Source organism: Saimiri boliviensis, chromosome 14 (assembly GCF_048565385.1).
Source record: "Saimiri boliviensis isolate mSaiBol1 chromosome 14, mSaiBol1.pri, whole genome shotgun sequence".
Lineage (NCBI taxonomy): Eukaryota > Metazoa > Chordata > Mammalia > Primates > Cebidae > Saimiri > Saimiri boliviensis.
Genome location: NC_133462.1, coordinates 35,330,413 through 35,474,150, shown reverse-complemented (window position 1 = coordinate 35,474,150; position 143,738 = coordinate 35,330,413). Strand labels below are relative to the sequence as shown.

The following is a 143,738-nucleotide window of genomic DNA, read 5'->3' as shown; positions in this document are numbered from 1 at the left end:
TTGATTGGATATTAAGGTAGGGGGATTCTCTATAAACTGCCTTAGGTGGATTTTTGCTGAAACTGACTTCTGCAAGCCAATGCTAAGGCCTAGTCAAAAAGAGGACTCTGAGGAGCTTCACTCAAGTTTGGTCAAGGAAGGAGTACTTGAGACCTCTTCAGTCTAGTTTTTCCCAGGGCTCTGTATTAGTCTGTTCTTATGCTGCTAATAAAGACATACTCAAGACTTGGTAATTTATAAATTGCTGAGGAAAGAAGTTTGATTGACTGACAGTTCAGCATGGCTGGGGAGGCCTCGGGAAACTTACAATTATGGTGGAAGGGGAAGCAAACATATCCTTCTTCACATGGTGGCAGAGTGAAGGTTGGGGAAGCTCATTATAAAACCAGATCTCACCAGTCATGGTGGCTCACACCTGTAATCCCAGCACTTTGGGAGGCTGAGGTGGGCAGATCACAAGGTCAGGAGTTCGAGACCAGCATGACCAACATAGTGAAACCCAATTTCTACTAAAAAAATACCTGAATTGAACCTTAGAAAGACTGAAATAAAATAAAATAAAAAATACAAAACAAATTAGCTGGGCATGGTGGAGCATGCCTGTAATTCCAGCTACTTGGGAGCCTGAGGCAGGAGAATTGCTTGAACCTGGGAAGAGGAGGTTGCAGTGAACCGAGATCGCGCCATTGCACTTTAGCCTGGGTGAGAGTGAGACTCTTTCTCAAAAATAAATAAATAAAACCAGATCTCATGAGAACTCACTATCATGAGAACAACATGGAGGTAACCACCCCAATAATTAAATTATCTCCTACTTGCTCCCTCCCATGACACGTGAGGATTATGGGAACTACAATTCAAGATGAGATTTGGGTGGGGACACAGCCAAACCATATTATTCTACCCCAGCCGCTCCCAAATATCATGTCCACACATTTCAAAACACATCATGCCTTCCCAACAGTCCCCCAGAGTCTTAGACAAGGCATGTTCCTTCTGTCTATGAGCCTGTAAAATCAAAAACAAGTTAGCTACTTCCTAGATATAGCGAGGGTGCAGACATTCGGTAAATACACTCATTACAAATGAGAGACATTGACCAAAACAAAGGGAGTAGAGGCCCCATGCAAGCCTGAAATCCAATAGGACAGTAATTAAATCTTACAGCTTTGAAATAATCTCTTGACTCCATGTCTCACATCCACATCACGCTGATGAAACAGGTAAGCTCCCTGAACCTTGGGCAACTCTGCCCCTTTGGCTTTGCAGGGGCTGCTTTCACGGCTATTGAGTATCTGTGGCTTTTCCAGGTGCATGGTGCAAGCTGACAGTGGATCGACCATTCTGGGGTCAGGGGCCAGATGGTGGCCTCACAGTTCTGCTAGGCAGTGCCACAGTGGGAACACAGTGTGGAGGCTCCAGCTCCATATTTCTCTTTGCACTGTCCTAGCAGAGGGTCTCCATGAGGGCTCTGTCCCTGCAGCACACTTATGCCTGCACATCATGCATTTCCATACATGCTCTGAAATCTAGGTGAGGTTCCCAAGCCTTAATTCTTGTCTTCTGTGCACCCACAGTACCAACACCACGTGGATGCTGCCAAGGTTTGAGGGTTGCACCCTCTGAAGCCATGATCCAAGCTGTACCTTGGCACCTTTTAGCCGTGGCTGGAGTGGCTGGGCACAGTGAACCAAGTCCCTAGGGTGCATACAGCAAGGGGCCCTGGACCAGGTCCAAGAAACCAACCATTTTTACCTCCTAGGATTATGGGCCTATGATGGGACAGGCTGCCACGAAGTTCTGTGGTGTATCCTGGAGACATTTTCTCCATTGTCTTGGCGATTGACATTTGACTGCTTATTACTTATGCAAGTTTCCGTAGCTGGCTTGAATTTCTCTCCAGAAAATGGGTTTTCCTTTTCTTTCTTTCTTTCTTTTTTTTTTTTTTTTTTTCGAGACGGAGTTTTGCTCTTGTTGCCCAGGCTGAAGTGCAATGGCGCGATCTCGGCTTATTGCAACCTCTGACTCCTGGGTTCAAGCAGTTCTCCTGCCTTAGCCTCTCGAGTAGCTGGGATTACAGGCATGTGCCAACATGCCTGGCTAATTTTGTATTTTTAGTAGAGACAGGGTTTCTTCATGTTGATCAGGCTGGTCTCAAATTCCTGACCTTGAGTGATCCACCTGCCTCATGCCTCAGCCTCCTAAAAGTGCTGGGATTACAGGCATGAGCCACTATGCCCAGCTGGGTTTTTCTTTTCTATTCCATTGTCAGGCTGCAAATTCTCAAACCTTTCATGTTCTGTCACCTTTTGAATGCTTTGCCACTTAGCAGTTTCTTCCACCAGATACCCTAAGACATCTCTTACAAGTTCAAAGTTCCACAGATCTCTAGCTTGCAGGGACACAATGTGCTAAAACATAACAAGAGTCACCTTTGCTTCCAGTTCCCAACAAATTCCTCATCTCCATCTAAAACCACCTTAGCCTAGACTTTATTGTCCATATCACTATCAGCATTTCGGTCAGAGCTATTCAAGAAGTCTCTAGGAAGTTCCAGACTTTCCCACATCTTCTGTCTTTTGAGCCCTCCAAGTCTCCAGGAAGTTTCAAACTTTCCCATATTTTCCTATTTTATTCTGAGCCCTCCAAAGTGTTGCAAACTCTGCCTGTTACCGAGTTCCAAAGTCGCCTCCACATTTTCAGGTATTTTTACAGCAGCACTCCACTGCCTAGTACCAATTTACTGTATTAGTCCATTCTCACACTGTGATTAAAGACATACCTGAGACTGGATAATTTATAAAGTAAAGAGGTTTAATTGACCTACAGTTTAGCATGGCATAACAATTTTAAAGACTTATGTTTTTGTCAGTGTATATTTTATATGAAATGAAAACTATTCATATGGTGAGTAACCATTTGAAATTACATTTTGTAAAATCTGTATCCCTAATGATTCGTGGTGTTGAACATCTTTGTATGTGCTTATTGGCCATTTGTATATATCCTGGAGAAATGTCCATTCAAGTTCTTTGCCCATTTATTATTTATCTTTATTTTTCCTTTTTTCTGGAGAGAGCTATGATACCCAGGCTGGATTCAAACTGCTGGGCTCGAGATCCTTCTTCCTCAGGCTCCTGAGTAGGGGGGATTACAGGTGTGTGCCAGCATGTCCAGCCAGTTTTGCCCATTTTCTAATCAATGTGTTTTTTGCTGGTTTGTTACAACAACTTATTATTTTTTGTTTTTTTCTTTTTGAGACAGGGTCTTGCTTCCTTGCTGAGGCTGGAGTGCTGTGGTGCCATCTTGGCTCACTGCAGTCTCCACCTCCTGATTTCAAGTCATGCTCTTGCCTCAGCCTCCTGAGTATCTGGGACTAGAGGACATGCCACTACAACCAGCTAATAAATTTGTATTTTTTGTAGAGATGGGCTTTTGCCATGTTACCCAGGCCAGTCCTGAGCTCCTGGGCGCAAGCTATCTGCCCACCTCAGCCTCTCAAAATGATGGGATTATGGGTATAAACCATCATGCGCAACAATTTCTTTTCTTTTTTTTTTTTTTTTTGAGACGGAGTTTCGCTCTTGTTACCCAGGCTGGAGTGCAATGGCGCGATCTCGGCTCACCGCAACCTCCGCCTCCTGGGTTTAGGCAATTCTCCTGTCTCAGCCTCCTGAGTAGCTGGAATTACAGGCACGCACCACCATGCCCAGCTAATATTTTGTATTTTTAGTAGAGACGGGGTTTCACCATGTTGACCGGGATGGTCTCTATCTGTTGACCTCGTGATCCACCCGCCTCGGCCTCCCAAATTGCTGGGATTACAGGCTTGAGCCACCGCGCCTGGCATTATTTATTTATTTTTTGAGATGGAGTCTTGCTCTGTTGCCCAGGCTGTAGTGCAGTGGCGCAGTCTCAGCTCACTGCACGCTCTGCCTCTCAGGTTCAAGCAATTCTCTTGTCTCAGCCTCCCGAGTAGCTGGGACTACAGGCACGTGCTACCACACCAAGCTAGCTTTTTGTATTTTTTTTTTTTTTTTTAAAGATGGGGTTTCACCATGTTGGTCAGGCTGGTCTTGAACTCCCCATCTCAGGTGATCTGCCTACCTTGGCCTCCAAAGTGCTTGGAGTACAGGCGTGAGCCACCGCACCCGGCCCAGGATGGTCTTGAGTAGAGATGGGGTTTTGCCATGTTAGCCAGGATGGCCTTGATCTCCTGACCTTGTGATCTGCCTGCCTCAGCCTCTCAAAGTGCTGGGATTACAGTAGTGAGTCACCATGCCCTGCCCTTTTCGTTTTTTTTTTTTTTTTTTTTTGAGACGGAGTTTCGCTCTTGTTACCCAGGCTGGAGTGCAATGGCACAATCTCGGCTCACCGCAACCTCCGCCTCCTGGGTTCAGGCAATTCTCCTGCCTCAGCCTCCTGAATAGCTTGGATTACAGGCATGTGCCACCATGCCCAGCTACTTTTTTGTATTTTTAGTAGAGACGGGGTTTCACCGTGTTGACCAGGATGGTCTCGATCTCTTGACCTTGTGATCCACTCGCCTCGGCCTCCCAAAGTGCTGGGATTACAGGCTTGAGCCACCGCGCCCGGCCTTCGTTTTTATTTCTGCTTTCTTTACCCCTTTTCTGCCTATAAAGCTCACTTCCTCTACTCAATTTGAGGAAAGCAAAGAATTTTCATTTAAGTAATGTGAGCTCTTTCAAGTTAGGCCCAGAGAGGCATTAAAATGAGACAGCAGTCATGTTCTACTGCCCTCTTTGAGCTATGTATTCATCTCTTGGAACTACTTGCTTTTGCTACCAGTAGCTATAAATTAACCTAATAATGTCACCCAGACATCATATCCTACACCTTATAGCAAAACAGTGTATATAGCCAGTCACTAATGAATATTATTCCTGTAAACCAGTGGGAATTCCCGACAACTTTGTATCAGGCCACTCCATTTCTCCCCTTTTTTGCTGTAAGAATATACTTGTGTTCTGTAAGTAGCTAACTACAAGACAAAAAAAAAAAAAAAAAAGAATCCACTTGTGGCAGGGTGCAGTGTGGCTCATGCCTGTAATCCCAACACTTTGGGAGGCCAAGGCAGGTGATTCACCCGAGGTCAGGAATTTGAGACCAGCCTAACCAACATGGAGAAACCCGGTCTCTACTAAAAATACAAAAGTTAGCTGAGTGTGGTAGCATATGCCTATAATCCCAGCTATTCAGGAGGCTGAGGCAGGAAAATTGCTTGAACCTGGGAGGCGGAGGTTGTATTGAGCAGACATCGCGCCATTGCACTCCAGCCTAGGCGACAAGAGTAAAACTCTGTCTCAAAAAAAAAAAAAAAAAAAAAAACACATGTGGCTGGGCATAGTGGCTCATGCCTATAATCCCAGCTCTATGAGAGGCAGAGGCAGGAGGATCACTTGAGACCAGCCCACAACATAGTGAGATCCTGTTTCTACAAAAAAATAAAACATAAACCAGGTTTGGTAGTGTGCACCTGCAGTCCCAGCTGCTATGGGAGGCTGAGGTGGGAGGATCATCTGAGCTGAGGGAGGTCAAGGTTGCAGTCAGTCATGATTATGCCACTGCACTCCAGCCTGGGTGACTGTCTAAATGACAACAACAACAAATCCCCTGTGTAACTGCTGTTTTAGAGTATATATACAGGGCAACTTGAATCTGTTCCTGGTTTGCAGTCCTCAGCTCTGGCCCCAATAAATTGTCCATTTATATTGATTTTGCTTAAGTTTCTTTTTTTGTTTTTTTTTATTTTTGAGACGGAGTCTTGCTTTTTCATCCAGACTGGAGTGCAGTGGCGTGATCTTGGCTCACTGCAACCTCCATCTCCCGGGTTCAAGTGATTATCCTGCCTCAGCCTCCCAAGCAGTTGGGGTTACAAGGCATACGCCACCATGCCCAGCTAATTTTTGTTTTTTTTTTTGGTAGAGACGGGGTTTCTCCATGTTGGTCAGACTGGTCTTGAACTCATGACCTCAGGTGATTTGCCCACGTCTGCCTCCCAAAGCACTGGGATTATAGACATGAGCCACTGTTCCTAGCCTAAGTTTCTTCCTTTTATATCAACAGACTTATGGAGCGCATTTTTGTTTCTTTCTTTTTCATTCTTTTTTTTTTTTTTTTTGAGATGGAGTCTTGTTCTGTCACCCAGGCTGGAGTGCAGTGGCGCGATCTTGGCTCACTGCAACCTCCACCTCCTGGGTTCAAGAAATTCTTCTGTCTCAGCCCCCCAAGTAGCTGGGATTACAGGTGCATGATACCAACCTGGGTAATTTTTAAAATTATTTTTATTTATTTATTTATTTATTATTATTTTTTTTGAATTATTTTTATTTTTAGTAGAGACAAGGTTTCACCATGTTGGTCAGGCTGGTCTTGAACTCCTGACCTTGTGATACACCCGCCTTGGCTTCCCAAAGTCCTGGGTTTACAGGCGTGAGCCACTGCAATTGGGTAACGCCTTTCTTTTTTTTTTTTTTTTTTTTTTTTTTTTGAGACGGAGTTTCGCTCTTGTTACCCAGGCTGGAGTGCAATGGCGCGATCTCGGCTCACCGCAACCTCCGCCTCCTGGGTTCAGGCAATTCTCCTGCCTCAGCCTCCTGAGTAGCTGGGATTATACGCACGCACCACCATGCCCAGCTAATTTTTTTTTTTTTTTTTTTTTTGTATTTTTAGTAGAGACGGGGTTTCACCCTGTTGACCAGGTTGGTCTCGATCTCTCGACCTCGTGATCCACCCGCCTCGGCCTCCCAAAGTGCTGGGATTACAGGCTTGAGCCACCGCGCCCGGCCGGGTAACGCCTTTCTGTGTTATAAATGAGATGCTTCTTGATTCATGACTCACTAATAACCAATTAGATCACTGAACTCTTTGTTGAAATTTTTTTTTTTTTTTTTTTTTGAGACGGAGTTTCGCTCTTGTGACCCAGGCTGGAGTGCAATGGCGGGATCTTGGTTCACCACAACCTCCGCCTCCTGGGTTCAGCCAGTTCTCCTGTCTCAGCCTCCCGAGTAGCTGGGACTAGAGGCACTTGCCACCATGCCCAGCTAATTTTTGTATTTTTAGTAGAGACGGGGTTTCACCATGTTGATCAGGATGGTCTCGATCTCTTGACCTTGTGACCCACCCACCTCGGCCTCCCAAAGTGCTGGGATTACAGGTGTGAGCCACCGCGCCTGGCCATGTTGAAATGTTTTCTTTCTTTTTTGAGACTGAGTCTCACTCTGTTGCCCAGGGTGAAGTGCAGTGGCACAATCTGAGCTCACTGGAACATCCACCTCCTGTGTTCAAGCGATTCTCCTCTTTCAACCTCTGGAGTAGCTGGGACTACAGACCACCACACATGACTAATTTTTGTATTTTTAGTAGAGACGGGTTTTGCCATGTTTATCAGGCTGGTCTTGAACTCCTGACCTCAAGTGGTCAATCTGCCTCAGCCTCCCAAAGTGCTGGGATTACAGGTGTGAGCCACTGTGCCCGGCCCCAAATTCTTGACATTCTTGCCAACACTTGTTCTTTGGAGTGGTTGATTTTTGTTGTGAGTTATAGGAGTTCTTTATATGTTCTTGATGCTGACACCTTGCCAGATATATGATTTGCTGATACTTTTTACAATTCCCTGGTTGCCTTTTCCCAGTGCTGATAGTGTCTTCTGACACACAGAATTGTTTATTTATTTATTTGGAGACAAGGTCTTGCTCTTTGCCCCAGGTGTGATTCCAGCTTACTGTAGTCTCAACCTCCTGGGCTCAAGGAATCCTCTTCCCTCAGCTGCCTGGCTCACACAAGTTTTAAATTTTGATGAAATAAAATTTGTCTTTCTTTTATGAACCATGTTCTGGTGTTTTATCCAAGAAATCAGTGCCAAACCCAGTGGAAACCTTGCCCTGTGTTTTTGTTTAAAAATGAAAATTACAACAGAGTTAAAGATCCAGTTGACTTTTATCTGCAATTCATGAATTGGGGTACCATCCCATTCTATAGAATAAGAGCTCCTACTGGACACGACAGAAGTGTGGTTTTTGTAAAGAACAAGGGAAATGGCAACAGCAGCAAAGCAGATTGGTTAACATCATGTTACTTTTATTGAAAGGGTAAAGCAGCCAGGCGCGGTGGCTCAAGCCTGTAATCCCAGCACTTTGGGAGGCCGAGGCAGGTGGATCACAAGGTCGAGAGATCGAGACCATCCTGGTCAACATGGTGAAACCCCGTCTCTACTAAAAATACAAAAAAATTAGCTGGGCATGGTGGCGCGTGCCTGTAATCCCAGCTACTCAGGAGGCTGAGGCAGGAGAATTGCCTGAGCCCAGGAGGTGGAGGTTGCAGTGAGCCGAGATCGCGCCATTGCACTCCAGCCTGGGTAACAAAAGCGAAACTCCGTCTCAAAAAAAAAAAAAAAAAAAGGGTAAAGCAGAGGAGACGTCTTTACTATGCCAGTTGAGATTAACTGGGCCCTTTCTGATTGGTTGCTGTGAGTCCCCTGTGTTGTAGAAAAACGGGGTATATTTGAAGAGCTACCTGCTTCTTTAAAATTTTAGTTTCATCATGTGCCACTTAGCATGAGTGACTCCATTTTTGTTTCGTCTCATTTCTTGGGGCCTAGTATAGGATTTTAATCCAAAAACAATGGCCTGCATAATTTTTACTATTTTCTTCTAAGAGCTGTTTAGTTTTAGCTGTTACCTTTAGGTCTTTGATCCATTGTGATCTCATTTTTATATGTAAGTTAAGGGTCCAACTGCCATTTTTTGTTTGTTTGTTTGTTTGTTTGTTTTTTGAGACAGAGTTTTACTCTGCCACCCAGGACCCAGGCTGGAGTACAGTGACATGGTGTCATCTCACTGCAGCCTCCACCGCCTGGGTTCAAGCGATTCTCCTGCCTTAGCCTCCCATGTAGCTGGGATTATAGGCACATGCCATAACACCTGGCTAATTTTTTGTATTTTTAGTAGAGATGGGTTTCGCCATATTGACCAGGCTGGTCTAGAACTCCTGATGTCAGGTTGTCTCTCAAAGTGCTGAGATTACAGGCGTGAGCCACCTCGACCGGCCCCAACTGTATTTTTTCACATGCATATATCCAGTTTTTCCAGAACCATTTTTTCTTTCAACTTTTATTTTAGGTTTGGGGTGTACATGTGCAAGTTTGTTACATGGGTAAATTGTGTGTTACTAGGGGTTAGTGTTCAACTGATTTAATCACCTGGGTAGTGAAAGCTTAGTACCTGATAGGTTTCTTTTTCACCCTCACCTTCCTCCAACCCTCCCACTTCAAGTAGGCCCCAGTGTTTTTTGTTCTCATCTTTGTATCCATGCCAACACCATTTTTTGAAAAGTATTTTTTTTTTCCCCAATAATGAATCTGGGCACACTTGCAAAAATCATTTTGCCATTTATGTGTGTGTATGTTTCTGGGCTCTGTTCTATTCCAAGGGTCTGTATCTGTGTCTTCATGACAATACCACACTGTTTTGATTACTTATCCAAGGATTTTTGCTTTGGTATTCATAAAGGACATTTGTTTGCCTTTTTTTTTTTTTTTTTTTTTTTTTTTGTGATCTTTGTCTATCTGGCCTCATAGAATGAATTGGGGTGTGTTCCTTCCTCTGCATTTTTTTTAGAATAGTTTGAAGAGGATTAGTGTTAATTTTTCCTTAAATGTTTGATAGATTTTAGCAGTGAAACTATTGGCAGGCTTTTATTTGTTGGAGTTTTTGATTACTGCATCAATCTGACTAGCTGTAGGTTTCCACAGATGTGAGCCTAGAAATTTCCCACTTCATATTACCCCATTTGTTGGTGTACCCATAGAGGCTTCTTTACTATGGTGTGATGCATTCTTTCCATTGTACTTCCTTGTTATTATCTAGGAGTCCTACTGATGTGGAATATGGTGTGGGGAGACAGGAAACATTCCATTGACATACGATTTGGCCTCATTTTAGGAAGCTTGGGTTGCTGGGTTATTTGCATAAGTACTTTTTTTTTTTTTTTTTTTTTTTTAATGTTTCCACATAAGTACTTCTTATCCTCATGCCTCTTTAGTGGAGGCAGGAAGGGTAGAGGGAAATAGAATTAGGTATTCCCCTTGTCCCAGAAGGTTTGGCTCTGGTAGCATCCTAGTTGGTAGGCTCTTTCCCTTTCCTTCCCTCCCTCCCTCCCTCCCTCCCTTCCTTCCTGCCTTCCTTCCTTTTTCTCTTTCTTTCTCTTTCCTTCTCTCTTTCTTTTTTTTTTTTTCTTCTCTCTTTCTTTTCTCCCTTCCCGTCTCCTTTTTTTTTTCATTTTTTTTTTTTTTTTTAATTTGAGACGGAGTTTCGCTCTTGTTACCCAGGCTGGAGTGCAATGGCGCGATCTCGGCTCACCGCAACCTCCGCCTCCTGGGTTCAGGCAATTCTCCTGCCTCGGCCTCCTGAGTAGCTGGGATTACAGGCATGCGCCACCATGCCCAGCTAATTTTTTGTAGTTTATAGTCGAGACGGGGTTTCACCATGTTGACCAGGATGGTCTCGATCTCTCGACCTCGTGATCCACCCGCCTCGGCCTCCCAAAGTGCTGGGATTACAAGCCTGAGCCACTGCGCCCGGCCCTTTTTTTTTTTTTTTTTTTTTATAGACACATGGGATCTCACTTGGTTTCCCAGGCTAGTCTTGAATCTTGGCCTCAAGCCATCCTCTGGCCTTTGGCCTTCCAAAGTGCTGGAATTATAGGCATGAGCTACTGCGCCTGGCCTGAAGATGGTATCTGTTCAGAACAATTCCCTGAGTGTATTTCAGAATGACTACTCACCCTCTTCCTGTCAGAAGCAGGAAGCAATTTTCCTATGATCTTCACTGTGAGAACTGATAAAGGTTTCTGGAGGTAGAGCTCACATACTCCTGGAGGGGCCCCGTATGACTGGACTCCCTGGATTTTTACCTTTTTTTTTTTGTTTTTTAATGGCTAATTTAAAAAAAATTAGTGGAGAAGAGGTCTTGCTATGTTGTCCAGACCAGTCTTAAACTCCTGAGCTCAAGTGATCCCCCTGCCTCCATCTTCCAAAGTGTTGGGATTACAGGTGTGAGCCACCACATCCAGCCAGATTTTTACTTTTTAAATTTATTCGCACTAAGCCTTCAGTAATTCATCAGTTGCAATTTAGGTTTTCCCATTCCTGTACTGCTTCCCACCGAGATTTTGCTATGGGAGTCTGTTCTAGCAAGTTATGACTCTTTTATCAGTTAGGTTGGTGGGATCCTGTCCAAAAGCCAGTATCCAGATACTGTCAAAGGTCAGACTTTGTGAACAAGCATTTCTAAAGATAGGCAATCTTAGGGTGACTGATGTTAAACTTTTTCCTGCACGCTAGTTACTACATCTTTGTTATGGCAGGTGCTACAGACCCACCGTACAGAGAGGCATTAGGGGTGGCCTGGCAGCACATAATTCCCCCATCAGAGAGTCATTCCTATTATATTGTTGCTAGTTCAGTTCTAGCAGCAGAATTGCTTTGTGGAAGGAAGTGTGTTTAGATAGAAGTTAAGTTTGATGACTGGGAAATCTTGGAATAAATGTGTGGAGAGCACAGAGTCATGAGAATTTCTTGGGAATACAGTCTAGGATCCCAGTGCTGTCAGTCTCACCCATCCTCCTCCATACATGTGGGATGTTTCAGGACTCAGTGGCCTTTGAGGATGTAGCTGTGAACTTCACCCTAGAAGAGTGGGCTTTGCTGGATCCTTCCCAGAAGAATCTCTACAGGGATGTGATGCGGGAAACCTTCAGGAACCTGGCTTCTATAGGTAAGGGTGACAATATTCCTTGCCTTATAAACTAGAGAACAAGTGTTTCTAGCTCCTTTACACTTTGGGTAATAAACCAGGCATGGCTGCAGTGAATTGTGAACATAAAATCTAGTACTTTTTTTCATAATTTTGTACTAATTCATAATGACTTTTTTGGTCTAAATTTTAGGAAAACAATGGGAAGACCAGAACATTGAAGACCCATTCAAACTTCCTGGGAGAAGTACAAGGTAATTTGCACTCACAAAAGAAAGCTCTGTTCCTTGAGAGCATTTCATATTGTTAGGATTTTTTTAAAACAAGCAAACAAAACATCTAAGCCCAGCTTCAAGTTGGTTTTTAGAAAATCTTCTCCTGCCGGGCGCGGTGGATCACGAGGTCAAGAGATCGAGACCATCCTGGTCAACATGGTGAAACCCCGTCTCTACTAAAAATACAAAAAATTAGCTGGGCGTGGTGGTGAGTGCCTGTAATCCCAGCTACTCAGGAGGCTGAGGCAGGAGAATTGCCTGAACCCGGGAGGCAGAGGTTGCGGTGAGCCGAGATTGCGCCATTGCACTCCAGCCTGGGTAACAAGAGCGAAACTCCATCTCAAAAAAAAAAAAAAAAAGAAAAGAAAATCTTCTCCTAAAACATAGTTAAGTGTAATATAGATGTTCAGTGTTTGCAAAATAGTTCACTGGTAGACAGTGTTAAGAAACCTCATATGAATATCTTTTTTCTTTTTTTTTTTTTTGAGATGGAGTTTTGCTCTTGTTACCCAGGCTAGAGTGCAATAGCGTGATCTCAGCTCACCGCAACCTCCTTCTCCTGGGTTCAGGTAATTCTCCTGCCTCAGCCTCCTGAGTAGCTCAGATTACAGGCATGTGCCACCACACCCAGCTACTTTTTTGTATTTTTAGTAGAGATGGGGTTTCACCATGTTGACCAGGATGGTCTTGATCTCTTGACCTCGTGATCCACCTGCCTCGGTCTCCCAAAGTGCTGGGATTACAGGCTTGAGCCACCGCGCCCAGCCTCTTTTTTCTTTTTTTAGAAGGAATTTCACTCTTGTTGCCCAGGCTGGAGTGCACGGGCACCATCTCAGCTCACTGCAACATCTGCCTCCTGGGTTCAAGTGATTCTTTTTTTTTTTTTGAGACTGAGTTTCGCTCTCGTTACCCAGGCTGGAGTGCAATGGCGCGATCTCGGCTCACCGCAACCTCCGCCTCCTGGGTTCAGGCAATTCTCCTGCCTCAGCCTCCTGAGTAGCTGGGATTACAGGCACGCGCCACCATGCCCAGCTAATTTTTTGTATTTTTAGTAGAGACGGGGTTTCACCATGTTGACCAGGATGGTCTCGATCTCTTGACCTTGTGATCCACCCGTCTCGGCCTCCCAAAGTCCTGGGATTACAGGCTTGAGCCACCGTGCCTGGCTCTTTTTTTTTTTTTTTTTTTTTTTTTTTTTTTTTTTTTTTTTTTTTTTTTTTTGAGATGGAGTTTTGCTCTTGTTACCCAGGCTGGAGTGCAATGGCGCGATCTCGGCTCACCACAACCTCTGCCTCCTGGGTTCAGGCAATTCTCCTGCCTCAACCTCCTGAGTAGCTGGGATTATAAGCATGCACCACCATGCCCAGCTAATTTTTTGTATTTTTGGTAGAGACGGGGTTTGACCATGTTGATCAGGATGGTCTCGATCTCTTGACCTCATGATCCACTCGCCTCGGCCTCCCAAAGTGCTGGGATTACAGGCGTGAGCCACCGTGCCCGGCCGGTTCAAGTGATTCTTATGCCTGCGCCTCCTGAATAGCTGGGATTACAGGTGCCCACCACCACGCCTGGCTGATTTTTTGTATTTTTAGTAGAGATGGGGTTTCACCGTGTTGGCCAGGCTGGTGTTGAACTCCTGTCCTCAGGTGATCCACCTGCCTCAGCCTCCTAAAGTGCTGGGATTACAGATGTGAACCACCAGGCCTGGCCATGAATATCATTTTTTGATAATAGGTATGATTGTGACCTAAAGCAGAGCATTTAGTCTGTCCATATTGACACAATTGAGATAGGGCATAAAACTTACACTTTCCCTGATAAAGTTAAAAATATGAATCCAAGGCTGAGTGTGGTGGCTCACGCAAGCAGCCACCAGCCTGGCCAACATGGCAAAACCCTGTCTCTACTAAAGATATAAAAATTAAAGAAAATAAACAAACAAAAAAGATATAAAAAATTAGCCTAGTGTGATAGCCACGCCTGTAATCCCAGGGACTCAGGAGACTGAGGCAGAATAATTGCTTGAACAAAGGAGGTGGAAGTTGCAGTGAGCTGAGATCATGCCATTGTACTCCAGCCTGCCAGCCTGGGAACAGAGTGAGACTGTCTCCAAAAAAAAAAAAGAAGTGAGTACAGGCCTGGTACAGTGGTTCACGCCTATAATCTGAGTAGTTTGGGAGGCAGAGATGGGAGGATCCCTTGAACCTTGGAGTTCGAGACCAGCCTGGCAACATAGTGAGATCCTGTCTCTGTATTTTAACAAAGTATATATAAGGGCTGGGTGTGGTGGCTCACGCCTGTAATCCCAGCACTTTGGGAGGCCAGAGCGGGTGGATCACCTGTGGTCAGGAGTTTGAGACCAGCCTGGCCAACATGGTTGGACCTTGTCTTAAAAAAAAAAAAAAAAAAAAAGAAAAAGGTATAAGTCTAATATGTGTTAGTAAATATAAAATTTTTTTTTTATAAACAAACTGTTAATAATATACTTCTCATTTTTCCCACAAGTCATATTCCAGAGAGAATCTGTGAACATAAAGAAGGTAGTCAAGGTGAAGAAACCTTCAGCCAGATTCCAGATGGTATTCTGAACAAGAAAACTCCTGGAGTAAAACTGTGTGAAAGCAGTGTGTGTGGAGAAGTTGGCACGGGTGCTTCATCACTTAATAGGCACATCAGAGATCACACTGGACATGAACCAAATGAATATCAGGAATATGGAAAGAAGTCATATACACGAAACCAGTGTGGGCGAGCCTTGAGTTATCATCGCGCTTTTCCAGTACGTGAAAGGACTCATCCTGGAGGAAAACCCTATGATTGTAAGGAATGTGGAGAAACCTTCATTTCTCTTGTAAGCATTCGAAGACACATGTTAATGCATAGGGGAGGTGTGCCTTACAAATGTAAGGTTTGTGGGAAAGCCTTTGATTATCCCAGTTTATTTCGAATACATGAAAGAAGTCACACTGGAGAGAAACCCTATGAATGCAAGCAATGTGGGAAAGCCTTCAGTTGTTCGAGTTACATTCGAATACATGAAAGGACTCACACTGGAGATAAACCCTATGAATGTAAGCAATGTGGCAAAGCTTTCAGTTGTTCCAAGTACATTCGAATACATGAAAGAACTCACACAGGAGAGAAACCATATGAATGTAAACAGTGTGGTAAAGCCTTTAGGTGTGCCAGTTCTGTTCGAAGTCATGAAAGGACTCACACTGGAGAGAAACTTTTTGAGTGTAAGGAATGTGGGAAGGCCTTAACCTGTCTTGCAAGTGTTCGAAGACACATGATAAAGCACACTGGCAATGGCCCTTATAAATGTAAGGTGTGTGGGAAAGCCTTTGATTTCCCCAGTTCATTTCGAATACATGAAAGGACCCACACTGGAGAGAAACCCTATGATTGTAAGCAATGTGGGAAAGCCTTCAGTTGTTCCAGTTCTTTTCGAAAACATGAAAGAATTCACACTGGAGAGAAACCCTATAAATGTACAAAATGTGGGAAAGCCTTCAGTCGTTCCAGTTACTTCCGAATACATGAAAGAACTCATACCGGAGAGAAACCCTATGAATGTAAGCAATGTGGGAAAGCCTTCAGTCGATCCACTTACTTTCGAATACATGAAAGAATTCACACTGGAGAGAAACCCTATGAGAACCCTACCCCTAACCCTTCCGTTGTCCCAGTTCTTTCATAATCATGAATGGAGCCACACAAAGAAACCCCATGAAAGTAAGAAATTTGGGAAAGCCTTCAGTCCTTTCTATTTCTTTCTACTGCATGAAAAGATTCACAGTGGAGAAGGACCTTGTAAGATAATTGGCTTTAAATTATGAAAGACTTGCAGTAGGACAGTAAACTCTAGAATTGGATCTCTGGATTATGTTATGTCAGTGTTGGTAGTTTAGGAACTAGATTTCCAAGAATTCATTCCATTTGTGATTCCATGATACAGTTCATCAGTAACCTATCAAACATGAGATTTGGAAGTAAGCAAAGAAGGCATTAGTCATTGTTTGGAAGCACCATACAGGGAGACAGCCATGTGAATACAGGCTGTATGGACACCTGCTTCCATTCCATTTTCCCACTTTGGGTTGCCAATCAAGAGTATCCTCGGAACTACTTGACTTCGGTTTTCTTGGAGGTGTAGGTTTCACACAGGTCTCCAGAAGCCCACGTTGAATATCTACTTTAGTTTTCCTTCAGACATTATTATGTGTGTACTAGGCAACTAATTCAGACTGTCCTGGTTGGGAATATTCTCTGATGTTCTGACTCCCCTAGTCTGTAGATGCCTGAGAGCACCTTTGTTCATACTAGTAGTGACGGTATTCTTGATTCAGCCTGACTGCTACCATGCTACTGTCAAAACCAACTAGAGGGGAGCTTGTTCTGCTGCACTAAGACTGGCCTTGCCCAGGACTTTCATGTGAGAATAAGTACTTTCCTCTTATCAGGAAATTTCAAGTGTTTTCCTGTTACTTACAGCTCAGCCTAATGCCTCAGTTCATTTCCAGTTGTTTGATTATGTATGACTAATATGTATTTTTTATTCAAACAAGACTTTTGTACATGTTTCTTAGAAACTATTAACTGTCTTCAGTCTTGGATCACGTCAAGTTTATAATTTTGGCAAATTATTTATTAAGACACTGTGAAGTCAGCATTAACCAGGTGCATACAACTTTAGGAATTTTCTCCTCCTCATGTAAATTTTACTTTTCTTGCTTATATAGTTTCAACTTTTATCTTGATGGTAATATCTCATTTACTCATAATACCAAAAGTTAAGCCATGCTGTTTTGTGTGCCCTCTAGCTAAAGACCACAAAGACCATACCTGTTATCAAAGAGGGTGTAATAAATTGTAATAATAATTATGACCACAAACCATAAATGACTGTGTGATATATCAGTAAGAGGGTGCTCTGAAGAATTTCTTAACAGGTTTTGTGCTTGTTTTAGGTTGATTGGTTTCTATTCAAGGAAGCAAGATGATTCTCTGTATTTGATGCACTGATAAGGTAAACTTAATTCTAAACTTGGTAATCATAATTGTTCTTATTCAGAAGGGAAAAGGAATGGTGGGAGGTAAACCAAACTCATGAGAAATACCACTGAGTCATGTTAGTGAGAAGAGAGGAATTTTGGTCATGTTTATGATTTGGAACATTTTATCTTTCACCCATCTTTATTTATTTATTTATTTATTTATTTATTATTTTTTGAGACAGAGTCTCACTCTGTTGCCCAGGCTGGAGTGCAGTGGTGCAATCTTGGCTTACTGCAACCTCTACCTCCCAGGTTAAAGCGATTCTCCTGCCTCAGCCTTCCAAGTATTCTCCTGCCTCAGCCTTCCAAGTAGCTAGGATTAGAGGCATCTGCCACCACGCCCAGCTAATTTTTGTGTTTTTAGTAGAGATGGGTTTTCACTATATTGGCCAGGCTGGTCTGGAACTCCTGACCTTGTGATCTGCCCGCTTCGGCTTCCCAAAGTGCTGGGATTACAGGTGTGAGCCACCACACCCGGCTCACTAGTTTTAAAGATGTGATTGAAGAATGCCCTTTTTTTGTCTTGATTCATCATAGCCACTTAGGAGCACTGTCTCCCATTGCAGGTGTCTGGCTTGTTTCTAACAGCATGAGACTCAGCCTTGCAGTGAAGGGAGGCTGACTCCTGGACTTGTGGACCTATTTTTGCCTTACTTATTCTCTGAACACAAGTATTTCTTGTGATGTACTGGACATTGTTTTCCATTATGTACCTCAGTTACAATATGTAAATTTACTTCTTAGCAAGCTATATAATACTTTTAAAAAGCTCCTTTATGATTCTAATGAGACTAATATATTTATGCAGATTTCTGAATGCAAGCTTAGAAAGGAACAAAGTCAGCATCAATATTCCAACCAAGCCTTTCTTGCTCAGATAATATGCTTCTTTTTGTTTTTGTTTTTTGAGATGAAGTTTCACTCTTGTCACCCAGGCTGGAGTGGAATGGTGCAGTCTGGACTCTGCAACCTCCATCTCCTGGGTTCAAGTGATTCTTCTGCCTCAGCCTCCTGAGTAGCTGGGATTACAGGCACCCACCACCACACCCAGCTAATTTTTTTCATATTTTTAGTAGAGATGGGGTTTCACCATGTTGGCCAGGCTGATTTCAAACTTACAGATGTGAGCCACTGTTCCTGGCGTATATGCTTTTGATTCTAATTTATCAACAGCCCTCTCCTATAGAGTAAAAAGCAACATGCAAAACTAAGCTTTTTGTCTGTATACTTCCATGGAACCATCCAATCACTTCATTGAAGTGTCCAGCAAGCTCCTGTTGAGAAAATCTTTGTTGAAACTTCTCACTCAGAAGCCCAGGTATCAAAGGATAGAGTAGCAATCAGTGACCAAACTGTGACTTTATGTGGAGATGACATATTCAGCCCCAGATAATATATTCACATGAGTGAAGGGTGGAGTCATTGCCTGTCGGATTCTGTAGTCATTTGGATTAGAGAGGATAATACAGAGTTAGCTGCTACTGACTCCAACCACTGACTTCTCCCTTCAAGACAACATCCACAGTCATAGTATGGGCCACAGAGTAGAAACACCACTGCCAACATGACTTCAAATGTGATTTTGCACAGGATGCAGGTGCTGTGTTGGGATGGTGAAAGAAGGAAAGGGACATTGGAAGCACAGGGTGAGGGAGACGAACAAGGGACATTGGAAGCACAGAGTGAGGGAGATGAACAGGACACAGCTGAGCCTGATTATTGGCCTTGACTGTGGGAGTATCTTGATGCTTCACAAACACCCCAGAGAGGACATTATAGCACAGGCTCAGAGTGTTCATAAACCAGGAAGGCCACCACTTTCAGAAGGCAGTGATGCTGCTTTCTGTTTGAGTCCTGATGCTCTGTTGACAGCATACATGGTTCTTCATCTGATTAGAAAAGTAATGCTGCAGTTTGTGAGTTTCAGCAATGTAGAATTAAGTTATTTTGGGGCCGGGCACAGTGGCTCACTCCTGTAATCCCAGCAGTTCGGGAGGCTGAGGCAAGAGGACCAGCCTGATTGACATGGAGAAACCCCGTCTCTACTAAAAATACAAAAATTACCTGGGCATGGTGGCACATGCCTATAATATTAGCTACTCGGGAGGCTGAGGCAGAAGAATCACTTGAACCCGAGAGGTGGAGATTGTGGTGAGCAGAGATCACACCACTACACTCCAGCCTGGGCAACAAGAGTGAAACTCTGCCAAAAAAAAAAAAAAGGTTATTTTGTTAATCTAGGATTCACTTTTCCTTCTGGCTGCAGACAGAGCTATGGATAGGGAATATCACACATTTTTAAGGTTATGCTGTCTTTCATGTTTAATGGATAAATGGAGTTATTTCCACATTGCGTTTCCGTATGCAATGAAGGCCAAGGGAGCAGAATCCCTTGAGGCCAAGACTTCAAGACCATCCTGGGCAATACAGTCAGACTATGTCTGTACGAAATACTTTTTACATTGTTGATATAATTTATGAGCGTCCAGTGTCATGCTATCAGTTAATATTAGAGAATTATTAGATGTGACCATGATATTCTGGTTATAAGAAATGCTTCAGCTGGGCACAGTGGCACGTGCCTGTGAGTCTCAGCTACTCAGGAGGCTGAGGTGGAAGGATGGTTTGAGCCCAGGAGTTTTGGGCTGTAGTGTACTATGCCGATTGAGTGTATGCACTAAGTTCAGCATCAATATGGTGACCTCCCAGTAGCAGGGGACCACCAGCTTGTTCAAGGAGGGGTGAACCAGTCCAGGTTGGAAACGGAGCAGGTCAAAACTCTCATGCTGATCAGTAGTGGGATTGCGCCTGTAAATAGCCTCTGCACTCCAGCCTGGACAACATAGTGAGATCCCATTTCTTAAAAAAAAAAGAGAAATGCTTCAATTTTTGTTGTTGTTGTTGTTTTGAGATAGAGCCTTGCTGTCACCCAGGCTGGAGTGCAATGGTGTCATCTCAGCTCACTACAACCTCCACCTACTGGGTTCAAGCAATTCTGATGCTTCAGCCTTTGGATTAGCTGGTATTACAGGTGTGTGCCACCACGCCTGGCTAATTTTTAAATTTTTAGTAAAGATGAGATTTCACCATGTTGGCCAGGCTGGTCTCAAATTCGTGACCTCAAGTGATCTGCCTGCTTTGGTCTCCCAAAGTGCTGGGATTACAGGTATGAGCCAGTGCTCCCAGCCTGAGAAATGATTCCATTCTTGAGATGTGAAAATTGTCTTTTTAGATACATATTTTTTAAAAAATAGAGATGGAGTCTTGTTGTGTTGACCAGGCTAATCTTGAACTCCTGGCATCAAGTGATCCTCCCATCTTGGCCTCACACAGTGCTAGGATTACAGGCACGAGCCACTACACCTGGTGTTTAGATATACGTTTTTTTTGTTTTTTGTTTTTTGTTTTTTTTGAGACGGAGTTTCGCTCTTGTTACCCAGGCTGGAGCGCAATGGTGCGATCTCGGCTCACCACAACCTCCGCCTCCTGGGCTCAGGCAATTCTCCTGCCTCAGCCTCCTAAGTAGCTGGGATTACAGGCACGTGCCACCACGCCCAGCTAGTTTTTTGTATTTTTAGTAGAGACGGGGTTTCACCATGTTGACCAGGATGGTCTCGATCTCTCGACCTCGTGATCCACCCGCCTTGGCCTCCCAAAGTGCTGGGATTACAGGCTTGAGCCACCGCGCCCAGCCGATATACATGTTTTATATTTGCAGTTTTTAATAAGATAAGGTCAAAAAGGAAAAAATTTTTGGATAAATGACCTTAGGTTGAAAGCATTTTACTTTCAAGAAAAAATTTAGAATTTATTCCTGTATCAAAAAATTATATCCAGTTCATTTGCTATAGCATGAAATTTTATCAAAAAGAACTTAATAATTTCAAATGTGAACTGAAGTTATTTTATTATTTCTTTTTTTTTTTTTTTTTTTTTTTTTTTTTTTTTTGAGACGGAGTTTCGCTCTTGTTACCCAGGCTGGAGTGCAATGGCGCGATCTCGGCTCACCGCAACCTCCGCCTCCTGGGTTCAGGCAATTCTCCTGCCTCAGCCTCCTGAGTAGCTGGGATTACAGGCACGTGCCACCATGCCCAGCTAATTTCTTGTATTTTTAGTAGAGACGGGGTTTCACCATCTTGACCAGGATGGTCTCGATCTCTTGACCTCGTGATCCACATGCCTCGGCCTCCCAAAGTGCTGGGATTACAGGCTTGAGCCACCGCGCCCGGCCCGTTATTTTATTATTTCTTAATGTCTGTCTCTCTGAGTTTCTATAAGCCTTTTGGATGTTTTACCCACCATATAGATAAAATCATGGTCAAAAGTGATACAAGGCTGGGCATAGTGGCTCACGCCTGTAATCTCAGCACTTTTGGAAGCTAAGGTGGGTGGATCACGAGGTCAGGAGATCAAGACCATCCTGGCTATGGTGAATTCCTTCTCTGCTAAGATACAAAAAATTAGCCAAGTGTGGTGGTGCATGCCTGTAGTCCCAGCTACTTGGGAGGCTGATGCAGGAGAATTGCTTAAACCTGGGAGGCAGAAGTTGTAGTGAGCTGAGATTGCACCACTGCACTCCAGCCTGGCAACAGAGCAAGACTCCATCTCAAAAAAAAAAAAAAAAAAAAAAAAAAAAAAAAAAAAAGTGATACAGAAGGAGGCGCAGAGCAAGATGGCCAAATAGAGCCCGCCAGTGATTATTCCCCCAACAAGAACACCAAATTGAACAGATACCCACACAAAAAAGGAACTTAATAAGAACCAAAAATCAGCTGCGCAATCACAGTACTTGGCCTTCTATTAAGTAAAGAGGCATGGAAGAGGGTGGGAAAGCCAGTCCTGAATTGCCTGTGCCACCCCTTTCCCATCCTCTTGCAGAGGTCACATGGCACAGAGAGAAAATATGTGAATTGGGAGAGGGAGAGCACAGTGATTGTGGGACTTTGCATTGGAACTCAGTGCTGCCCTCAGTTCTGCAATATGGGGCAGAACTCGGCCAGTGCCCATGGAGGGAGCATTTAGATTGCCTTAGCCAGAGTCTAATTCTCCATCCCAATTGCCGGAACCTGAGTTCTGGCAAGCCCTGCCACCATGGGCTAAAATATTCTGGTATCCTAAATAAAGTTGAAAGGTAGTCAGGGTCAGTCCCAAGAAGTGCAATTCCTGTGTAAGTCTTGGTGTTGGGTGGGCTTGGAGCCAGTGGACTTGGGGTGCATAAGACCTGTTGAAACACTAGTTTGGTTGGAGACGGGAGTACTTGTGCCACTACTCTCCTGATCCCAGGCAGTACAGCTAGAAGCTTAGGGAGAGACTAATTCCTTCTACTTGAGAGGAAAGGTGAGAGTAAAGACGACTTTATCTTGCAACTTGGATACAAGCTCAGCAACAGTATAATAGGGCACCAGGCAGAGTCCTGAGGCCTCTATTCCAATCCCTGGCTCCTGGACATTTCTAGATACACCCTGGGCCAGAAGGGAGCCTACTGCCTTGGAGAGAAGGACCCAGTCCTGGCAGAATTCATCACCTGCTGAACCCCTGGGCCCTGAGTAAGCAGCAGGGGTAGCCACACAGTGCTTGTAATGGCCTCGGGTGAGACTTAGAGCTGTACTGGCTTTAGGTGTGACCAAGCACATTTCTTTTTTTTTTTTTTTTGAGACGGAGTTTCGCTTGTTACCCAGGCTGGAGTGCAATGGCGCGATCTCGGCTCACCGCAACCTCCGCCTCCTGGGTTCAGGCAATTCTCCTGCTTCAGCCTCCTGAGTAGCTGGGATTACAGCCATGCGCCACCATGCCCAGCTAATTTTTTTGGATTTTTTAGTAGAGACGGGGTTTCACCATGTTGACCAGGATGGTCTCGATCTCTTGACCTCGTGATCCACCCGCCTCGGCCTCCCAAAGTGCTGGGATTACAGGCTTGAGCCACCGCGCCCGGCCGACCAAGCACATTTCTACCTGTGGTGGCTATGGTGAGAGACTCCTGCTGCTCAAGGATAGGAGAGGGAAGAGTAGGCCAGGTACAGTAGCTCATACATGCAATCCCAGCACTTTGGGAGACTGAGCCCAGGAGTTAAAGGCTAGCCTGGGCAACATGGCAAAATCCCATCTATACAAAAAATTAGCCAGGCATGATGGTATGCACCTGTAGTCCCAGCTACTTGGGAGGCTGAGGTGGGAAAATCCCTTGCTCCCAGGAGGTCAAGGATGCAGTGAGTCAAGATTGAGCCAGTGCACTCCAACCTGAGAGAGCAAACCCCTGTCTCAGAAAAAAATAAACACCAAGCAAACAAAAACAAAACAAAATTTCTGTACAGCAAGAGAAATAGTCACAGTCAACAAAGTGAAGAGACAATCCACAAAATGGGAGAAAATATTTGCAAACAATCCATCTGACAAGGGATAGATAATATATAGGAAGCTCAAATACCTCAATAGGAAAAACATTAATAATTCAATTTAAAAATGGGTAAAGTATCTGAATAGACATTTCTCAGAAAAAAGACAAATGAAAATCAGACATATTAAATGGCTTTTATCTCAAAGAAAGGTAATAACAAATGATGGTGAAGATGTGAAACTGCCTTGTACACTGCCAGTGGAAATGTAAAATAGTAAGCCACTGTGGAGAACAGTTTGGAGGCGCTCAAAAATATAAAATTAGAACTACCCTATGGATCCAGCAATCACACTGCTAGGTATACACCAAAAAGAAAGGAAATCGGTGTATCAAAGAGATATCTGCACTTGCATGTTTATTGCGGCACTATTCACAATAGTGAAGATTTCAAAGCAGCCTGAGTGTTCATCAAAAGACGAATCGATAAAGAAAATGTGGTACATTTATTCAGCCATAAAAAAGAATGAGATCCTGTCATGTGCAATATCATGGATGGAACTGGAGGTCATTATTTTAAGTGAAATAAGCCAGGCACGGAAAGGCAAACTTCACATGCTCTCACTTATTTGTGGGAGCTAAAAATTAAAATGATTGAACTCATAGAGATAAAGAGTAGAAGAATGGTTACCAGAGGCTAGGAAGGGTAGTGGAGGAGGCAGGAAAGTGGGGGTGGTTAATGGGCAGAAAATTATACTTAGAATGAATAAGATCTAGTATTTGATAGCACACAGGGTGACTACAGTCAACAACATTATACATTTAAAAATAAAAAGTATAATTGGATTGTTTGTAACACAAGGAAACAAATGCTTGAGGTGATGGATACCTGATTTATCCTGATGTGATTTGATATGGTTTGGCTGTGTCCCCACTCAAATCTCAACCTGAATTGTATCTTTCAGAATTCCCACCTTATGGGAGGGAACCAGGGAGAGGTCACTAAATCATGTGGACTGGTCTTTCCCATGCTATTCTCATGATAGTGACTAAGTTTCACAAGATCTGACGGGCTTATCAGGGGTTTCCACTTTTGTTTCCTCCTCATTTTCTCTTGCTGCCACCAGGTAAGAAGTGCCTTTCACCTCCTGCCATGATTCTGAGGCCTCCCCAGCCATGTGGAACCATAAGGCCAATTAGACTTCTTTTTTTTTTTTCTTAAGATGGGATTTCACCATGATGGCCAGGCCGGTCTTGAACTCCTGACCTCAGGTGATCCACCCACCTCAGCCTCCCAAAGTGCTAGGATTACAGGCGTGAGCCACTGCGCCCAGCTAGACTTCTTTATCATCCTAGTCTCAGGTTTATCTTTATCAGCAGTGTTAAAATGGACTAATATAGTAAATTGGTACTAATAGAGTGTGGTGTTGCTGAAAAGCTACCCAAAAATGTGGAAGCAACTTTGGAACTGGGTAACAAGCAGAGGTTGGAACAGTTTGGAAAGCTCAGAAGACAGGAAATGTGGGAAAGTTTGGAACCTCCTAGAGATTTGTTGAATAGCTTTGACAAAAATGCTGATAGTGATATGAACAATAAGATCCAGGCTGAGGTGGTCTTAGATGGAGATGAGGAACTTGTTGGGAACTGGAGCAAAGGTGACTCTTGTTATGTTTTAGCAAAGAGACTGGTGGCATTTTTTCCCCGCCCTGGAGATTTGTGGAACTTTGACAGATGATTTAGGGCAGGTGTCCCCAAACTACGGCCCATGGGCTACATGTGGCCCCCTGAGGCCATTTATCCGGCCCCCTGCCGCACTTCAGGAAAGGGCACCTCTTTCATTGGTGGTCAGTGAGAGGAGCACAGTATGTGGCGGCCCTCCAGCGGTCTGAGGGACAGTGAACTGGCCCCCTGTGTAAAAAGTTTGGGGATGCCTGATTTAGGGTATTTGAAGGAAGAAATTTCTAAGCAGGAAAGCATTCAAGAGGTGACTGGTTGACTTGGGTAGTGTTAAAAGCATTCATTTTAAAAGGGAAACAGCATAAAACTTTAGAAAATTTGCAGCCTGATACAGAAAAGAAAACCCCATTTTTTGAGGAGAAAGTCAAGCTGGCTGCAGAAATTTGCATGAGTAGTAAGGAGCCAAATGTTAATCCCCAAGACCATGGGGAAAATGTCTGCAGGCCATGTCAGATACCTTCACACAACCCCTCCCATTACAGGCCCGGAGGCCCAGGAGGAAAAAGTGGTTTCATGGGCCGGGCCCAGGGTCCCGTGCTGTGTGCAATGTAGGGACTTGGTGCCTTGTGTCCCAGCCACTCCAGCTGGGGCTGTAAGAGTCAATGTACAGCTTGGGCTGTGGCTTCGGAGGGTTGAAGCCTTAAGCCTTGGCAGCTTCCAGGAGTGTTGAGCCTGTGGGCGCACAGAAGTCAAGAATTGAGATCTGGGAACCTCCACCTAGATTTAAGAAGATGTATGGAAACACCTGGATGCCCAGGCAAGTTTGCACAGGGGTGGGATGCTCATAGAGAACCTCTGCTAGGGCAGTGTGGAAGGGAAATGTGGGGGTCAGAGCCCCCACAGGGTCTCTACTGGGGCCCTATGTAGTGAAGCTGTGAGAAGAGGGCCACCATCCTCCAGACCCCAGAATGGCAGATCCACTGACAGCACCGTGCACCTGGAAAAGCCACAGACACAATGCTAGCCTGTGAAAGTGGTGGGAGGGAGGCTGTACCCTACAAAGCCACAGGGGCAGAGCTGCCCAAGACCACGGGAACCCACCTCTTGCATCAGTGTGACCTGGATATGAGACCTGGAGTCAAAGGATATCATTTTGGAGCTTTAAAATTTGACTGCCCCGCTGGATTTCAGACTTGCATGAGCCCTGTAACCCCTTTGTTTTGGCCAATTTCTCCCCTTTGAAATGGCATATTTACCCAACATCTTTAGCCCCATTGTATCTAGGAAGTAACTAGCTTGCTTTTGATTTTACAGGATCATAGGTGGAAGGGACTTGCCTTGTCTCAAATGAGACTTTGGACTGTGGACTTCTGGGTCAATGCTGAAATGAGTTAAGACCTTGGGGAACTGTTGGGAAGACATGTTTGGTTTTCAGATGTGAGAACATGAGATTTGGAGAGGCCAGGGGTGAAATGATATAGTTTGGCTGTGTCAGCACCCAAATCTCAACTTGAATTGTATCTCTCAGAAATTCCATATGTTGTGGGCGGAACCCAGGGGGAGGAATTGAATCATGGGGGATGGTCTTTCTCATGCTATTCTCACAGTAGTGACTAAGTCTCTTGAGATCTGCTGGGTTTATCAGGGGTTTCCGCTTTTGCTTCCTCCTCATTTTCTCTTCCTGCCACCATGTAAGAAGTGCCTTTTGCCTCCTGCCGTGATTCTGAGGCTTCCCCAGCCATGTGGAACTGTAAGTCCAAGTAAACCTCTTTTTCTTCCCAGACTCAGGTATGTCTACATCAACAGCATGAAACAGACTATGGCCGGGCGCAGCGGCTCAGCCTGTAATCCCAGCACTTTGGGAGGCCGAGGCGGGTGGATCACGAGGGAGAGATCGAGACCATCCTGGTCAACATAGTGAAACCCCGTCTCTACTAAAAATACAAAAAACTAGCTGGGCGTGGTAGCGCGTGCCTGTAATCCCAGCTACTTAGGAGGCTGAGGCAGGAGAATTGCCTGAGCCCAGGAGGCGGAGGTTGTGGTGAGCCGAGATCGCGCCATTGCACTCCAGCCTGGGTAACGAGAGCGAAACTCCGTCTCAAAAAAAAAAAAAAAAAAAAGAAAGAAACAGACTAATACATGATTATTACACATTGAATGTCTGTATTAAAATATCTCTTGTACCCAATAAATATATGCATTTACTATGTACCCATACACAAACGATAGTGTTGTGTTTTTTAATGGGTTTTGCCTTAGAGTCTAGTTAGTATGATAATGGTATATCCAATCCTGTTCTCTTTTGGTTACCATTTGCATGGAATACCTTTTCCCTTCTGTATTAGGCTTTTCTTGCATTAATATAAAAAAGTACCTGAGCCAGATGGCGTGGCTCATGCCTGTAATCCCAGCACTTTGGGAGGCCAAGGTGGGCAGATCACTTGAGGTCAGGAGTTTGAGACCAGCCTGGCAACATGATGAAACCTCGTCTCTACTAAAAATACAAAAAATTAGCTGGGTGTGGTAGCGCATGCCTGTGATCCCAGCTACTAGGTAGGCTGAGGCAGGAAAATTGCTTGAACCTGGGAGGCAGAGGTTGCAGTGAGCCGAGATCTCGCCAGTGCACTCCAGCTTGGGCAACAAAAGCGAAACACCATCTCAGAAAATAAAAGCGTGGAGGGTTTAATCTTTTTTTTTTTTTTGAGACAGAGTTTCGCTCTTGTTACCCAGGCTGGAGTGCAATGGCGTGATCTCGGCTCACCACAACCTCTGCCTCCTGAGTTCAGGCAATTCTCCTGCCTCAGCCTCCTGAGTAGCTGGGATTACAGGCACGTGCCACCATGCCCAGCTAATTTTTTGTATTTTCAGTAGAGACGGGATTTCACCATGTTGATCAGGATGGTCTCGATCTCTTGACCTCATGATCCACTCGCATCGGCCTTCCAAAGTGCTGGGATTACAGGCTTGAGCCACCGCGCCCGGATTTTTTTTTTTCTTTTTTTTTTTTTTTTGAGATGGAGTTTTTGCTCTTGTTACCCAGGCTGGAGTGCAATGGCGCGATCTCGGCTCACCGCAACCTCCGCCTCCTGGGTTCAGGCAATTCTCCTGCCTCAGCCTCCTGAGTAGCTCGGATTACAGGCATGTGCCACCATGCCCAGCTGCTTTTTTGTATTTTTAGTAGAGACGGGGTTTCACCATATTGACCAGGATGGTCTCGATCTCTTGACCTCGTGATCCACCCGCCTCGGCCTCCCAAAGTGCTCGGATTACAGGCTTGAGCCACCGCGCCCGGCCTTTTTTTTTTTTTTTTTTTTTTTTTTTTGAGACAAAGTCTCGCTCTGTCGCTCAGGTTGGAGTGTAATTTCCCAGTCTCAGCTCACTTCAACCTCCGCCACCTGAGTTCAAGCGATTCTCCTGCCTCGACCTGAGTAGCTGGGATTACAGGCACCCTACACCATGACTGGTTAATTTTTATTTTTAGTTGAGACAGAGTTTCACCAGTTGGCCAGGCTGGTCTCGGACTCCTGAACTCGTGATCTGCCTGCCTCGGCCTCCCAAAGTGCTGGGATTCCAGGCGTGAGCCACCGTGCCTGACTTATGGCCCTTTTAAAAAGGTTTTATTTTATTTTATTTATTTATTTATTTATTTATTTATTTATTTTTTGGGCCAGGCGCGGTGGCTCAGCCTGTAATCCCAGCACTTTGGGAGGCTGAGGTGGGTGGATCACGAGGTCGAGAGATTGAGACCATCCTGGTCAACATGGTGAAACCCCGTCTCTAGCAAAAATACAAAAAATTAGCTGGGCATGGTGGCGCGTGCCTGTAGTCCCAGCTACTCAGGAGGCTGAGGCAGGAGAATTGCCTGAACTCAGGAGGCAGAGGTTGCGGTGAGCCGAGATCGTGCCATTGCACTCCAGCCTGGGTAACAAGAGCGAAACTCCGTCTCAAAAAAAAAGAAAATATCTTAAGTCCAAAAAGCAAGTGGTTCCTCTTAGTAGCTGTGAATAACTTAACATTAGTATTTTCTATATTGTGTTTACGCCATCACATACACATTTTGGTATTTTGTTGAGTGAGTTTCCAAACCAAAATGTGTCTCAGGCCTCACCCATAGCCATTTACTGTAGATTTCAGAGCTGCTTCTAGGATTTCTTTATAGTTTCTCAGCAGAATCACCATTACTCACGTTTTTTTCCCCCCAATGATAGTATGGATATAAATTATTTTTGTCTGAAAGTTTTTTCTTTTTCTTTTCTTTGTTTGACACAGTCTCACTCTGTCTCCCAGGCTGGAGTGCAGTGGTGCAATCACAGCTCACTGCTGCCTTGATTTCCCCCCTCAAGGGGGAAATCAGTTACCAAGTAACTTATACTACAGGTGCTAAGGTGGGACTACAGGTTTGACCCCTGCTTTCCATTATAGCTTGAACTAGATTTCTAGATTTTCAGGTTTACTTTGGGCTACCCTTAGCTAAGTAGGAAATCCCTCTGTATGGGGGAGAGGGCTGGGCTTTAATTTTATTTTTGGTTTACACGTAGAATAGCTGGAGTCTGACTGTGATTTGATATATGAAGAAATCTGTTATTTGTGTATTTATTTATTTGTTTGTTTATTTAGAGATGGAATCTTGCTCTGTTGCCAGCCTCAGAGACCCATTGGATTGCCTTATGGAATGAGAACAGGTTTATGAATTTGACAATTTATGTAGGTCAGTACCTTAAACTGACTCCAGGTGAATCTTCTGCTGGCGAAAATGAAGGTCTAGGGCTGGGCTGGTGGCACCGTTTTTACAAAAATACAAAAATTAGCTGGGCATGATTGCAGGTACCTGAAGTCCCAGCTACTTGGGAGGCTGAGGCAGGAGAATTGCTTGAACCTGGGAGGCAGAGGTTTCAGTGAGCCGAGATAGCACTGTTGCACTCCTGCCTGGGTGACAGAGTGAGACTCTGTCTCAAAAAAATAAATAAATAAAATGAATCTCTGGAAGGAGAGAGGGTTGCCACACAATGCAGAGGGGACAGGAAGGCACGTTGACAGCTTAGAGTTAAATCCTTCAGCGATCCTGTCTCATCACCAGGTTGTGATCAACTTAGGGGTTCGGTTTCAGCAGAGTCTGGCTGCCAGGTTGAGAATCTGTTCAACCTCCTGAATGGGGCATTTCCTGCTGAACTGTGGCTGAAAAACTGCTTCTCTGAGCTAGTTCATGTTTTCCTTTTCTTCTCTTTTGATTCCTTTATAGACTATTGCTGTCATATAATCCCAGTTTTTCCACACATTTAACAATTTTATTCTGTTGTTGCTGTGTTTTAATTTTCTTGGTGAAAATGAGTATCCTGAGAGAGAAGGTGGTGAAGCAGAAAAACAAATTTCCTTTCTTTTCTGTAGTATAAGCAAAACTCCCCTGAATTCTCCCCCTCACCTTTGTGAAACTGTATTCTGCTTTGCAAGTTGTAAGTTTTTAAATTCATGTATTCTTGTTCTCTGTAGCTAATAACAAAAAGTTGCTATCTTTCATCTAAGCAGCACAGCAAAGGTCATAAAACAGGTCTAGTCTGGCTAAATTGCAGCTATCCGAACAGCATAGTAAAGGGAGATAAGCTGTGCTTGCAACCCAAATAGTACCATTTAAACTGTTAGGCCCGTTGCTGGCATAAAGCGACCACCAGGCAGGCTTTGCGTGTGCAAGGAGATCGTTTTAATTTCCGGCTTGAGTGCAAGCGGGCCAAGTCTGAGAAAGGAGTTATGCAAAGGCGGTAGGAAAGCGGACTGGTTATATAGGCTGGAGGAAATGGTTTGTTAACGGTGGTAATCTATTTTAGGGAAGGGGAGGGCGTCATGGGATGCATAGTCACAAGGGTAGGGGTTATCCATTACAAATAGGCATGATCGTAGAGTGAGGGTTATGGGGTTGCAATTAGAGGGGAGAGTGCGGCAAATTACATAGTTACAGGGGAGGGGGTCTTGAGAAACGCAGTGTCCAGGGGGAAATTTCGGAAGGCTGAGCAGGAACAATGGTTGCAGGTTGCAGGGGGAGAGCAATTAGTTGAGGCAGGAACAAGTTGTTTCACTTCTCTTTGTGGCCGTCTGGTTACTTCGGACTTTGTGGCTGCTAGGAACCATCCAGAGGCATACGTGCCGGTCACCAAGGCTGTAATGGTCAGGCATGAACTTGGAAGCCTGACGTATGCCACGTAAGTCATATGTAAACTTAATTTGTAAACCTGTCATTTAAAATAAACTCCCTTTTTTCTGCTTCTGCGTTTCATGTATAAAAGTCAAGATTTGTCTTTGTTCAATACTCTTTAAAAAGTAAATCTACTCCAGCCTGGGTAACAAGAGCGAAACTCCGTCTCAAAAAAAAAAAAAAAAAAAAAAAAGGTAAATCTACTAAGCCGGTGTACATCTTAACAAAATCCTCCTGTTCCACCCATGGGTTTCTCCAGTCTGCTAATTCCCGAAACAACGGGAGAAAGGCTTGGCCTTGCAGCCAGCAGCCTCATTCCCCATTCCTGATACCTGGAGGACACCAGAGCCCCACCTCCTGCTGCAGTGTGGTCTTTTTGGCATTCACTCCCCTCCTGCTCTGAAGCCAGGGGAAGGCTCCACTGGACAGTAAGTCTGGGATTCCCTGCACACAGTTGTGACCCCCCAGTCTTGGAGGAAGAAGCAGGAAGGGGCCGCAGACTACTGGCAGGGAATTCTCCTTAAAGGCAGATACTCCCTGGGAGGGGTCAGGTCCCTGCCGAGGGCGGAACCACCGCCAACCTTCCACCTTCTCCCCAGGTCTGGAACCTGTTTATCCGGTTCCTCTCAGCGCTGGAAGATCACCTCTTCTATCCCTAAGTGCCCAGGGGGCGGGACCTGGGGCACTATCCAATCACGGTCTCCGTTGGGGTGGTGAGCACCGAGAGATCACTCCTGCTGTCACTCAGGGCCCAGGGGGCGGGATCTTGGTCAGTATCCAATCAGAGCTACCGGGCGGGGTCGTAAGAAGTGTCCATCAGGCGTCTTGGCTGGAAGAGGTTGCGAGGTTTAAAAAGCCCGCCGATTCTCATCACACCCTTTTCTCCGCTCTGTGCTCGGTTGCTCCGGGGCCAGAACTGGTAGCAGGAGGTGGAGGGAGGAACCAGGATACCGCACAAGCTGGGAAATGGTGAGTGTTCAAGGCCAGGGATCCTGAGACGGTACGCCTGGTTGGAACCGGCTGTGGTGGGAACCAGATCTCCGCGCTGTGGTCTCTGTGGTCTGGGACTCGCGTCCCCTGACTCAGCTCGTCCCTCGGTTCCCTCGGCCGCGAGGTGGGGCTGGGCCAGCAGCCTGGACCCCGGGCGTCCTGTCCCCTCCTTTCTCGGCGACTGCGGCCCCTGCCCTGGAGACCTTTCTGGGCAGCTCCTTGCCCGCAGCCCCGCATCTCCCCAGATTGTTTGGGTCCATGAGAGGGTCATTGGAGGAGTCTGCCTCAAGTTCGTGTGGGAGGAGCAGCGGTCTGTGGGGTCTTCAGTTGCTTCTTTGTCTCCAGGAACCTCGGGTTTTTCCTGAGATTTCGAGATACATGCGAAGCAGGGACGCAAATCCGCGACTGTAATCCGCGGCCTAGCTCCTAGGACTGCCGGCAAATCTCTGGATTTCCGGATTTACACAGTGGACCTCCTGTCTTCAGTTGACCACAACAATGTCAACTCTTCATCCCCCAGGCTTTGTTTCAAACACAAGAATTCGCGCCTTTGCACTCCAGCCTGGGCGACTGAAGGAGGAAAAAAAAAAAAAAAAAGCAATTAGGAGGAAAATTCCTTTCCATTTTCATTGATCTAAAATGTAATTTGTTTGGATTTCATATAACTATTGTTAAAACGCGCGCTCTGAATGAAGAGACCCCAAACAGGCTTTGTGTGAACAACATAGCTGTTTATTCACCTGGGTGCATAGGTTTGGGGTGGGCAGTGGAAAGTTATAGAAGTTACAGTTGGCTGTTTTTTGCAGGCTGGGACGGGTCGTAGGATGTGGTATAAGGAGGTTGGTCAAAGTCTGTTACAAAGTCCTGTGGCCTTGTCAGTGGAGGGCGGAATGAGAAACAATAGAGACTATCTTTTTTTTTTTTTTTTTTTTTTTTTTGAGACGGAGTTTCGCTCTTGTTACCCAGGCTGGAGTGCAATGGCGCGATCTCGGCTTACCGCAACCTCCGCCTCCTGGGTTCAGGCAATTCTCCTGCCTCAGCCTCCTGAGTAGCTGGGATTACAGGCACACGCCACCATGCCCAGCTAGTTTTTTGTATTTTTAGTAGAGACGGCGTTTCACCATGTTGACCAGGATGGTCTCGATCTCCTGACCTTGTGATCCACCCGCCTCGGCCTCCCAAAGTGCTAGGATTACAGGCTTGAGCCACCGCGCCCGGCGAGACTATCTTAAAGTTAGGTAGCCTGGGTGAGGGTTGATAATTTCTTCCTTTTTTTTTTTTTTTTTTTTTTGAGACGGAGTTTCGCTCTTGTTACCCAGGCTGGAGTGCAATGGCGCGATCTCGGCTCACCGCAACCTCCGCCTCCTGGGTTCAGGCAATTCTCCTGCCTCAGCCTCCTGAGTAGCTGGGATTACAGGCATGCGCCACCATGCCCAGCTAATTTTTTGCATGTTTAGTAGAGACGGGGTTTCACCATGTTGACCGGGATGGTCTCGATCTCTTGACCTCGTGATCCACCCGCCTCGGCCTCCCAAAGTGCTGGGATTACAGGCTTGAGCCACCGCGCCCGGCCAATTTCTTCCTCTTTCTACAATCTTACAGCCATTTCAGGTTTTCTAATTCCGGAAGGCCCTCTAGAGTTTATTATGTGCGGTTCATAGGGGTGCCCTGCCGTCCACGGTGGTCAGACCTTGCATTCCTGTCTTTTTATATTAGTAATGTAAAGAAAAAAGAAATGAAAAGTGGAGGGCAGTGTAATATTAGGAAGGCCGGCACAGAAGGTTGATGGGGCAGTGTTTCTCAGGGTTTCTTCAAGCGGGATTGCGGGTGGCCTGGAAAACTAAAAATGGGAAAGAATTTCGACTGCTGGGAGATCTCGGGGCAAGGGGTGATATTGCGGGGTTGTTAGAAGGACTATTTGTCGTATTGACTGATTAGCTATTGCTTATATACGATTTTTTTTTAGGAATTAAGAGATTAATCGGAAAACATTACAGAGGCTATGGAAGCTGACAATTGAGGTGGTCAGGCCTGCTTTACCTGGTGCCGAGTGCAGTAGTAATTCCTAACTCTACTACTAAGGGGATTAATGGAATGATCCGCTTGTGTCTTGTTGGGATCACAAGGGGAACAGGACGGCTTTTGTCCCCATTGGCGAACTGAATTTTGGGAGTAAGGAAAACTAGGGTACAAGTGCCTGTGCAGTTGGTAGGAAGGCAGATGTAAGAAGAACCACAGAGGAAAAAAGTCCTTGGCTTCGACATAACTGGAAGTGTAAAGTGAAAAGATGAGAAAGTGTTCTGAGGGTATTGAGGTTTGGACCCAAATGCCGGGGGGAGCCCCCAAGGGCTGCGGCTGTTAAGGGTTATAGCGGGGTTTGGTAGGGTAACCGTGGCGGGGGTAGAGCTTTTGTTTTCACGGTGTATGAGGAAGCATGTGGTATCTGTAAGTAACTACTTTCATTAAGAAGTTTGGGTATGTGAGTGAGATTAAGAGTGAAAGATCAGCTGTAATTGCCTGGGGGAAAAGTGTAATTGGGCAACTGAACAAAAGCAGGGCATGTAAAAGTAAATTAGTACAGTGAATTTGAGCACAGTTAAACAGAAAATAATAGAAACGGAGACATTCTGAGGTGTGTATTAAGTAGCAGGGGTGATTGCATAAAGCTGGAGAAGGCCAGTGGCTGAAAGTAACTGCAAGAGGTGTGAAAGGAAACTACGCTTTGGAGGTTGTGAGAGATATAGAGGGTAAGTGGGGCACATAGCCAGTGATTTTTTTTTTTTTTTTAAGGGAGGTGAAGGGGAAGGGGGCTAGCCTCTGATTTTTAAGGGATTCTAAGAGTATCAGGTCGGCAGCTGCTGCCGAGAACAGGGATGAGAACCACCAGCCCAGGACTGAGGGTAAGTTGCCTGATTAAAATCGTCACAGGCGGTGGGCCTGGCTCCTGTGTAAGAATTCTAATGGCTCGGTCTTTTATTTCTGCTGTGTAGGAAGAGAAGGGTTGAGAGGATTTGGGGAGCACTAAAGTAGGAGGAGTCTCTAAGGTCTTTTTTAGAGAACAGAAGGAAGAATGGGGGAAGGATTTTTGGTCTATGGGGTCAGATAGGTTGCCTTTTATAGGTTTATAAAGTGGTTTGTTTAGGAGGGCAAAACATCGTATCCACAGGCGAAAGTATTGTACACTTAGGAAGGAGAAAAGCTGTTGTCTAGTGGACAGGTTTGGGGTTTGGAAAAATTAACTGGATACGGTTGGCAGGGAGAATGCGTGTATGCTGGCGAAGGATTATAACAGATGGGAAACAAATTTGGGATTTAGAAAAAAAAGTGTTTTTGTGTTCCTAGGAGGTCTGGAAAAAAATTTAGAGAAAAAGAAAAAAGTGTTTTTAAGGTTAAGAATAGTGAGTTATGGAAGGGGGTATGGAAGATAGGAAAGTGAATTAAAAGGTCATGTTATTATATAGCCCCATAGCCCCGGGGTCAAAGCTGGTTCCCGGCCCAGTCCTGTCCTGGAGCAGCCTGCCCCCTCTTTCAACATGACAGATGCCACTGTGTCTTTCCCCAAGGAATTCCTGGCAAGTGGAGTGGCCGCAGCCATCTCCAGGACGGTGGTAGCACCTATCGAGCTAGTCAAGCTGCTGCTGCAGGTGCAGCATGCCAGCAAGCTGATCAGCGCAGATAAGCAATACAAGGGCATTATAGACTGCATGGCCCCTATTCCCAAGGAGCAGGGAGTCCTGTCCTTCTGGCGCAGTAACCTGCCAATGTCATCACATACTTCCCCACCCAGGCTCTTAACTTGGACTTCAAAGATAAATACAAGATAACAAGCAAACTTTAGGCCTTTTTTTTTCTTTTTCTTTTTCTTTTTTGTTTTTTGAGATGGAGTCTCACTTTTTCACCCAGGCTGGATTGCAGTGCCGGCATTTCAGGTCACTGCAACCTCTGCTTCCTGGGTACAAGCAATTCTCCTGCCTCAGCCTCCTGAGTAGCTGGGACTATGGGCACATACCACCGCGCCTGGCTAATTTTTATATTTTTGATAGAGACAGGGTTTTAACATGTTGGCCAGGCTAGTCTTGAATTCCTGACCTCAGGTGATCCACCTGCTTCGGCCTCCCGAAGTGCTGGGATTAGAGGCCTGACCCACCGTGCCCAGTGGGTTTTTTAGGCCTTTTAAAGGGTGTTGAGTGTTGGGGTACTGGCACTGGGCAGGATAATGGTGGTTAGGTTTTTTTTTTTTTTTTTTTTTTTTTTTTGAGACGGAGTTTCGCTCTTGTTACCCAGGCTGGAGTGCAATGGCGCGATCTTTGCTCACCGCAACCTCCGCCTTCTGGGTTCAGGCAATTCTCCTGCCTCAGCCTCCCGAGTAGCTGGGATTACAGGCATGTGCCACCATGCCCAGCTAATTTTTTGTATTTTTAGTAGAGATGGGGTTTCACCATGTTGACCAGGATGGTCTCGATCTCTCGACCTCGTGATCCACCCGCCTCGGCCTCCCAAAGTGCTGGGATTACTAGCGTCAGCCACCGCACCTGGCCATTGGTGGTTAGGTTTTAAGGCGATGATGAGGGGTGAGTGACTAGTAGCTATGGATGAAGAGGTGGTGTCCCGCACCCTAGGGTTAAGATTGGGTATATAAGGGGAGCTATTGAGGGAGGTGCAGGTTCGCAGAGGAGAACGGCAATGAGCTGTGGCTGTAGCCCAGGAATAGTGAAGGAGGCAAACAATTTTGCGAGGATATCTCGGTTTAAACAGGGGAACTGGACTAGTGGGGATGATTAGGAAATAATGTATAAAAAAGGAGTGCTGGCCTAGTTGACACCAGGCTTGGGGAGTTCTGAGAGGCCCAGAGGCCTTACCATTAATTCCCACAACAGTTATGGAGGCCAAGGAGACAGGTCCTTGAAAAGAAGGCAGTGTGGAGTGGGTGCCTCATGTTGATTAAGAAGGGGATGGACTTAGCCTTCACCGTTAGGAGTTACCTGAAGCTCAGAGTCCATGATTTTCCAGGGGCCCCTGAGATGTTTGGGCAGTGTCAGTCTTCAGCCGCCAAGCCGAGGAGATGAGGGAAAGAGTCAGCTTGAGGGCTATGGGGTTGGGTTCGTGGAGCCTTAGAGATGGTGGTTTCAGTTGGACAGTGCAACTTCCAGTGGAATCCCTCACAGATGGGACCACAGCTTCTAAGGAATCCCGGGCTGTGGGCATTCTTTGGCCCAGTGGCCTGGTTTTTGGCATCTGAAGCAAGGCTTTAGGGGAGGAGGCCCTGAAGAGAAGCCTGGATGCTGTGGATTTGCTGGTGTGATACTTCTGTGAGCTGAAGGAGTGGCTGGGGTCTTTCTTACAGTGGAAGCAAGCATTTGTAATTCTGAGATATACTACCGCTTGGCAGCCTCATCTCAGTTATTAAACACCTTAAAGTTGGCCGGGTGCGGTGGCTCAAGCCTGTAATCCCAGCACTTTGGGAGGCCGAGGCGGGTGGATCACAAGGTCAAGAGATCGAGACCAAGCCGGTCAACATGGTGAAACCCTGTCTCTACTAAAAATACAAAAAAATAGCTGGGCATGGTGGCACGTGCCTATAATCCCAGCTACTCAGGAGGCTGAGGCAGGAGAATTGCCTGAACCCAGGAGGCGGAGGTTGCGGTGAGTCGAGATCGCACCATTGCACTCCAGCCTGGGTAACAAGAGCGAAACTCCATCTCAAAAAAAAAAAAAAAAAACACCTTAAAGTTGAGGTTGGTTAGTTCCTGTTGTGGGGTGTGAGGGCCAGATGCTAGTGGTTGAAGTTTTTTTCCTAATATCCGGGCACATAGGGTAATCAAGTGCATATTAAGCATTCTTCATTCTTCACTGGTGTGAGTAGAAGTAAGGATGACATTTAAATCACTCCAGGTGAGATTGTAGGGCTGCATTAAGTATTGGAGGATCTGATGAAAAGGAGCTTAGGCGTTGGCAGATTTGGAAAAGGTTGGATAAAGAAAAAGGAACATGCACCCTTACTGTGCCTTTGGCTTCAGCCACCTCTCAAGGGGGGAATTGTTGGGCAGGGATAGAGGAGTTAGGCTCAGGACTAAACTGTAAGCCGGATCGCGATGACTTGTGGAGGTGACAGGAGGAGCATGAGGGGTTGTAGGCAGAGGAAGAGGAGGGAGGCTCTGGGGGCGGGGTTGGGCCTGAATTGGGGCCTGGGTCAGACAGGCAGGGAGGAGAACGGTCAGAAGGGTCAATAGACAAGGAAGATTCTTGGTTCCTGTTGGAGGCAGGAGGGCTGGACACAAGGGAGAGAAGGAGCAGTGATCAGGGGATTAGAATATAAAAAAAAAATATCTGGACGTCTGGTACCTTAGACCATTTTCCCATTTGTGGACAAAAATTGTCTAGGTCTCACAGAAGACAGGAATAGAAAGTGCCGTTTTTTGGTCATTTGGATTGAGGCCAGGCTGTGTTACAGAGACCTTTAGGTTTCAGATCAGGCAACAGTTGAAGAGGTTTTAGGTTTTATAGAAAGCCAGCTAGAGTTTAGGATTGAGGAATAGAGGGGGCTGAGTGTTGCCCATAGTGAAGGAGGTAAGTTTTAAGGAAAGTAGTAGAGTAGAGATGAAGAGAAGGAGTGAGCAGCCACCAGCGTTTTGAGTAGGCATTCCTGACTGGTTCCTGGGCTGTAACATGGGTGAGTGAGCAAGGCAGGAGTCCCCACGATTGACCAGACCCCAAGGGAAGAGACTTGTCTTCTCTGGCTCTACACAGATAGAGAGTGTCTCTTTATCTCTACCACAAGGAGAAATATTTCAAGAAAAAGAGAAAGAGGGAGAGACTTGTCTCCTTGGGATTTTAAGGAAAAGAGAGAGAAAGAGGGGAGACGGCTTATCCCATCTGAAGGTGGCAAGAGAGCTGTGGAGGCCTCAGGTGGGTCTCTTCCCAGAGGGGGAACAGGGACAGGGGACTGGTCTCCCCAAGGGAGTACCCCTGTCCCAGGTTTTGGCCCCAGATGTTAAAACGAGCATTCTGAATGAAGAGACCCCCAAACAGGCTTTGCGTGAGAAACATGGCTGTTTATTCGCCTGGGTGCAGGTGGGCTGAGGCCAAAAGTGGTGTCAGCTGAGGGCCGTGAAATAAGAGTTGGTTTTCTGCCGGGCGCGGTGGCTCAAGCCTGTAATCCCAGCACTTTGGGAGGCCGAAGCGGGTGGATCACGAGGTCAAGAGATCAAGACCATCCTGGTCAACATGGTGAAACCCCGTCTCTACTAAAAAAAAAAAAAATACAAAAAATTAGCTGGGCATGGTGGCGCGTGCCTGTAATCCCAGCTACTCAGGAGGCTGAGGCAGGAGAATTGCCTGAACCCAGGAGGCGGAGGTTGCGGTGAGCCGAGATCGCACCATTGTACTCCAGCCTGGGTAACAAGAGCGAGACTCTGTCCCAAAAAAAAAAAAAGAGCTGGTTTTCCAGGTTTGGGGTGGGCAGCAGAAACTTATAGAAGTTACAGTTGGTGTTTTCTTGCAAGCTGGGAGTGGGGGGCGCTGGTGTGTCGAGTCAGGAGGTTGGCCAACGTCCCTTAGAAAGTCCAATGGCCTTGTAAATTGAGGCTGGTTTAAGAAGCAATAGAGAATGTCTCAGAGTTAAGTAGGTGCCACAGAGGTTGAACATTTCTTCCTCCTGTTAGGATTTTACAACCATTTCAGGTTTTCTAATTCCAGAAAGCACTACAGGGGTGTACATGCAGTTCATGGGAGTTGCCATGCTGTCCACAGCGTGGTCAGACATTACAACACTTGCATATTTCTTTTGATTAGTGTTAGAATGACTTACCTTTTGCATACCTTTTTATGTAATCTGTCCATATCTTTCTGTTTGAAATGATTTTCTTTTACACATTACTGACCCTTGTTTCTTTACTGTGTCAATCTCTCTTTTTTGTGTATATGAATAATAGAGATTTAAAGTGGTAATTGATATAGTTGTATTAATATGTATATATGTAATTGTTCTCTGTTGTACTTTCCATCTATTTTTCAAACTTTCTCTTTTTCTACCTTGTGTAGTTTTTGTTTATTCCTTTGTTCTTTGAGACAGAGTCTCGCTCTGTTGCCCAGCCTGGAGTATAGTAGTGTGGTCTCATCTCAATGCAACCTTTACCTCCTCCTGGAGTCAAAGGATTCTTATCCTTCAGTATCGCAAGTAGCTGGAATTATAGGCATATGCCAGCATGTACGGCTAATTTTTCTATTTTTAGTAGAGACGGGAGTTTCACCATGTTGGCCAGGCTGGTCTTGAACTCCTGACCTCAAGTGATCCACCCGCCTTGGCCTCCCAAAGTGCTGGGATTACTGGCGTAAGCCACCTTGCCTGGCCCCAGAGTTTTTTTCATGGCCGTTTCAGTATGTTTCATGTTAGTTAGAAAAGAATACCTGAAAGTGGGTAATACATAAGACATTATATTTGTTTTGTACATTTCTGGAGTTTGGGAAGTCTAAGGGTATGGGTGCACATCTGGGGAAAGCCTTGCTGGTAGGGACTCTTCTCCATCTGAAGCAATGGAGGGAGGGTTTTCCTTGGGGGGCGCTGATTGTGCTAGCTGGCATCTTGGCCTCTTCTTTGAAGACAACCAGTCTTACTCCAGGATGTCCCATTAACTCATTAAACCTTTAGTCCATCAGTGAATTAATCCATTCATAAGGCAGAGCCCTCATGACACAATCACCTCTTCAAGGCCTGACTTTTCAATACTGATACATTGGTGATGAAATTTCACTATGAGTTTTGGGGGTACAAACATTCAAACCTAGAAGTGGCTGATCACGTATGTTCCTCTTCTGTTTATGCAACAAAATTTAAAACTCTCAGAAGATAAGATGGAAATTAAGCAAGTACTATTTTATTTATTTATTTATTTTTGAGATTGAGACTCACTCTGTTGCCAGGCTGCAGTACAGTGGTACAATCTCAGCTCACTGCGCCTCTGCTTCCCAGGTTCAACCCATCCTCCTGTCTCAGCCTTATGAGTAGCTGGAACTACAGGTGCATGCCACCACGTCCAGCTAATGTTTGTATTTTTAGTAGAGATGGGATGTCACTATGTTGGCCAGGATGGTCTCAATCTCTTGACCTCGTGATCCACCCATCTTAGCCTCCCAAAGAGCTGGGATTACAGGCGTGAGCCACCATGACCTGCCCTTTATTTATTTTTCAATTTAATTTGAGACAGGATGTCACTCTGTCACCCAGCCTGGAGTTCAGTGACATACGCATGGCTCACTGCAGCCTCCACCTTCTAGGCTCAAAGAATCCTCTCAGCTCAGCCTCCCTAGTAGCTGGGACTACAGGCATGTGCCATTATGCCTGCCTAATTTTTCTATATTTTGTCGAGATGGGGTTTCAACATGTTGCCCAGACTTACCTTGAACTTTTGAGCTTGAGCAATTCTCTCATCTCAGCCTCCCAAAGTGCTAGCATTACAGGCGTTAGGCACTATGCCCAGTGGCAAATATTATACTGTTTGAATAAATAGTTTAGGCATACACAGCTTCTTTTCTTTGTTATGTTGGTGCAGCTCTCCTTCAATCTGGCTGTGAGATATCATCATAGTCCAACTTTCTTTTTTTTTTTTTTGAGATGGAGTTTTGCTCTTGTTACCCAGGCTGGAGTGCAATGGCGCGATCTCGGCTCACCACAACCTCCGCCTCCTGGGTTCAGGCAATTCTCCTGCCTCAGCCTCCCGAGTAGCTCAGACTACAGGCATGCGCCACCATGCCCAGCTAATTTTTTGTGTTTTTAGTAGAGAAGGGGTTTCACCATGTTGATCAGGATCCACCCATCTCGGCCTCCCAAAGTGCTGGTATTATAGACGTGAGCCACCGCGCCCAGCCCATAGTCCAACTTTCTAAATAAGCAAGTATAGGGATGTGTCTCACAACTGCTAATATTATGTCTTTTTTTTTTTTTTTTTTTTTTTTTGAGACAAGTCTCTGTTTTTAGGCTTAAGTGCAGTGGTGTAATCTCAGCTCATTGCAAGCTTCGTTTCTCGGGTTCAAGCAATTTTCCTGCTTCAGCCTCCCCAGTAGCTGGGACTACAGTCACGTGCCACCATGCCCAGCTAATTTTTGTATTTTTAGTAGAGACAGCATTTCCCCATATTGGCCAGGATGGTCTTTATCTCTTGATCTCGTGATGTACTTCGCAGCCTCCCAAAATGCTGGTACTACAGGCCTGAGCCACCACCCCTGGCTAATATTGTGTCTCATATACGAGTTAGACACAGACAGTACGAATACAGAGAGACACTAGAGGTGATCCGGGCAGCATATCTCACTTCTGAAATAGTGAATGAGAGGCTTGTTCATCTTGGCTGTCACTTTACTGAATATGTTGAGTTCTAGCATCAGAATTGCTATGTTGGAGAAAGTAAGTATAGACAGAGGACAAGAGTATCATGACCAAGTCATTGAATAAATTTGTGGAGTCTATAGCATTGTGTGAACTTCTTCTTAAGTGTAGATTCCTAGCACTGTGGGTCTTAACCTTCCTCCTCTGCCCTGGGGGATGTTTCAGGACTCAGTGACCTTTGAGGATGTGGCTGTGAGGTTTACCCAGGATGAGTGGCCTCTGCTGGATCCTTCCCAAAAGAATCTCTACAGAGATGTGATGCAGGAAACCATCAGGAACCTGAAGTCTCTAGGTAAGGATGACATCATTTCTTCTTGAGTCAAATAGAGAACAAGTGTTTCTTGGTCATCTACACTGTTCAGTGATTTGGAACATGGTAGGGAATACAGTAGACTGGCCAGGTGCAGTGGCTCACACCTGCAATCTTAGCACTTTGGGAGGCCAAGGTGGGTGGAACACTTGAGGTCAGGAGATGGAGACCGATATGGCCAACATGATGAAACCCCTTCTCTACTACAAATACAAAAATTATCCAGGTGTTGGCCGGGCGCGGTGGCTCAAGCCTGTAATCCCAGCACTTTGGGAGGCCGAGGCGGGTGGATCACGAGGTCAAGAGATCGAGACCATCCTGGTCAACATGGTGAAACCCCATCTCTACTAAAAATACAAAAAATTAGCTGGGCATGGTGGCACATGCCTGTAATCCCAGCTACTCAGGAGGCTGAGGCAGGAGAATTGCCTGAACCCAGGAGGCGGAGGTTGCGGTGAGCCAAGATCGCGCCATTGCACTCCAGCCTGGGTAACAAGAGTGAAACTCCGTCTCAAAGGAAAAAAAAAAAAAAAAGAAGGCTTAGACAGGAGAATCACTAACCTGGGAGGTGAAGTTTGCATTGAGCCGAGATCAAACCACTGCATTTCAGTCTGGACAACAAGAGCAAAAATCTGTCTCAATAACACAAGTAGTCAGTTAATACATAATTTATATATTGGTGTATATGTGTAAACATACATGAGGATAGTGTCTCATGTTACTAAGGCTGGAATGTAGGGGCATGATCATAGCTCACTGCAACGTCGTACTCCTAGGCTCAAGCAGTCCTCCTGCCTTAAACTCTTTTTTTTTTTTTTTTTTTTTTTTGAGACGGAGTTTCGCTCTTGTTACCCAGCCTGGAATGCAATGGCACGATCTCGGCTCACCGCAACCTCCGCCTCCTGGGTTCAGGCAATTCTCCTGTCTCAGCCTCCTGAGTAGCTGGGATTACAGGCATGCACCACCATGCCCAGCTAATTTTTTGTATTTTTAGTAGAGACGGGGTTTCACCTTGTTGACCAAGGTTGGTCTCTATCTCTTGACCTTGTGATCCACCCGCCTCGGCCTCCCAAAGTGCTGGGATTACAGGCTTGAGCCACCACGCCCGGCTGCCTTAAACTCTTGAGTAGCCATGACTGCAGACAAATTTCACTATGCTGGGCTGATTTTTAAATTATATTTTTTGGAGATGTGTGTCTTGCTATGTTGCCCAGGCTGGTCTCAAACTCCTGGCCTAAAGCAGTCCTCCCACCTTATCCCTAAGTGCTGGGATGATAGATATAAACCACAGTGCCTCCCTGTTTGGTTTATTATATTTGGTATTCTTACAATAAAGTAAGCTATAGAAAAGAAATGTTAAAGTAAATCATAAAGAAGTAAAAACATATTGACTATTGATTAAGTGGATCATCCTAAAGGAATCCTTTTTGCTGGGCACAGTGGCTGACGCCTGCAATCCCAGCACTTTGGAGAGCCAAGGTGGGTGGATCACGAGGTGAGGAGTTTGAGACCAGCCTGACCAATATGGTGAAGCCCCATCTCTAGTATAAATACAAAATTAGCTGGGCGTGATGGGTCATGCCTGTAATCCTAGCTACTCAGGAGGTTGAGGCAGGAGAATTGCTTGAACCCGGGAGGTAGAGGTTGCAGTGAGCTGAGAACGTGCCACCGCACTCCAGCCTGCACTACAGAGTGAGACTAAACAAAACAAACAGAACAAAACTGAGTACCCTGAAGAAGAGGAAGAGTTGGTCTTGTTCCCACACAGGTAGTGAAGGTTGAGAAAAGTCTGCATATGACTGAACCTGTGCCATTCAAGCCCTCCGCCTTTTTTTTTTTTTTTCTTTAAACAGAGTTTCCCTTTTGTTGCTAAGGGTGGTGTATAATGGTGCAATCTCAGCTCACTGGAACCTCCACCTCCTGCATTCAAGCAATTCTCTTGCCTCAGCCTCTCAAGTAGCTGGGATTACAGGCACTCGCTACCATGCTCAGCTAATTTTTTGTATTTTTAGTAGAGACAGGTTTCTCCGTGTTGGTCAGGGTGGTTTTGAACCCCCACCCTGAGGTGACCCATCCTCCTCGTCCTCCCAAACTGCTGAGATTGCAGGCATAACCCACCGCACCCAAACTCAAACCAATTTTGTTTAAGGGTCAATAATACGTTGTTGAATAACTCATGCATGGCAATAGTGTTCCATGAGCATAGAATAAAAAAAGTTTGTATAATTTTGTTATAATTTATGATAATTTTTTTGGGACCACATTTTAGGAATAAAATGGAAAGACCAGAACATTGAAGATCATTGCAAAGATTCCAGGAGAAATCTAAGGTAATTTGCATTTACAACGTAAAGCTGTGTCTCTTGAGATAATGTCAGAATGATAGAAAATTATATTTGTTTACTTATCTATCTTTTTTTTTTTTTTTCTTTTTTAAGACGGGGTTTCACCATGTTGGTCAGGCTGGTCTTGAACTCCTGACCGCAGGTGATCTGCCCACCTTGGCCTCCAAAGTGCTTGGATGCTTGGATTACAGGTGTGAGCCACCACGCCTGGCCTCTTTTTTTTTTTTTTTTTTTTTTTTTTTTGAGACCGAGTTTCGCCCTTGTTACCCAGGCTGGAGTGCAATGGCGCATCTCGGCTCACCGCAACCTCCACCTCCTGGGCTCAGGCAATTCTCCTGCCTCAGCCTCCTGAGTAGCTGGGATTACAGGCACGTGCCACCATGCCCAGCTAATTTTTTTGCACTTTTTAGTAGAGACGGGGTTTCACCATGTTGACCAGGATGGTCTCGATCTCTCGACCTCGTGATCCACCCGCCTCGGCCTCCCAAAGTGCTGGGATTACAGGCTTGAGCCACCGTGCCCGGCGGGAATATATTTCTTTATTTGAGACATGGCTTACTCTGTCACACAGGCTAGAGTGCAGTGGCATGATAGCTCACTGCAGCCTTGAACCCCTGGACTCAAGCCATCCTCCTTTCTTGGCCTCCCAAAATGCTAGGGTTACAAGCATGAGCCAGTGTGCTCCGTGGAAATTCAAAGAACAAGCACACAAAGTGAAGCGGCCCAGCTTCAAATTTGTTAAGTTTTAGAATGTCTTCTCCCAAATTATGTAGTTCAGTGTGACATAGACATTCATTGTTTGCAAAACAATTGCCTTGGAAACAGCATTAAGAATCACCATAGTTGCCAGATGTGGTCGCTCACTCTTGCAATGCCAGTACTTTGGAAGTCTGAATGGGAGGATTGCTTGAGCCCGGGAGTTTGAGTCCAGACTGGGCAATGCAGTGAGAACTCATCTCCAGAAGAAATTTGAAAAATTAGACAGGTGTGGTGACACATGTCTGTGGGCCCAGCTACCTGCAAGGCTGAGGTAGGAGGTTTGCCTGAGACTGGAAGATGGAGGCTGCAGTGAAGTATGATCACACCACTGTCTTGCAGCCTGGGCAACAGAGTGAGAGACTGTTTCAGGAAAAAGAAAGGGAGGGAGGGAGAGAAGGAAAGAAAGAAGGAAACTACCTACCACCATCACTCCTTTGATAATAGCTGTAATGGAGCCCCTTTGCAGAGAATTCAATCCACTCACTTTCAAACAATTCAGACATGGCATAAAGCCTACATTTCTCATGATAAAGTAAAATATGTAAATCAAATGCTAATGTAAAATTATTTATCAACACAATTTTTGTAATGTGCTTCTTATTTCTTATAGAAATCATATGGCAGAGAGGCTCTGTGAATGTAAAGATGGTCAATGTGGAGAAACTTTCAGCCTGATTCCAGATGCTATAATGAACAAGAAGACTTTTCCTGGGGCAAAACCACGTGAAAGCCGTGTATGTGCAGAAGGCAACATGGATCATTCATCTCTGAATTGCTGCATCGGAGCTGACACTGGACACAAACCATGTAAGTGTCGGGAACATGGAGAGAAGACACATAAACGTAAGCAGTGTGTAAAAGCCTTCAGCTGTCTCCGCTCCTTTCAAACACATGAAAAGCCTCACACTGGAGAGAAAGCCTATGATTGTAAGGAATTGAAAAAAACCTTCATTTCTCTCAAAACTGTTCAAAGACACAGGGTAATGCACAGTGGAGATGGACCTTACACATGTATTTGTGGGAAAGCCTTTGTTACTCTCAGTCTAAACCTCACACATGAAAGATCTCATACTGGACAGAAGCCATATAAATGTAATGAATGTGGGAAAGCCTTTGATTGTCTCAGCCATTTTCATAGACATGAAAGAACACACACTGGGGAGAAGCTGTATCAATGTAAGCAGTGTGGGAAAGCCTTTAATCGTTCCAGTAATATCCGAGCACATGCAAAAATTCACACTGGAGAGAAACCGTATGAATGTAAGCAATGTGGGAAAGCCTTTCATAGTTGGAGTTCTGTTCGAAAACATGCAAAAATTCACACCGGAGAGAAACCATATGAATGTAAGCAATGTGGGAAAGCCTTTACTCGTCCCAGTTCAATTCAACGACATGCAAGAATTCACACCGGAGAGAAACCATATGAATGTAAGCAATGTGGGAAAGCCTTTACTCGTTCCAGTTACATTCGAACACATGCAAGAATTCACAGTGGAGAGAAACCCTATGAATGTAAGCAATGTGGGAAAGCCTTTATTCAGTCCAGTGCCTTTCAAACACATATAAGAATTCACACTGGAGAGAAACCTTATCAGTGTAAGCAATGTGGGAAAGGCTTTAGTTTACCCAGTAACGTTAGAATACATGCAAGAATTCACACTGGAGAGAAACCCTATGAATGTAAGCAGTGTGGGAAAGCCTTTTCTTCTCTCAGTTCCTTTCGGTATCATGAAAGGACTCAACACTGGAGAGAAACCCTGTGAATGTAAGCAATGTGGAAAAGGCTTTCTTCAATCCGGTTCCATTCAAAAGCATGCAATAATTCACACTGGAGAGCAATCCTATGAATATAAGTAATCTGGGAAAGCCTTTAGTTGTTTCAGTTCCATCTGAACACAGTCAAGAATTCACATTGGAGAGAAACCCTGTGAATGTAAGCAATGTGGGGAAACCTTTAGTTGTTCCTGTTCCATTGGAACACATGCAAGAATTGACATTGGAGAGTAACTATATGTATGTAAGCAATGTGGGAAAGCCTTTAGTCTCAGTTCCATTCAAACACATTAAGAATTCACAGTGGAGAGAAACCCTACGAATGACAGCAATGTGGGAAAGCCTTCACATATTTCGGTTCACTTCAAGTGCATAAAAGAATTCACACTGGAGAGAAGCCATATGAATATAAAACCTCTGGGAAAGCCTTCAGTCATATCACTTCCTTTCACAGACATAAAATTGTCCACACTGCAGAGGAACCTTATGAATATAAATGTGCAAAAGCCTTCAGTTATCACAATGCTTTTCACAGACATAAAATTACCCATACTGCAGAGAAACTTTGAATGTAAGGAATGTGGGAAAGCCTTCTGTTATCACAGTTCCCTTCAAAGATATGAAAGGCCTGACAGTGGAGAAAAGTTTTATAAAAAGTGTAGGCCAGCACTGTATCACTTCTGTAATCCCAACATTTTGGGAGGCCAAGGTAGGTGGATCCCGACCAGCCTGGACAAGATGGTGAAACACCATCTCTACTAAAAATACAAAAATTAGCTGGCCATGGTGGCAAGTGCCTGTAATCTCAGCTACTCAAGAGGCTGAGGCAGAGAATTGCTTGAAACCAGGTGGCAGAGGTTGCACTGAGCTGAGATCACGCCACGGTACTCCAGCCTGGTGACAGAGTGAGACTCCATCTCAAAAACAAAGAAAAAAAGTAAAGCCTTTTACTTTTCCATTATGTTATGAAACCATGAAGGTACTCACACTTGAAATAAACAATGATGTTAGGAACATGGGAAGCCTTTCCTTTCTCTCTCAATTCTTTGAAGGCACACGATGTAACACACTGGCAATAGACCTCATAACTGTCAGGAACATGGAATATGGTTTGTCCTTGTTTATTTTAGATACATGAAAGAATTTACGCTGGAGAGAAACTGAATGTAAATAAAGAATGTGGTAAAGCCTTGTGTAGTTTCTGTTTCTCTAAAATACTGTTATTTCCTGGTATTCTCAAGGTGTTGGTTGCAGCACTTCATCAGAATATCTAAATCTGAAGATGCTCACGTGCTTTATATAAAATGGTGTATTTTCCTAGCATGTAAGCATACCTTCCTGTATAGTTTAAGTAATCTATAGGTTATTTGTAATGTCTAATGCATTGTAAATGATGTAAAAGTGGTTGTTTCGTTGTTATTTTGAAGGAATGTATTAACTTCTCTTCCTGGGTCTATAAGGGGTATGGTTTCAAAGGCAAGAACTTCCCAGCTACATGCCTGACCTGCCTTCATTTATGTCTCCCGTTTGGGAGCCTAGAGTTCTTTGTCTAATTTTTGTCCTGGAGGGAAGGTAACCTGCCCAGGTGAGCTTCTTTGGTTTAGAAAGCCTGTGAAAAGCTGTGGGAGGACTGTGGGCCAATCAGTCAATTAGATGTCAAAGATGAGTTATTTCAGCGGAAGTTTGAAAGAACTCTCACTGGACAACAACTAGAATGGGGCAGGAGTAACTCCCAGGTTAAAAGTCCCCTTCTCCCTAACCTGTGTGGACTTCATCTCTGGATCTCCACCCATGACAGCGTGGGAGCTTGCTTGCTCTATTTCTCTTTCTCTCTCTCTCTCTGCCTAATGAATCACTTTCTGCAAACTTTTTTGGGTTCAATATTGAACAGTGTCACCACACCAGGGCCTCCTACCCATCCTTTGGTGGATAAGAGCCCAAGGACCTGGAAAAAAAAAAGTGGGATTGGGGAACAGTGAGTACCACATCTGGTCACAGTTCTGACAAGAAAAAACATCTGTAGATGTTTAATACATATAACCATCACAGGCCCACCTCTATAGTACATAATGGTATATGTCCACTACAGTGAAACATTCTTTTTCCTGAGGATTCTGGCACTGTTGCCCAGGCTAGAGTACAACAGGCTGATCTTGGCTCACCGCAACCTCTGCCTCAAGATCATGTGATTCTCCTGCCTCAGCCTCCCAAATAGCTGGGATTACAGGCGCCCATCACCACACCAGGCTAATTTGTATTTTTAGTACAGATGGGGTTTCACTATGTTGTCCAGACTGTTCTCAAACTCATGACTGTGATCCACCCACCTCAGCCTTCCAAAGCGCTGGGATTACAGGCATGAGTCACCACACCTTGCCAACATTTTTTTTGTTCTTAAAGAAATACAGGCTGGGTGCGGTGGCTCAAGCCTGTAATCCCAGCACTTTGGGAGGCTGAGGCGGGTGGATCACGAGGTCAAGAGATCGAGACCATCCTGGTCAACATGGTGAAACCCTGTCTCTACTAAAAATACAAAGAATTAGCTGGGCGTGGTGGCGTGTGCCTGTAATCCCAGCTACTCAGGAGGCGGAGGTTGCAATGAGCCGAGATCGCGCCATTGCACTCCAGCCTGGGTAACGAGCGAAACTCCGTCTCCAAAAAAAAAAAAAAAAAAAAAAAATTCTCGGCCGGGCGCAGTGGCTCAAGCCTGTAATCCCAGCACTTTGGGAGGCCGAGGTGGGTGGATCACAAGGTCAAGAGATCGAGACCATCCTGGTCAACATGGTGAAACCCCGTCTCTACTAAAAATACAAAAAATTAGCTGGGCATGGTGGTGCGTGCCTGTAATCCCAGCTACTCAGGAGGCTGAAGCAGGAGAATTGCCTGAGCCCAGGAGGCGGAGGTTGCGGTGAGCCGAGATCGCGCCATTGCACTCCAGCCTGGGTAACAAGAGCGAAACTCCGTCTCAAAAAAAAAAAAAAAAAAAATCTCATTTTTGTTCCCATAGCCTGTGTAGTAAGTTTCTCAGCTCTTTTATTGAGTGATTTCAAATGGAATTCTGGGTCTTAGCATGAAAATACTACCAGGGAAAAGAAATAGGGAAAAAACTCTTTCATTTTGGTTACAGAAAAAATGAGTTTTTTTCTACAAGCAAGTGTGGTGGAGTATACTGGTGGATTACAAATATGTAGCATAATCTCAGTTCTCCTTTGTAGCTTGGAGAATTTGTGACAGTGGATAAGTTTGTTTCCTGTTATGTGAACTTGGCTGATGAATGCTAAATCCTGTGGTACAGCGTTTCACACCTAGAAGTACTCAATGATTTTTTGTGTACTATATGATTATTAGGGAAATAGTAAATCTGTGAAAAGAACACACTCAAAGGGCTTTTTCATGGCCGGGCGTGGTGGCTCACGCCTGTAATCCAAGCACTTTGGAGGCCAAGGCGGGCAGGTCACCTGAGGTCAGGAGTTCAAGACCAGCGTGACCAACATGGTGAAATCCCGTCTTTTTTTTTTTTTTTTTTTTAAATAAAGGGCTTTTTCTGTTCTGTCAGTAACAACAATTAACACAGAAGACTTTTTGACCAAAAGTGTGGGTTTTCTTCCTTCCAAAAGGCAAGCAGGTTATTCTGCTGTGGACAGCAACTAGGTGTCTTCCAATTCAGTTTTGACATTACCTACGTGGAGATAGCTGCAGAGCCCACAGATTGATGGCTTGGTCCCCACATCCCTCCCTCCTTGCCCTCCACTTCCTACCATTCAGGTATCAGTGGTAAGTCTGGGCCTCTGGAAATTATAACCCACAGGTTTCAAGTGTGAGTTCCTGTGCTCTCTTTGGGTTTAACTAACTTATTGTGGCTCACAGAACTCATGGAAACACATCTTCAGTAGCTTCTTTCATTTCTTTACTTTTTTTAATTTTCAGATGGTGTCTTGCTTTGTCACCATGCTGGAGTCCAGTGGCGCAATCTCGGCTCACTGCAACCTTCCACTCCCTGGTTGAAGCTACTCTTGGGCCTCTGCCTCTTGAGTAGCTGGGATTACTGGGGTGCATCATCATACCTGGCTAATTTTTGTAATTTTAATACAGACAGCGTTTCACAATGTTGGCCAGGCTACTCTCAAACTCCTGTCTTCAAGAGATCTGCCCATTTCAGCCTCCCAAAATGCTGGAATTATAGGCATCAACCAGCGTGTCAGGCTACCTCTTTTCTTTATAAATCACCAGCTTTAGATATTTCTTTGCAGCAGTGCAAAACAGATTAACACATACATTAAATAGAAATGGTGAAGGTGGGCATTCTTTTGTTCCTGGTATTAGAGGAAAAGGTGTCAGTCTTTCACCACTGAACATATTACCTGTAGGATTTTCATACATGGCATTATTCTATTAAGAAAGTTTCGGCCGGGCGCGGTGGCTCAAGCCTGTAATCCCAGCACTTTGGGAGGCCGAGGCGGGTGGATCACGAGGTCGAGAGATCGAGACCATCCTGGTCAACAAGGTGAAACCCCGTCTCTACTAAAAATACAAAAAGTTAGCTGGGCATGGTGGTGCGTGCCTGTAATCCCAGCTACTTAGGAGGCTGAGGCAGGAGAATTGCCTGAGCCCAGGAGGCGGAGGTTTCGGTGAGCCGAGATCGCGCCATTGCACTCCAGCCTGGGTAACAAGAGCGAAACTCCGTCTCAAAAAAAAAAAAAGAAAGTTTCATTACATTTCTAGTTTTTTGTTCATTTGTTTTTCATTTTTTGGGTTTTTTTGGAGACAGACTTTTGCTCTTGTTGCCCAGGCTAGAGTGCAATAGCATGATCTCTGCTCACTGCAACCTCTGCCTCCTGGGTTCAAGGGATTCTCCTGTGTTTCACAGTGCTGAGATTATAGGTGACAGTCACTGCACATGTCCTGTTTCTAGTTTACTGAGTGTATTTTATAAAGTTAAGAAAGGATATTGAATTTTGTTAAATTATTTTTCTGTATCAATTGAAATGATAACTGAGTTTTTTTCCTTCTTGCCATTAAGGTTGTCTATTACATTGGTTCGTTTTTGTTAAACCGTCTTTGCATTCTGATTATAAATCCCATGTTTATCATCTTTTTAATACCTTGCTGAATTTCTTTTGATAGTCTTTGGTTAAGGATTTATGCTTTAATATGCATAAATGATATTGGTCTCTAGTTTTTAATTGTCTTGTAGTGTCTTCATCTGGCTTTCATACCAAAGTGAAGCTAGCCTTACAAAATGAATTAAAAAGTGTATCCTGGGCCGGGCGCGGTGGCTCAAGCCTGTAATCCCAGCACTTTGGGAGGCCGAGGCAGGTGGATCACGAGGTCGAGAGATCGAGACCATCCTGGTCAACATGGTGAAACCCCGTCTCTACTAAAGGTGCAAAAAATTAGCTGGGCATGGTGGCGTGTGCCTGTAATCCCAGCTACTTAAGAGGCTGAGGCAGGAGAATTGCCTGAGCCCAGGAGGCGGAGGCTGCGGTGAGCCGAGATCGCGCCATTGCACTCCAGCCTGGGTAACAAGAGCGAAACTCCGTCTCAAAAAAAAAAAAAAAAAAAAAAAAAAAAAAAAAAAAAAAGTGTATCCTGTCCTTTAATTTTGTTTACTTTCTTTTCATTCTTTTTTTTCTTTCTTTTTTTTTTGAAACAGCATCTTGCTCTGTCACCCAGGCTAGAGTACAGTGGCACAATCTTGGCTCACTGCAACCTCCACCTCCTGGGTTCGGGCGATTCTCCTGCCTCAGCCTCCCAAGTAGCTGGGATTATAGGCGCCCACCACAACACCCAGCTAATTTTTGTATTTTTAGTAGAGATGGGATTTCACCATGTTGGCTAGGCTGGTCTACTCATGACCTCAGTTGATCCTTCTACTTTGGCCTCCCAAAGTGCTGGAATTACAGGTGTGAGCCACTGTGCCTGGCCTGAAACTATTTTAATATTTGCCTGACAATCATGTGGAATTAATGGGGTTCTTTATCGTCAGATTGGATAGTAGATTCGCCAGATTTAAGGGCACAGTGTGGGCTGGGCACGGTGGCTCATGCCTGTAATCCTAGCACTTTGGGAGGCCAAGGTGGGTGGATCACCAGAGGTCAGGAGTTCAAGACCAGCCTGGCCATCATGGTGAAACCCCATCTTAAAAAAAAAATTAATAAATTTAAAAAAAGGGAACAGTGTCAGATATGTAGATTTACAGGACAGAATTGAGAGTCCAGAAATAATCCCCTTTGCCATGGTTTGAATGCTTGTGTCCCTTCCAGAATTTACAGGTTGGAACTTAAACCCCATTGCAGCACTGTTGAGAGATGGGACCTTTTGGTGTTTAGGTAATGGTGATGACTCTGCTGTCTTGAGTAGATTTTTTTTTTTTGGAGATGGAGTCTCCCCTAGCCATCCAGGCTCCAGTGCAGTGGCAAGATCTCCATTCACTGCAACCACCGTCTCCCAGGTTGAAGCGATTCTTCTGTCTCAGCCTCTCAAGTAGCTGGGATTACAGACACCCACAATCATGACCAGCTAATTTTTGTATTTTAGTAGAGACAGTTTCACCATGTTGGCCAGGCTTGTCTTGAACTCCTGACCTCAGGTGACCCACCTGCCTCAGCCTCCCAAAGTGCCAGGATTACAGGCATGAGCCACCATGCTTGGCCTATCTTAAGTAGATTAATACTTATAAAGGGCTTGATGAATGGGGACAAGGTCCCCTCCTGCCCTTCTTTCTTCTGCGCTGTGAGGACACAGCATTACTGTCCTCAGGAAGATGCAGCAGGAGGGCTGTCACAGACTGCCAGAACCTTCTTTTTGGATTTCCCCGCCCCATGAACTGTGGGAAAAAACACTTTGGTTGTTTATAATATTGCTCAATCTGTGGTATTTCATTATAGCAGCAGAAATGGACTGAGACATCCTTCATTTATTGTTAATTAATTTTTGTTATTTATTTATTTAGTCTTGCTCTGTTGCCAGGCTGGAGTGCTATCTTAGCTCAAGTTATTCTTCTGCCTCAGCCTCCCAAATAGCTGAGGCAGGTGTGGACCACAAGTGTGCACCACGATGCCCAGCTAAGTTTTGTATTCCTAGTAGATACAGGGTTTCACCCTGTTGGCCAGGATGGTCTTGATCACCTGTCCTCGTGATCCATCTGTCTTGGTCTCCCAAAGTGCTGGGATTACAGGCATGAGCCACTGTGCCCAGCCAATAAATTGATTTTTATTAAATAGGCCAGGATAATGTAGGGGAGAATGGTTTTTCAGCAAGGCACCACGCCCAGCTAGTTTTTTGTATTTTTAGTAGAGACAGGGTTTCACCATATTGACCAGGATGGTCTCAATCTCTCGACCTCGTGATCCACCTGCCTCGGCCTCCCAAAGTGCTGGGATTACAGGCTTGAGCCACTGCGCCCGGCCTTCTCTTGATTTTTTAATAGAATATTGCTGCCATATAATTCCAAGTTTTCGACACATTTAAGAATTTCAGCCGGGCACGGTGGCTCAAGCCTGTAATCCCAGCACTTTGGGAGGCGGAGGTGGGTGGACTACCAGGTCAAGAGATCGAGACCATCGTGGTCAATATGGTGAAACCCCGTCTCTACTAAAAATACAAAAAAGTACCTGGGCATGGTGGCACATGCCTGTAATCCAAGCTACTCAGGAGGCTGAGGCAAGAGAATTGCCTGAACCCAGGAGGTGGAGGTTGCGGTGAGCTGAGATCGCGCCATTGCACTCCAGCCTGGGTAACAAGAGCGAAACTCCGTCTCAAAAAAATAAAGAATTTCATTCCATTGTTGCTGTATTTTTATTTTATTGGTGAATATAAGTAGACAGGGAGATAAGGTGATGAAGCAGAAAATGAAGGCAGAAAAACAAATTTTCCTTTCTTTTCTGTAGTATAAGCAAAACTTCCCTGAATCCTCTCCTTCCCATTTGTGAAATTGTATCCTGCTTTGCAAGTTTTATAAGTTTATAAATTCATGTATTCTTGTATCTGTAGCTAATAACTAAAAGTTTTTGTTTTTCGTCTAAACAGCACAGCAAAGGTCGTAAGACAGGTGTAAGCAGGGTAAATTGCAGCCATCCAAATGCCATAGTAAAGGATGTGAGATAAGCTGTGCTTGCAACCCAGATAGGGGCCATCTAAACTGTTAGGTGTATTGCTCGTGTAAAGAGACCACCAGGCAGTCTTTGTGTGGGCAACGAGGCCGTTTTACTTCTGGCTTGGGTGCAAGTGGGCCAAGTCTGAGAAAGGAGTTATGCAAAGGGGGTAGGAAAGGGGATTGGTTATATAGGTTGGAGGAAATGGTTAGTTAAAGGTGGTAATCTATTTTAGGGAAGGGGAGGGCGTCATGGGATGCATGGTCACAAGGGTAGGGGTTATGTATTACAAATAGGCATGATCATAAAGTGGGGGTTATGGGGTTGCAATTAGAGGGGAGAGTGCGGCAAATTACATAGTTACAGGGGAGGGGTCTTGAGAAACCCAGTGTCCAGGGGGAAATTTCACAAGGCTGAGCAGGCACAATGGTTGTGTTGTACTGGCCCGAGCATAGAAAGTCAACACCAAGACAAAAGTATGCCAAATTGCAGGGTCTTATTGCTGGTTGCCACAGAGGACTTGCATCTCTCCAACCTGTGGCCCTGAAAGGAGGGTGTTAAGAACTTTTATACCCGTAAAACCACCTCAGGAGTGAGGGTGAGGGGCAGGGGTGGGGGTGAGGGGCTTCAGACGTTCTGAGGGCTAGTGGATTCTGTAAATCACCTCCTGGGCAGAGATGAGGGTGAGGGGCTCCGGACATTCCAGTGGATTCCTGGGCGAAGATGAGGGTGAGGGGCTCCGGACACTCCAAGGGCCAGGGGACTTTTGACATTCTGTTACTTAAGTGGTTCACAAAAGTCAAGATTAGCATTTGTTTACACATTGCCTGGGTAGGGTGGAAATCACAGTCCTTAATTACTTATTCACATTTGGGTTATAGAGAGCAATTTCAACAGAAAGCAGAGGTATGGTTGAGGTATACAGTTTTATGGGGCGTTTACCATGTCACAGTTGCAGGTTTCGGGGAAAGAGCAATTAGTTGAGGCAGGAACAAGCTGTTTCACTTCTGTTGCAGCCATCTGGTTACTTCAGACTTTGTGACTCCTGAGGACCATCCAGAGGCATATGTGTGCATCACCAAGCCTGTAATGGCCAGGCGTGGACTTGGAGGCCTGACATAAACTGCCTTAGTCATATGTAAGCTTAACTTGTAAACCTATAATTTTTTTCTCTTTTGTGATGGAGTCTCACTCTGTTGCCCAGGCTGGAGTGCAATGGCACCATCTCAGTTCACTGTAACCTTCGCATCCCGGGTTCAAGTGATTCACCTGCCTCAACCTCCTGAGTAGCTAGGATTACAGGCTCACGCCACCATGCCCAGCTAAATTGTTTTTTTTTTTTTTTTTTTGTATTTTTAGTAGAGACGGGGTTTCACCATATTGGCCAGGCTGGTCTCAAACTCCTGACCTCGTGATCTGCCAACCTCGGCCTCGTAAAATGCTGAGATTGCTTCTGCGTTTCATACAAAAAAGTCAAGCTTCATCTTTGTTCCATACTGAGTCTTTTAAATGTAAATCCACTTAGCCCGGTGGGCACCTTAATAAAATACTCCTGTGCCACCCATTGGTCTCTCCAGTCTCCTAATTCCCGTAACAGTGGGAGAAAGGCTTGGCCATGCAGCCAGCAGCCTCATCCCCCATTCCTCATCCCTGGAGGACATCAGAACCCGCCTCTTGCTGCAGTGTGGTCTTTTTGGCCTTCACTCTCCACCTGCTCAGAGGCCAGGGGACGGCTCCACTGGACAGTGAGTCTGGGATTCCCTGCACACAGCTGTGACCCCCAATCCAGTAGGAAGAAGCTGGAAGGGCCCCCAGACTACTGGCAGAAAAATTTTTTAAAATGCAAATATTACCTGGGAGGGGTCAGGTCACTGCCCAGGAAGGAATCACTCCCCGACTACGCCCTGCCAAAGGCTGTGTCTGGAGTCCGTTCATCCGGTTCCTCCCAGCACTGGGAGATCACTTGTGTCACTCAGTGCAGAGGGAGTAGGACTTGGGAACTATCCAATCAGAGCCGCCGGGCGGAGTCGTGAGAACTGTCAATCAGATTAGGCGCGCTGCCGAGGGCAGTTTGCGTAGTTGAAGAACCTCGCAGTCTTTTCACCTGGTTTCCCTCGCCTCCCTGCTCGCTTGCGCTGGGACCTGTGCTGGCAGCAGGAGGTGGAGGGAGGACCCGGGGCACCATAGAAGCCGGGAAATGGTGAGTGTGCGAGGCTGAGAGTGCCAAGACAGGGCATGGCTGGTTGGAACCGGCTCTTGTGGGACCCGTTTCTCCCCACCGTTTTCTTTGGGGTCTGGGACCTGGAGTCCCCTGGCGCAGCTCGGCCCTCGGTCCCCTCGGCCGCAAGGTGGGTCTGGTCCGGCTGCCTGTGCCCCGGGCGTCCTGTCCCGTCCTTGCGCGACAACTGCGTCCCCGGCCTTGGAACCCTCTCAGGGCAACTCCACGCCCGCAGCCCAGCGTCTCCCCAGATTGTGCCGGGCTGCGGGAGTGTCATGGGGGAATTCGCCTCAGGTGTGGGGCTCGTGTGGGAGGAGCGGTCTGTGGGGTCCCCAGTTCCTCCTTTGTCTCCGGGGGCTCGGGTTTTTCCTGAGATTTCCAGATATATTCGAAGCAGGGTCTCAAACCCGTGACTGTGGTCCCGGCCTAGCTTCTCTTAGGGCTGCCGGCAAATCCCTGGGTTTCCGGATTTACAGAGGTGACCTCCTCTCTTCAGCTGACCACAGCAATGTCACGTCTTCATCCCCCAGGCTTTGTTTCAAACACACGCCGCTCGCGCCATTGCACTCCAGCCTGGATGACAGAGCGAGAATCCATCTCAAAACCAACCAACCAGCAAACAACAACATCAACAACAAAAAGCAATTATGAGGCAAATTCCTTGCCATTTTCCTTGATTTAAAATGTGATTTGTCCGAACTTTATATAACTGTTGCACGTTTCTTTTGCTTCGTGTTAGAATGGGTTATCTTTTTGCATACCTTTTTATTTCATCTGTCCATATCTTTCTGTTCGAAATGATTTTCTTGTACACATTACTGACCCTTGTTTCTTTAATCTGCTTTGTCAATCTGTCTCTTTCTTTTGTGTATAATAATGATTTAAAGTGGTAATTGATATATTAATATATATGTGTAATTGTTCACTGCTCTTTTTGAAACTTTCTCTTTTTCTACCTTCTGTAGTTTTTGCTTGTTCGTTTGTTTTTTGAGACACAGTCTCCCTCTGTTGCCCAGCTTGGAGTGTAGTGCCGTGATCTCATCTCACTGCAACCTTCACCTCCTTCTGGGTTCAAACGATTCTTGTGCTTCAGTCTCCCAAGTAGCTGGTACACAGGCGCATGCCAGCATGCCCCGCTAATTTTGTATTTTTAGTAGAGACGGGGTTTCACCATGTTGGCCAGGCTGGTCTTGAACTCCTGACCTCAAGTGATCCACCCACCTTGGCCTCCCAAAGTGCTGGGATTACAGGTGTGAGCCATGGCACCCAGCCACCTTCTGTAGTTGTAATTGACTATTCCATGTGATTCTGTTTTCTCTCTATTAGCATATCAACCTACTCATTTCCTCAGTTTTATCAGGGAATTCCCTAGAGTTTGTAGTATGCGTTTACAACTAATAGACCTTTAGTTTCAAGTAACACTGTGCTGGTTTTGAGGGTACTCCTGGTATGTTACACAGTATTCTACATGTCTGTCCCATTCCATGGAACACTATTGTCATTCCTTTGACCTGTTAGAATCTATAACCACCTAGTGCACTGTTGAGATTATTATTTTGAAGACACATTTATATATTAGATCAGACAGGAATAACAGAATGAAGAATTTGTTGTCCCTTCCTTTGATTGTTTAAGAATACTATTTTAAAAACTCAGTTCTGTTGACTGACAAGCCTAGGGTAAAAAATAAATTATTATTATTATTTTTTTTTGAGACAGAGTTTCGCTCTTGTTACCCAGGCTGGAGTGCAATGGCGCGATCTCGGCTCACCGCAACCTCCGTCTCCTGGCCTCAGGCAATTCTCCTGCCTCAGCCTCCTGAGTAGCTGGGATTACAGGCACACACCACCACGCCCAGCTAGTTTTTTGTATTTTTAGTAGAGACGGGGTTTCACCATGTTGACCAGGATGGTCTCGATCTCTTAACCTCGTGATCCACCTGCCTCGACCTCCCAAAGTGCTGGGATTACAGGCTTGAGCCACCGTGCCCGGCTAAAAAATAAATATTTTTAAAACTCACTTCTGGCCAGGAGTGGTGGCTCATGCCTGTAAATCCCGGCAGGTTGGGAGGCTGAAGTGGGCGGATCACGAGTTCAGGAGTTTGAGACTAGCCTGGCCAACATGGTGAAACCCCATTTCTAGTAAAAATACAAAAATTAGCCAGGCATGGTGGTGCACGCCTGTAGTCCCAGCTACTCAGGAGGCTGAGGCAGGAGAATCACTTCAACCCAAGAGGCAGAGGTTACAGTGAGGCAACATTGCACCACTGGGCCACTGCACTGCAGCCTGGTGACAGAGCAAGTCTCCATCTCGAATAAACAAATTATGGAAGACATAAATAAAGATAGCCCATGCTCATGGATTTCAAGAGTTACTATTGTTAATGTGAGAATATTACTCACTGCAGCCTCTGCCCCCTGGATTCAAGCAGTTCTTTGTCTCAGCCTCCCAAGTAGTTGGGATTACAGGTATGCCCCACGATGTCTGGCAAATTTTTTTTTTTTTTTTTTTGAGACGAAGTTTCGCTCTTGTTACCCAGGCTGGAGTGCAATGGCGCGATCTTGGCTCACCGCAACTTCCGCCTCCTGGGTTCAGGCAATTCTCCTGCCTCAGCCTCCTGAGTAGCTGGGATTATAGGCACGCGCCACCATGCCCAGCTAATTTTTTGTATTTTTAGTAGAGACGGGGTTTCACCATGTTGACCAGGTTGGTCTCGATCTCTCGACCTTGTGATCCACCCGCCTCGGCCTCCCAAAGTGCTGGGAATACAGGCTTGAGCCACCGAAATTTTTGTATTTTTAGTAAAGACAGGGTTTTACCATCTTGGCCAGGCTGGTCTAGAACTCCTGACCTTGTGATCCACCCGCCTCAGCCTCCCAAAGTGCTGGGATTACAGGCATGAATCACCATGCCCCTCCATTGACAACATTTTTTTTCATGTAGTCCATGACAATTTTTATTTTATTTTTATTTTTATTTTTTTAAAAAATAAGACAGGGTTTCACCATGTTGATCAGGCTGGTCTTGAACTCCTGACCTCAGGTGATCTGCCCGCCTTGGCCTCCAAAGTACTTGGATTACAGGCATGAGCCACTGTGCACGGCCTAATGACAATTTTTGACCCCAGTTAGATTTCGGTATAGTTGAAACAGAAGAGAGCCTTATTTTAGACTTTTTGTAGTTCCAGGAGAAATTGGAGTATACAAAGATAATATTTGCAAATAAAATAAATACAATATTTGCAAATAAAATGCTGTAACAGGCCACTACGACTGTCCTATTCTACCATTTTTCACTTCTCTTTTTGTTCATCTCTGTCAACAGTGTGGTGTGTTGAATATTATACTTTCATATATATTAGGTAAACTGCCACTTTCTGGTTTAGAAGATTTTTAGCAATTTTATATATTTGTTACCTCCATTTGTTTTGTTTAAGTAGCTTTTATTGACTACTAAGAGGTCTGTTTTAATGATTCAGGGAATTTTATAAATATTCATGAGAAATGACACCTTGGTGACATGCAGTTCCTTTTGTTTTGTTTTTGTTTTTATTTTTGTTTTTGAGATGGAGTTTCGCTCTTGTTACCCAGGCTGGAGTGCAATGGCGCGATCTCGGCTCACCGCAACCTCCGCCTCCTGGGTTCAGGCAACTCTCCTGCCTCAGCCTCCTGAGTAGCTGGGATTACAGGCACGCACCATCATGCCCAGCTAATTTTTTGTATTTTTAGTAGAGACTGGGTTTCACCATGTTGACCAGGATGGTCTCGATCTCTTGACCTCGTGATCCACCCGCCTCGGCCTCCCAAAGTGCTGGGATTGCAGGCTTGAGCCACTTTGCCCTGCCTTCCTTTTGTTTTTTGTTTGAAGACTCAGTGTTGCTTTGTCGCCAAGGCTGGAGTGTAGTCGTGTGATCTCGGCTCACTGCCGTCTCTGCCTCCTGGGTTCAAGCAGTTCTCCTGCCTCAGCTTCCCAAGCAGCTGGGACAGCAGGCACACGCCACCATGCCTAATTTTTGTACTTTTAGTAGAGACGGGTGTCACAGTATTGGTCAGAGTGGTCTCGACTTCCTGACCTCAGATGATCCACCCACGTCAGCCTCCTAAAGTGCTGGAATTGTAGGTGTGAGCCACCATGCCCGGCCTACATGCAGCTCTTTAGAAGAATGTGTATAATCTTTCCCTATCTTTCATTCTCCTTTGTTACCTAATAAAATATTTAAAATTTTTTCTTTAAGATGATGAAATACATTTCATTAGCCTTTTGTTATACTTTATTAAATTTAATCTACAAAACCCAGTTATCAGCTTCCAGCTGTTCTCTTATTGTAATCACATAGGATGGGCTGAATCACCCGGGTAACAAGTGCTGACAGAACATGTGAAATGTTACATACCAAGGTCACTCATTAGATACATAGTGCTTAGAGATTTGTGTGTGTGTGTGTGTGTGTGTGTGTGTGACAGAGTCTCGCTCTGTCACCAGGTTGTAGTGCGCTGGCATGATCTCAGCTCACTGCAGCCTGCGCCTTCCAGGTTCAAGTGATTCTTCTGCCTCAGGCTCCTGAGTAGCTGGGACTACAGATGTGCACCACTATGCCCAGCTGATTTTTTTTTTTTGAAACGGAGTTTCGCTTTTGTTACCCAGGCTGGAGTGCAATAGCATGATCTCGGCTCACTGCAACCTCCGCCTCCTGGGTTCAGGCAATTCTCCTGCCTCAGCTTCCTGAGTAGCTGGGATTACAGGCACACACCACCATGCCCAGCTAATTTTTTGTATTTTTAGTAGAGACAGGGTTTCACCATGTTGACCAGGATGGTCTCGATCTCTTGACCTCGTGATCCACCTGCCTTGGCCTCCCAAAGTGCTGGGATTACAGGCATGAACCACCATGCCCGGCGATTTTTTTTTTTTTTTTTTTTTTTTTTTGAGACGGAGTTTCACTCTTGTTACCCAGGCTGGAGTGCAATGGCGCGATCTCGGCTCACCGCAACCTCCGCCTCCTGGGTTCAGGCAGTTCTCCTGCCTCAGCCTCCTGAGTAGCTGGGATTACAGGCACGCGCCACCATGCCCAGATAATTTTTTGTATTTTTAGTAGAGACGGGGTTTCACCATGTTGACCAGGATGGTCTCGATCTCTTGACCTTGTGATCCACCCGCCTTGGCCTCCCAAACTGCTGGGATTACAGGCTTGAGCCACCGCGCCCGGCCAATTTTTTTTTTTTTTTTTAAAGTAGGGATGGGGTTTCACCATGTTGCCCAGGCTTGTCTTGAACTCCTGAGTTCAAGCAGTCCTCTCGTCTCAGCTTCCCGAAGTGCTTGCATTATAGGCGTGAGCCACTAGGCCCAGTGGCAAATGTTATACTGTTTGAATAAGTAGTTGAGGCATACACAGGTTCTTTTCTTTGCTATATTGATGCAGCTCTCCTTCAATCTGGCTGTGAGATATCATCATAGCCCAAATTTCTAAGTAAGCATGTGTAGGGATATGTTGTCTCAGAACTGCTAATATTGTCTCTCTCTTTTTTTTTTTTTGACGTGGAGTCTTGCTCTGTTTCCAGCCTGGAGTGTAGGGGCACAATCTTGGCTCACTGCAACCTCCAGCTTCCGGGTTCAAATGATTCTTACGCCTCAGTCTCCCAAGTAGCTGGGAGTACAGGCACACGCCACCACACCCAGCTAATTTTTGTATTTAGTAGAGACAGGGTTTCACCATGTTGCCCAGGATGGTCTCCATCTCTTGAGCTTGTGATGTGTCCACCCCAGCCTCCAAAAGTACTAGGATTAAAGGCATGAACCACCGCACCTTGCCAATGTTGTCTCTTATAGACAACACGTAGTAGGACGTTATCATGAGAGTCAGTATAGACCCAGAGATAGTACAGATGCAGAGAGACACTAGAGGTGATCCAGGCAGCATATCTCACGTCCTGAAATCGCGAATGAGAGGCTTGTTCATCTTGGCTGTCACTTTACTGAATATGTTGAGTTCTAGCATCAGAACTGCTGTGTTGGAGAAAATATAGATAGAGGATGAGACATTTAATAAATTTGTAGAGTCTATACCATTTTGTGAACTTCTTCTACCGTGAGTGTAGACTCCTAGAGCTGTCAGTCTTAGCCTTCCTTTTCTGCTATGTGGGATGTTTCAGGACTCAGTGACCTTTGAGGATGTGGCTGTGAACTTTACCCAGGAGGAGTGGGCTCTGCTGGATTCTTCCCAGAAGCATCTCTACAGAGATGTGATACAGGAAACCATCAATAACCTGATGTCTGTAGGTAAGGATGACGTCATTTTTTAACTGAGTCAATTAGATAACAAGTGTTTCTTGGTCGTCTACACTGTTCAGTGATTTGGAGCATGGTAGGGAATACATGGTAGGCTGGGCAGGTGCAGTGGCTGACACCTGCAATCCTAGTCGTTTGGGAGGCCAAGGTGGGTGGATCACTTGAGGTCAGAAGTTCAAGACCAACCTGGCCAATGTAATGAGACCCCATCTCTACTACAAATACAAAAATTAACCAGCCTTGGTAGTGCATGCCTGGTAATGGAAGCCTTTTGAGTAACATAACCAGTCAAGTAATACACATTTTGTATGTTGGTGTGTTTGTATAAGTATATATTAGGATAGTTTCTCACTTTGCTACTGAGGCTGGAGTGTAGGGCATGATCATAGCTCACTACAACGTCAAACTCCTGGGCTCAAGCAGTCCTTCTGCCGCAGACTCTGGAGTGGCTGTGACTGCAGACAAGTTCCACCACGCTGGGCTGATTTTTAAATTATTTTTTTTGGAGATGGGGGGTCTTGGCATGTTGCCCAGGCTGGTCTCAAACTCCTGGCCTCAAGCAGTCCTCCTGCCTTATCCCTAAATGCTGGGATTATATATATAAGCCAAAATGCCTGGCCTGTTTGGTGTATTATATTTGGTATTCTTACAATAAAGTAAGCTAGAGAAATGAAATGTTCAAGAAAATCATAAGGAAGTAAAAACATATTGGCTATTAAGTGGATCATCCTAAAGGAATCCTTTTTGCTGGGCACGGTTGCTCACGCCTGCAATACCTGAACTTTGGGAGGCTGAGGTGGGTGGATTATGAGATCAGGAGTTTGAGACCAGCCTGACCAATACAGTGAAGCCCACCTCTAGTAAAAATACAAAATTAGCTGGACGTGATGCCACATGCCTGTAATCCTAGCTACTCAGGAGACTGGGGCAGGAGAATCGCTTGAACCCGGGAGGCGGAGGTTGCAGTGAGCTGAGAATGTGCCACTGCACTCCAGCCTGGGCTACAGAGCGAGACTGTCTGGAAAAAAAAAAAAAAAAAAAAAAAACAAATAAAGACATTGAGTAGCCTGAAAAAGAGGAAGGGTTGGTCTTGTTCCCGCTGAGGTAGCTGAGGTTGATAAAGTCTACATATGATTAAACCTATGCCAGGCCGGGCGCGGTGGCTCAAGCCTGTAATCCCAGCACTTTGGGAGGCCGAGGCGGGTGGATCACAAGGTCAAGAGATTGAGACCATCCTGGTCAACATGGTGAAACCCCGTCTCTACTAAAAATACAAAAAATTAGCTGGGCATGGTGGCAGGTGCCTGTAATCCCAGCTACTCGGGAGGCTGAGGCAGGAGAATTGCCTGAACCCAGGAGGCGGAGGTTGTGGTGAGCCGAGATCGCGCCATTGCACTCCAGCCTGGGTAACAAGAGCGAAACTCCGTCTCAAAAAAAAAAAAAAAAAAAAAAAAAACCTAAGCCATTCAAGGTCCCTCCTCCACTTTTTTTTTTCAGACAGAGTTTCGCTCTTGTTGCTCAAGCTGGAGTGTAATGGTTCGATTTAACCTCACTACAACCTCTGCCTCCCGGGTTCAAGCAATTCTCCTGCCTCAGTCTCTCGAGCAGCTGGGATTACAGGTGCTCACCACCACACTCAGCTAATTTTTTGTATTTTCAGTAGAGACAGGTTTTCTCCATGTTGGTCAAGGTGGTCTCAACATCCAGCCTGAGGTGATCTGCCCACCTCAGCCTCTCAAAGTGCTGGGATTACAGGCATGAGCCACTGCACCTGGCCTCAAGCCCATTTTGTTCAAGGGTCAATAATACCTTGTTGAATAAGTCAGGCATGGCCACAGTGTCCCATGAACATAGAATCTAAAAATGTTTTTATAATTTTGTAATAATTTATGATGACTCTTATGGGTCTACATTTTAGGAATAATATGGCAAGGCCAGAACACTGAATATCATTGCAAAGATTCCAGAAGAAATCCCAAGGTAATTTCCATTTACAACATAAAGCCGTGTCTCTTGAGATAGTGTTAGAATGATAGGAAATTGTATTTGTTTACTTATGTATTTCTTTATTTGAGAAGGGCTTACTCTGTCACATAGGCTAGAGGGCAGGGGCATACTCATAGCTCACTGCAGCCTTGAACCCCTGGAATCAAGTCATCTTCCTTTCCTGGCCACCCAAAATGCTAGGATTACAGGCATGAGCCACTGTGCCCGATGGAATTTTAAAGAACAAGGAAGCAATGTGAAGCAGCCCAGCTTAAATTTGTTAATTTTTAGATTGTTTTCTGTGGGGAACATTCCCGTGTGAGACCCCCAAAAGGCGTGAGTCTCACTATACGGTGAGTTTGATCCCAAACACAGTTTCCTACTGGAGGCAGTCGAGCTATCTGGAAATACAGGAACTTAAAGATGAATGATCAGTTTCTAATAGCAACCACAATATCGTTTGGGCCTAAAACTATGCGTTGCTGCTAGACCGAGTGACCCCCTGCCGGCAACGGGTTCCTGCTTTTAACCTTTTTATGACTCTTTAAGAATAAGCCTTAAACCTTACCTGACTGCCTTGTACCCTAGATAACGGTGGTCTCAACATCCAGCCACCATAAGGGATGGCTTTGATTCCTGACTCAGAGATTCCTGAATGGGGAAGTTGAGTTAAGCTGAGTCAGGAGTAGACAAAGGAGAACCCGATTAAAAGATATTCTGATGAGCAAAACCAAAAAAAAACCTTTTCACATCTCAGTTCTAAAACAAGGTCAAACCAGAGATACCTGCAGCCAGGAGGAATGATGTTTGGATGTAAACAAGCTTTGTGAATAATGTTTGGATGCAAACAAACTTTGTGATTGTAGGAAATTCTGTTACTTTTTACAACCACTGATTGCATATCTGACTTCTCTATTGTATAGGCCATGTGAGGCATACATTTGCATTTCCTCTTGCTATGACATAAACCAGAGCCAAGAAAGTGTATTTATTCCTGGCCTTTGAAAAATAAAATTTGCTGTTTAGGCACAGCCTATCAGCCCTCCAGACGCCTCGCTTTCTCTCTCTCTGTCTTTATTAATTTTCCAGGCGTACTCCCTCTTCCAGGTATTGGGACCCTCTTGCAGGTCGAGAGACCCCGGGCAGACGTGTCTACCCGTCCCGGATGGTCCACGACAGTTTTCTCCCAAAATATATAGTTCAATGTGATATAGACATTCAGTGTTTGCAAAATAGTTGCCTTGGAAGCATCATTAAGAAACCCCATAGTGCCGGGCGCGGTGGCTCAAGCCTGTAATCCCAGCACTTTGGGAGGCTGAGGCGGGTGGATCACGAGGTCAAGAGATCGAGACCATCCTGGTCAACATGGTGAAACCCCATCTCTACTAAAAATACAAAACATTAGCTGGGCATGGTGGCGCGTGCCTGTAATCCCAGCTACTCAGGAGGCTGAGACAGGAGAATTGCCTGAACCCAGGAGGCGGAGGTTGTGGTGAGCTGAGATTGCGCCATTGCACTCCAGCCTGGGTAACAAGCAAAACTCCATTGCAAAAAAAAAAGAAACCCCATAGTGGCCAGATGTGGTGGATCATGCTTGTAATCTCAGTACTTTTGGAGTCCAAATAGGAGAACTGCTTGAGCCCAGGAGTTTGAGACCAGCCTAGGCAATGCAATGAGAACTCATCATTACAAGAAATAAAAAAATTAGCTAGTTGTGGTGGTGCATGCCTGTGGGCCCAGCTACTTGGGAGGCTGAGGTAGGAGGATTGCCTGAGTCTGGAATGTGGAGGCTCCAGTGAAGTGTCATCACACCACTGCATTACAGCCTGGGCAAAAGAGTGAGATCATCTTTCAGAAAAAAAAAAAAAAAGAAAGAAAAAAGAAACCACCTACTACCTATAGTAAAAAAAAAAAAAGGAAAAAAGAAACCACCTCTCAGCTATAATGGAGCCCCTTTGCTGAGAATTCAGTCCACTTACTTTCAAGCAATTCAGATGGCGTAAAGCCTACATTTCTCACAATAATGTAAAATATGTAAAACAAATGCCTGCTAATAAATATAAAATTATTTATTAACAAACCCTTTGTAATGTGCTTCTTATTTCTTATAGAAATCATATGGCAGAGAGACTCTGTGAATGTAAAGACGGTCAATGTGATGAAACTTTCAGCATTATTCCAGATGCTATAATGAACAAGAAGACTTTTCCTGAGGTAAAACCATGTGAAAGCCATGTGTGCGCAGAAGGCAACATGGATCATTCATCTCTGAATTGCTGCATCAGCACTGACACTGGACACAAGCCATATGAATGTCAGGAACATGGAGAGAAGCCACATAAATGTAAGCAGTGTGTGGAAACCTTCAGCTGTCTCCACTCCTTTCAAACACGTGAAAAGCCTCACACTGGAGAGAAAGTCTATGATTGTAAGAAATGGGAAAAAACTTTCATTTCTTTCCAAACTGTTCAAAGTCACAGGGTAATGCACAGTGGAGATGGACCTTATACATGTATTTGTGGGAAAGCCTTTGATAATCTCAGTTTATATCTCACGCATGTAAGATCTCATACTGGACAGAAGCCATATAAATGTAATGAATGTGGGAAAGCCTTTGAGTTTCTCAGTGACTTTCACAGACATGATGAAAGAACGCACACCAGGGAGAAGCAGTATGAATGTAAGCAATGTGGGAAAGCCTTTCGTCATTCCAGGTCCATTCGAACACATATATAAGAAATCACACTGGAGAGAAACCGTATGAATGTCAGCAATGTGGGAAAGCCTTTAGTAATTCCAGTTACATTAGAAAACATGCAAGAATTCACACTGGAGAGAAACCGTATGAATGTAAGCAATGTGGGAAAGCTTTTAATAGTTCCAGTTCCATTCGAACACATGCAAGAATTCACACTGGAGAGAAGCCCTATGAATGTAAGCAGTGTGGGAGAGCCTTTGCTTTTCTAAGTTCCTTTCAATATCATGAAAGGATTCACAGTGGTGAGAAACCCTATGCATGTCAGCAATGTGGGAAAGCCTTTCGTTGTCCCTGTTCCGTTCGAAGACATGAAATAATTCACACTGGAGAGAAACCGTATGAATGTCAGTAATGGGGGAAAGCCTTCAGATACTACAGTTCACTTCAAGGACATAAAAATTCACACTGGAGAGAAGCCATATGAATGTGGGGACTGGGGGAAAGCCTTCACTCATCATTATTTGTTTGCATAAACATAAAATTGCCCATACTGCAGAGAAGCCTTATGAATGTTAGGAATGTGGGAAAGCCTTCAGTTATCTCATTCCTTTTTGTAGACATAAAATTACCCATACTGCAGAGAAACTTTGAGTGTAAGGAATGTGGGAAAGCCTTCTGTTAATCACAGTTCCCTTCAACGACATGAAAAAACTCACAGCAGAGAAAAGGTGTATGGATATTTTAAAAGGCCATGCATGGTGCCTCAAGGCTGTAATCCCAGCACTTTGGAAAGCCAAGGCAGGTGGATCATGAGGTCAGGAGTTCAAGACCAGCCTGGCCAAGATGGTGAAACCCTGTCTCTACTAAAAATACAAAAATTAGCTAGGCGTTGTGGCAAATGCTGCTGCTCAGGAGGCTGGGGCACAAGAATTACTTGAAGCCAGGATATGAGGTTGCGGTGACCTGAGAACGCCACTGCACTCCAGCCTGGTGACACAGTGAGACTCCATCTCAAAAAAAAAAAAAAAAAAGTAAATAATTTTGCTCTTCTACTACCTTCTGAGACCATGAAGGAACTCACACTTGAGATAATGATGTTAGGAACATGGGAGCCTTTCCTTTCTCTCTCAGATGTTTGAAGGCGCTTGATGTGACACGATCATGATTTACCTCGTAACTGTAAGAAACATGGAAAAAGATTTGTTAGTCCTTGTGTATTTTAGATACATGAAATAATTTACTCTGGATAGAAACTGTGAATGTAAAGAATGGGGTTGCCGGGCGCGGTGGCTCACGCCTGTAATCCCAGCACTTTGGGAGGCCGAGGTGGGTGGATCACGAGGTCAAGAGATCGAGACCATCCTGGTCAACATGGTGAAATCCTGTCTCTACTAACAATACAAAAAAAAAATCAGCTGGGCATGGTGGTGTATGCCTGTAATCCCAGCTACTCAGGAGGCTGAGGCAGGAGAATTGCCTGAACCCAGGAGGCAGAGGTTGCAGTGAGCCAAGATCGCGCCATTGCACTCCAGCCAGGGTAACATGAGCGAAACTCCATCTCAAAAAAAAAGAATGGGGTAAAGCCTTGTCTAGTTTCTGTTTCTCTGAAATACTGCCATTTTTCTCAGAGGATTGGTTGCAGCACTTCTTCAGAATATCTAAATTTGAATATGCTCATGTTCTTTATATAAAATGGTATATTTTCCTAGAATCTGAGCACATCCTCCTGTACACTTTAAATCATCTCTAGGTTATCTATAATGTCTAATGCATTGTAAATAATATGAAAATGGTTGTTTCGTTGTGTTATTTCAGGAATTCTGACAAGAAAAAACATCTGTAGATGTTTAATACAGACAACCATCACAGGTCCATCTCTATAGCACATAATAGTATATGCTCGCTACAATGAAATATTTCCTTCTTTTTTTTTCCCCCTGATATGGAGCCTCACACTTTTGCCTGGGTTGGAGTGCAATGGTGTGATCTTGGCTCACTGCAGTCTCCTCCTCCTGGGCTCACATGGTTCTCCTGCCTCAGCTCTCCAAGTAGCTGTGATATGTTGCCCAGACTGGTCTTGAACTCCTGACCTCACGATCCGCCCACCTCAGCCTCCCAAAGGGCTGGGATTGCAGACGTGACTCACAGTACCCAGCCAACAATTTTTTTTTTTTTAAAAAAGGCCCTCAGCCCAAAAGCTGTTGGCCTCTGAGGCTCTCAGCTTGGAAGGCTGTTGGCCCTTTGGGAAAAACAAAAAAACAGTTGTGGATTGGTTTCATTTAATGGCCTGAAAGTGTGTTTTTGTTTTTGTTTTTTTTCTAAAGATGGGGTTTCACCATGATGGCCAGGCTGGTCTTGAACTCCTGACCTCAGGTGATCCACCCACCTCGGCCTCCCAAAGTGCTAAGATTATAGGCGTGAGCCACCGCGCCCGGTGAAAGTGTGTTTTAACACTCTCCTAATCCCTGGCTCTTTCTTGATAACCCTCATATGGTGATTGCTCTGTGGTTCCTAAAGCTGCAATATTTTGAGGTGCTGAGATATGTGGCAGTGTAGATAAATCATGGGACATCAGTTTAACTTGAAGTTTGTAACAGGACATCAGGAGGATCATCTGCTAGAAGAATCAACATCCGATGCAGAAGTTGCCTCTTTGGTGGAAGGTCAGTAACACAGATGTTGGATTTGTGGTGTTTGAGGGCTGAAAATTTCAGCAATGATGTTTTACTCTTTTTTTTTTTTTTTTTTTTTTTTTTTGAGATGGAGTCTCACTCTGTTGCCCAGGCTGGGGTGCGTTGGTGAGATCTCAGCTCTCTGCAACCTCCACCTCTCAGGTTCAAGCAATTCTGCCTCAGCCTCCCTAGTAGCTGGGATTACAGTCACACCCCACCATGCCCTGCTAATTTGTTTATCTGTAGCAGAGACAGGGTTTCACCATGGTGGCCACGCTGGTCTTGAAATTCTGACCTCAGGTGATCCACCCGCCCTTGCCTCCCAAAGTGCTGACATTGGCGTGAGCCACTGTGCCTGGCCGAAGTTTCAGTCTTCATAATTGTAGATGCTTTAGTTAGAAACATTGTTAAAGGAAGCCGGGCGCGGTGGCTCAAGCCTGTAATCCCAGCACTTTGGGAGGCCGAGGCGGGCGGATCACAAGGTCAAGAGGTCGAGACCATCCTGGTGAACATGGTGAAACCCCGTCTCTACTAAAAATACGAAAAATTAGCTGGGCATGGTGGCGCATGCCTGTAGTCCCAGCTACTCAGGAGGCTGAGGCAGGAGAATTGCCTGAACCCAGGCGGCGGAGGTTGCGGTGAGCCGAGATCGCGCCATTGCACTCCAGCCTGGGTAACAAGAGCGAAACTCCGTCTCAAAAAAAAAAAGAAAAAAGAAAAAAAAAAGAAACATTGTTAAAGGAAAAGCTGTATTTTCTATTTATTTGAATCATCAAACACATCTTGCAGTGGTTTTGGCCATTTTGTTATCTCTCTGGTGACCTGGAGGCTGTGTTTTCTCAAAGGAACTTTTCAAATACTTGTGCCTATTGAAAAGATGCTGCAGATCTTTCAAGTGTCCAGGTTGATCACGGTGCCTCTTCTCAGTCTTCTGGATCATTATCATCATCACCAGTGTGGAGGATTTCAGCAAGTCTTTGAGTTCTTTGTTGGAAGTGGTTTTTCTTTGCTGTTCTGTGTGTTCCTCAACACTGTACTCAGTTATCTCAGAGAAACTGAACTGTAAACTATGTTCCATCATCTAAGATACTCCTGGCCAGGTGCAGTGGCTCACACCTACAATTTCAGCACTTTGGGAGGCTGAGATGGGAGAGTTATTTGTGGCCAGGAGTTTGAGATGAGCCTGGGCAATAGTGAGACCTCATCTCTACAGAAAAATACAAATATCGGCCGGGCATGGTGGTGCATAACTGTAATCCCTCCCAACTCTGAGAGGTAGAGTCAGGAGGATCACTTGAACTTAGAAATTTGAGGCTGCAATGAGTTATGATCACTTCACTGTACTCCAGCCTTGGTAACAGAGCAAGACCCCATTAAAAAGAAAAAGGAGGGGCTGGGTACGGTGGCTCACAACTGTAATCCCTGCACTTTGGGAGGCCGAGGTGAGTGGATCATTTGAGGTTAGGAGTTCTAGATCAGCCTGGCCAACATTGTGAAACCCCATCTCTACTAAAAATACAAAAATTAGCCGGGCGCGGTGGCTCAAGCCTGTAATCCCAGCACTTTGGGAGGCTGAGGCGGGTGGATCACGAGGTCGAGAGATCGAGACCATCCTGGTCAACAAGGTGAAACCCCGTCTCTACTAAAAATACAAAAAATTAGCTGGGCATGGTGGTGTGTGCCTGTAATCCCAGCTACTCAGGAGGCTGAGGCAGGAGAATTGCTTGAACCCAGGAGGCGGAGGTTGCGGTGAGCCGAGATCGCGCCATTGCACTCCAGCCTGGGTAACAAGAGGGAAACTCCGTCTCCAAAAAAAAAAAAAAAAAAAAAAACCACAAAAATTAGCCAGGCGTGGTGGTATACCTGCTCAGGCATTAGAATTGCTTGAACTCGGGAGGCAAAGGTTGCAATGAGCTGAGATCACACCACTGCACTCCAGCCTGGACAACAGAGCGAGACTCTCAAAAAAAGAAAAGGAGAAAGTCTCAGGTTGAATTGAAGATAATGTTATTGTTCATTGGAGTGGAGATGATCCTGTAATATGACAGAAAATGTGCTCCTGTGCTAGTGTTGTGTGGAATACAGAATTAACAGGTAAGGAAAGTAGATACTGAATTTGTAATATTTCTAGGAAGTGTTGAAGAAGCAGCAGCGTTCTTGACTGTGTAGTAAAACATTAGAGCAGTGATGGAGATTGAATTTTTAATGTTAAGAAGGAAGTAGAACTTACAGATTTGGAAAATTCTCAATGTATCTGTATTACAAAGATGAAAACACATATTGGGAAGAGAACATGAAGAGTGTGTCCGGGGCACCTTTGATTGGATTATTAGGACAGGTGTGAACCATAGGCCTATTCAGCCACTTGAGCCATAAAACAGCCATTTTGAACTGAAACAAGGTGGTAGGAAGAAATGAAGGAAGGTTATTGGCTATTTCCCATTTTTCAGGGAGGTTTCATAGAGCTACTCAGCTATGAATATCTCATATTCTTTTTATTTTTTATTTATTTTCTGAGACAGAGTCTCACTCTGTTACTCAGGCTGGAGTACAGTGGCATGATCTTGGCTCACTATAGCCTCCACTTCCCAGGTTCAAGCAATTCTCCTGCCTCAGCCTCCAGAATAGCTGGGATTACAGGAGCATTCCATCATGCCTGGCTAATTTTTGTATTTTTCTTTTCTCTTTTTTTTTTTTTTTGAGACGGAGTTTCGCTCTTGTTACCCAGGCTGGCGTGCAATGGCGCGATCTTGGCTCACTGCAACCTCCGCCTCCTGGGCTCAGGCAATTCTCCTGCCTCAGCCTCCTAAGTAGCTGGGATTGCAGGCACGCGCCACCACACCCAGCTAGTTTTTTGTATTTTTTAGTAGAGACAGGGTTTCAGCATATTGACCGGGATGGTCTCGATCTCTCAACTTCGTGATCCACCCGCCTCGGCCCCCCAAAGTGCTGGGATTACAGGCTTGAGCCACTGCGCCCAGCCTAATTTTTGTATTTTTAGTAGAGATGCGGGTTCACTATGTTGGTCAGGCTGGTCTCGAACTCCTGATCTCAGATGATCTCCCTGCTTGGGCCTCCCAAAGTGCTAGGATTACAGCTGTGAGCCACCGTGCTTGGCTCTTTTTTAGACAGGGTCTCATTCTGTCACCCAGGCTGGAGTGCAGTAGCATGATCTCGGCTCATGGCAACCTTCACCACCTGGGTTCCAGCAATTCTCATGCCTTAGCCTCCTGAGTAGCTGGGACTACAGGTGCGTGCCACCATGCCCAGCTCATTTTTTTTTTTTTTTTTTTTTTTTTTTTTTTAGACAGTTTTCACTCTTGTTACCAAGGCTGGAGTGCAATGGTGTGATCTCGGCTCACCGCAACCTCTGCCTCCTGGGTTCAAGCAATTCTCCTGCCACCATGCCCAGCTAATTTTTGTATTTTTAGTAGAGACAGGGGTTTCACCATGTTGACCAGAATGGTCTCGATCTCTTGACCTCGTGATCCACATGTCTCGGCCTCCCAAAGTGCTGGGATTACAGGCTTGAGCCACCACGCCCGGCCTTTTTTTTTTTTTTTAATTGTTAAGAGAAACAGGGTTTCACCATGTTGTACAGGATGGTCTCAAACTCCTGACCTCAAAAGATCAGCCTGTCTCGGTCTCCCAAAGTGCTGAGATTGCAGGAGTGAGCCATCACGAACAGCTGAATGTCTGATATTAAGTCACAGCAAGGAGGACCTTCATTGCCCTTCAGAGATCATTAGTGTTGACTTCTGAGTAACAACAGTAGAAAGCGTTGTTTGGGCTTCAACAGGGAAAAAACTGAACCCACAAATCTAGAGGTAGTACCACCCAAAACTGTGGGGTCCTGACTGATGTCTAACAGAGCCGCAGGTACACAGCTGTGGTGCCAGTGTGTTGCAGGCAGAGTACTGAGCCGAACCTGATTACCTGCCAGCCTTAAAATCTCATGAAATTTACAATCTGGGTTTTGGTCTTACTTGGGAAGTGTGATATTTTTCTCATATTGTTCCGCTTTGGAATAGGTGTGCCTATCCTATGCTTGTCTCACCATTACGTTTTATAAACACATAACTGGCTTGTTTTCTAAGGCTCCTAACTGGAAAGGAACATTGCCTCTGGATGAATGTTCCTTAAGTCTCACCCATGTCTGAGTCAGATGATTAGATGAGACTTTGAAAGTGCTGTTGGGATGGCATGAATGTATTTCCATGCGAGGTCGTAAATGTGGGGGGCAGGTAGAAATTACTGCTTTCTTTGTCCCCTGAAGTTTGTTTATTTTATTTTATTTTATTTTATTTATTTATTTTTTTTTGAGACGGAGTTTCGCTCTTGTTACCCAGGCTGGAGTGCAATGGCGCGATCTCGGCTCACCGCAACCTCCGCCTCCTGGGTTCAGGCAATTCTCCTGCCTCAGCCTCCTGAGTAGCTGGGATTACAGGCACGCGCCACCATGCCCAGCTAATTTTTTTGTATTTTTAGTAGAGATGGGGTTTCACCATGTTGACCAGGTTGGTCTCGATCTCTCGACCTTGTGATCCACCCACCTCGGCCTCCCAAAGTGCTGGGATTACAGGCTTGAGCCACCGTGCCCGGCAAGTTTGTTTATTTTTTTGAGACAGAGCTTTTGCTTTTGTCTCCCAGGCTGGAGTACAATGGTGTGATCTCAGCTCACTGTAACCTCCACCTCCAAGGTCATGCAATTCTCTTCCCTCAGCCTCCCAAGTAGCTGGTATTACAGGTGTGTGCCACTATGCCTGACTAATTTTTGTAATTTTAGTAGAGATGGGGTTTCACCATGTTAATCAGGCCAGCGTGGAACTCCTGACTTCCAGTGATTCGCTGCTGGCCCTCCCAAAGTGCTGGGATTATGGGCATGAGCCAACTGTACCTAGCCTTTTTTTTTTTTTTTTTCCTTTTTTGAGACAGAGTTTTGCTCTTGTTTCCCAGGCTGGAATGCAGTGGTGCAATCTTGGTTCACTGTAGCCTTTGCTTCCTGGGTTCAAGCGATCCTCCTGCCTCAACCTCCCAAGTAGCTGAGATTGCAGGCATGCGCCACCATGCTTGGCTAAGTTTTTGTATTTAGTAAAGGTGGGGTTTCACCATTTTGGTCAGGCTGGTCTTGAACTCCTGACTTCAGGTGATCCACCTACCTCAGGCTCCCAAAGTGCTGGGATTACAGGCGTGTACCACCACGCCCAGCCCTGAAATTCATACTTTGAAACCTTACTCCCTAAGGTAGGGATTGAGATAGGATACCTGGGAGGAAATTAGGATTAGTTGGGATCATGAGAATAGAGTACTCAGGAATGGGGCTATAAGGTTCCCTAGCCTAGAGAGCTTGCTCTTGCTCTCTATTATGTGAGGACGCAACAAGATGAAAACCTTTGAACAACGAAGCTAGCCCTTACAGGCACTGAATCTGCTATCACGTTGATCTTGGGAGTTCACATTCTCTTTACACTGAGGAGCAAATGTTAGGTGTTTAATGTGACCAGCTTAGGTCAGTTTTATGAGCCCCTGGTGGATAAAGCAAAACCCGATTGAGAAATGGATCAAGGACTTGAATAGACATTTCTCTGATGAAGTTATACAAACAGACAATACTTACATAAAGAAGATGTTAAGCATCACTCATGGTTTAGGGACATGCAAATCAATACCAAAATGGCATCTATATCCCCTCACCCCCATTAGTTTGCTTCCGTCTAAGAACAACAAAGTAACATGCTGGCAACAATGTGGAATAATGAGGACCCCTGCACACTATTGGTGGAAATGCAGAATGTGACAAGTACTGTTGAAAACTGTATGGCAGGTAATCAATACATTGAAAAATGGAAATCACATTGTCCACCGTTTTCCCCTTCTGGGAATATAATTAAAAGAATAGAAAGAGGGGCCGGAAATGGGTATTTGTAAACATGGTTATAACAGCATGACTTACCAATGGGGAAAATGTGGAAGCAACTCTCCTGTATATTCACAGATGGATAAATAAGCAAGACACAGTATATGCATAGCATAGAATATTACCCAGTCTTTTTTTTTTTTTTTTTTTTTTTTTTGAGACAGAGTTTCGCTCTTGTTACCCAGGCTGGAGTGCAATGGCGCGATCTCAGCTCACCGCAACCTCCGCCTCCTGGGTTCAAGCAATTCTCCTGCCTCGGCCCCCCGAGTATCTGAGACTACAGGCACTCACCATCATGCCCAGCTAATTTTTGTATTTTTAGTAGAGACGGGGTTTCACCATGTTGACCAGGATGGTCTCGATCTCTTGACCTTGTGATCCACCTGCCTTGGCCTCCCAAAGTGCTGGGATTACAGGCGTGAGCCACCGCGCCCGGCCTTACTCAGTCTTAAAAAGTAAGGGCAGAGCCAGGCACTGTGGCTTATGCCCGTATTCCAGCAGTTCGAGAGGCCAAGGTAGGTGGATCACTTGAGATGAGGAGTTCAAGACCAGCTTGACCAACATGGTAAAACGCTGTCTACGAAAAATACAAAAAAATAAGCCAGGAGTAGCAGCGCGTGCCAGTAGTCCCAGCTACTCAGGAGGCTGAGGCAGAAGAATCTCTTGAACTTGGGAGGTGGAGGTTGCAGTGAGCCAAGATCATGCCACTGCACTCCAGCCTGGTGACAGAGTGAGACTGTCTTAAAAGAAAATAAATAGTTCATTCATATAAAGACATTCTTTAGAAGGTCTGGTCACCTGATTTCTCACACCAGATATAGGCTTGTTAAACTTTAGACCCAAAATGTTTTTGCTTCTTTGAGGTACTCGGAGTTGTCAAATTCATAAAGAAAGTAGAATGGTGATTGTGTGGAATCAGGGGAAGTGGGTAATGGGGACTTAGGATTTAATCGGCATAAAGTTTTAATTTTGCAAGATGAAAGTGTTTTTGGAGATGTATGGTGGTAATGGCTGCACACCAATATGAATGTACTGAAAGCCAGTCATTCTACACTTAAAAATTGTTCAGATGTGTCGGGCATGGTGGCTCACACTTCTAATCCCAGCCCTTTGGGAGGCCAAGGTGGGTGGATCACCTAATGTCAGGAGTTCAAGACCATCCTGGCCAAAATGGTAAAACCCTGTCTCTACTGAAAATATAAAAAGGATTTTGGCATGGACGTGCAGGCCTGTAATTCCAGCTACTCAGGAGGCCGTGGCCAGAGAATCACTTGAACTAGGCAGGTGAAGGTTGCAGTAAGCCGAGATTATGCCACTGCACTCCAGCCTGGGTGACAGAGCAACACTCCATCTCAAAAAACAAAAAATTGCTCCACGTCTTTGCTATTGTAAATCCTGTGCTGCAATGAACATTTGTGTGCATGTGTCCTATGCAACAATCTTGCATGTTCTTCACATGTACCCCCAAACCTAAAATGCAATAAAAAAAAAACAAATAAATAAAATGTTTCTCACATTTCCCACTTAAACAAAATTGCAAAGATAATAACTTATATTTTACCTGCAGTTTAGCAGCATTAAAAGAGTGGGGACGCACAGTAGCACAAAGACCCCACTGGACCACCAGCATACCAAGCGGTCCTTGGTTCAGTCCCTCTTTGTCTTCAAGACTGTTTGTCCTTTTTCCTTGTCCATGAAGGACCTGTTTGCACACACTTGCTTTGCCTCTGATGTCACCTTTAGATTTGATGCATGAACATTTACTGTCTCACCTTTCTCTCCTGATCTGGTTGTTGATGCTGTTGTGAGACATTGCTTGTTGTCTTTGTAGTTTAAAAGGATTCAAACACACGCAGAAAAGGAGATGCAATGTATGGCAATTTATTGCACACGAAAAAGAGTATTTTGAATGTTACATGCAGAACAGACAGTATACCCTGAGAGAGAGCAAGGATTCAGAGCAGGCTGCTCATAAGGAGGAGACAGCAACAGTGGCACTAGGGAGACTCCTTTTGTGGGAATCTCACATGACTATTCATAAGGGGCTGGGAAGAGGTGTTACTAGTAAGCACATTCTGGGTGGTCTTCTGGGTGCAAATGCACAGTCGCTGCACATGCTTGTTCATGTGTCATCTCTCATTAGCATCTTAAATCTCCACCCAGGGATGTGGTTTTTACTATTATAATGAGCAAAGGATCAATGTGAAGGCCAGTAAAATCAAAATACTCATGCAGCTTTGGTTGAATGAGCTTGACTACAGTGGGAAGGTTGACACTTTTTTTTTCTTTTTGAGATGGAGTCTCGCTCTGTTACCCAGGCTGGAGTGCAACAGCATGATCTCCACTCACTGCAATCTCTGCCTCCGGGTTCAAGCAATTCTCCTGCCTCAGCCTCCCAAGTAGTTGCATTGCAGGTGCCTGCCACCATGCCCAGGTAATTTTTGTATTTTTTTTTAGTAGAGATGGGTTTTTGTCATGTTGGCCAGGCTGGTCTCAAACTCCCGACCTCAGGTGTTTTGCCCACCTCAGCCTCCCAAAGTGGTGAGATTACAGGTGTGAGCCATTGCACCTGGCCTGCTGAGGCTTATTGTGTTGATTGTGTGATTGCTGATTCCCAAGGACATGGTTACTTCCTGGGTGATGTATCCTGCCTCATGGTCCTCACTCACTTCAGATCCATGATATATGCTAACACCCTTTGGTCATCTGTTTAGAAGGGATAATTTTAATTTTCTCTGCAGGAACATAAACATAAGTTGAAGATAGCAACATTTCACTGAACAAATCTTCCAGATTGTGAGATAATTAAGCAGAGGAAACTGAAAATAATAACAATGCAATACAGATTCTCCTAACTGTAGAAAATTGAAAAAACATACTTACTACAAAATGTAGAATGGTTGACCCCTAATTCTGTACCCAGGCTGGAGGTTCAAGAAATCACAGAAGGGGTCATTACACTCACAGCAAAGAATTTCCTGATTTTAATAGTAGAGCTGATGTTGAAGGAGAAATATGTGCTGTAACATGAGAATTTCTTTCTTTCTTTCTTTTTTTTTTTTTTTTAAGACAGGGTTTCACCATATTGGCCAGCCTGGTCTTGAACTCCTAACCTCAGGTGATCCACGCACCTCGGCTTCCCAAAGTGCTGAGATTACAGGTGTGAGCCACCACACCTGGCCAACATGAGAATTTCAAAGTAGGATGAATAAGGGCAATCTTATCCCCCTAATAATATGAAATGTATGCAGAGTCCAGTTTTCCTTCAGAAGGTCAGTAAATTCCGCTTTCATCCAATGTCTTTACATGTAGAATTATTTTTTATTATCATTGTTCTTAGATTTTATAGTGACTACTGTTGTTTATCATGTAAATGATAACCCATTGCCATCAGCGTTACTTTTCTTGTGATATATGGCTAATTTTCAGTGATGTACGAAAATATTTATTATCTGTAGCTTTCATATGTTTGCATCCTTGGGGTGTTTTGTTACATGTGTAACAGTTCTTGGGGTTCTGCACAGAACAATATATTCTTATGATTATTACTTTGCCATTGGTAGTCACTGGGTTTGTCCACTTTTTTTTTTTTTTTTTTTTTTTTTGAGACGGAGTTTTGCTCTTGTTACCCAGGCTGGAGTGCAATGGCGCAATCTCGGCTCACCGCAACCTCCGCCTCCTGGGCTCAGGCAATTCTCCTGCCTCAGCCTCCTAAGTAGCTGGGATTACAGGCACGTGCCACCACGCCCAGCTAGTTTTCTGTATTTTTTTTTTTTTTTTTTTTTTGAGACAGAGTTTCGCTCTTGTTACCCAGGCTGGAGTGCAATGGCGCGATCTCGGCTCACCGCAACCTCCGCCTCCTGGGTTCAGGCAATTCTCCTGCCTCAGCCTCCTGAGTAGCTGGGATTACAAGCACGTGCCACCATGCCCAGCTAATTTTTTGTATTTTTAGTAGAGATGGGGTTTCACCATGTTGACCAGGATGGTCTCGATCTCTCGACCTCGTGATCCACCCGCCTCGGCCTCCCAAATAGCTGGGATTACAGGCTTGAGCCACCGCGCCCGGCCAGTTTTCTGTATTTTTAGTAGAGACGGGGTTTCACCATGTTGACCAGGATGGTCTCGATCTCTCGACCTCGTGATCCACCCGCCTCGGCCTCCCAAAGTGCTGGGATTACAGGCTTGAGCCACCGCGCCCGGCGCAGGTTTGTCCACTTCTTGTATGGTGTTATTTGCAAATGAAATACACTCGTATTACATTTTGATGTAACAACAACCTGTCAACTGATTTTTACATGTGAAGCAATATACATTTAGGCTTTTATACTTAGAGTATTCTTTCATAGTCAATTTGGTTTTCTCCCATGTTTTTTTGCTATCATTTGATGTCAGACTGAAGAACTTTCTTTTATCTTTTTTTTTTGAGAGGGTGTCTTGCTCTGTCACCCAGGCTGGAGTGCAGTGGTGCCATTTCGGCTCACTGCAACCTCCACCTGCTGGGTTTAAGCGATTCTCCTGGCTCAGCCTCCTGATTAGCTGGGACTACAGGTGCCTGCCACCATACCCAGCTATTTTTTTTTGTATTTTAGTATAGACAGGGTTTCGCCATGTTGGCCAGGATGGTGTTGATTTCTTGACCTCATCATCCACCCACCTCAGCCTCCCAAAGTGCTGGGATTACAAAGCGTGAGCCACTGCACCTGGCCTGAAGAACTTTATTTGATCTTTCTTGTAGTATTTGTGTGCTGGAAACAAGTTCTCTTAATATGTATGTCTGAACCTGGGAAAGTCTTCGATTCGATCTCTGATTTGAATCTCAGCTTTGCTCGATATAGAAATGTTCCACTACATATGTTTCAGAGCAGAGAAATAGCACCTTACTAAAAGCAAACATGTCTATTTCACCGAAATACTTATCATTACACCGGTCTATATAAATTAATGTCAAAAAACAATGAGCAATAAGAATAGGATGGAAGAAGGAATATTGTGATTGAAGATGAAACCATTGTTTGGGGGCCGGGTGCAGTGGCTCACGCCTGTAATCCCAGCACTTTGGGAGGCCAAGGCGGGTGGATCACGAGGTCAAGAGATCAAGACCATCCTGATCAACATGGTGAAACCCCATCTCTACTAAAAATACAAAAAAAAAAAAAAAAAAAAAATCAGCTGGGCATGGTGGCGCGTGCCTGTAATCCCAGCTACTCAGGAGGCTGAGGCAGGAGAATTGCCTGAACGGTTGCGGTGAGCCGAGATTGCACCATTGCACTCCAGCCTGGGTAACAAGAGCAAAACTCCGTCTCAAAAAAAAAAAAAAAAAAAAAAAAAAAAAAAAAAAAAAAAAAAACCATTGTTTGGGAAAGTAAAAACCAAACAACTGGAAATCTTTTTTTTTTTTTTTTTTTGAGACGGAGTTTCACCCTTGTTACCCAGGCTGGAGTGCAATGGCGCGATCTCGGCTCACCGAAACCTCCGCCTCCTGGGCTCAGGCAATTCTCCTGCCTCAGCCTCCTGAGTGGCTGGGATTACAGGCACACACCACCATGCCCAGCTAGTTTTTTTGTATTTTTAGTAGAGACGGGGTTTCACCATGTTGACCAGGATGGTCTCGATCTCTCGACCTCGTGATCCACCCGCCTCGGCCTCCCAAAGTGCTGGGATTACAGGCTTGAGCCACCGCGCCCGGCCTGGAAATCTTTTAAAACTGGGGAAGGAGGCAAGTTGCTGTTTATGGAGTAAACATACACTATTGAATTAAAATCACATTTCTTGAAAATGTGTATTAATTTCTGCTGGGTGCGGTGGCTCATGTCTGTAATCCTAGTACTTTGGGAGGCCAAGGCAGGTGGATCACAATGTCAGGAGTTAGAGACCAGCCTGACCAATATGCTGAAACCCCATCTCTACCAAAAATACAAAAATTAGCTGGGTGTGGTAAAAGGCATCTGTAGTCCCAGCTACTTTTGAGGCTGAGGCAGGAGAATCACTTGAATCCGGGAGGCAGAGGTTGCAGTGAGCCAAGATTGTGCCTCTGCACTCCAGCTTGGGCGACAGAGGGAGATTCCATCTCAAAACAAACAAACAAAAAAAAGGCCAGGTATGGGGATGCAGCGGTTGATGCCTGTAGTCCCAGCACGTTGAGAGGCTGAGGCGGGTGGATCACAAGGTCGGGAGATACCAGCCTGGCCAACATGGTGAAACCTGGTCTTTACTACAAATACAAAAATTAACTTTAACTGGGTGTGGTGGTGGCTGCCTGTAATCCCAGCTACTCGGGAGGCTGAGGCAGGAGAATTACTTAAACCCAGTAGGAGGAGGTTGCAATGAGCCAAGATCGTGTCACTGCACTCCAGGATGGTGACAGAGTGAGACTCCTGATGAAAAAAATAATAAAATGTATATTAATTTCTGAAAATAGGACAAAGACCATATACAGTATCTGTGGAAACGTATGAGTATTTCCTGATGAAATGACCTGAGTGTCACGTCTATGGATTTATACACAGCTTTGATGGATTGAAGGCTCCTCATCCCAATGCCTTCTGTAGAGAAATGGTTTACATGTAATTCAGGAATCTGATCCAAATTAACTCATGTATAATGTTCCATAAAATTTACAAATCCAAGAGATGTTATAAAATTTATACTTTTTTTTGAGAGAGGAGGTCTCATTTTGTTGCTTAGGCTGGAGTGCAGTTGCTTGATCTCAGCTCATTGCAGCCTTGACTTACTGGACTTCAGAAATCCTCCTGCTTCAGCCAGTAACAACGACTAAAGGCAGAAGCCGGCACACCTGGCTCACTTTTTAATTTTTTTTATGTATGTATGTATGTATGTATGTATTTATTTATTTATTTGAGACGGAGTTTCACTCTTGTTACCCAGGCTGGAGTGCAATGGCACGATCTCAGCTCATCGCAACCTCCGCCTCCTGGGTTCAGGCAATTCTCCTGCCTCAGCCTCCTGAGTAGCTGGGATTATAGGCATGTGCCACCATGCCCAGCTAATTTTTTGTATTTTTAGTAGAGACCGGGTTTCACCATGTTGACCAGGATGGTCTCTCCAGATATCCGCTGAAAACTGCAGGCCGACCGGTCTCTCTCTCACCTCAGCTGACTCTTGGCGGAAGCGGAAATCCTTTCCTCCGTCACGTGTCGCCCCTTTCCGGCCTGAAGCAGGCCCCGCCTCCTCACTGTTAGCCTATCAGCACGTTCCGTCGAATCCAGGCTGGGCGGCCTGGCCGCAGTGCGCCTGTGCTAGGACGAGCGTGCCTTCACCGCGGCGCCCACGGCCCCTCCGGTTCTTGCAAGCGGTTGTTCTCCTAGGCCAGTAGCCGTGGGCCAGACCTTCCGCCCATGCAAGTGCTGGGAAAGGGGACTCGCCCTTGGCCGCATCATCTCGGAGATGCTTCACTTGTGTCTTCCCCCAGTTTAAGCCCCAGCTCTCGAACCCGTAGGTGAGGAATATGAAATACTCTATAAAATGGAGGCTAGTAAGTGGTTCTTTTCGCACTTCCACAAGAAACTGTGTATCTTTTTAAGATTCTGATTAACTAGGTCATTGGGGAAGGCCTGATCCTCTGCGTTTCTGACTGGGTCCCAAGTGTCGTCTGTACTGCTGCCCCGCGGACCGCAGTTTGAGTGCTGAGGTAATAATAGACCTGGTTAGGCCAGCAGGCAGGGGACTGAGCCCATGGATCCCTGGTGGGCTGTATTGAGGACTTTTATTGGATTTCGAGCAGAGAAGCGATGTTTGGGTTGTGTTTTAAGAAGCCACAGAACAAGTTCTGCAGAAGTAGAAGCAAAGACAGGTTACCCACTCCTCAATTTGTGCCTCCCCGTCTCTTGCTGTGTCGCGGGAGAGCTATGACTATCTGGGCCGGTGGTACGCGGGGGTTAAAAAGAATTTACCAAGACAGTAAAGGAAGGCAGCTTTATTAGAGAAAGCATGAAAATACGTTGCGAGGCGGCAACAGCAGGCCAGCAGAAGAGAGGCTGAATGCAGGGAAACAGGCTTGCTGAGGAGTTTCTAAAGTGAAACTTGGGCTGAGTAATAACGCCAAGGCAGCAGGGAGCTAATTTGGATTTTTCTGAACGCTGTGGTGTTTGATAAATTGAGGCGTTTGATGATAGGAAGTTTGTGAGTTACGTATATTATCTGAGCAGGTGGGCCATATCTCCTGGGCCATAAAGAAAAGCAGACCTATAGCTTATCTGCCTCTTTTTATGTGCCCTGGACTATGGAGAAAGGCAGATTTGTAGCTTAGTTGCTTTATCTCTTTGCTTTCCGCTGCTCTCGCCAGCCCGATTTTTATTTTCCCCTAATTAGGACTCTACATGTCTGATTGCTTTTCTCAGCCTGCCTTACTCGCAGCTCCCAAGGTCACGTGTCCATGAGAGCGGAACAGAGGTTGTTTTCTCCAACAGCACCAAGATACAGAGAAAAGACTAGATGGAGCCGACGCTTCAAAAAAGGGTGGGCCTTGGGTAAGATGTTGCAGCTGGTCCAGCACCCTGGCGCCTCATTGCCCAGACCCTGGCGGTCCAGAATTGAATGAAACATACCTAGATAACCCTCCACTGCCACCCTCTGGTGAACCTGGAGGAAAAGCCACCCCGTAGGAGATGGGAGCCTGGGAAAGGACATCCCTAGGCAGGGACCTGAAGTTGTGGTGGAGGTCGGTGGATGGGGTATTGGAAGTGGCTTCGGGGAGCCCAGTGTAAAGTCCTCAGGTGTCTGAGGGTAAAGTTCTGACAAAGGAACCAGGAAAGAATAGGAGTCAGATGATGAAAAGGATCAGCACAGGGGGAGGAAAAAACAAGGTGATCTGGATTAAACAATTATTCTGGGCAGGCAAGGGCAAGAAAGAGATAATAATTTAGAAAAAGAAATAGTCTGTGGCCAGGCACGGTGACTCACACCTGTAATCCCAGCACTTTGGGGGGCTGAGATGGGCAGATCACAAGATCAGGAGTTCGAGACCAGCCTGATCAACACAGTGAAACCCCATCTCTACCAAAAATACCAAAATTGGTATTTTGGTGTGGTGCTGTTGCATGTCTGTAATCCCTGCTACTTAGGAGGCTGAGGCAGGAGAACTGCTTGATCCTGGGAGGTGGAGCTTGCGGTGAGCCAAGAGTACACTTCGCACTCCACTCCAGCCTGGGTAACAGAGCAAGACTTCGTCCCAAAAAAAAGAAAAAGAAAGAAAGAAATAGCCTCTATAGGAGGGATATCAGCTTAGAAGAGTTGGTCCAAGGCAGCTGGGCATGGTGCCTCATGCCTGTAATTCCACAACTTTGGCACGCCAAGGCAGGTGGACCTCAAGGTTTTGAGAACAGCCTGGCCAACATCATGAAACCCCATCTCTACTTAAAATGCAAAAAATAGCTGGGCATAGTGGCAGGTGTCTGTAGTCCAGCTACTCGGGAAGCTGAGGCAGAAGAATTGCTTGAACCTGAGAGGCAGAGGTTGCAGTGAGCTGAGGCTGCACGACTGCACTCCAGCCTGGGGACAGAGTGAGATCTGTCTGAAAGAAAAAAAAAGAGCCAGGTGTGGTGGCTCACGCCTGTAATCCCAGCCCTTTGGGAGGTTGAGGCAGGCAAATCACGTCAGGAGTTTGAGATCAGCCTGGGCAACATGGTGAAACCCCATCTCTACTAAAAATAAAAGTAAAATAAAAAGCTGGATATAGTGGTGGGCACCCATCATCCCAGCTACTTGGGAGGCTGAGGCAGGAGAATCACTTGAACCCAGGAGCCAGAGGTTGCAGCGAGCCAAGATTGTGCCACTGCACTCCAGCCTGGGCAGCAGAGTGAGACTCTGTCTAAAAAAAAGGGAGTTGTTCCAAGGTTTTTAGTCTTCACTCCATATCCTGTGGGTGCACCTGGTGGGCAACTAGGAGAGAAGGAGGGCTCAGTGTCCAGTAAGAGAATCAGCATGTGAATGCAGTACTGCTGTGGGGAAGGATCACAGCCCAGCTGGAGCCACCTGAGTGAAAGCAAGGGTCAGTGCCTGGGAATGGAACCTCACTTAAGGCCAGGTGGGGTGGCCTGAGTAGCAAACAGGTAAAGGCTGATTAAGAGGACCTGGTTTGGATAGGGCTTCTCACTGGAATGTCGATGAAGTTGTCATTCAGGCTGCTGTCTGCCTGAGAGGAGTTGGTCAGGACAGTCAGTTGCATGTTCCCATCTTGCATGTGAGGGTAGCAGTGAGGGTTGCCCTTCATGCCTGCCCTGTTACAGGTGGGAGACAGAGGATGTGGAAGTATGGGCTTTTTTGGGTGATGGTGCACATGGGGAAGGTCTGATCCCAAATCTAGAGGGTGGGATATATCATGGAGGGTCAGGTGGTGGTCCGGAGGATATTATGTCCTAAATGCAGGTGTTCCCTGGGTCTCAGTTCCCTGCTACCAACCCAGCCTGGTGAGGCCAACATGAGTCAGTAACCCTGGCTCAGGAGGGCTAGTGTGGGATTTGTTAGGCCAAGGGGTCTGGCTTCCTTACTTTCTCCCACTTCTACTTTTTTTTTTTTTTTGAGACAGAGTTTCGCTCTTGTTGACCAGGCTGGTGTTCAGGGGTGTGAACTCAGCTCATGGCAAACTCTGCCTCCGTGGTTCAAGTGATTCTCCTGCCTCAGCCTCCCAAGTAGCTGGGATTACAGGCATGGTGTAAACCAGCCATGCCTGGCTAATTTTGTATTTTTTTTTTTTTTAGTAGAGACAGGGTTTCATCATGTTGATCAGGCTGGTCTCAAATTTCTGACCTCAGGTGATCAACCCACCTCTGCCTCCCAAAATTCCGGGATTACAGGCATGAGCCACCGCGCCTGACCCCATCTCTACTTCTGTAGAAATGTCTATCTCCAGCATCGTGTCAAAGCAACTGATGACTTACTTCCCCCAGGCATCACTGAGCTAGATCGGATGGCAGGAAGGTGATCACCATGCAAGTACTATCTTATCCCTTCTCTCCTTTTCACCCAGCCTGTGCCCACTGATACCTTGGTTACTGGTCCCATTAGCCACTCCAGCTCCTGGTACCTCTCTCCTGGGTATAGCTGAACCACCTGGGAAGAGCAGGCTAAGTTCTGGTGCCCCTCCTGCAGCAAGGCTATCAGTGGGCTCAAGAGGATGGGGTGATGGGCTGAAGACCTACCCACAGCAGGAGGGAGCCCCACACAACTCTCCCTCAGCTGTTAACTTCCCAGAGACCCACCTCAATCAGTAGCACTGGCAGGCACTCCTCCCTCTGCTCCCTTACTAGGGAACCAGTTTCTTTTCACCCCAGGCATTGATTACTATCCCCAATTATTTCCATGCCCATGGCTCACAAGAAGAAATAGGTATATTTCACTGAGATTTTTCTAAATGATGTAAAAATATGTATTCATGAAACAATCTTTTCAAGATAAGGATCCCTTCCATTGGACTCAAACATTACCTGCTGGTCCTTGGTAATCTTGCCCCACCCTAATGCTTCCTCTCTCTCAGCCTCCCCTGAAGGAATCCTGCAGTTTCCACTGTTCTGTGTCAGGCTCATCCAAACAATAGTAAAAAAAATCCTTTGTGTTTACTGAAGTGGTTATCATGTCTGGTGCTTTTTTTTTTTTTTTTTTTTTTTTTTTTTTTGAGACAGAATCTCACTCTGTCACCCAGGCTGGAGTGCAGTGGCTTGATCTTGGTTCCTCCCAACCTCCGTCTCCCGGGTTCAAGTGATTTTCCTGCCACAGCCTCCCAAGTAGCTGGGACTACAGACACGCACCACTCATGCCCAGCTAATTTTTGTGGGTTTTTTTTTTTTTTTTTTTTTAAGTAGAGACGGGGTTTCACCATGTTGGCCAAGATCCTCTTGATCTCCTGACTTCACAATCCACCCACCTTGGCTTCCCAAAGTGCTGGGATTACAGGTGTGAGCCACCATGGCCTGTAAACGTGATATTTCTCTAGAAGATAGATTGTTTTACATGAATTATATTCCATTTTCCAGAGGAAGCAAAATTTATTTCTCCAGCTGTTGATGGACATTTGTGTTCAGTTTTAGCTATTAAGATTTAAAACATACCAGTTTTAATTAAGAACATACCAGTTTTAAACATAAGAATTCACACACCAGTATTCCAGTGTTTGTAAAAACATATGAGATATATATATTTTGGTGGGGGATGGAGTTTTGCTCTTGTTGCCCAAGCTGTAGTGCAGTGGCATAATCTCGGCTCACCATAACCTCCGCCTCCCAGGTTCAAGAGATTCTCCTGCCTCAGCCACCCCGGTAGCTGGGATTACAGGCACCTGTCAGCACGCCTGGATGTTTTTATATTTTTAGTCAAAACGGGGTTTCACCATGTTGGTTAGGCTGGTCTTGAACTCCTGACCTCAGGTGATCTGCCTGCCTCGGCCTCCCAAAGTTCTGGGATTACAGGTGTGAGCCACTATGGTTGGCAAATGTGATATTTCTCTAGAAGATTTTTATTTTGCCTAGAAGATTTTAGGAGTGAAATGGCTGAGTGTTGTGACAGGTGTATGTTTAACTTCTTAGGAAATTTCCGAACTGTTTTCCAGTGGCTGTTCCATTTTGCATTCCCACCAATATGATGTGAGTTCCAGTTGCTTCGCATTTTCACCAACATTTGATACAGCCAATTTTATTAATTTTAGACTCCCAGTTATGTGTAGTGGTATTAGAATTGTGGCTTAAATTTGCATTTACTTAATGGATAATGATGTTGAATGATATTTTATGTTCTTATTTGTCACTGAAAAATATTCTATTGTCAAGTATTAATGACATTTATTATTTTCAGATGGTTAGTTTTTTAAGAGTTCTGTATATATTCTGGATATAATTGCTGCATCAGATTATGATTTGTAAGTATTTTCTCTCATCTGTGGCCATTTTTTTAAAAATAGCAGACTCATGCCTATAATCCTAGTACTTTGGGAGGCCAAGGCAGGCAGATCACTTGAGGTCAGGAGTTGAAGACCAGCCTGGCCAATGTGATGAAACCCCATCTCTACTAAAAATACAAAAATTAGTCAGGCATGGTGGTGTGTGCCTGCAGTCCCAGCTACTCGGGAGGCTGAGGTGGGAGGAATTGCTTGAACCTGGGAGGTAGAGGTTGTAATGAGCTGAGATCATGCCACTGCACTCCAGCCTAGGTGACAGAGTGAGAATCTGTCTCACAAAAAAAAAAAAAAAAAATTCTTAGCAGTGTCCTTCACAAAGCAAATTTTTATTTTGATGAAGTTTAATTTCTCAATTTTTAATGGATTCTGCATCTTTGTCATATATATACAATTGTAATGTAACCCAAGGTCAAATCGTTTCACCCACGTTTTCTTTACATTTTATAGTTTAGATGATACATTAAGTTTTGTGATCCATTTTGAGTTAATATTTGTATATAGCGAAAGACATAGATCCAGTCTTTATTTTTTGCATATGTATATTCTAGTTTTTAGCATTACTTGTTGAAAAGATAGAATTTTTGACTGAATTGTTCACTTTGATAAAAACTACTGGACCGCCGGGCGCGGTGGCTCAAGCCTGTAATCCCAGCACTTTGGGAGGCCGAGGCGGGTGGATCACGAGGTCAATAGATCGAGACCATCCTGGTCAACCTGGTGATATCCCGTCTCTACTAAAAAAAAATACAAAAAATTAGCTGGGCATGGTGGCACGTGCCTGTAATCCCAGCTACTCAGGAGGCTGAGGCAGGAGAATTGCCTGAACCCAGGAGGCGGAGGTTGCGGTGAGCCGAGATCGCGCCATTGCACTCCAGCCTGGGTAACAAGAGCGAAACTCCGTCTCAAAAAAAAAAGATTGTTCCTGCTGTAAAGTAATTTACTGATGATGTGCCTCGGTGTAGATTTATATACATATATGCTCATGGTTTGTTGAACTTTCTTGATCTCTGGGTTTATAATTTTCATCCCATTTGGAAAATATGAAACCAATATTTGTTGAAATATTTTTTGTCATGTTATTCCTCTGCCAAAGTCTTGTTATTAGCATATTATGTCACTTGAAACTCTCCCACTACACAACTCACTGATGTTCTATTCACCTTTTTGTCTTTTTTTTTTTCTGGGTGCTTCATTTTGGATATTTTTTACTGCTAGGTCACAAGGTTCACTCATCTTACTCTCTGCAGTCTCTGATCTACTGTTTATTCCATTTAGTGTAATTTGTTGTGACAGATGTTATTTTTATGCCTAGTAGCTTGAATTATGTTTTCTTTAGTTTTAAAATTGTTTTGAGGTAAACTATACTAACAGAAAATTTGCCATTTCAATCATTGTTAAAATGTGCCATTCAGTAGTAGCAAATTAAATACATTTATAGTGTGGTGTAACCAATGCAGCTATTGGTGTCTTGCATTCTCTCCTCACTCCAAAGAAAAATTCAGTACTCGCTAAACAAGTCCTCAGTCTCCCATTCTACCCAGTGCCTGATAATGTCTATCATATTTTCTCTATAAATTTGACTATTCTAGGCACCTCATGTAAGTGGAAGCATACAATATTTGTCCTTGTGCACCTGGCTTATTTAACTTAGCATAATGTTTTCAAGCTTCATTTGTGTTGTATCATGTATGAGGAATTCACTGCTTTTTCTGCCTGAATGATATTTCATTGTGTGGATAAACCACACTTTATCTACTTTGAACACCTGAGTTACTTCTTTTTTTGTAAAGATTTTAAAAATACATTTTAATTTTATTTTTCTTTCCTCCTCCCCCATATATTTTTAAAAAATAGTTTGAGAGTAGGCCGGGTATGGTGGCTCATGCCTGTAATCCCAGCACTTTGGGAGACTGAGGCAAGTGGATCATGAGGTCAAGAGATGATGACCATCCTGGCAAACATGGTGAAACCTTGTCTCTACTTAAAAAAAAAAAAAAAAAATTAGCCAGGTGTGGAGGCACCTGCCTGGCCTGTAATCCCAGCTACTCAGGAGGCTGAGAGCAGGAGAATTGCTTCAACTTGGGAGGCAGAGGTTGCAGTGAGCCAAGATCTCACGCCACTGCACTCCACCCTGTGTGACAGTGCGAGACTCCATTTCAAAAAACAAAAGCAATTTGAGAGTAATTTAATTCAATCATTGACAGGAAGAGTTGTTTCTACAATAATGTTTTGGCTACCGTGAATTAAAATGGGTATGAAATTGGCATACACGTGTCTATATGAGATCCTGCTTTTACTTCTTTTTGATATATACCTAGAAGCGAAATTGCTGGTGTAAAGAGTAATTGACGTTTCCCTTTTCTAGCCATCCTTTTTTTTGTTTGTTTTGTTTTGAGACAGAGTTTCGCTCGTCACCAGGCTGGAGTGCAATGGCGCGATTGGGGCTCACCCTGCAAATTCCGCCTCCTGGGTTGAAGCGATTCTCCTGCTTTAGCCTTCCAAGTATCTGGGATTATAGGCATGTGTCACCACACCCAGATACTTTTTTCTTTTTTTTTTTTTTTGTATTTTTAGTAGAGTTTTGTCATGTCTGCCAGGCTAGTCTCGAATTCCTGACCTCAGGTGATCCGCCTGCCTCAGCCTCCCAAAGTGCTGGCATTACAGGCATGAGTCACCACACCTGGCCTTGCTATAGTGTTTTTAATACAGTGGCTGCAGTGTTTCACATTCTCCTCAATACCACATGGTAGAGGTTCCCATTTCTCCACATCCTCACCCATACTTGTTATACTCAGTCTTTTTTCTTTTCTTTTTCTTTTTTGTTTTAGAGATGGGTTCAGCTGGGCGCAGTGGCTCACACCTGTAATCCCAGCACTTTGGGAGGCTGAGGCAGGCAGATCATGAGGTCAGGAGATTGAAACCATCCTGGCCAACACGGTGAAACTCCGTCTATACTAAATGCAAAAAATGGTGCAGTGGCCTACGCCTGTAGTCCAGTTACTCAGGAGGCTGAGGCAGGAGAATCACTTGAACCTGGGAGGCAGAGGTTGCAGTGAGCCGAGATCACACCACTGCATTCTAGCCTGGCAACAGAGCGAGACTCCATCTCAGAAAAGAAAAAAAAAAGATATGGTCCCACCATATCCTCCTGCCTCAGCTTTCTGTAGTGTCAGGACTATAGGTATGAGCCACCATGCCTGGCCACTCCCTTAAAACAAAACAACAACCAAAACCTAATAGCCACTTTAATGAGTGTGTAGTGATATTTCATTGTGGGTTTTATTTGCATTTCCTTAATGATAAGTGATAATCAGCATCTTTTCCTGTGCATAATGGTAACTCACCTATTGTCCTTGAACAAGTTTGTTTTCATTTCCTTGGCTCATTTTGAACTTGGTCATTTGATTTTTTTTTTTTTTTTTTTTTTTTTTTTTTTTTTTGAGATGGGGTTTCACTCTTGTTGCTCAGCTGGAGTTGATTGGTGCCATCTTGGCTCATTACAACCTCTGCCTTCTGGGTTCAAGCAGTTCTCCTGCCTTAGCCTCTGGAGTAGCTGGGATTACAGATGGCCGTCACCACAGCTGACCAATTTTTATGTTTTTACTAGAGACGGAGTTTCACCATGTTGGCCAGGCTGGTCCTGAACTCCTGACCTCAGGTGATTCTCCTGAGTCAGCCTCCCAAACTGCTGGGATTGCAGGTGTGAGCCACTGTGCCCAGCTTGATTTTGTTTTGTTGTGGAGTTGCAGGAGTTCATATATTTTGAGTACTAATCTCTTACGAGATATGTGATAGAGTCATGTGTTCTTTCATTCTGTAGGTTGTGTTTTTACTCTGTTGAGAGCATCCTTTGGTGAATAGAAGTTTTAAATTTTGATATAGTCCATTTTATCTATTGTGGTTGCTTGTAGTTCAGGCAACCAAAGCATATTTCTGAGAAATCCAGTATCATGAAATTTCACCCAATATTTTTTTTCTAAGTCTTCTATACTTTCAGCTTTTAAGTGTAAGTCTTGATTACATTTAAGTTAGCATTTGTACAAGATGTAAAGTGATGGTCCACTTTTATCTTTTCTTTTTTATTTTTTGAGATGGGATTTCATCATGTTGGCCAGGTTGGTCTTGAACGCCTGACCTCAGGTGATCCACCCGCCTCGGCCTCCCAAAGTGCTGGGATTACAGGCCTGAGCCACCACACCCAGCCTCCACTTTTTTTTTTTTTTTTTTTTTTTTTTTTTGAGACGGAGTTTCGCTCTTGTTACCCAGGCTGGAGTGCAATGGCACGATCTTGGCTCACTGTAACTTTCGCCTCCTGGATTCAAGCAATTCTCCTGCCTCAGCCTCCTGAGTAGCTGGGATTACAGGCACGCACCACCATGTCTAGCTAATTTTTTGTATTTTTAGTAGAGACGGGATTCCATCATGTTGACCAGGATGGTCTCGGTCTCTTGACCTCATGATCCACCCACCTCAGCCTCCCAAAGTGCTGGGATTACAGGCTTGAGCCACTGCGCCCGGCCCAGCCTCCACTTTTATTCTTTTACAGGTAGGTACCCAGTTTTTCCAACACCAGTTTTTGAAAGATTGTCCTTTTTCTATTAAAATTACATTGGCACTGGTGTCAGTAATCATTTGGTCATATATGTGAGCATTTATTTCTAGGCTTTTCTGTTCTGTTCCATTAGCCAGTGTGTACTTATGTCAGTTCCATGCCTTGAAACCTTGAACTCCTAGGTCCAAGCTATCCTCCTGCCTCAGCCTCCCAAGTAGCTAGGACTACAGGCATGTACCATTGTGCCTGGCTAATCAGAAGAACTTTTATATGGATCTGGAGTCTTGCTATGTTGCCCAGGCTGGTCTTGAATTCCTTTCCTTGAGCAATCCTGTCACTCTGCCCTCCCAGAGTGTTGGGATTACAGGCATGAATCACTACACCCAGCCTCATGGTCTTTTGATTACTGTAGTTTTCTAGGAAATTTTGTAATCAGGAAGTATGGGTCCTCCAACTTTGTTCTTTTTCAAGGTTGTTTTGATATTAAATGTCCCTAGACATTTCAAATGAATTTTAGATAGGGTCTTTGTATTTCTATATAAAAGGCTGTTTGGATTTCGATAGGGACCACATTGACTCTGTAGATTGATTTGGTTAGTATTCTCATCTTAACAGTAGTCTTGGAATTCATAAAAATGTCATGTCTTTCCATTTATTTATGTCTTTTCAAATTTGTTTTCAGCAACATTTTGTAGTTTTTAGTGTACAGGTTATTGGCTTCTGAAACTTAGTTATTTTATTCTTGGATGCCTTTGTAATTTTCATTAGCTCTTTTTCAGATGGTTCATTGTTAATTTATAGAAATACAACTGATGCCGGGCGCGGTGGCTCAAGCCTGTAATCCCAGCACTTTGGGAGGCTGAGGCGGGTGGATCACGAGGTCAAGAGATCGAGACCATCCTGGTCAACATGGTGAAACCCCGTCTCTACTAAAAATACAAATAATTAGCTGGGCATGGTGGCGCGTGCCTGTAATCCCAGCTACTCAGGAGGCTGAGGCAGGAGAATTGCCTGAACCCAGGAGGCGGAGGTTGCGGTGAGCCGAGATCGTGCCATTGCATTCCAGCCTGGGTAACAAGAGCGAAACTCTGTCTCAAAAAAATAAATAAATAAAATAAATAAAAAAAGAAAAGAAAAAGAAATTAAAAAAAAAATACAACTGATGTATGTTGATTTTGAATTGTTACATGGCTGAATTCATTTTTATGCTCTAATATTTAATTTTTCCCTTGTGGAGTCTTTAGAGTTTTCTCTATACAGGATCACATAATTGTAAACACACATAATTTTATAATTCCTTTCCAAATTGGATTCTTTTGTTTCTTATGCTTATTTCTCTTGCAACTACCACTACTGTATTGAATACAAGTGGTAAAAGTGGGTATTCTTGTCTTTTTCATGATATTAGGGGCAAATCTTTCAGTCTTTTACTACTGACCAGGTTACCTGTAGGTTTTTCATATGTGCCTTTATCCTATTAGGGAAGTTTCCTTACATTCCTGGTTTATTGAATGTATTCTTTTTTTTCTTTTTCTTCTTTTGTAAAGATGGGGTTTTGCCATGTTAGTCAGGCTGGTTTCAAACTCCCAACTTCAGGTGATCCGACTGCCTCAACCTCCTGAAGTGCTGGGATTACAGGCGTAAGCCACCACACCTGGCCTGTATTTTTTTTTTTTTTAATAAAGTATTCAGTTTTGTCAAATTTATTTGCACCATTTGAGATAATAAATGTGTTTTTTCTTAGTTTCATGAATGGTGCATTACTACATTGCTACATGTTGAAACATCCTTGCATCACAAGAACACATCCTACATTTATAACCCTTTTAATAATCCTGCTGAATTCAGTTTGCTAGTATTTTGTTAATAATTTATGCTTCAATATTCATGAAGGATATCGGTCTGTAGCTTCTCTTCTTAATGTGTCTTTAGCACTTTCATGTCAAAATGAGGCTGGCCACATGAAATGAATAGAAAGTGGTCTCTCTTGGCCGGGCGCGGTGGCTCAAGCCTGTAATCCCAGCACTTTGGGAGGCCGAGGCGGGTGGATCACGAGGTCAAGAGATCGAGACTATCCTGGTCAACATGGTGAAACCCCGTCTCTACTAAAAATACAAAAAACTAGCTGGGCATGGTGGCGCGTGCCTATAATCCCAGCTACTCAGGAGGCTGAGGCAGGGTAATTGCCTGAACCCAGGAGGCGGAGGTTGCGGTGAGCCGAGATCGCGCCATTGCACTCCAGCCTGGGTAACAAGAGCGAAACTCCGTCTCAAAAAAAAAAAAAAAAAAAGTAGTCTCTCTTTTCCAATTTTATCTTTTCCAAAAACTAAGTTTTGGTATCACTAATAATCTCTGCTGTTTTTCTGTTATTTCATTTATCTCTGCTCTAATCTCAATTACTAACCTCTCTGTATCCTTTTTTAAAAATGGAGATGAAGTCTTGCTATGTTGTCCAGGCTGAACTGCAGTGGCCATTCACAGGTGCAGTTATGGTGCACTACAGCCTGGAACTCTTGGGCTCAAGTGATCCTCCTGCTTCAGCTTTCTGAGTAGCTGGGACTGTAGACATTTACCACCGTAACCAGCTTTTCTCCAACTTTAAAGAAAGCTTGTTCTTCTATTTCTAGTCCTGTAAGTTATACAGTTAGACTATTTATTGGAGATCTTTCTTCCTTTTCAATAAAGGCATATTCTCTATAAAATTTTCTCTTGGCACTGGCCTTTGCTAAATCTCTTAAGTTTTGGTGTGTTTGTTGTTTTCATTGGTCTCCAGGTATTTTGTTTTCTCTTGTGATTTCTTATTCGACCCATTAGTTGTTGAAGAGTGAATTGTTGAATTTGTGCATATTTGCAAATTTGCCTGCTAATATTGACTTCTAGTTTTAGTGTGTTCAGAAAAGATACCTTTTATGATTTCAGGTTTTTAAATGATATGAAGATTTGTGTCTTCATGATGGTCTGTGCTGGAGCATGTTCTATGTGCACATGAGCAGAATGTCTGTTCTGCTGTTATGTAGAGTAGTTGTTTTATTGTGTTGTTCAAGTTCTTTATTTTCTTATGGATCTTATTTCTGGTTGTTCTATCCATTTTGGAGTCAGAAGTCTCAAATTTTTATTGTAGAACTGACATTTCCTTTTCAGTTTTTAAAATGTTTACTTTATATATTTTGGGCCTCTGTTATTTAGTGCAATTATATTTATAATTGTTATGTATTCTGGCTGGGCATGGTGGCTCATGCCTGTAATCCCAGCACTTTGGGAGGCCGAGGCAGGTGGATCACAATGTCAGGAGTTCGAAACCAGCCTGACCAACATGGTGAAACTCTGTCTGTACTAAAAATACAAAAATTGGCTGAGTGCAGTGGCACACACCTGTAATCCCAGCTAATCGAGAGCTTGAACCCGGGGGGTGGAGGTTGCTGTGAGCCAAGATTGGGCCACCACACTCCAGCCTGGATTACTGAGCAATACTGCAGTTCAAAATAATAATCATAATTGTTATATATTCTGTATTATTTGAGCCTTTTATAAATGGTGTTCTTGGCCGGGCGCGGTGGCTCACGCCTGTAATCTCAGCACATTGGGAGGCCGAGGTGGGTGGATCACAAGGTCAAGAGATCGAGACCAACCTGGCCAACATGGTGAAACCCCGTCTCTACTAAAAAATACAAAAATTAGCTGGACATGGTGGTGCACGCCTGTAGTCCCAGCTACGTGGGAGGCTGAGGCAGGAGAATTGCTTGAACTCGGGAGGTGGAAGTTGCAGTGAGCCGAGATCGCGCCACTGCACTCCAGCCTGGCGACAGAGCAAGACTCTGTCTGAAAAAAAAAAAAAAAAAAAAAAAAAAAAAAAGGTGTTCTTCTTTGTGTCTTTTAACAGTTTTTGACTTAAAGTCTATTTTGTGTGACAATTATATAACCACCCCTGCTCTCTTTAGACTACTATTTGCATGGAGTATCTTTTTCTTTTATTCTCTTTCAACTGACTTGTGTATTGAGATCTACAATGAATAAGCTGTAGACAGGGTACAATTTGGTTATATTTACAAAATTCTTTCTACCTACCTCTGCCCTTTGTTCAGCAAGTTATTTAATTTCCATTTAACGTAATTACTGATAAAGAAGGCATTATTTCTGCCATCGTACTATTTGTGTTCCACATGACTTTTTCATAAAAATATGAGGAATTCCTTATGTTTTCAAAATCAATATGTAATTTCTTGGCTTTTGATTGGAAACTTTATTAACACAAAGTCTTTTTTTTTTTTTTTTTTTTTTGAGACAGAGTTTCGCTCTTGTTACCCAGTCTGGAGTGCAATGGCACGATCTCAGCTCACCGCATCCTCCGTCCCCTGGGTTCAAGCAATTCTCCTGCCTCAGCCTCCCGAGTAGCTGGGACTACAGGCACGCGCCACCATGCCCAGCTAATTTTTGTATTTTTAGTAGAGACGGGGTTTCACCATGTTGACCAGGATAGTCTCGATCTCTTGACCTTGTGATCCACCCGTCTCAGCCTCCCAAAGTGCTGGGATTATAGGCGTGAGCCACTGCGCCCGGCCCGATAACACTTAAAGTCTTAAAGGAGGGTACATATCCACACTCTTCAGAGGGGACAGGAGGGCAAGTTGAACTCCCAGAGCTGAATCCTTATGTGTCCTGGCTTATCCCCATGACCTGGCAGGGACACTCTGGGGATCTATTTCCTTTTCTTTTTGAGACAGAGTTTCACTCTGTTGCCCAGGCTGGAGTGAAGTGGCGTGATCTCAGCTCCCTGCAACCTCTGCTCCCTGGGTTCAAGTGATTCTCCTGTTTCAGCCCCTTGAGTAGCTGGGATTACAGGCTCCCACTACCATACCTGGCTAATTTTTGTGTTTTTATCAGAGACAGGGTTTCACCACAGTGGCCAGCCTGGTCTAGAACTTTTGACCTCAGGTGATCCACCTGCCTTGGCCTTCCAAAGTGGTGGGATTACAGGTGTGAGCCACCACGTCTGGCCTCTGGGGACCCATTTCAACACTCTGACACCCATGGTTGGGAATATGTTTAACCTCCTGAATGGGGGTTTTCCTGCTGAACTGTGTCTGAAAGACTGCTTCTCTGAGCTAGCTCATATTTTTGCTTTTCTTCTCTGTTGACTCTTTTATAGAATATTGCTGCCATGTAGTCCAGTTTTTCCATGCACTTAGTGCAATCTCGGCTTACCACAACCTCTGCCTCCCGGGTTCAAGGGATTCTACTGACTCACGCTCCGCAGTAGCTGGGACTACAGGCACGCATCACCACACCCAGCTAATTTTTGTATTTTTAGTAGAGACGCAATTTTCCGTATTGGCCAGGATTGTGTTGATCTTCTGACCTCGTGATTTTCGGCCTCCCAAAGTGCTGGGATTACAGGTGTGAGCCACCGCCCCCCACCCTATTTTCTTGAAAATAAGCAGACTGAAAGATTAGGTGGGAGAAAGGCTTGGCCTTGTCGCCAGCAGCCTCATGCCACATTCCTGCAGGACATTAGGCTCCCCCTTCTGCTGCAGCGTGGCCTGGGCTGCCCTCCTGCCTTGAGGCCAGGAGATAGCGCCACTGGACAGCGACTCTGGGATTCCCTGCACAGACTTGTGATCCCCACTTCTGGAGAAAGAAGCAGGAAAGACCATTGAGTACCATCAGGGAATTCTGCTTAAGTACAAATTTCTCCCCAGGAAGGGTCCGGTCACTGCGATGGAAGAATGCGCGCCAGCCAAGAGCTGTGTCTGGAATTTTTTCACCTGGCTCCACTCAGCATAGTGAGATGCTTCTTCTGTCATTCAGTCTCCAGGGAGCCGGTCTTGGAGCCCTATCCAATCAGGGCCATGGGGCAGGGTCGTGAAAACTGGATCAGGCGCACTGCCGCAAGGAGGGTGCGGGTGTCTTCATCTGTCTAAAGGTGGCTCCCACTCTGTAGCTGACAGACATCTGCAGATATGTCTGTAGCGTCCACTGTCACACTGGGACCCAAATTGGCAGCAGGAGCCCTGGGACACCTGGAAGCTAGGAAATGGTTGAGTGTCGAGGCTGAGGGTCCTGAGACAAGGGTGGGGCTAGTTGTAACCGGCAGGATTTGGCTCTGGTGGGCCCCAGGCCTCCTCCTGGGTGACTGTGGGGCCTGGGACCCAAGTCTTCCTGGCACAGGCCTCAGGGTGTGGCTGGGCCGGCAGCCGGGATCCTGAGCCATTCTCTGTCCCGTCCCTGTGTGACAACTGCAGCCCCAGCACCCTGTGTGTGCAGCTCTGCGCCCGCTGCCCCGTGTCTCCCTAGATTGTGCGGGGACCACCTCAGGGTCATGGGGTGGAATCCTGCCTCGAGTATGGGAGTCCTGTGGGGTCCCCAGTTCCTCCTTTCTCATCAGGGGCTTCAGATTTTGTCTGAGTTTACCAAATATATGCGAAGCAGGGTCTCAAATCCACAACTGTGGTCCCTAGGCTACCTTCTCCTAAGGCTGGCAGCAAATCTTGGGATTTCCTGATCCCTCTCCGCATTTGGAAACACTGATTTCCTTTATTCAGTTCACAACAATATCACCTCTTAATCCCCCTAGGCTATTTTAAACACAGACTATATTTTAATTGTCATTTTTTTTTAGAGGGCAATTTTTTTTTTTTTTCTTTGGTGAGATGGAGTCTCACTCTGTCCAGCAGGCTGGAGTACAGTGGCACAATCTTGGCTCACTGCAACCTCTTGCCTCCCAGGTTGAAGCGATTCTCCTGTCTCAGCCTCTTGAGTAGCTGGGATTACAGGTGTGTTCCACCATGCCCAGTTAATTTTTATATTTTTAGTAGAGACAGGGTTTCACTATGTTGGTTAGGCTGTTCTCGAACTGCTGACCTCGTGATCTACCCACCACAGCCTCCCAAAATGCTGGGATTACAGGCATGAGCCACTGCACTGGGCCAATTTTTTTCCTTTTTTTTTTTTTTTTTTTTTTTTTTGAGACAGGGTCTTTCTCTGTCACCCAGGCTGGAGTGCAGTGTGCAGTCATAGCTCACTGCAGCCCCAAACTCCTGGGCTTATGCAGCTGAGTCTACAGGCATGTGTCAGCATACCCAGCGAATTTTATTTTAGTTTCTCATAGAGACGGGATTGCTATGTTGCCCAGGCTAGTCTCAAACTCGTCATCATAGATAATGTCCTGGCCTCAAGTGATCCTCCTGACTTGGTCTCCCAACATGCTGGGATTACAGGTATAAGTCACTGCTCTTGGCTGCCATCTTTTATAATAAACTGAAAACCTTAACTAAAGCGTTTTGCTGAGTTCCATGAGCAGTTCTAGAAAACTACTGAACCTTAGGATGGGGTTGTTGGATTTATACACAGTTGGCTACGACGGTGGTTCCTGGGGCTTGCAGATAGCATTTGTAGTTGGAGCCGGGTTGTGGGACCACGCTCTCAACTTGTGGGGTCTCTACTCACACTGGGTGGTGTCAGCGTTGAATTATGGAACACCCAGCTGTTTTTGGAGAATTGGTTGGTGTTCAGTAAATGGCATACATTTGTTGCTGAAATGGTGTTGGGGGAAAAAGACAACACAGGTCAGAATTTTCAACTGATTCTGAGTGGGTGTTTGTGATTCTGTATAGGTTTACCAAGTATTTTTCCAGAAGCATTGTTTACCTCCTCTGATTTTTCAGTTACTATTACCATTCATATTATGCTGAAAAGGGTGTGTGTGTGTGTGTGTGTGTGTGTGCATGCACGTGCACGCGAGTATATGTGGGTTTTTTTTTTTGTTTTTTTTTTTTTGGCCTGACATGCTGTCTGAGGTGGTGGATCACCTGATTTGCTCTCATGGTCCACTGCTTATATATATATAGTATTTGAATTTTCTCAAGTTTATTTTTGTTTTTCTTTTTCATTGCAGAGAAAGAGCCAGCGATTATCATGTTTTTCAGATTTACTAGGAAATGCTAATAGGCTGTGTGTGGAGTAACAGTCTGACCACTCATGCATATGTGTTACTGTAAGTATTTATTTTCTTGTGATTTTATGTCTTCTGACTGATTAGTATTAGTGTTGAGCATTTGCTCTATGTAGTGTTTCATCTTCTGTGAAATAATTTTTAGTCATTTTCTCACATTTGATTGATTTGTATTTTTATTGCTTTTTTTTTTTTGCCCACCTGCAACTGTCTTGATCAGGTTATATATGGCCTTCTTTACCATACTCGGCACACTAATCCTTTTTAATTTTTTTTTTAGACGGAGTTTCGCTCTAGTTGTGCAGGCTGAAGTGCAGTGACGCAATTTTGGCTCACTACAACCTCTGCCTCCCAGGTTCAAGCAATTCTCCTGCCTCATCCTCCCAAGTAGCTGGGATTACAGGCTGTGCCACCATGCCCGGCTAATTTTGTATATTTAGTAGAGATGAAGTTTCGCCATGTTGGCCAGGCTGGTCTCAAACTCCTGACCTCAGGTGATACATCCACCTTGGCCTCCAAAAGTGCTGGGATTACAGCCCTCAGCTACTGCGCCTGGCCCCTTTTACTTTAAGTTCTGAGATACATGTGCAGAACATGCAGGTTTGTTACATAGGCATACACATGCCAGAGTGGTTTGCTGCACCCATCAGCTTGTCATCTACATTAGGTATTTCTCCTAATGCTATCCCTTCCCTGACCCCCCCATCCCCTAACAGGTCCTGGTGTGTGGATGTTCCTCTTCCTGTGTTCATGTGTTCTCATTGTTCAGCTCCCACTTATGAGTGAGAACATGCACTGTTTGGCTTTATGTTCTTATGATAGTTTGCTGAGGATGATTTCCAGCCTCATCCATGTCCCTGCAAAGGACATGAAATCATCCTTGTTTATGGCTGCATAGTATTTCATGGTGTGTATGTGCCACATTTTCTTTTATTTTATTAATTTAAATTTTTTTTTTTTTTTTTTTAAAGATGGGATTTCACTATGTTGGTCAGGCTGGTCTTGAACTCCCAACCTCAGGTGACCCGCCCACCTTGGCCTCCAAAGTGGTTGGATTACAGGCGTGAGCCACCATGCCTGGCCGTGCCACATTTTCTTTATCCATTCTATCATTGATGGGCATTTGGGTTGGTTCCAAAGCTTACCTATTGTGAACAGTGCTGTAGTAAATACAAATGTGCATGTGTATTTATAGTGGAATGATTTATAATCCTTTGGGTATATACCCAGTAATGTGATTGCTGGGTCAAATAGTATTTTTGGTTCTAGATCCTTGAGGAATCGCCACACTATCTTCTGCAATGGTTGAACTGATTTACGCTCCACCAACAGTGTAAATCAGTTCACATCCTATTTCTCCACATCCTCTCCAGCATCTATTGTTTCCTGACTTTTTAATGAAAGCCATTCTAACTCTGCAGAAGCTCTTTAGTTTAATTAGGTTCCATTTGCCAATTTTGGTTTTTGTTGACATTGCTTTTGGTGTTTTAGTCATGAAGCCTTTGCCCATGCCTATGTCCTAAATCAGGCATCCCCAAACTTTTTACACAGGAGGCCAGTTCACTGTCCTTCATACCGTTGGAGGGCCGCCACATACTGTGCTTCTCTCACTGACCACCAATGAAAGAGGTGCCCCTTCCTGAAGTGCGGTGGCGGGGGGGAGGGGGGAGCGGATAAATGGCTTCAGGAGGCCGCATGCGGCCTGTAGTTTGGGGATGCCTGTCCTAAATGGTATTGCCTAAGTTTTCTTCTAGAGTTTTTATGCTTTCATGTCTTATGTTTAGTTCTTTAATCCATCTTGAGTTAATTTTTGTATGAGGTTTAAGAAAGGGGTCCAGTTTCAGTTTTCTGCATATGGCTGGCCAGTTTTCCCAACACCATTTATTTAAATAGGGAATCCTTTCCCCTTTGCTTGTTTTTGTCAGGTTTGTCAAAGATCGGGTGACTGTAGATGTGTGGCATTATTTCTGAGGTTACTGTAGCTTTGTAGTATAGTTTGAAGTCAGGTAGTGTGATGCCTCCAACTTTGTTCTTTTTGCTTGGGATTGTCTTGGCTATATGGGCTCTTTTTTTGTTCCATGTGAAATTTAAAGTAGTTTTTTCTAATTATGTGAAGAAAATCAATAACTTGATGGGACAGCACTGAATCTATGAATTACTTTGGACAGTATGGCTATTTTCATGTTATTGATTCTTCCTATCCATGAGCATGTCAGGTTTTTCCATTTGTTTGTGTCCTCTCTTATTTCCTTGAACAGTGGATTGTAGTTCTCCTTGAAGAGGTCCTTCACATCCTTTGTAAGTTGTATTCCTAGATATTTTATTCTTTTTGTAGCAATTGTGAATAGGAGTTCACTCATGATTTGGCTGTTTGTCTATTATTAGTGTATAGGAATGCTTGTGATTTTTTCACATTGAGTTTGTATCATGAGACTGGTGAAGTTGCTTATCAGCTTAAGGAGATTTTGGGCTGAGATGATGGGTTTTTCTAAATATACAGTCATGTCATCTGCACACAGAGAAAATTTGACTTCCTCTCCCTGTTTGAATACCTTTATTTATTTTACCTGATGGCCCGGCCCAGAACTTCTTCCAATACTGTGTTGAATAGGAGTGGTGAGAGAGGGCATCTTCGTCTTGTGCCAGTTTTCAAAAGTAATGCTTCCAGCTTTTACCCATTCAGTATGATGTTGGCTGTAGGTTTGTCATAAATAGCTACTATTTTGAGATATATTCCATCAATACCTAGTTTGAGAGTTTTTAGCATGCAGGGGTGTTGAATTTTATTGAAAGCCTTTTCTGCATCTATTGAGATAATAATGTGGTTTTTGTCATTGGTTCCGTTTATGTGATGGATTACATTTATTGATTTACATATGTTGAACCAGCCTTGCGTCTCAGGCGTGAAGCCGACTTGATCATGGTTAATAACCTTTTTGATGTGCTGGTGGATTCAGTTTGCCAGTATTTTATTGAAGATTTTTGCACCATGTTCATCAGGGCTGTTGGCCTGATAGTTTCCTTTTTTGTTGTGTGTCTGCCAGGTTTTGGTATCAGGATGATGCTGGCCTTATAAAATGAGTTAGGGAGGAGTCCCTCTTTTTCTTTTACTTTTTTTTTTTTTTTTTGAGACAGAGTTTCGCTCTTGTTACCCAGGCTGGAGTGCAATGGCGCGATCTCGGCTCACCGCAACCTCCGCCTCCTGCGTTCAGGCAATTCTCCTGCCTCAGCCTCCCGAGTAGCTGGGATTACAGGCACGTGCCACCATGCCCAGCTAATGTTTTGTATTTTTAGTAGAGACGGGGTTTCACCATGTTGACCAGGATGGTCTCGATCTCTTGACCTCGTGATCCACCTGCCTCGGCCTCCCAAAGTGCAGGGATTACAGGCTTGAGCCACCGTGCCTGGCCAAAAAACGAACTTTCTTTATGAATCTAGGTGCTCCTATATTGGGTGCATACATATTTAGGATAGTTAGCTCCTCTTGTTCACTGATCCTTTTATTGTTATGTAATGCCCTTCTTTGTCTTTTTTGATCTTTTTTAAGTCTGTTTTATCAGAGACTAGGATTGCAACCTCTGTTTTTTTCTCTTTCCATTTGCTTGGTAAATATTCCTCCATCCCTTTATTTTGAGCCTATGTGTGTCTTTGCACATGAGATGGGTCTCCTGAATATAGTACACCAATGGATCTTGACTTTTTTTTTTTTTTTGAGACTGAGTTTCGCTCTCGTTACCCAGGCTGGAGTGCAATAGCGCGATCTCGGCTCACCGCAACCTCCGCCTCCTGGGTTCAGGCAATTCTCCTGCCTCAGCCTCCTGAGTAGCTGGGATTACAGGCACGCGCCACCATGCCCAGCTAATTTTTTGTATTTTTAGTAGAGACAGGGTTTCACCATGTTGACCAGGACGGTCTCGATCTCTTGACCTTGTGATCCACCCGTCTCGGCCTCCCAAAGTGCTGGGATTACAGGCTTGAGCCACCGCGCCCGGCCGGATCTTGACTTTTTAAAAAAATATATATTTTATTGCGTTTTACATTTTGGGGTACATGTGAAGAACATCCAAGACTGTTGCATAGCTACATGCATGGCAATGTGGTTTGCTGCCTTCCTCCCCATCACTTATAATTTCCCCCCATGTTATCCCTCCCCAACTTCCTAACCCCCACTATCCCTCCCCTAGTTCCCCCCCAACAGACTCCAGTGTATGATGCTCCCCTCCCTGTATGGATCTTGACCTTTTATCCAATTTGCAAGTCTGTGTCTTTTAATTGGGGCATTTAGCCCATTTACATTTAAGGTTAATATTGTTATATGTGAATTTGATCCTGTCATTATGATGATAGATGGTTATTTTGCCCATTTGTTGATACAGTTTCTTCTTAGTGTTGATGGTCTTTAAAATTTGGTATGTTTTTGCAGTGGCTGGTACCAGTTTTTCCTGTTTATTGCTTTCTTCAGGAGCTCTTGTAAGGCAGGCCTGGTAGTGACAAAATCTGTCAGCATTTGCTTGTCTGTAAAGGATTTTATTTCTCCTTCGCTTATGAAGCTTAGTTTCGCTGGATATGAAATTCTGGGTTGAAAATTCTTTTAAGAATGTTGAATATTGGTCTCACTCTCTTCTGGCTTGTAAGGTTTCTACAGAAAGACTGGCTGTTAGTCTGATGGGCTTCCCTTTGGGGGTAACCCGACCGTTCTCTCTGGCTGCCCTTAACATTTTTTCCTTCCTTTCAATCTTGGTGAATCTGACAATTATGTCTTGATATTGCTCTTCTTGAGGAGTATCTTTGTGGTGTTCTCTGTATTTCCTCAAGTTGAATGTTGGCCTGTCTTGCTAGGTTGGGGAAGTTCTCCTGGATAATATCCTGAAGTGTTTTCCAACTTGGTTCCATTCTCCCATCACTTTCAGGTACACCAATCAAACGTAGGTGTGGTCTTTTCACATAGTTCCATATTTCTTGGAGGCTTTGTTCATTTCTTTCATTCTTTTTTCTCTAATCCTATCTTTATGCTTTATTTCACTAAGGTAATCTTCATCACCGATATCCTTTCTTCTGCTTGATTGATTTGGCTATCGATACTTGTGTATGCTTCACAAAGTTCTCATGCTGTGTTTTTCAGCTCCATCGGTCATTTATCAATTCCTATAACCTTTTTTTCAAGGTTCTTAGCTTCTTTGCATTGGGTTAGAACATGCTCCTTTAGCTCGGAGGAGTTTATTATTCTGAAGCCTGCTTCTCTCAATTCATCAAACCCATTCTCTGTCCAGTTTTGTTGCCTTGCTGGCAAGGAGTTGTGTTCCTTTGGAGGGGAAGAAGCATTTTAGAATTTTCTGCCCTTTTGTGCTGTTTTTTCCTTACCTTTCTGGATTTATCTACCTTTGGTCTTTGATGTTGGTGAGGTTTGGATGGAGTTTCTGTGTGGACGTCCGCTTGGTTGATGCTATTCCTTTCTATTTGTTAGTTTTCTTTCTAATAGGCCCCTCTGCTTCAGTGTCTGCTGGAGTTTGCTGGAGGTCCACTCCAGATTCTGTTTGCCTGTATCACCAGAGGTGGCTGCAGAATAGCAAAGATTGCTGCCTGTTCCTTCCTCTGGAAGTTTCGTCCCAGAAGGGCACCTGCCAGATGCCAGCCAGAGTTCTCCCGTATGAGGTGTCTGTTGAACCCTGTTGGTAGGAGTCTTCAAGTCAGGAACCCCAGGGCCAGGGCCTCCCCACCCCCAACTTGAGGAAGCAGTCTGTCCCTTAGCAGAGCTCAAGTCCTGTGCTGGGAGATCTGCTGCTCTCTTCAGATACAGCAGGCAGGAACATTGAAGTCTGCTGAAGCTGTGCCCACAGCCGCCCCTTCCCCCAGGAGCTCTGTCCAAGGGAGATGGAAATTTGATCTATAAGCCCCTGACTGGGGCTGCTGCCTTTTAGAGATACCCTGCCCAGAGAGAAGGAATCTAGAGAGGCAGTCTGGCTACAGTGACTTTGCTGAGCTGCGGTGGGCTCTGCCCAGTTCAAACTTCCTGGCAGTTTATACTGTCAGTGGAAAACCTCTTTCTCAAGCCTCAGCAATGATGGATGCTCCTCCCTACACCAAGCTCTAGGGTCCCAGGTTGACTTCAGACTGCTGTGATGGCAGCAAGAATTTCAAGCCAGTAGATCTTAGTTTGCTGGGCTCCCTGTGCATAGGATCCACTGAGCTAGACCAGTTGGCTTCCTGGCTTTAGCACCCTTTCCAGGAGAGTGAATGGTTCTGTCTCACTGGTGCTCCAGGTGCCACTGGGGTATGAAGAAAAGAAACTGCAGCTAGCTTGGTGTCTGCCCAAAGAGCCACCTAGTTTTGTACTTGAAACGCTGGTGGTATAGGCACCCCAGGTAATCTCCTGGTCTACGGGATATGAAGACTAAGGGAAAAGTATCATATCTAGGCCAGAGTGTACTGTACCATTCCTCACGGCACAGTCTCAGCTTCCCCTTGGCTAGGGGAGGGAGTTCCCCAACCCGCTGTACTTCCCAGGTGAGGTGACACCCCCATGCTTTGGATTGCCCTCCATGGGCTGCACTCACTGTCTAACCAGTCCCAGTGAGATGAGCCAGGTACCTCAGTTGGAAATGCAGAAATCACCTGCCTTCTGCATTGATCTCGCTGGGAACTGCAGACCAGAGTTATTCCTATTTGGCCATCTTGCCAGCCATCCCCCGCTTTTTATTTTTTTAAGGCAGAATTTTACTCTTGTTGCCCAGGCTGGAGTGCAATGACATGATCTCAGCTCACTACAATCTCCATCTCCCGAGTTCAAGCATTTCTCCTGCCTCAACCTCCCAAGTAGTTGGGATTACAGGCATGAGCCACCACATCTGGCTAATTTTATATTTTTAGTAGAGACAGGGTTTCACCATGTTGGTCAGACTGGTCTTGAACTACTGACTTCAGGTGATCCATCTGCTTTGGCTTCCCAAAGTGCTGGGATTACAGGCATGAGCCACCATGCCCAGCCTGGTTTATCTTTTTACTCCATTTTACAGGGACTCATTCTTAATTTTAATGATGTTGAATTGTCAGTTCTCTTCCTTAGAGTTATTTTCTTACATAAGAAAATTCTTCCTTTGTCCCTATGGCTTTGGAGGGTTTAGTCCCATGGCTGCTATCATGGGCTAGCATTGAGTACCTGTGGCTTTTCAGGTGCAGGGTGCTAACTTGACAGATTTACCATTCTGGGGTATGGAGGATAGTGGTCCTCTTCTCAAGGTTCCACTAGGCAATACCCCAGTTGAGAACATGGGGGGCCTCCAACCCCACATTTCTCCTCCATACTTTCCCAATAGAGGTTCTCCATGAAGGCTCTACCCCTGCAGCAGGCTTCTGCCTGGACATCCGGGCTTTTCCATACATCTTTTGAAATTTAGGTGGAGGCTCCCAAGCCTCAACCTTTGCATTCTGCACACCTGCAGGCTTAACACCACATAGAATCCACCAAGGCTTATGGCTTGCACCCTCTGATGCAGTGGCTCAAGCTGTATCTGGGGCCCTTTGAGCCAAGGCTGGATCTAGAGCAGCTGGGATTTGGGGTAGTGATGTCCTGAAGCTGTGCAGGGCAGTGGGATCTTGGGCCTGGCCCACAAGTCATTCTTCCCTGCTAGGCCTCTGGGCCCATGATGGGAGGGGCTTCCATGAAGATCTCTGAAATGCCTTATAGGCCTTTTCCCCATTGTCTTAGCTATCAACAGTTGGCTTCTTTTTGCTTATGCAAATTTCTACAGCCTGCCTGATTCCTTCCCTAAAAATGTGTTCTTCTTTTCTACCACATGGCCAGGCTACAAATTTTCTAAACTTTTTACTCTGCTTCCCCTTTAAATATAAGTTCCAGTTTTGTGGCATTTCTTTCAGCATAGGCTGTTAAAAGCAGCCAGGGCACACCTTGAATGCTTTGCTGCTTTGCAGTTTCTTCCACCAGATACCCTAAGTCATCATTCTTAAGTTCAGAAGTTCCACAGATCCCAGTTGGGCATGGTGGCTCACGTTTATAATCCCAGCACTTCAGGAGGCCAAGGCAGGTGGATCACCTGAGGTCCGGAGTTCAAGACTAGCCTGGCCAACATAGTGAAACCCTGTCTCTACTAAAAATACAAAAATTAGCTGGGCATGATGGTGCATCCCTGTAATCCCAGCTACCCAAGAGACTGAGGCAGGAGAACTGCTGAAACCCAGAAGGCAGAGGCTGCAGTGAGCTGAGATTGTGCCACTGCACTCCAGCCTGGGGACAGAGTGAGACTCTGTCTCAGCCACGCTCTTTGCTAAGGCAAAACAAAAGTGACCTCTACCTCAGTTCCCAATAAGTTTGTTATTTCCATATGAGACCTCCTCAGCCCAAACTTTATTGTCTATATCACTATCAGCATCTTGGCTACAACCATTCAGCAAGCCTCTAGAAAGTCCCAAACTCCCTCATCTTCCTGTCATCTTCTGAGCCTCCCCGACTCTTCCAATCTCTGCCTAATAAGAAGTTCCAAAGCCAATTCCAGTTTCAGGTATCTTTATAGTAATGCCCCACTTATCAGTATGAATTTTCTTGTATTACTCCATTCTTGCAGTGTGATAAATACCTGAGACTGGGTAATTTATAAAGAAAAGAGGGTGAATTGGCCTGTGATTCTGCAGACCATACATGAAGCATGGTACAGGAAGCATGGCATCTGATTTGCTTCTGGGAATGTCTCAGGAAACTGACAATCATGGCAGAAGGTGAAGGGGGAGCACCACTTCACATGGCCAGAGGAGGAGCAGGAGAGAGCAAGTCAAGGTGCCACAGACTTTTAAATGACCAGTTCTCACAAGAACTTACTATCACAAAAACAACACCACAGGGATGGTGTTAAATTATTCATGAAGGACCACCCCACCACCCAATCACCTTCCACCAGGCCCCACTTCCAATATGGGGAATTACAATTCGATATGAGATTTGGGTGGGGATACAAATCCAAATTATAGCCTTCTTCTTTTTTGTTTGCTGGTGGATTTTTCTCCTTCCCTTTGCTTTGAGCCTCAGGGTGTCATTGCATCTGAGATGGGTGGGTGTCTTAAAAACAGCCTATCATTGGATCTTGCTTTTTTTTTCTGAGACAAGAGTCTCGCTCTGTTGCCAGGCTGGAGTACAGGGGCACGATCTCGGCTCACTGCAACCTTCACCTCCTGGGTTCAAGCGATTCTCCTGCCTCAGCCTCCCAAGTAGCTGGGACTACAAGCACGCACCACCATACCCAGCTAATTTTTGTATTTTTAGTAGAGACAGGGTTTCACCATGTTGGCCTGTATGGTCTTGATCTCTTGACCTTTTGATCCACCTGCCTCGGCCTCCCAAAGTGCTGTGATTACAGGTGTGAGCCACTGTGCCTTTTTTTTTTTTTTTTTCCATCTTGGGAGTTCCCGGATGGTATCCCTGGGGGGTATCCCTCCACTGTGCCTTTTAATTGCGGCATTTAGCCTGCTTCTTACATTCAAGGTTGGTATTTATGTGATTTGATCCTAGGATGTTGTTAGCTGGTTTTTATGCAGACTTGTTTGTGTGGTTTAGTGTCACTGGTCTATATGCTTTTGTAGTGGCTGGTAATGGTCTTTTCTTTCCATATTTAGCACTCCCTTCAGGACCTCTTGCACAGATGTTCTGTTGTAATCACACAGGATGGACTATGCCCCCAAATAACACATGGTGGTGAAACGTGTGAAATGTTATCTGCCCGGGTTACTCATTACAGACTCTGTGCCCAGAATGTTTGTTCATGGTTCTATCTGTTTTCTGTTAGTTGTAATAGCATACCTGAAATTTAGCGTGGTGAAACCATGCTCTACTAAACCATTTGCTACTAAAATACAAAAACAAAGTCGGGCATAGTGGTGCATGCTTGTAATCTCAGATAGGTGGGAGGCTGAGGCATAAGAATTATTTGAACCAGAAGGTCAGGGCTGGAGTGAGCCAACATCACCCCACTGCATCCTGTGCAACAGAGCAAGGCTCTGTCTCAAAAAACAAAACCTGAATTTTGGTTAATATATTAAAAAATATTTTGTACAATTCTCAAAATTTGGAAATCCAAGGGCAAAGGGGATGCATCTGGTGAAAGCTTCTTGCTCTTTACTATCTGAGGCAACGGAGATCACTAGGCAAGGGGGCTGATCGTGCTAACTTTGGTCGTTTTTTTTTTTTTGTTTTGAGATGGAGTTTTACTCTTCTTTCCAAGGCTGGAGTGCAATGGCGTGACCTCAGCTTACCGCAATCTCCACCTCCTGTGTTCAAGCAATTCTGCCTCAGCCTCCCACATAGCTGGGATTACAGGCATGTACCACCATGGCTGGCTAATTTTTGTATTTTTAGTAGAGACGGGGTTTCTCCATGTTGGTGAGGCTGGTCTTGAACTTGCAACCTCAGGTGATCCGCCTGCCTCAGCTTCCCTAAGTGCTGGGATTTATGGACTCCAAGAGATAGAGACCACACCTCGCTAGTCTCTATCTCTTCTTACAAGGCCACAGATCTTATTTGTAGGCTAACCCATTATCCACTACCTCTTCAATTCAGCAGTGGACTGATCTATTCATGAGGCAGAGCCATCATGACCCAATTACCTCATAAAGGCCCCACTTTCAGTACTGACACATTAGGAATTAAATTTCATTAAGAGTTTGGGCTGGGCGCGGTGGCTCAAGCCTGTAATCCCAGCACTTTGGGAGGCCGAGGCGGGTGGATCACAAGGTCAAGAGATCGAGACCATCCTGGTCAACAAGGTGAAACCCCGTCTCTACTAAAAATACAAAAAAATTAGCTGGGCATGATTGTGCGTGCCTGTAATCCCAGCTACTCAGGAGGCTGAGACAGGAGAATTGCCTGAACCCAGGAGGCGGAGGTTGTGGTCAGCTGAGATCGCGCCATTGCACTCCAGCCTGGGTAACACGGGTGAAACTCCGTCTCAAAAAAAAAAAAAAAAAAAAAAAGAGTTTGGAAGGGGAAATTATTCAAACTTAGCAGGGACTTATTAGGTACACTGCTTCTGCTGAAAATACCGAATTCCTTCTGCTGAAAATACCAAACTGTCAGAAGGAAAATGGGAATTAGGCAAATACCATATTCTCTGCATAATTAGTTAAGGCATACACAACCCCATGTATTGGTTATGTTGGTGCAGGTCTTCCTAAATCTAGCTCCTAGATACCATGAAAAGTTCAACTTTCTAAATAAACATGTGTAAGAATATGCAGTCTCAGAACTGCTAATACTGTCTTACAGACTGTATGTTTGGGACTTTCTCATGAGAAGTAGTACTGACCCAGTATACAGAGAGACACTAGACGTGACCCAGGTATCTTATCTCAGTCTCTGAAATCACCAATGAAAGGTATGTCCCTGTTGGCTGTTACTTTACTGAATATATTAAATTCTAGCATGAGAATTGCTGTGATAGAGAAAGTGAGTGTAGACAAGAGTCTGACCAAGTCATTGAATAAAATTTTGGAGTCTACAGTATCATGTGAACTTCAAGAGTATAGATTCCTAATGCTGCCAGCCAGTCTTAACCTTCCTCCTGTGAACATATGGGATGTTTCAGGACTTAGTGACCTTTGAGGATGTGGCTATAAACTTCACCCAGGAGGAGTGGGCTTTGTTGGATCTTCCCAGAAGAATCTCTACAGATGTGACATGGGAAATCATCAGGAACCTGATGTCTGTAGGTAAGGATGACATTTCTTCACTTTAGAGAACAAGTGTTTACTTTTTTTTTTTTTTTTGAGACGGAGTTTCGCTCTTGTTACCCAGGCTGGAGTGCAACGGCGTGATCTTAGCTCACTGCAACCTCCGCCTTCTGGGTTCAGGCAATTCTCCTGCCTCAGCCTCCCAAGTAGCTGGGATTACAGGCACGTGCCACCATGCCCAGCTAATTTTTTGTATTTTTAGTAGAGATGGGGTTTCACCATGTTGACCTGGATGGTCTCGATCTCTCAACCTCGTGATCTACCCCCCTCGGCCTCCCAAAGTGCTGGGATTGCAGGCCACCGCACCCGGCACAAGTGTTTCTTGGTCATCTTTACTGCTCAATGATTTAGAACATGGTAGGGAATACAATAGATCCTTGAACAAGGTGCAGGTTAGAGATTCTGATTGTACAGTCAATCAGATGCCTGTAAATTTAGAGTCCATAAAAAGTTAACTACTAATAGACTACTGTTGACCAGAACTTTATTGATAACAGAAACAGTCAACATATATTTTGTATGTTTGGCATATATGTGTCTACATATATATGGTCAGGTGGTGGCTCACACCTATAATTATAGTACTTTGGGAGGCTAAGCCAGGAGGATTACTTGAGCCCAGGATTTTGAGACCGGCTGTAGCAATGGAGTGATACCTGTCTGTATAAAACAATTAAAAAATTAGCCAGGGGCCGGGCGCGGTGGCTCAAGCCTGTAATCCCAGCACTTTGGGAGGCCGAGGCGGGTGGATCATGAGGTCAAGAGATCGAGACCATCCTGGTCAACATGGTGAAACCCCGTCTCTACTAAAAATACTAAAAATTAGATGGGCATGGTGGCGCATGCCTGTAATCCCAGCTACTCAGGAGGCTGAGGCAGGAGAATTGCCTGAACCCAGGAGGCGGAGGTTGCGGTGAGCCGAGATCGCACCATTGCACTCCAGTGTGGGTAACAAGAGCGAAACTCCGTCTCAAAAAAAAAAAATTAGCCAGGCATGGTGGCACACCTGTGTTCATAGCTATTCAGAAGGCTGAGGCAGTAGGTTTGCTTGAATCTGGGACGTTGAGCTTGCAGTGAACCATGATTGCACCACTACACTTTAGCCTGGGAAACAGAGTGAGTCCCTGTCCAAAAAAAATAAAAGCCGGGCGCGGTAGCTCAAGCCCGTAATCCCAGCACTTTGGGAGGCCGAGGCGGGTGGATCACGAGGTCGAGAGATCGAGACCATCCTGGTCAACATGGTGAAACCCCGTCTCTACTAAAAATACAAAAAATTAGCTGGGCGTGGTGGCGCGTGCCTGTAATCCCAGCTACTCAGGAGGCTGAGGCAGGAGAATTGCCTGAACCCAGGAGGCGGAGGTTGCGGTGAGCCAAGATTGCGCCGTTGCACTCCAGCCTGGGTAACAAGAGCGAAACTCTGTCTCAAAAAAAATAAAAAAATAAATAAAAATAGTAATAAATAGTAAATGATAAATGTGTGTATGGCTGGGCGCGGTGGCTCCTGTCTATAATCCCAGCACTTTGGAAGGCTGAGGCAGGCAAATCACTTGAGGTCAGGAGTTCAAGACTAGCCTGGCCAACATGGTGAAACCCCAACTCTACTAAAAATACAAAAATTAGCTGAGTGTAGTGGTGTGCACCTGTAGTGTAATCCCAGCTACTTGGGAGGCTGAGGCAAGAGGATCACTTGAACCCGGGAGGTGGAGTTTGCAGTGAGCTGAGATTGCACCACTGCACTCTAGCCTGGGTGAAAGAGGCTCCATCTCAAAAAAAAAAAAAAAAAAGAGAGATACAAAAATTAGCTGAGGCAGGAGAATCACTTGAACTTGGGAGGCAGAGGTTGCAGTGAGCCAAGATCATGCCACTGCACTCCAGCCTTGGCAACAGAGACTCCGTGTCAAAAAAAAAAAAAGGGGGTGTGTGTGTGTGTGTGTGTGTTACATATGTTTAAGACAGGGTCTCTTAGACATAGACTTGCTCAGTCTACAGGCGAGTGCCACCATCCCCAGCTAATTTTTGTGTAATTTTTTTGTATGGTGGAGGGTCTTGAACTCCTTGCCTCAAGCATTCTGCCTCCCTCACATCCCAAAGTGCTGTGATTACAGGCATGAGACACCATGCTGAGCCTGTTTGGCATATTATAGACTGCATTCTTACAATAATAAGTATTAAGTAATGCGTAGTAGTAAGTATTCTTCTGAAAAGGTTATCAAAAATATTAGAAGAGAAGCTGTGTTGTTTGTATTAAATCAAAGTGGATTATGACAAAGGTGTTCTTCCTTGTTGGCTTCACATTGAGTAGCCTGAGCAAAAGGAGGGCTTGGTCTTGCTCTCTTAGGGATGGCAAAAGCTGATAAAAATTTGCATATGAGTGGACTGTGTATTTCAAACTCATGTTGGTCAGGGTCAACTGAACTTTGGTGAGTAAGTCAGCCATGGCCACAGTGTCCCATGAACATAGAACCTAATAATTTTTCTATAATTTTGTAATAACTTATGATGACTTTTGTAGTCTACATTTTAGGGATAAAATGTGAAGACCAGACCATTGAAGATCAGAACAGTAATTCCAGAAGAAATCTAAGGTATGCACTTACAGCATAGAGCTATGTCCCTTAAGATACTGTTAGAATAATAGAAAATTTTAAAAGCAAGCAAAGAAAATGACGCAGCCCAGCTTCCAATTCATTAATTTGTAGAAAACTTTTTCCAGGCTGGGCATGGCAACTCCCACCATGTGAACCAAAGCGTAATCCCAGCACTTTGGGAGGTCAAGGGAAGCAGACTGCTTGAGCCCAGGAGTTCAAGACCAGCCTGGGCAACCTGGTGAAACCCCATCTGTACAAAAATACATAAGTTAGCCAGGCGTGGTGGCATCCGTCTGAGGTCCCAGCTACTAGAGAGGTTAAGGTGGGAGGATGGCTTGAACCCAGGAGGTCAAGGCAGTGACGACTTGTGAATATGCCCCTGCACTTCAGCCTGGGTGACAGAGTGAGACCCTATCTCAAAAAAAAGAAAATCAGGCTGGACACTAATTAGGTGGCTCATGCCTGTATTTGCAGCATTTTGGGAGGCCAAGGCGGGTGAATCACAAGGTCAGGAGTCTGAGACTGGCCTGACAAACATGGAAACCCCATCTCTACTGAAAACACAAAATTAGCCAGGGGTGATGGCACATGCCTATAATCCCAGCTACTCAGGAGGCTGAGGCAGGAGAATTGCTTGAACCCAGGAGGCGGAGGTTGCAGTGAGCTGAGATTGCACCATTGCACTCAAGCTTGGGCAACAAGAGCAAAGCTCCATCCTGAAAAATATTTTTCCAAAAAAAAAAAAACAACAACAACATATAAACATAAATATCCAGTGTTTTCAAAATAGTTGCCTTGGAGCCAGTGTTAAGAAATCGGTTATGGGCCAGGTGCAGTGGTGCATGTCTGTAATCCCAGCACTTTGGGAGGCCAAGGCAGGCAGATCACCTGAGGTCGGGAGTTCAAGATCAGCCTGACCAACATGGAGAAACCCCGTCTCTACTAAAAATACAAAATTAGCCAGGCGTGGTGGTACATGCTTGTAATCCCAGCTACTCCAGACGCTGAGGTTGTGGTGAGCTGAGAGTGTGCCATTGCACTCCAGCCTGGACAACAACAGTGAAACTCTATCTCAAAAAAAGAAAAAAAAAAAGAAATCGGTTATGAACATCAGTGTTTTGATAGTAAGTGTAATGTGTTCCTTTTGCAGATTATTCAGTCCATTGACATTTGACATTTAATCAGTTCAGACAGGCCAGAAAGCCGACACTTTCCATCATAATGTAAAATATGTAAATCGAATACCTACTAATGAATATAAAATCATTTATAAACCAATCCTTTGTATTGTGCTTCTTATTGTTCACAGAAGTAATATGGTAGAGTCGGTGAAAGTAAAGAAGGTGGTCAGTGTGAAGAAATCTTCAGCCTTAAAGAAGACTTTTACTGGATAGTCAAATCATGTGAAAGCAGTGTGTGTGAAGGCAATATGGATCATTCATCTTGTTGTACTAGACCGAGCATAGAAAGTCAACACCAAGACAAAAGTATGCCAAATTACAGGGTTTATTTGCCGGCAGCCACAGAGGACTCGCGTCTCTCCAACCCGTGGCATCAGAAGAAGGATGCCAATACTTTTTATACCCGAAAAGCCACCTTGGGAGTGGAGGTAAGGAGCGGGGATGAGGCGAAGGGCTTCAGACATTCCCAGGGCTTGTGGATTCTGTAAATTACCTCCTGGGCGGAGAAGGGAGATCTGGACATTCCCGCAGGCCAGGGGACTTTTGTCATTTCGATTGTCACTTAAGTGGTTTACAGAAGTCAAGATAAACATTAGTTTTTACATTGTCTCAGTACCTCAGTTACTTATTACAAGTCGCAGGAGCCAGGATGGAATTAGATGGGGATGCTTATTCTGGTCATCACTGATAAGCAAAAGGCTAGCAACTCTGGCAGTTTCTGATAAGTGGCTTGGCATCCTGCAAAGTAAACTAGCAGCTGTATTTACAGGGGCCAAGGCCCGCAGTTATTGTGAAGAGAATGGGGCAGCCTTTACAACTTATTTTTGAAAATCAGCTTTTTCTTTTATACAATGGTGTTGTTTAGGCTCTAATTCTAGGCCACCAAATTTCCCCCGTTCTTTTAACATGTATTAAATCTTTAATAGGTTTCCTCTTCTTGGCACAAGGGCCCATAGTTGGATCTCAGAACCATTAACTTAACCGAGTCTATTCTTTCCTGGATAAATTTGAGGAGCACGTATAAAAGGCATGGTCCAAATGTTAACCCTAGGACTATTAGGACCAAAGGTTTTGCTAATCCAGTGAGTAGCGATGTTGGCCAGGGGGACCAAGAGAACAGTTTTTGGTACCAAGTTTCTGAGATTTCTCTAAGGTGCCTTCTTGTTTCTATGTTTTGTTTAACCATTGCAAGGCTGTTTTGGATGATTCCAGAATTATTTGTATAGAAGCAACATTCTTCGCTGAGAGCCATGCACAGTCCTCTTTCCTTCAAGAACAACAGGTCTAACCCCCTTCTATTTTGTAGTACCATCTCAGCTAACGAGTTCACTTGTTTAGCTAATTTGGTGATGGAATTTTCCAGATGGGTAATATCTGCATCTATTTGGTGGGACAGTTTTAAAATTTTGGTCTCTAATGACTAAGGCAGATATTCCCATAGCTGTGGACCCTGCCATTCCAAGTCCCACTAATAGGGGTATAATTATGGGGGACCGTTTCCAACGTTGTCAGTATCGGGCGCTATGAGAATTTTACCCTGGGGTCTGCTGTACACGTTTACCCTGGGCAATATATACATGGGGCTGCAAAGAATGGGTCTGGAGGAGTTGCTGAACTGGTAGGTGGAAATGCAGCTGGTGAGGCCAAAAGTGCAGGCTAACCAAGCGGAGTCTGGGGCAGTGTAGTAAAAACCTGTCCGATTATAACTCAAAATAAAGGTGTTTTTACAATAACCTCGGTATGGGGAGCTAGTGAGATTATAGTTAGGGGAATGGAAACATCTGCCTTCTCCTTCTAGATCCCCTAGGGTTATATGGAACTGCATTTCAGTACTTGAGGGGGCTATATCAGGTTGTGCTGCTAGGCCTATGTAAAACGGTGGCTGTGGATTTAAGCATAGCCAGCAATCTTTACCTAGGCCTGGGTTTGTCTGGTTGAGCAGGTGGTGTGTGGAGGACAACAAGTTTAGAAGGCTCAAGCCTTCTGTGTTTAGCCTAGCACATACATCACATTGAGAAGTAGTTACCCTAATAATTTTATGTAAATGTGGAATGTAGTATCTGGCCCTTAGTAGCTCAGTGAGTTTTGTTTGTCCTAAGTGAGTGGCCTGGTGAGTGTCCTTAACTAGAGCTCGTCCTAGAGCCTTGGGGAGCACAATCCTTGTGTCCGGTAGAGTCCACCATCCTGGGGAATTTTGTCGTCCCCCCTATTCTTTAGTAAAGATTTTTCCTCAGGCAAGTATGTTGAGGTAGGAGGCAGGGTTGGGGGCCAGCAGAGTTACAAGAGTCAGAGGTTTTACTGGCCCCAAGGCTGCCTGTCTGGCTTGTAAGTCAGCTGCCCTACTTCCCCTTGTCTCTCATGAATTTTCCTTCTGGTGTCCTTTGCAGTGTATCAATGCTACTGTCTTAGGCTTCCATATAGCTTTTAGTAGGGCTAGGATTTTCTTTGTTTTTGATGATTTTTTTTCTCGGAGGTAAGTAGCCCTCTTTCTTTAAATGGCTTCATGTACATGGGCCATAGCAAAGGCATATTGGCTATCAGTGTAGATGTTGACGGTTTTTCCCTCCGCCCAGTCCAAGGCTTTTATCAGAGCTATGAGTTCTGTCTTTTGGGCTGAGGTTTCATATGTAAGAGCCTGGGCCCAGATAACCCCCTCTAGGGTGACCACAGTTGCCCCGGCGTACCTGACTCCGTCGACCATGAAACTGCTGCCATCTGTACACAGTACCTCCTCTGGGTTCCGCAGGGGGACGTTGGTGAGATCTGGTCATGCAGCGTGGAGGTCATCTATTGTCTGTTGGCAGTCATGTACGGGCTTTTCTGGCTCACTGTCAGGCAGCAATATGGCAGGGTTTAAAACTATAGTTTTTGAAAATTTTATGCGGGGCTGGTCTAAAAGTAAGGCCTGGTATTGGACTATGTGGGCATTAGACATCCATTTTCCTGGAGCTCCACGGAGTAGTGACTTCACCACGTGGGGTGCCACTAAGTTTGACTTCTGTCCCAAAGTCAGCTTGTCTGCTTCTTTGACTAATAGGGCTGTGGCCACCACTGCTCTTAGGCAAGCCGGCCATCCGGAGGCTACAGGATCAAGTCTTTTAGAGAGGTAGGCGGCTGGCCAGGACCAGGGTCCCAGAGTTTGGGTGAGCACCCCCTTAGTGACTCCCTGTTTTTCATGTACAAACAACTGGAAAGGTTTAGAGATGTCTGGCAAGGTTGTCTTGAGCTTGTCAAAAGCCCGTCACTCTACCTCTGTCCACAGTCTTCAGTACCTTACTGCCCCAAGGAATTTTTAAACTTGACGTTTTGTGGTGGGGGTATTTGCAGCACTGCTTGGACTCGGCTGGGTGCCAGTGCCCGGTTGCCTTTCTCTACGATATAGCCCAGGTAAGTAACTTTCGGCTGGCAGAGTTGGGCCTTTTTAGCTGAGACCCGGTATCTCAAAGTCTGCAGGGTTTTTTTTTTTTTTTTTGAGACGGAGTTTCGCTCTTGTTACCCAGGCTGGAGTGCAATGGCGCGATCTTGGCTCACCGCAACCTCCGCCTCCTGGGTTCAGGCAATTCTCCTGCCTCAGCCTCCTGAGTAGCTGGGATTACAGGCACACGCCACCATGCCCAGCTAATCTTTTGTATTTTTAGTAGAGACGGGGTTTCACCATGTTGACCAGGATGGTCTCGATCTCTTGACCTCGTGATCCACCCGCCTCGGCCTCCCAAAGTGCTGGGATTACAGGCTCGAGCCACCGTGCCCGGCCCTCTCCTCTCTTTTCTCTCTCTCTCTCCTCTCCTTTCCGTCTCTTTCTGTGGTATAGCCAATTTTGGAAAGCCTGAAATTTAAATTCTGACCTTTTTTTTTTTTTTTTTTTTTTTGAGACAGAGTTTTGCTCTTGTTACCCAGGCTGGAGTGCAATGGCGCGATCTTGGCTCACCACAACCTCCGCCTCCTGGGCTCAGGCAATTCTCCTGCCTCAGCCTCCTGAGTAGCTGAGATTACAGGCACGTGCCACCATGCCCAGCTAATTTTTCTGTATTTTTAGTAGAGATGGGGTTTCACCATGTTGACCAGGATGGTCTCGATCTCTTGACCTCGTGATCCACCCGCCTCGGCCTCCCAAAGTGCTGGGATTACAGGCTTGAGCCACCGCGCCCGGCAAATTCTGACCTTTTTATAGCAGGTTTTAGCAGAGCTTTTGCAGCTAGGTCCCGCAAGGACTAGACAATTAAATTGGTGGGTCTGTCTCTAGTCCTAGTCAAAGGAACAGGGGGTAAGGGCCAGGGTAAGGTGGCTCGCTCTCTCCCTGCAAACCACAAGTGGCCAGCATAAACTCTATGGAGGTTTAGTGCTGCATGGGCATAATCCTCTCGATTATAGGCTCTCCTATCCAAGCCCTGTGGAAAAGTGGGGATATGGCAAAAGAGAGGAACTAATAGATCAACTGGGTGTGTATTCTGAATCCACCACAATTCATAGAGTGAGCAAAAGAGTTGCCAATCTGTCTTTAGTGGTTTATGACACCCGAATTCCCAACAATTGGGATGATGCCAGTATGCCTCCCTATGATGCACTACCGGGCACTGCCCATAACAACATTGGACACTTTTCTGACAGAATAGGCAGTTACTAGTTCTCCGTCCCAGCCTGACAAAGAGCACTCGTAGACCCTCATCTAGGACTTTGTTTTTTACAACCTTAAATTACTTCCAAGGTGTCGAGGGCACAACTGCCTTCCCAACATGAACTCAGACCCAGCACGGGCAAAAATACTCTTTTCCCAGTGGAGTATTCCACTGGGAATACTCCAGTGGCTGGGAGAATTTACAGGCCACAATAATCATAACAAGGAAGAAAATAAAGACATCTAAAGTTAAGACTATCTGCCACATGGCAAAGGAAGAAAGAGTGAGGCCTCAGTGATTGAAGAAGATGAGAAAGAAGGAGAAGAGAGTAATCTCTGCAGGGGTATAATCAATACAAGTTCCCTGCATCCAGTGGTTTGTCAACCACTGTAAAATATCTCCTATCTTGAGGGAAGATGGCCTAAACCAGTGTATGTCTGCTAGCAGGAGTCTAATAGAACTGACAAATTTACAGACGAGACAGGACCCCATACAATAGTGACAGACAAAGGGTGGGTGCCCCCCCAGATACCATTCAGGTGCCTTTCCGGCCACTTTCCCAGAGGAAATTTCAGGGTGCGTCTTGGCTAAGGTGTGCCCGTATAAACCCCGGGCCTGGTCACCTCAGGATGGAAGTCCAGGTAGGACAGCTCTGAGGTGAATCACCGTTGCCCTATGATGCTCCTGTGGAAGCACGGGTGAAGGCCCACACAAGCCTGTAGCCTTTCAGCCGTGGGACTACATATATACACACACACTCTCACTCACACAGAGGTTACGGAAAACAACCGAATGCTGCCACCCCACTGCCAGCTACCAGAATGCTATGAACGCTGACACTCCCTATGCCAGCTACCAAAAGCCTCAAGCGACGTCTCAGTGAGGCTTGCCAGATCAGAGTTGCGATGACTCAGTCCCCCGACTCAGGCCCTTCCCTTGAACTAGTTCCCAGTTTCCAGACCACACTCACCTCCAGAGGTTGTTAGGACCCTGAGGAATTTCGGGTGAATGTAGGCTAGGTGGTCGCTTTTCCTCCGTGGTGGCACTCCGGGGCCCTGGGACAGCTCAGGGGACACCTCCCCTAGAGGCTTCTGAGGTGGGAGCGGCCGCCCAGGCGAGACTCTGAGATGGCTTTTGTCTGATGATGAAAATGATGAAAATCTCAGTGAGATCTCCAAATGCTGTACTGGACCGAGTATAGAAAGTCAACACCAAGAAAAAAGTATGCCAAATTACAGGGTTTATTTGCCGGCGGCCACAGAGGACTCGCATCTCTCCAACCCGTGGCATCAGAAGAAGGGTACCAATACTTTTTATACCCGAAAAGCCACCTTGGGAGTGGGGGTGAGGAGTGGGGATGGGGCGAAGGGCTTCAGCCATTCCTAGGGCTTGTGGATTCTATAAATTACCTCCTGGGCAGAGAAGGGGGATCCGGACATTCCACGGGTCAGGGGACTTTTGTCATTTTGATAGAATTTACAGACCTCAGTTACTTATTACAAGTCGCAGGAGCCAGGATGGAATTAGATGGGGATGCTTATTCTGGTCATCACTGGCAAGCAAAAGGCTAGCAACTCTGGCAGTTTCTGATAAGTGGCTTTGCATCCTGCAAAGTAAACTAGCAGCTGTATTTACAGGGGCCAAGGCCCGCAGTTATTGTGAAGAGAATGGGGCAGCCTTTACAATTTATTTTTGAAAATCAGCTTTTTCTTTTATACAATGGTGTTGTTTAGGCTCTAATTCTAGGCCACCACAATCTCTTGATTGCTGCATCAGAGCTGACAGTGGACACAAATCACGAGTGTCAGGAACACAGAAGCCACACAAGCAATGTGTGAAAACCTTCAGCTATTGCCACTCATTTCAAACACATGAAAGGCCTCACACTGGAAAGAAATCCCATCAATGTAAGGAATGTGGAAAAACCTTTGTTGCTGTTCATATCTTTCAAAGACACATGGTAATAATGCACATAAGTTTTGTCGGAAGGCTTTTGATAAGCTACATTTATATCTTACACGTGAAAGAACCTACACTTGAGAGAAGCCATATGAATGTGATAAATGTGGGAAAGCATTCAATTGTCCCAGTTCCCTTCATAGGCATGAAAGGACTCACACTGGAGAGAAACCTTTTAAGTGTAAACAATGTGAGAAAGCCTTCAGGTGTTCCAATTATGTTCAAATACATGAAAGAACTCACAATGGATAAAAACCCTATGAATCCTAGACCGGGTGTGGTGGCTCACACCTGTAATCCAAGCACTTTGGAGGCCAAGGTGGGCAGATCACCTGAGGTTGGGAGTTCAAGACCAGCCTGACCAACATGGTGAAACCCCGTCTTTTTTTAAAAAAACAAAACACCCTATGAATGTAAACAATGTGGGAAAGCATAATCCCATCTCACAAACTTTTCAAAGACACACAGTAATGCACACTGAAGATGGACCTCATAAATGCAACATATGTGGGAAAGTCTTTCACTCTCCCTATTCATTTAGAAGACATGAAAGGACTCATATTGGAGAGAAACCCTATGAATGTAAGCAATGTGGGAAAGCCTTTAGTTGTTCTAGTTCCATTCAAAAACATGCAAGAATTCACAGTGGAGAGAAACCCTATATATGTAAACAGTGTGGCAAAGCCTTTAGATATCCCAGTTTTGTTTGAAATCATGAAAAGACTCACACTGGCAAAAAACCCTATGGATGTAACCAATATGGTAAAGCCTTTAGTTATTCCAGTTACTTTCTTTTTTTTTTTTTTTTGAGACGGAGTTTCGCTCTTGTTACCCAGGCTGGAGTGCAATGGCGCGATCTCGGCTCACCGCAACCTCCGCCTCCTGGGTTCAGGCAATTCTCCTGCCTCAGCCTCCTGAGTAGCTGGGATTACAGGCACGTGCCACCATGCCCAGCTAATTTTTTGTATTTTTAGTAGAGATGGGGTTTCACCATGCTGACCAGGATGGTCTCGATCTCTTGACCTCGTGATCCACCCGCCTCGGCCTCCCAAAGTGCTGGGATTACACGCTTGAGCCACCGCGCCCGGCCCATTCCAGTTACTTTCAAATACATGAAAGAATTCACACTGGAGAGAAGGTGTATACATCTAAGGAATGTGGAAAAACATTCAATTATCCCAGTGCCTTTCATAAACATAAAACTACCCACACTTCAGATAAACTTTATGAATGTAAGGAATGTGGGAAAGCATTTGGTTGTTTTAGTTCCTTTCACAGTCATGAAGGGATTCACACTGGAGGAAAACCCTATGAATGCAGAACATATGGAAAAGCCTTTATTAGTTCTAAGTACTTAAAAATACATGGAAGAACTCACACTGGAGAGAAGTCCTCTCTGAATGTAAAGAATGTGGGAAAGTATTTTATTGTCTCAGTTCCCTTAAAACATATGAAAGGAGTTAAGTCGTATGAAAGTAAAAAATGTGAGAAAGCCTTCCAATCTTCCAATACTGTTAGAAACCATGAAAGGACTCACACTTAGGGCCAGGGTTGGTGGCTCACGCCTGTAATCTTAGCACTTTGGGAGGCCGAGGCAGGTAGATCACCTGAGGTTGGGAGTTCAAGACCAGCCTACCCAACATAGAGAAACCCCCTCTCTAATAAAAATACAAAATTAGCCGGGCATGGTGGCACATGCCTGTAATCCCAGCTACTTGGGAGGTTGACACAAGAGAATCACCTGAACCCAGGAGGCAGACGTTGCAATGAGCCAAGATCACGCCATTGCTCACTAGTCTGGGCAACAAGAGTGAAACTGTCTCAAAAACAAAAAAACTCACACTAAGAACAAAACAGTGATTTTAGGAATATGGGAAACCTTTCCTTTCTCTTCCAGTCCTTTGAAGGCACATGGTGTGACACACTGGTGACAGACCTTATAACCATAAAGAATGTGGAAAAGTATTAGTCCTTGTGTGTTTTAGTTACATGAAAGAATTTACTCTGGAAGGAAACTATGAATGTAAAGAATGTGGTTTGGGGAACAGGTTGTATAGACTATTTTTTAAAAAAAATGTGGTAAGGCCTTGTGCAGTTTGTTTCTCTTGAATAAAGTCATTTCCTGGTATTCTCAGGGGATTGGTTTCAGCCCGCCTTGAGAATATATAATTTTGCTCAAGTGCTTTATATAAAACAGTGTATTTGCCTATAACCTAGGCACATCCTCCTGTATACTTTAAATCATCTCTAGACTACTTAATACATTGTAAATGCTATGAAAACAACTGTTTTATTGTGTTGTTTAGGGGAGTATGACAAGAAAAAAACATCAAAACATCTGTACATATTCAGTACAGACACACCACCATATGGCTACCCACCTCATATACATCATCTACAATATAACATTTTCTTTTTTAAAAACAGTTATGGGCCGGGCGCGGTGGCTCAAGCCTGTAATCCCAGCACTTTGGGAGGCCGAGGCGAGTGGATCATGAGGTCAAGAGATCGAGACCATCCTGGTCAACATGGTGAAACCCCGTCTCTACTAAAAATACAAAAAATTAGCTGGGCATGGTGGCGCGTGCCTGTAATCCCAGCTACTCAGGAGGCTGAGGCAGGAGAATTGCCTGAACCCAGGAGGCGGAGGTTGCGGTGAGCCAAGATCGTGCCATTGCACTCCAGCCTGGGTAACGAGTGAAATTCGGTCTCAAAAACAAACAAACAAACAAACAAACAAAAAACAGTTATGGATTGGTTTCATTAAATGACCTGAAAGAGTGTGTTAACATTCTCCAAAACTGGCTGGGAGTGGTGGCTCATGCCTGTAATCCCAGCACTTTGGGAGGCTGAGATGGGGGGATCACAAGGTCAGGAGTTGGAGACCAGCCCCACCAATATGGTCAAATGCCATCTAATTAAAAAATTAAAAAAAAAAAATTAGCTGGGCGTGGTGGTGGGCACCTGTAGTCCCAGCTACTTGGGAAGCTGAGGCAGGAGACTCGAACCTGGGAGGTGGAGGTTGCAATCAGCCGAAATCACACCTCTGCATTCCAGCCTGGGCAACAGCAAGACTCCATCTCAATAACAACAACAAAAAAAACCATTCTGCAAAACCGTGGTTACTCTATCTTGGTAGCCCACACATGATGATGATTAGGATGAAGGGGATTGCTCTGTGGTGCCTAAGGTTGCAAAGTGAGGTGCCAAGATATGTGACAGTGTAGATAAGCAATGAGACATCAGTTTAACTAGAATCATCTGACAGGATATTAGAAGGATCATCTATTTTGGAAGTACCAAGTTGTGAATGCAGATGTTGACTCTTTGGTGGACAGTCAATAGTAAACATGATAGATCCATGGAATTTGAGGGCCAAAAATATTTAAGCATTGGTGGCCCAATGGATTCTAGTTGGGGACATTCCTAAGGATGCAATTTACCCAGAGGGATTAACCCTAGTGGAGGAACTAGATGAGGAAAGCTTCTGGGGTCATGTTTAAGACTAGGCTGTACTTGAAATGGATATCTGACCAGAAATCTTTCTTGTGTCATTAGTAGAGCTGTCCACTTCACCACCAAAGCCATGAGGACACAACAGAAGTCCTTAGATTCCCTAGGCTGCATGGCCCTAGGCAACCACATTGCAACAGTCTCCCTACTGCACAAGGTGGTGTTTGTGCTAACGTTTGCTTCTGCATCTGGGTAAATACTTCCAGTCAGGCTGAATAGGGAACATATAAGATCTTAAAACATGCCAAATGGCTGGGTATTGTGGCTTACGCCTGTCATCCCAGCACTTTGGGAGGCTGAAGCAGGTGGATCATGAGGTCAGGAGTTCAAGACCAGCCTGGCCAATATGGTGAAACCCTGTCTACTAAAAATACAAAAATTAGCCAGGTGTGATGACACACACCTGTAATCCCAGCTACTACTTGGGAGGCTGAGGCAGAAAAATCACTTCAACCCGGGCGGCAGAGGATACAGTGAGACAAGATGATGCCATTGCACACCAGCCTGGGTGACAGAGATTTCATTAAAAAACAAAAACCAGCCAAATCTCAAAGACACCTTCAGAATCCCTCCTGTCTAGACTTACTGAGTTATATTTCCAATTTCCAGATATTTTCAGCCGGCTCTTCCTCGTTATCAGATTTCTCCATTCTGCCCTACAAGTCTTAATTATCCTCCTCATATTTAAAATATGCATTTGACTCCTCTTTAAAATGGTTCTACCTTGTTTCAACAGATGCCTCCAAGAGACCCCCACCAGGTTTTTGCTGACCTAATTCTTGAGATTTTTAAACTCACTCCAGCTGGACACTGAAACCAACAATGCAAGAGACTTTAGCTAAAGTTTAACAAGTACCTGAGAACCTCTTATAAGTAAATAGCTATAGTTGCCCAACTGGCCACTGCCCTACCACTAGGATCCCTGCATGGGATGGACCCAGAGCAGGTCACTAGTACTGTGATAGAACACACACGAACACACACACACACACACAAAACCTATTTTATGAATGCTGTCTGTGTACAGGTTAGAGTCAGTCCTTCAGATTAGCTGGCTGGGCCTAAATTTTAAAAAGAGCTAAGCAGCCACTTATTAACCAGGGGTTACACATACTATGAGTTTCCTGAAAACCCACACCTTTTTTTTTTTTTTTTTTTTTGAGACGGAGTTTCGCTCTCATTACCCAGGCTGGAGTGCAATGGCGCAATCTCGGCTCACTGCAACCTCCGCCTCCTGGGTTCAGGCAATTCTCCTGCCTCAGCCTCCTGAGTAGCTGGGATTACAGGCACGCGCCACCATTCCCAGTTAATTTTTTGTATTTTTAGTAGAGACGGGGTTTCACCATGTTGACCAGGATGGTCTTGATCTGTTGAACTCGTGATCCACCCGCCTCGGCCTCCCAAAGTGCTGGGATTACAGGCTTGAGCCACCGCGCCCGGCTCAAACCCACACCTTTTTAACTTGGGGTCTCACCTGAACTAGTAAATCAGAGCTCGGCTATATCAATCAATCAGAACTAAGTGAGTTGCAAGTTTCAAACCTTCATTGGCATAAAAGCATTTGACTAGAAACCTGGATGGGAACTTCTGCTATAAAACCTAAGCTTTCCGCGCCGGGCGCGGTGGCTCAAACCTGTAATCCTAGCACTTTGGGAGGCAGAGGCGGGTGTATCACGAGGTCAAGAGATCGAGACCATCCTGGTCAACATGGTGAAACCCCGTCTCTACTAAAGGTGCAAAAAATTAGTTGGGCATGGTGGCGCGTGCCTGTAATCCCAGCTACTCCGGAGGCTGAGGCAGGAGAATTGCCTGAACCCAGGAGGCGGAGGTTGCGGTGAGCCGAGATCGCGCCATTGCACTCCAGCCTGGGTAACAAGAGCAAAACTCCGTCTCAAAAAAAAAAAAAAAAAAAAAAAAAAAAAAAAAAACCTAAGCTTTCCCTTGTTCTCTGAAAAACTGATGTTTAGGTTACAAACTCCTTATGCCTTTTCCCTAGAACTATGTAGAACTAACTCCTTCTAAAATGTGATACTAGGGTTGGGTGTGGTGGCTCACGCCTGTAATCCAAGCACTTTGGAGGCCAGGGCGGGCAGATCACCTGAGGTCAGGAGTTCAAGACCAGCCTGACCAATATGGTGAAACCCTGTCTTTAAAAAAAAATAAAAGGCCGGGCACGGTGGCTCACGCCTATAATCCCAGCACTTTGGGAGGCCGAGGCAGGTGGATCACGAGGTCAAGAGATCGAGACCATCCTGGTCAACAAGGTGAAACCCCGTCTCTACTACAAATACAAAAATTAGCTGGGCATGGTGGCACATGCCTGTAATCCCAGCTACTCGGGAGGCTGAGGTAGGAGAATTGCTTGAACTCAGGAGGTGGAGGTTGCAGTGAGCCGAGATCGTGCCATTGCACTCCAGCCTGGGTAACAAGAGTGAAACTCCATCTCAAAAATAAATAAATAAATAAAAATAAAAATAAAAAATGTGATACTGATACCAAAGAACTCCTACAGCAAAGCACTAAATATCTTCATTCCTCTGAGGTCTATAACTCTAATCAGTAGAAAGTAGTTAGAGCAGCCATCACTCCTTTTCCTTCAGAATTTAGGAATGGAAGTAAGAGGAAGGATTTGTAACCACAACAGACTATGTGGTACAACTTCTATACAACAAATTGAGGGAATGTGTTCTCTTTGCGGGTCCACAAGGGGGTGTAGTTTTTAAGGGCAAGACTTTCCCAGTGCCATGTCCTCCTCCCATCTCTCTCCATCAGGGAGATTTAACGGTCTCCGTTTTAATTTTCACTCCGATGGGAAAGGGTGAAATGTCAATCACGCCAGCAAAAATTTAAAGGAACTCTTCATTGGCTGGGGGCGCTTGGAGAAGGAGGGAATTCCTCCCAGGTTAAAAGTCCCTGTCTCCCTCATCCGGCTGGCTTTTCCCCCTCTGGGGTCGCCTTCCACCCTTGTGGAATTTTTCCTCTCCTAAACTCCATCTCTCTCTTAATTCCCTTCCAGTCTGTGTGGAAGGTGTCTTTCCTCTCTTGGAGTCCATTTTTCTGGATTCTTTGACTCAGAGTGAGAGGAGCTTTCCTTCTCTGGTTTCCCCCCTCTGGGAACCCTTCTCACTCAGTGTGAGAGCTAGCCGTTTCTTTCTCTCCCCTTCTCCTTTTTCTCTCTCTGCCTAAATAAATCACTTTCTGCAAACACTTTTTGAGTCCAGTATTTACTTTACGAGCCCACTGCGCCGCGGTCTCCTCTCCCATTCTTGGGTGAGTGATAGACCAAGAACCTGTAGAAACATCCTCTAAGGGGAGCTGAGGGCTCCCCTGAACCCCAAAACCCCAACAAAATTTGAGTTTTCAGTTGCCACGGACCCAACATTGAAGGTCCCATAATCTGAGCACGCCCAAATGAACCAAGTGTGTTACCACAGCTGGAACTATATGCTTGGACTGAGGTGTAGAGATTAAATTGAAAAGTAGATAACCAGCCAGGCACAGTGGCTCATACCTGTAATCCCAGCACTTTGGGAGGCCGAGGTGGGCAGATCACTTCAAGTCAGGAGTTCGAGACCAGCCTGACTAACATGGTGAAACCCCGTCTCTACTAAAAATACAAAAATTAGCTGGGTGTGGTGGGTACCTGTAATCCTAGCTAGTCAGGAGGCTGAGGCAGGAGAATCACTTGAACCTGGGAGGCAGAGGCTGCAGTGAGCCAAGATTGTGCCGCTAGGCCGGGCGCGGTGGCTCAAGCCTGTAATCCCAGCACTTTGGGAGGCCGAGGCGGGTGGATCACGAGGTCAAGAGATCGAGACCAACGTGGTCAACATGGTGAAACCCCATCTCTACTAAAAATACAAAAAATTAGCTAGGCATGGTGGCGCGTGCCTGTAATTCCAGCTACTCAGGAGGCTGAGGCAGGAGAATTGCCTGAACCCAGGAGGCGGAGGTTGCGGTGAGCCGAGATCGCGCCATTGCACTCCAGCCTGGGTAACAAGAGCGAAACTCCGTCTCAAAAGAAAAAAGAAAAGCCGGGCGCGGTGGCTCAAGCCTGTAATCCCAGCACTTTGGGAGGCCGAGGCGGGTGGATCACGAGGTCAAGAGATCGAGACCATCCTGGTCAACATGGTGAAACCCCATCTCTACTAAAAATACAAAAAAATGCCGGGCGCGGTGGCTCAAGCCTGTAATCCCAGCACTTTGGCAGGCCAAGGCGGGTGGATCACGAGGTCAAGAGATCGAGACCATCCTGGTCAACATGGTGAAACCCCGTCTCTACTAAAAGTGCAAAAAATTAGCTGGGCATGGTGGCACGTGCCTGTAATCCCAGCTACTCAGGAGGCTGAGGCAGGAGAATTGCCTGAACCAGGAGGCGGAGGTTGCGGTGAGCCGAGATCGCGCCATTGCACTCCAGCCTGGGTAACAAGAGTGAAACTCCGTCTCAAAAAAAAAAAAAGATTGTTCCGCTGCACTCCAACCTTGGCCACAGAGCTAGACTCGGTCTCAAAAACAAACAAACAAAAAACAGTAGATACCACATGGCAGGATCCAGGATCTAATCAGGTTGGGCCCTGGTATCATCCCGTAGCATGATCCTATCGGGTCATGTCAATCTGGAATCAGGTAATTGCAAGATCCAGTAAGTTCATGCCTTATTACCCTATGCTTATAAAACTTGCCAAAGCCCCCAGCTCAGGGAGACAGATTAGAGCATTTCTTCCTTTCTCCTTGCTAATCAAATTTACAGTAAAGCTTTTCTTTCTTCAAAAGCTGGTGCCATGTTGTTGGCTTCTGTGCACATCTGGAAGTGAGCCAATTCATTGCTTGCTAACATAACGAAAGAATCAGCAACTGTGAAGATGAAACAATTAAAATTATCCAGTCTTTGGAAAAGAGGAAAGAAATTGAGAGAATGTGTTACTAGTATATCTGCCTTGCCAGTTATGTTAAAGAAAGTTCTTCAGAGCAAAGGAAACTGATATAGGTTAGGAAATCAGATCATGTTTCAAAAACAAAAACAAAAAACTTGTTAGAATATAATTAAATGAAGACAAAAACATTATTTTAACAATGTGTAAAAATTACTTTAACATAAAATTATTCTACCTCATAAATACTTGTTCAAATGAATATCAACAATGTATTGGGTTATTATCGCTTCTAACAGGTTAAATGAGTAACAGTGATGTCATATGAGACTAGAAAGAGGAATTCAGAACACTGTTACAACATATTGACACTACCCCAAAAACTAGCATGGTGTTATTTGAAAACGAAAGTCCAGCTGGGCGCGGTGGCTCAAGCCTGTAATCCCAGCACTTTGGGAGGCTGAGGCAGGTGGATCACAAGGTCAACAGACCTAGACCATCCTGGTCAACATGGTGAAACCCCATCTCTACTAAAAATACAAAAAAATGCCGGGTGCGGTGGCTCAAGCCTGTAATCCCAGCACTTTGGGAGGCCAAGGCGGGTGGATCACGAGGTCAAGAGATCGAGACCATCCTGGTCAACATGGTGAAACCCCGTCTCTACTAAAAGTGCAAAAAATTAACTGGGCATGGTGGCACGTGCCTGTAATCCCAGGTACTCAGGAGGCTGAGACAGGAGAATTGCCTGAGCCCAGGAGGCGGAGGTTGCAGTGAGCCGAGATCGTGCCATTGCACTCCAGCCTGGGTAACAAGGGCGAAACTCCGTCTCAAAAAAAAAAAAAAAAAAAAAAAAAAAAAAATTAGCGGGGCACAGTAGCATGTGCCTGTAATCCCAGCTACTCAGGAGGCTGAGGCAGGAGAATTGCCTGAACCCAGGAGGCGGAGGTTGTGGTGAGCCGAGATCGCGCCATTGCACTCCAGCCTGGGTAACAAGAGCAAAACTCCGTCTCAAAAAAAAAAAAAAAAAAAGAAAAGAAAACAAAAGTCCATTAGTTGCAAATGTATACTGCAAACTATGGAATTCACTAATAAAATTTAATAAACAAGTAGACTTATTATACTAACAGAAGCAAGCAAATGGAATCATTTAATTGAATGCTCAATTAAAACTAAAGAAGGCAGAAAAATAGAGCAAGTAGAAAAAACAAGTACAACATACAGACTATATATGTGCATATTAATCTAATTATGTCAGTTAGCACTTTGAATGTGTATTATCTATATATGCCAGTAAAAACGACAGGCACTGGCAGAGTAGAATAAAAAACAAGGCCCAGCAAGGTGTACAAGATAACCATTTTAAACAGAAAGACACAGATACATTAAATAAATGGAGAAATATGTGCCATTCTGGCCCTATTCAAAAGTATGGAGCAGCTATATTAAATTCAGAGAAACTAAGTTTTTGTTTTGGTTTTTTGAGACAGGGTCTCTGGCACCCAGGTTGGAGTGCAGTGGTGTGATCACAGCTCACTGCAACCTGTGCCTCCCGAGTTCAAGCAATCCTTCCACCTCAGCTGGTACTACAGGAGCATGCCACCACACCAGGCTAATTTTTGTATTTATTTTTTGTAGAGACAGGGTCTCAGATGTTGCTCAGCTGGTCTTGAACTCCTAGGCTCAAGGGATCCACCCATCTCAGCCTCCCAAAGTGCTGTGATTACAGGCCTGAGTCACCATGCCCAGCCCAAATCAGGTTTTAGATCAAGGAAAATTACAAGGGATGGAAAATTTTATAATGATAAAGAGGTCAAACCTACAACAAGACATAATAATCATTAATATCTATGCCCATAAAACAGCACCAAAATGTATAAGCCAAAAACATAAAACCACAAGGCAAGGCTGGGTGCAGTGGCTTACACCTATAATCCCAGCACTTTGGGAGGCCGAGGCAGGTGAATCACCTGAGATCAAGAGTTCGAGACCCACCTCATCAACACGTTGAAAGCCTGTCCCTACTAAAAACACAAAAATTGGCCAGGTGTGACAGCATGCACCTGTAGTCCCACCTACTCAGGAGATGGAGCCACTGCACTCCAGAGCAGGGTAACAGAGCAAGACTCTATCTCAATTAAAAAAAAAAAAAAGCCTCTTTTCCGTGGCGCCTGGAAGACGTATAGCTGCTTCAAGATGAGGCTGAACATCTCCTTCCCAGCCACTGGCTGCCAGAAACTCATTGAAGGGGCCAATGAATGCAAACTTCGTACTTTTTATGAGAAGCAGATGGCAACAGAAGTTGCTGCTGACGCTTTGGGTGAAGAATGGAAGGGTTATGTGGTCCGAATCAGTGGTGGGAACGACAAACAAGGTTTCCCCATGAAGCAGGGTATCTTGACTCATGGCCATGTCCGCCTGCTACTGAGTAAGGGGCATTCCTGTTACAGACCAAGGAGAACTGGAGAAAGAAAGAGAGTATCAGTTCGTGGTTGCATTGTGGATGCTAATCTGAGCACTCTCAACTTGGTTATTGTAAAAAAAAAAAAAAAAAAAAGAGGATGATATTCCTGGACTAACTGATACCATTGTGCCTCGTTGCCTGGGGCCCAAAAAAGCTAGCAGAATCTGAAAACTCAATCTCTCTAAAGATGATGTCTGCCAGTATGTTGCAAGAAACCCCTTAAACAAAGAAGGTATGAAACCTAGGACTAAAGCACCCAAGATTCAGCGTCTTGTTACTCCAGCACAAACGGCGGAGTGTTGCTCTGAAGCAGCAGCCTACTAAGAAAAACAAGGAAGAGGCTGCAGAATATGCTAAACTTTTGGCCAAGAGAATGAAGGAGGCTAAAGAGCGTAAGGCCGGCCGCCTCACAGAGGGTTAAAACGGACACATCCATCTCTCTCTGCGCCTGATAACTGAGTCATCACCCAAGCCTGTTATCTGGCCTTGCCTCAGGGCTTCCCCACACCCACCTCCGCCTCCGCCGCACACCAGACCCAAGCCCACATTCAGCCACATTCAGCACTAAAGGATGCCTTCAACAGGATGCCCAGGCCCCTGTTGATAAACCCTGCAGGAACATTTTTTAAATAAGCCCCATCAAACCCTGCCTGGTAGCAGTCTGCTCTGTATGCCCCGAGAAAGCCCGCCTACCCATAACCACTAGCTCCAAGCATTTCCTGCTTTTTTTTTTTTTTTTTTTTGAGATGGCGTTTCGCTCTTGTTACCCAGGCTGGAGTGCAATGGCGCGATCTCGGCTCACCGCAACCTCCGCCTCCTGGGTTCAGGCAATTCTCCTGCCTCAGCCTCCTGAGTAGCTGGGATTACAGGCATGCGCCACCACGCCCAGCTAGTTTTTGTATTTTTAGTAGAGACGGGGTTTCACCACGTTGACCAGGATGGTCTCGATCTCTTGACCTCGTGATCCACCCGCCTCGGCCTCCCAAAGTGCTGGGATTACTGGCTTGAGCCACCGCGCCGGGCGCATTTCCTGCTTCTTAATAGCCAATAAGATTGCCTTCACTTTGTTTCTCCAGCGGTCAATCAAGGCACAAGGTCCCATCCACCTACCCATAACCACTAGCTCCAGACATTTCCTGCTTCTTAATAGCCAATAAGATTGCCTTCACTTTGTTCCCCAACAGTCAATCAAGGCCCAAGGTCCCGCCTGCCTACCCATAACCACTAGCCCCAGACACTTCCTGCTTCCTGACAGCCAATAAAATTGCCTTTGCTTTGTTTCCCCAATAGCCAATCAATCGCCTTCCACCCCAATAAAAACCCATGACCTAAGCAGCTAGGCACGACTTTTATAGCCCCTTCCTGGACCACAGAACCTCACCCGGGAGCTGAATAAATTGGCTTCTCATTTTCTCATACTTGCCTCAGTTTCCTCATTTTACATCGGCAATAAACCTTACAAAGAGAAGCACCAGGAACAAATTGCGAAGAGACACAGGCTTTCGACTCTGCGAGCTTCTACTTCTAAGTCTGAATCCAGTCAGAAATAAGACTTTTTGAGTAACAAATAAGATCAGACTCAAAAAAAAAAAAAAAACAAAAAACACTGAAATCTGTAATCATAATTGTAGGAAAACAACTCACCTCTATCAATAAGTGACAGATCAGTTTGCTAGAAAATCACTAATGATATAGCTGAACTCAATAGCATCATTAATCAACTAAATTTAGTGGTATGTATTTATAGAATGCTTCAACACAGCAAGAGTACACACTCTTCTCTAGCCCCATGGAATATTCACCAAGGCAGACCACATAGCAGAAAACACACCTTAACAAAGTAAAAAAAAAAAAAAAAAATTCCATAAAGTATGAAATCAAACCATATTAGTATTAAGCTAGAAATCAGTAACAGAATCATAGTTTAAAAGGCTCCAGAAAGTAAAGATTTAAACCACAAACTTCTACATTATGCAACAGACTATTCTCCAGAGATACTTAAATATTTAAAAAATTAAAAAAAAAAAATCGAGGCCGGGCGCAGTGGCTCACACCTGTAATCCCAGCACTTTGGGAGGCCGAGACAGGTGGATCACGAGGTCAAGAGATCGAGACCATCCTGGTCAACAAGGTTAAACCCCGTCTCTACTAAAAATACAAAACATCAGCTGGGCATGGTGGTGCGTGCCTGTAATCCCAGCTACTCAAGAGGTTGAGGCAGGAGAATGGCCTGAACCCAGGAGGTGGAGGTTGCAGTGAGCCAAGATCGTGCCATTGCACTCTAGCCTGGGTAACAAGAGTGAAACTCTGTCTTGGAAAAAAAAAATTAGCAAAATTTTTAGAATACAGCAAAGAAAGGGCTTACAGGGCTATTTGAATCATTAAATGCAAACTCTTGAAAGTAAAGATCTAAAATCAATGCTTTAAATTCCACTCCTGGAAATTAGAGAAAGAAGAGCAAGATAAATGTAAATTACGGAGAGGAAAACAACAGCGAGAGAAGACATTAATGAAATTGCAAACTGGAAAACATCAACAAATCCAAATCCTGGTTTTCTGAAATGAATAAAATTGATAAACACCCATGCTAACTCACAAAAGGGCAGGCATCACTAAGATTCCCACGAACATTAAAAGAACCATCAAGGAATATTAAGGACAACTCCATGCCCATTGATCTGATAAATAACATGATGAATCAATTCCTTGAAAGACACAATAAAAAAAAAAAAAAAAAACATAAAAACAGAACTAAGTAAATGAAAACAGTTCTATATATTTCCCAGAAAAGAAAAGCAGAGGGAACACTTTCTAATCATGTTAGAAGGCCAACATTGCCCTAATGCCCATACTAGTGCCCAGTCTTCGCTCACTGCAACCTCTGCCTCCTAGGTTCAAGCGATTCTCCTGCCTCAGCCTCCCACGTCTGGGATTACAGGCCTGTGCCACCATGCCTGGCTAATTTTTGTATTTTTTAGTAGAGATGGGGTTTCATCATGCTGGCTAGGCTGGTCCCAAACTCCTGACCTCAAGTGATCCACCGGCCTCGGCCTCCCAAAGTGCTGGGATTACAGGTGTGCGCCACCGCACCTGGCTTTAAAAGGAGCTTGTTGGGGATAACAAAACTAGAGACAAAGACCACATATAGATTTTGTTATATCACAGATCCAAATAAGCTCCCATATTCATAAACCTTTGTCCAGCAGGTAGAACCAAAAAGTGTTTTTCTCTAAATCTGTTCCTGTCAGAATTTCTCATTTTGTGAAATTTGCACTCTGATTAAACCAAGTCAGTGAATGAATGCAAAATGAAGCTGCTGAGGATGCTGAATTTTATCCAAACCCTATAATTGTAGTAAATAGCTATGATTTTAAAGATATTATTCCAACTCCTCCACCACCCAGTCTAGTGTGTTCTGGACAAGCAGCCAAATGCAAATGTAACAACCTCTACAATACTTAGACTACACCCATTTTTTACCTAGAACAAGGCCAGATAAACACTGTCCAAATTCCCATTCTGTCTCATAAATTATTATTGGAACAGCTGTTTCTTCACTAATCAGTCTAAATAATATACTGTAAACACTGCTTACATTTCTCTCCTTCATCCAGACCCTTGAAATCTGAAGTACCCTCAGCCTGAGCCAGCACACAACCTCTCCTTCACGACCCCTGCAAAGAACAGGCTGAAGGCAGGGTCAAACATGCTCTGATCTAGAATGTGATTTTCACCCTCCATCCTGCCCTCCCCCTCCCACCTTGCTTCTAACCTTGTTTGCTCTTCTGTTGGAAAGAAAAAAACACTTTTCTGCCCCATCTTTGAGATGTTTGCAGATCTTATCCTTTTTTTTTTTTTTTTTTTTTTAGACGGAGTTTCGCCCTTGTTGCCCAGGCTGGAGTGCAATGGCACGATCTCGGCTCACCGCAACCTCCGCCTCCTGGGTTCAGGCAATTCTCCTGCCTCAGCCTCCTGAGTAGCTGGGATTACAGGCACGCTCCGCCATGCCCAGCTAATTGTTTGTATTTTTAGTAGAGACGGGCTTTCACCATGTTGACCAGGATGGTCTAGATCTCTTGACCTCGTGATCCACCTGCCTCAGCCTCCCAAAGTGCTGGGATTACAGGCTTGAGCCACCACGCCAGGCTCAGATCTTATCCTTGATGCTTCTCCCTGTTCCCTCTTTTGCATTCCTTTAGAATGAAGTTACTTCTAAATCCCAATTTATCATCCCTGAGAATATCTAGCAACAGCTCCACAGCAATAACATATACACCTCAGACAGGGCATCACCCTGGCTGTTGGGTAGAAATAGCCCATTCCCCATATCCGGGGCCCACATCCAGCAGGCTGCCTCTGGAGGTTGGTCTGCCCAGCAACAGGACTAGCCAATTGCTTTCCCGTGTCAGCCCGCCAAAACCCGTACACGCCCCGACAGCAGCCCGCCAAAACCTAGCCACGGGGCTCTTCCCTCTTCTTTGTTTAGCCTCCACCAATCATCTCCTCACTTTAGCCCGCCAAAGCTAAGCCAACCCTTGCACCCCACGATATTCCCACTCCGCCCATGTCCAATCTCCACCAATCACTCCACGACACCCCACCTACGCGTGCCCCCCTCCCTATAAAAACCCTCTCCGGCAGCTGCTGGGTGCAGCTCTTCCCTCTCCCGCTCGAGTTGCCCGTAAACCCCAATAAACCTGGACTCGGCCCAGCGGTTCCTTGGACTGAATTATTTCGGGAAGGGTCTCTGCGGGTCGCACACTGGCTACTCTGCCTGTGGAATTTCAGTCCTTTTCAGTACACAGGGCTTTCCTCATAGTCTGAGTGATGAGACTGGGATACCTGCAGCAGCTTCCAGAAAGAACCAACTGAACTAGGCCTTCAATTATCTCCTTTTTTGTGCTCACAACTGGCCTTAGCTTGGAGTCTCTGGCCTCAGGCTTCTGCCCCAGTCAAGGCTGCTCACTTACCCTTATATGCCTTACATGGATATTTAAAAACAAAGTATCATCTGGGCATGGTGGCTCACATCTGTAACCCCAGTGCTTTGGGAGGCTGATGTAGGAGAATCATTTGATGCCAGGAGTTCAGTGGACAACGTAGTGACTGACCACTGTGGACAACATAGTGAGATCTCATCTCTACAAATAAAATTAAAAATCAGCCACAAATAAAAATAAAAATCAGCCACACATGGTGGTATGTGCCTATAGTCTCAGCTATTTGGGAGGCTGACATAAAAGGATTCCTTGAGCCCAGGAGTCTGAGGCTACAGTGAGCCATGATTACTCCTGCCTGGGTGACAGACAACCCATGCTTCATGAATGCAGCAAAACCACTCCAATTCAATGTATTTATAGGAGGGAAGGAAATTGTAAGGCACTTACATGTTACAGCTCAACAGGAAAAGCCTAAGTAACTACCCATTTCAGATAAATATTTAATTTCTACTTCCATAATAAATCATTTAGTAAACTAATAATGTTTCAGTTCCTCAGCTGTTGCAAATTCCTCTCCCACAGAACTTAGCATTAATCTGCCAAATGCACATAAAAGGAAAAAAAGTTAACCCACTGTCCCAAATTCTCTACCCTACAAAGGAGAGGAACTGAAGTTTTGCTAAGTCTTTATAATTCATCAATGTACCTCCCACACTTTCTCATGAAAATTTATTTTTTTTGCGGGGGGTGGTGGCTCACGCCTGTAATCCAAGCACTTTGGAGGCCGAGGCAGGCAGATCACCCGAGGTCGGGAGTTCAAGACCAGCCTGACCAACATGGTGAAACCCCGTCTTTAAAAAAAAAAAAGAAAGAAAATTTATTTTTTTTTCTGCAGCCATAATGGAAAACAGATTTTCTCAAATTCTTTTCCCTCCTAGTATTTTCTCTGCTAAGACCCCGAATTTCATCTGAAATCATCCAATAAAAAACAGACCCAAGAAATTTACTACACAGGCTCTAAGGGAAAAAAAGTAAGATTTTTTTAAAAATGCAGGCCAGCCAGGGTGACTCACACCTGTAATCCCAGCACTTTGGGAGGCCAAGGCAGGCAGATCACCTGAGGTCAGGAATTTGAGACTGGCCTGGCCAACATGATGAAACCCCATCTCTACTAAAAATACAAAAATTAGCTGGGCATGGTGGCAGGTACCTGTAATCCCAGCTACTTGGGAGGCTGAAGCAGAGAACTGCTTGAACCCGGGAGGCAGAAGCTACAGTGAGCCAAGATCACACCACTGCACTCCAGCCTGGGCGACAGAGCGAGACTCCATCTCAAAAAAAAAAAAAAAAAAAAAAAAAATTAGCCAGGCGTGGTGGCAGGCGCCTGCAATCCCAGCTACAAAGGCTGGGGCAGGAGAACTGTTTGAACCCAGGAGGTGGAAGTTGCAGTGAGCTGAGATCACGCCATTTTACTCCAGCCTGGGGACAACAGCGAAACTCCGTCTCAAAAAAAAAATGGAATATGGGACTAAATTTATAATTTGTTTTTTGAAATTCAACTCTTCTCTCGTTTTTCTCAATCCCTAATGATAGGATGGATTTTACAGTTAATAAAAAATTAAATCTGAAATGACTTTACAAATTTATTGAAGGCGACATATTTATGGAAGGGCAGTGCTGACTGAAAACAGACAAGTCTGAGTCAAGTATACGTTCAGGTTCTCCTATCACCTGAGACATCCCCCGTCCCATGCTGCTCACTGAAGTGTTGCATGACCATCTACCAGGAGACACTGCACTGTTTGCTTCTGAGGTTCTTGTATCACATCACTGGGGTGGGTTTTCCTTTAGGCTTTTTACCTTTTACTATGTGGCAGGTCAGTTCTCACTAACACAGGCCTCCATAACAACTGTCTCAGCCCTGACTGAGTGGTTAGGTTAAATATTAAAAGCCAGCCGGGAGCGGTGGCTCAAGGCTGTAATCCCAGCACTTTGGGAGGCCGAGGTGGGTGGATCATGAGGTCAAGAGATCGAGACCATCCTGGTCAACATGGTGAAACCCCGTCTCTACTAAAAACCCAAAAAAAAAAAAAAAAAAAAAAAAAAAAAAATGAGCTGGGCATGGTGGCATGTGCCTGTAATCCCAGCTACTCAGGAGGCTGAGGCAGGAGAATTGCCTGAACCTAGGAGGCGGAGGTTGCGGTGAGCCGAGATTGCACCATTGCACTCCAGCCTGGGTAACAAGAGCGAAACTCTGTCTAAAAAATATATCTCTATATATATTAAAAGCTGATAGATAGGCCAGGCATGGTAGCTCACGCCTGTAATCCCACCACTTTGGGAGGCCAAAATGGGTAGATCATAAGGTCAGAAGATGGAGACCATCCTGGCCACATGGTGAAACCCTGTCTCTACTAAAATACAAAAAATTAGCCGGGAGTGGTGGTGGGCACCTGTAGTCCCAGCTACTCGGGAGGCTAAGGCGGAGGAACCCCTTGATCCCAGGAAGTGGAGGTCACAGCAAGCAGTGAGCTGAGACTGTGCCACTGCACTCCAGCCTGGGCGACAAGAGCAAAACTCCATCTCAAAAAAAAAAAAAAAAAAAAAAAAAGCTGATAGAACCAGGGCCCTTATACAAAGACTGGAAAGTAAGTAACAAAAGCCCACCAAGAGTTTTGCCCAGGCCTTTCCTGGGACTTGAAGCATGACAAGATGACACAGGAATTCTTAACAGGACCTGTTTAGGATTAAAC

The 143,738-nt window shown here is 45.0% G+C and overlaps 3 protein-coding genes and 1 pseudogene across 9 annotated transcripts in view; all 4 read left to right on the top strand.

Annotated features, from left to right (window-relative positions):
• The window catches only part of LOC101030823 (uncharacterized), a 36,929-nt gene extending 9,687 nt beyond the window's left edge, over window positions 1–27,242 (top strand). The window contains exons 2-6 of one of the 7 annotated variants that reach the window (XR_012513442.1): window positions 11,669–11,795; window positions 11,968–12,028; window positions 14,555–15,624; window positions 17,020–17,078; window positions 24,403–27,242. Coding sequence is in view for 4 of the 7 variants with exons in the window: in XM_074384592.1 (XP_074240693.1) it covers window positions 11,669–11,795; window positions 11,968–12,028; window positions 14,555–15,749 (1,383 nt within the window). In the remaining 3 variants the exon portion in view is untranslated. Of the gene's footprint in view, window positions 17–11,668; window positions 11,796–11,967; window positions 12,029–14,554; window positions 16,952–17,019 lie in introns of those variants that run through there. The other 6 variants (XR_012513441.1, XR_012513440.1, XM_074384593.1 and 3 more) reach the window with 6 other exon arrangements.
• A 1,647-nt stretch (window positions 27,243–28,889) lies between these two features.
• Window positions 28,890–49,047, top strand: LOC101050190 (uncharacterized). The gene is made up of 4 exons (XM_003941823.4): window positions 28,890–32,267; window positions 42,835–42,961; window positions 45,249–45,309; window positions 46,694–49,047. The coding sequence occupies exons 1-4, from the start codon at window positions 32,265–32,267 to the stop codon at window positions 47,844–47,846; spliced, it is 1,344 nt and encodes a 447-aa protein (XP_003941872.2). The 5' UTR covers window positions 28,890–32,264; the 3' UTR covers window positions 47,847–49,047.
• Window positions 49,048–58,000: 8,953 nt separating this feature from the next.
• Window positions 58,001–129,868, top strand: LOC101049866 (zinc finger protein 441-like). Its single transcript, XM_074385694.1, is given in 12 exon segments — window positions 58,001–58,149; window positions 58,698–58,819; window positions 64,317–64,443; window positions 66,371–66,432; window positions 68,550–68,572; window positions 68,610–69,168; window positions 69,171–71,799; window positions 80,020–80,997; window positions 103,073–103,171; window positions 114,715–114,838; window positions 117,372–117,444; window positions 118,757–129,868. Coding segments are annotated over 6 exon segments (1,224 nt in total). The 5' UTR covers window positions 58,001–58,149; window positions 58,698–58,744; the 3' UTR covers window positions 69,549–71,799; window positions 80,020–80,997; window positions 103,073–103,171; window positions 114,715–114,838; window positions 117,372–117,444; window positions 118,757–129,868.
• Window positions 129,869–129,898: 30 nt separating this feature from the next.
• On the top strand, window positions 129,899–138,031 carry LOC101031754 (small ribosomal subunit protein eS6-like; annotated as a pseudogene).
• The last annotated feature ends 5,707 nt before the right edge of the window (window positions 138,032–143,738 follow it).

Bases quoted from the DNA above. Each gene is read 5' to 3' on its own strand.
- LOC101050190 (XM_003941823.4), top strand. The intron at 42,962-45,248 runs GTAAGGATGACA...ACCACATTTTAG, and splicing joins CAGGAACCTGAAGTCTCTAG to GAATAAAATGGAAAGACCAG. The intron at 45,310-46,693 runs GTAATTTGCATT...TATTTCTTATAG, and splicing joins GATTCCAGGAGAAATCTAAG to AAATCATATGGCAGAGAGGC.